This window comes from Prosopis cineraria, unplaced genomic scaffold (assembly GCF_029017545.1).
Source record: "Prosopis cineraria cultivar Desert tree isolate PC_DT_omini unplaced genomic scaffold, ASM2901754v1 PC11, whole genome shotgun sequence".
Taxonomy (NCBI): Eukaryota; Viridiplantae; Streptophyta; class Magnoliopsida; order Fabales; family Fabaceae; genus Prosopis; species Prosopis cineraria.
Window position 1 is genome coordinate 25,299,226 of NW_026555342.1, and position 144,179 is coordinate 25,443,404.

Below are 144,179 nucleotides of genomic sequence, written 5' to 3' on the forward strand. Positions count from 1 at the left end.
ATCCAATAATTTTCAGAATGAAATTTCACAACTAAAGTCCAATCTTGCATTTATTGATTAACTCAAATTATCAAATCTGGTACAGTGAGTTTCACAAAATAAAGTAATTTTAAAAATCAAAATAACCAATAATTTCATTATTACTAGTAAAATGGTTTCATAAAAATGTAATATTTTAATAAAGATAAATTTGTTTGGAACATCAGTTGGGACGCTATCCATTTACTTAAAATTCAAATTTCTCCTCTCAAGTTTAATTAAATTTCTCCTTTTCAAAAACCTATAAATCATATTAAAATTTTATTCAACTCCCAACCATTATAATAATTCCTTTTCAAGATTCCCACCATAATCAACTATAATAAATTTTAAACTTTAAAACCAAATCTTTACACTTAATATATATATATATATATATTCCTTATTAGCATTTTGTCAAGCATCAAATATATATCCTTTTCAATCCTCTCATAAAAACTCTAACATTATTTAAATATTTCATTAACAAGCTATTCATCTCTAAAAATTTAAATAATCACGTATTAATAATTCCTGAGTCAAATCTCCTTTACAACATTCTCTGACAAACATTTCAACAAACATTTTATAAGTATTAATTTTTAAGTTTTATATCTAAACTATTCTCTTCCAGCTTCACTCCAACATTTCTTCAGCATCAACCAATCCAAATAAAATTAATTTAACAGAAAAATTATAATCCATATTTGTCATCATCCTGCTTCAATAAAAAAAATTAATATATATATATATATATATATATATGCGCACACACACACATGTATACAGCCACGGACAGCAGCAGAAAAATCAAGAGAGAAATCGCAACTTCCATATTGTTTCATCACACACACACAAGCATTGAGTTATCAAGGAGAAAGAAAGCAGAGATCAACGCTTTTCACCTCAGAATCACTGACGACAGAAATGAAAAAAATTAACGGGAGTTGGGGAAAAAAAATCAAGGAACCATGGAAGCACACACGCAGCAACACAAAAACAGGGGGATTAAGGAGAAAGTTTACTGCCACTAACGGTTCTGATGGCAACAAGCAAAATGGAAGAAGCTATGAGTTTAACAAAACCCCCGCCACGGCAGCGATCGGCAGCGACAATTTGCAGGGGAGGAAGAAGATGGAATTGAATTTGAAGAGGGGAGAAGAAAACAGTAACTGACCAGCCTCCAACTCACGAACTAGACCCCCCATAAATCCTAAACCAACTACTCGCGTGCTCACAACTCTCGAATGGAAGAAATGAAGAAAAAGAAAGAGGGTCAGATCATACCAACGACAGAGAAGGACGCGGAGGCTAACGGAGTAAGCGACCAAGGATCAGCTACCTGAACCACTGCACTCGGTCGCATGACCAGCGATCTGAACGGCAGTGAAGGGATGATGGAAGAAGCAAGTGGAGGACGATCTCTTTCTCACCCTCACTTGGTCTAGAGTTTTCCAAAATGAGGAAGAGGAGGATGGAAGAAGCAAAACACGTTTTTTTTTTTTTTTTTTGGTCTGATTCTCTCTGGGCAAAATGGTAATTTAAAGAGATTGAAGAAAATAAAAATTTCACTCTTAACATAAGAGGATTCAAACCCAGATGTTAAAGTTAAAACCAATGACAATTACCATTGATCTATTAATTACCTCGATGAGTTAACTCTAAAAGTATATAAAAATATAATCAAATGATGTTATGATTAACATTTAAATTTTTTAATTGTTTTTTTAATCAAGCTTTTGGATTAATTCAATTATTAATTTTAATTTTATAATTTTTATTTTGGGTCATTACAACATGTAATTGACCTTACATAGTGAAATAACATTTGTTGTTGTTATATATATTAATTGCCTCTAGACATTTGAAAAAAGTCAAAATGACGTCATTATTGATATTCTTGAGTCGTAAGCATTAGATAGGCAACTTTATCTTAAAATATATACATAGCCTTTACATGATATTATGTTTTGGATAGCTACTTTCCTCCTGTTCTTAACAAAAAAATGTCTTTTAATTTGTCGTAAAATAATGGGAATAGAGAAATTAAGGTGAGAGAGTAATAGAAATAATTTATCATCTTATAAAATATCTCATTACAAATGGTATGCCCAATTTATAGGTATATATGAGTCTCATCATGTTAAATAACAAATAGTGGATAATAAAGGCCATAAACATGAGTGGAAAATAAATGTCATGAACAGTATAATGAGAGTTATTTGAGAAAAGATGAAGGGCTTCCGGGGCGATTGATTATCACAAACATTTATATTCATAACACTCCTTTTCAGATACCTGTTATTTACAAAAGTGCCTCCTTAAAAAATTTTAACTATAAAAAACAATAAGATAAAAACTTAACAGAGAAAAAAAATTATTCTTTAATACACTATTCAGTGTTGCGTCATTAAAACTTTAACAAGAAAATCCAACAGGGACAAGACTATTAGTTAAGGAAAAGAATACGTTGCCTTTTTTTCATTAATTTGATGACCACATCATTCTTTATTTTGTTATATTTCTAGATAGTATATTAATTTCTCAAATGTAATCGTTGTAATGACTTTTCAAGCAGTTCTTGCTTCTACCTAACCGATATGCATGATTCATCTTCACATCTTTATCATTTCAATATCTATTCCTTCTAGGAACTTATCTTGCTAACAAAATTATATCATATATAATTATTTTTTATATAAGAAAGTCTATGTGAGTTGGGTCCTGAAAACTTACCAAGATCAAGACATATTTCAGACTCAAATAGCATCTATAGAGATACTTACATACTGTTCACTAACAATATCCTTATATTATATATAAATCTTATCTACAATGGTAATAGGAACATATGAGCCCTCATCCAAATTAACAACCATCTTATATAGACCCCATCAGTTCCTAACGGGCCTTGCTCTTTGAATCACATTCCTGAGCTCTCCTATCAGTGAAAGGTTTACTAAGCCCATCTTCATTAATCTTCAAGATTGCATTAAATGGGTTTTTCACTTTTGCTCTTTACTAGATTCAGTTGAACACTTCATCTCAACCTTCTTGTAATTCACACCAAGAGCATTTGATATACCTTAATTCTGATGAATAATTTGGATATTGAAATTAATTTTTTTATATCTTTTTGAATTAAGATGTAATTTTCCCTTTAACTATTATCGAAAGAGTAATGTTACCCCTAAACTATTTATCGTAGCAATGTTATCCCTAACTTAATTAAATCAAAGTAATGTTGCCATTGCCGTTAAAACGTCCATCACTGTAGTTAGTAGGACCCACTTTTATGAGTTAAGGTGTAATTTTGCCTTTAAACTATTCTCAAAGGAGTAATGTTGCCCTCACCTTTTAAAAATCATAGAATTAAATAAAAAATTATAATATTAAATCTATATATAAAATAAATATAAGAAAAAATTTTATCGTATATTAATAAAATATTATAAATTATAATTTTATAACTTGTTAAATATAAATAGATTCTGGTTAAATTAAATATGAGTAAACTCAAAAGTGTCTTCATTTGTATCTATAACTATCGACTAAAGCCATCATTACCTACTTGATTTGGACTAAAAAAATATGTTCATGATTGAGCTGGATTGGACAAGAGTTAAGCAGCTATTAAGTCAGAAACCGAAGTTGAGTTGGAAATCGGAGTGATTTTCAGAAAATTGGATCATTTTAAATATAATATTTCAAAAAAACTTGAAAAATTTTTAAAATAGAAAAATTCAAAAATTAGAAGCTACTAAAAGCCAACTTTATTTTTGAACAATTAACATGTATAAAATATAATTTGAGACCCTTTTTTTTATAAATATGTTAATAATTATAAGTGTAAATGCAAATACTTTTGAGTCTACTCATATCTAACTTAATTAAGATTCTATTATATTTGATAAGTTATAAAATTACAATTTATATTTTTCCTTATATTTATTTTACACATACATTTAATATTATTATAAGTTTATTTTTATATTCACATTTAATATTATTTTATTTAATATTATTATAATTTTATTTTTATTTAATTTTAATATTTTTAAATGGTGATGGCAACATTGCTCCTTTGAGAATATTTTAGGGGCAAAATTACACCTTGACTCATAAAAAATGAGTCCTACAAATTATAGTAACGGACGTTTTAATGATAGCGGCAACATTATTTCGATTTGATTAGTTTAAGGGCAACATTGCTACGACTAATAGTTTAGAGGCAACATTGCTACGACTAATAGTTTAAAGGTAATATTGCTCTTTTGAAAATAGTTTAGGGATAAAAGTGTACCTTAGCCTTATCTTTTTTTCAGTATTTTATCTTTCTTATTTGGAATTTTTAGTATATAATTAATAATAAATTAATTTGACCATAACTGAATGGATCACAAATGAATCATTGAGCTTGAATTAGTGCCTTCACCTAATGATTGTTCTAGTTTTTAATATCTTGCTTTGACTCCAAATGAGCATAAAGAATCTCAAAAATAAAAAAAACAAAAGAAAAATAAATGTGCCTTACCTAAATATATACTGATGATCCATAATTTTTTTTTTGTTCCTGAAGTTATTGCTTTCACATATGTACACATGATCCTAACTATAGGAGATAATTAATTAATTTTCATAGATTAAAAAATTAGATAAGTTAATAATTTGTTAAAAAAAATGTTGATGATTTTCCTAAAATACCGCTCTAGGGATATGTAGTTTGAAAGAAAAATAATAAATGAGGGGGTTGAAGGAGAATGAGGTTTTTATTTAGGACCAAAACCAACCGTTCAACTTGCTCCTTCATTTAGAATCAGAGGGAGTATCAAAGTCAGATTAATTTCACATTTTCTTACAATAAATATCAAATATTTAATTATTTTAGCATCTTTAATCTGCAATTTTATAATTTCTAAAATAAAATTCACTAGGGATAATCTCATAAATTCAAATGTGGTTTTGAAACTACTCATTAACGAGTCCAAAATAGGTTCATTGCAATTTCAGCTTCATAACATGAAATTTTTCCATTCAAAGGATCCATTTTAAGGAGTATGTGCTCAACAAAAGTGACCTATATGGATATGTTATTGATGCCTTGAAAAGAAAAATATCATTCAAGGAAAAGAAAGCAATAAATATCATGAAAAAAGTACATAAACTTGGCATCTTTTGTGGTGAGGTAATTAGAAGATAAAAGAAAGTCGTACATCTAAATATTAAAAAATAAATCATAAATACATAAATTTAGAAAGTATCTAATTAAATTACTTAAACTATTTTGATGAGCGAATAATCATTCCCTCTCTATAAGTATATAATTAAAAGTTACTATAAAATTAAAAATTAAAAATGCATTAATTTGACCACAACTGAATGGATCATGGATGAATTATTGAGCTTTGAATTAGTACCTCAACCTAATGATTGTTCAAGTTTTTAATATCTTGCTTTGACCCCAAAAAAGCATTATACATCTCACAAAAACAAGTGTGCCTCATCATCACGTCCTTAAGTCCTCAATTTTTTTTCTCAAATTATTGCTTTCACATATATACTCCTAATCCTCAATATAGGAGTTAATTAACTAATTTACTAATTTACATATATTAAGAAAGTAAGATATGGTAATTATTTGTAAAAAGTGTAGATGATTTTCTTAAAATATCCTTGTAGTGATATGATTATCATTCAATTTTTAGAGAACAATGATCTAATTATAAGGATGGTTTGGGAGAAAAAAATAAAAAATGAGGACGACAAAGGATATTGAAGTTTTAATTTGAGACTAAAACAAATCACTCAATTTCCTTGTACATTTAGAACTAGAGGGAGTATCAACGTCAGATTTCACGTTCACTTACAATAAATGTCAAACATTTAATTATTGGGTCAAAATGCATTTTTTTTCCCTCATACATTCCTTTGAAAAACAATGGACATTATGAGACATTTTCCTCCTAAATCATTTTTTAGAGGAGCAAAAATACCCCTTCATTAACACATCACTAATGGAGGGGTATTTTCGTTACTCTAGAAAATGTTTTAAAGGAAAAATATCTCATTTATTAATACAGGATGTCTAGCACTTTTCAAAGAAAAGTACTAGGGCAAAAATATACTTTAAGCTAAAAGAAAATATGAGTGGCCTTTTAAATTTAAGTAATAACTACTTTTCTTCTAATAATGACTAAAATGGAAAAACAATTATAATTTTTCCTATGCAAATTACATATCTATGATTTTTCGTATTTGTGTGGTACTATGTATAAAGTGATTATTTCAAAAGACAACTCTACATATTTGGCAACCACTCACTAGCCCACATATTTGTTCACCAAGTACTTTCATTAAAGTCCTTTCCAATTTCTTGTCGACAAAAGCAAGATGTTTTATGTTGAGTCATTTTGTATTTGAAAGGAATATAATGTTATTATCTATCCTTAATTATTTTTTATTATGTATTGATTTGGATATATTAGTGTTTTCATTAGGGAATATTTTGTATTAATTACACATTATGAGGTTTGCCTATTCCTTGTGTGCATATATTGTAAGTTTCTTGGATTAATTAACACAATATTTTCACCCAATTTTCTCTTAAGGCTTTTAAATTGAACAGATTAAATTACAAAGATTCAGTTAAAACAAAATAAAATATTGAGGCTTACTCCCCCATTAAAAAATATAAAGTATTTTCAAGTAAATTTTATCCCAACAAAGTAGTTACTTGTTTTCAAACTAATTCTGTCTTTTCATATTTACTCCTATTTAATACGGTGTTCCATTTTAAAATAAATATAAAGTAATTTATTTAATAGGGAAACTTAAAAAAAATAATGATTATATTTTAAAAAACTAAAAATGCCTTATACTTTTAAACATCCAACCCCTTAAAAAATATTTTATATTTTTAAATGGAGAGAGTAATCCAAAATTGAAAAACTGCAATAACTTGCATATTAATCTGTTTTAATTGACATCTATATATATATATATATATATAAAACAATGGTCAAATGTGATATTTTTAACAATTAGAATAAATTTGGAAAACTAGCAGATTATTTATAAAAAAATTTCACAAAAAAGTGAAATACGAATACCTTAAAAAAGGACATAAGAAAATAATAACCTTTGATCTGCTATAAGTCATTGAATGTGGAGGCATGAAGTGGCTATTAAGCTTTGTTTCCTCTCTTATGTTGTTGTGGTAGTGCCACTTGAGAGTTTCTCTTTTTCCTCTGGTTTGAGAAGCTACATTAATTTTCCAAATTTTGTAAGCATAATCAGTTTGTTGAATCATTTCTTTCATCATTACTGCTCATGAATGCTGTCAAGGGGAGCTAGAGACACCCAAATCAATCTTCATATACTTTCCTTCCTTCATTTTGCTACGTACTTCAGGTCAGTAACTTTCTTTGGCTAAGCTTAATGTTATTTCTTCTCTTTTGTTACATTTGGATTGTTGAGTTGTATAAAGGTAAGAGATCTTGAATTCGACCATCCAATTTCTCTCTCCCCCTCTTCTTTCTTTTTCAATCCTCTGCCTCATTGACATAATCGAATAGCTTCCCTTACAAAATCTCTTTCCCAAACTTGTTGATTGAAACTAGGGAGAAGTTTGAAGTGGGTTTCAGGCAATTAGGATTCAAATTCAAAAATAAATTCGTCGCTAGTTCTTGCATAACCGAAGCCAATGTTCTATTTTTCTTCTTTCCTCTAGCAATAATGCATTAAAAAAAACTCTTAACTTGATTGATGAAATCGATGCTTTGAAAGTCTTGTAGAACTCAATTGATGTAATGGGTTGTTTGGGGAAAAGATCTATATGCTATGGAGCATGTTTTAAGAGTATAATTATTGATGCATACCAAGTGTTTCTTATAATTCTTCAAGCAAAGATAGTTTTAAATTAAGTCAATAGATTGTGGTGATAATTGTTCTTTTAAATTAGATCTTAATTCATAAGGCCTTCAAATGTCACCTTAAAGTGCAAGAGTTATATAAACTAGCTTCCAAGCATTGTTGTGATTATTAGCTGAGTCAAGTTAATTGAAATTATGCTGAGTGTGCTAAAGAATGGTTAAGGGTATTAATTAAGGATAATTTGGGTGTAAGATCAAGCTTAGGTTGAATGATTTGCATTCTTAAGGTGTGCCTTGGTTCCTTGTAAAAGTGTAATTTATTTTCCCCCCTATTTGAAGATATCATTGAAATGAGTGGTTTTAAGGGAAACATTTTTGTAATATAATAGAAGAATGGAAAATTGAAGTGAAAGTTGAGATATGGTTGAACAAGTTCTAAGAAAGGATTGACCTACTAGTCATAGTACTTTTAGGATAGTTTCCCTTGAAGGAGAATTAATGCTAGATTGCACAAATGCTTGTAAATGATTTTAAAATGGGATACGGTGATTCTCGAGTCTTGAATAGTGACACTATCTTGGAACAGCCCTCCTAGCATAGACTCAAAATAACAATCTTATGCTTCATAAAAGTTAACCTAATGATACAGAACAAGGATATTAAATAAAATAAATTGAAGTAGGTGTTATTTGTATCACAAGCCTCATTCTCCATACAGCTTGTTCTACTGCTTCAACTCACACATTATCAATCTATGAGCATCAAAACTTACAGGAACCTATAGTAAAATACAAGATTTAGATTCCTCTACATATGTCCCATTGATAGATGATAAAGCTTTCTCAAGGGCAATGAAAGAAAAGCCGTTCAAAAAAATTCATGATCTCTTGCAGCAATCTCATATTCACCTAACAATTTAGGGAGATTAGGTTATGTGTTGAAATCTTAATTAATCTTCTTGTAAGTATTTTCCCAGAATGGTGCATGACAAAAACAAAAACAAAAAAGTTCCAAAATCAATTGGCTAACGACATGTTTTAGTTGAATCTTCAATTGCTAAGATCAAATGGAATCATTAATGAACACTAAAAGCATAACTAGCCCCCATATCATTTACACAAATATCCATTTATAGTAAGTATTTTCCAATAATGGTAGAAGAGCTAGAAAGAAAATATTATAGGCCTAAACCAAGCAAAAACCATAGCCATTTATGTAATATTTTGAAGATACCTGATTCTTGGCCTGAATCATGTCTTCCATGTTTATAGGCCTCAAGGTAATTACTGGATGTTCTTTGTCCTCTTTAGCTCTTGAAGTAGCTTTTGAGCTTTTGTCTTCAGCCTCTTTCTTATTCTTGTCCTAAGTTGATTTAAAATTTATTCTAGTTAGCTAAAAGATAATGATTAAGTTGAGAAAGCACATTGAGATTATGTTATAGGTCAAGGAAATTAATTGCTCTTGTGCATCATCTTTAGGACATAAAGCAGCTTCTGAACTTTGTCCTTGAGTCTCTTTGTTATTCTTTTCCTTAAATGAGAAAAATGTTTATGCTAGTCAGCTAAAAGACTTAATAAATTGAAAAGCAATACTGACATGTTGTAACTAGCTAACATTGTCAAGTTTGGTTAGTAACATTACCTTATCCTTCAATCTCTCCTGCTTTATTAGCTCCCTAATAGGCTGATAAGCAGCAGCAGTGCACAAATTCTATTTATAAGAAATCTAGTGTCAAAGATGGTCACTATAGGTTATAAGTTTGAAAATAGAATCACAATATGAAAGAAAGAACAGGGAAAAAACTTGATATCACTTCTAGTATATCCCTCTATCATAAGTGCAAGCTCTGTAAAGTCTGAATTTTTAGTATTTTCCTTAGCTAGTAGAGTTTTCAAGATAATCTCCCATGCCTCAACTAACAGAAGACCAACCATGATTTTGCTCAACATTGAAAGTTACAAAAGTATCAAGGAAAAAATCATCACAATGTATTTTTCAAAAATTGAATTATTTAACAATATTATTAAGAGAGAAAAAAACAAAATAAATTTGCAAGAGATTCTTTAATTTAGAGAGCTTTTGAATAGTTCCTACTCACTAATGCAAAATTGAAGCCAAGACTCACTAGTACAAAAATGACTTTTTACAATGGTTAAAAATGACTTTTTACAATGGTTAAAAATGACTTTTTACAGCAGTTAAACAGGCGATGTTGTTTCAGGGGGTGTAGAAAGTTCCTCTTTTTACATCGGTTATGAACCCGATGTAAAAAATAATATTTTTACATCGGTTATAAAGCCAATGTTAAAAATTATATAAAAGAAAATAAAAAAATTACTTTAACTTTTAATATCATTTAGGATGTCAATCGGTGTTAAAAATAGACTTTTAACACCATTTATTACTATAACCGATGTAAAAAATATTATATTCTATAGCGGTTACGGTAATAACCGGTGTAAAAAGTATTTAATTTTTTTATATTATATTTATTTTATCAATTTTACCCATTCCTGTGCATAAAAATTATCAAATCAGACAGCTCAATTCATTTATAATTGTTTGTCAAGTATTTATTAACTATACAAAGCTATTTAACTATTAAAAATAACAATTGTCAAAATTGTCAAAATTGCCATTCCTGTGCATAAAAATTGCCAAATTACACAGCTCATTTCATTTATAATTGTTTATCAAGTATTTATCAACTATACAAAACTTTTTAACTATTAAAAAACTAATAATTGTGTAAATTGTATCAACTATCAAAATTAAAACATGTCTAAAAGTAACAAAAAACCTCACAAGTTCTCCACAAAATAAGTTGCCCAATATATATGGATGTCTTCAATTTCAGCTTCAGGAAATGCATCCAAATTGTCGAACATCTAAAATTTGATTCATAAAATAGGCATATTAATCAATCTCAAATAACATAATAACATAAAACTTTTAAAAATATATTTACCTCTTTTGTAAATTCAGTCATACCTAATATGATAATATTGAGCATGTGTCTCATGACATATAGATCGCACAAGTTCGTCCTCACTGGTTGTCTATGACTCTATATAAAAACAAATCATAAAAAATTAGTAAGAAATCTTAATAATTGAACATATTAATAAAGTATAGCATCACCTTTAGCTCAACCCATGTGGGATCCTTGAGCTCATGTCCATGCTTTTGTAAGACTACATTTTAATATGTTCTCATTACCCTATGATTAAGATCACCAAGTTAGTAAAAATATTTAAAAAATTAAATTAAATAGTTTAGTAAAAGTATTCTTATAAGTCTATCATCTTCTTCATTTCTTTCCCAAGTTTGTAATGGAGGGAGCATAAAAAGATGATAGTGTTGCTTTTCATTGAAAGAACAAATAACTGCCAATGGTCCCTGCTAAATATGATACAAGTTAAAGTAAAACCATATTGAAAAAAACTATTAATTATAAATTGATCCTTACAAGTGCACATATGGAGCCATAAAAACGTCCTTTTTGACTTCACATATTTTCTATTGGAGGTATGTGGCCCTTAACTCTGAAGTATTACCTTTTTCTGTCATGTGATGAGGGCAAAGGAATCTAAACTTATCACCTTTGCCTGATGTAATGCACAAATGATGAAGGTACCTACAACAATGCAATTATATTAGTTTACTAAACTTGATGATTAAGTTTACTTACAACAATGCAATTATATTAAAGAAAAACATACTTACATCATAAATAATTCAATGTATGGTGTGGTAAGCTGATTATTTGACAGAAGTCGAACCAAATCTTCCTGTTTAATTGTCACTATCATGTCTTTCTTAACCACAATCTCCAGATCCATTTCTAAACTCTTGAATTCAAATGATAAATTATACGCCATTAAGATTATTCACTGATGCGGAGTCAACAAGGGTTGTGGAAGTTTCGGGAGATTCGGTGAGGAATGCTTCTACATAATAAAAAGGCAAGAAATAGTTAATAAAAAACATATATTAGGAAGTTGCTACATAATAAAAATTCATGAAATTTCATACCATAGCTTGAACCAGATTCACAAGTCTCCTGGGCCATGGGATAAAATTGCCAACAGCTTCAACCATAGTCTTCACCTCATCAGCAGGGAATGGAACCAAAGCATCTGACACTTTTAGATCTGCAACCACCACTCTTATTTGATCATCTTGAATTTGCTTGTAGTGGATGGTTGACCCCAAGCTGTAGATGCTACCAAGAGCAACCAAGCGTTTATCAGGATGTTCTAAAAATATCTCACACGGTTCACTAATGTTGTCACTAGAAGGACCCTTTGACACATGCTCAAGAAAATTACTCCCTTTTATACTATGAAATGTAAGAGACGTATGAATTAGTTCAGCAGTTGTCTCCTGTCGTGAGCTCATCATACTGATCATCTCCTCCTTCATTTGCTCTTTCATTTGTAGAAGCCGAGCTACAATGAAGCTTCAAACTCATCCTTAGTCTACTGTCTCATAGTGGATATCAATGTATCAAGCTCTTCTCTAGTCACTACACCTCCTAAATTGGGATGTGCAAGTGCTCCAAAGTAATCTTTAAAGCCCACACCATATTCAATGCCCCTCACACAACCCAAATGCTTTGGCTTGCCTATAGCAACTGTTAAGATATCATTTCTGCCCTCTAGAATGAAGCTTCCTTGGACTTGTTGCTCCTTAAGAGCATCCTATAATATAAAAATAACAATATTAATTAATAATATATAAAATTGTATAGAAATTTAAAGGGACAAGGAATAATAATTTTACTTACAATCCTCTCGGCAATCTCCAGTGCTGTTTCACTTGTATAGCCCTCTTTCTTGTACTGATGTCAATATCTCCATTTCTCCTCTCGAGAGACAGGTGATGGTGGAGAAAGGAGTATGGAAGGATCAAACTTAGCTTCTTCTTCTCTCTTTTTCTATTTCTCTGCCATCAATATATCATTAGTTCTAGCATAACCTCCACGAGACAAGGTATGAGGGCATTGATTCTACCAAGCAATTTCTCGCCCTTTAGCTTGTTTTTCCTGTTAATAAATTAAATTTTAGATTTTATAATTGAAGTAAATCTAAAAAAACTTAAATCAATTAAAAATCAACAAACCAAAGCCTTTTTAGAAGTCCGAATCCTGACAAATTCTTCCCAAGTATCTTCATCAAGGAACTGGTATGTATCAAGAGGATTAGGACGAGCCTGACCCTCTGGCACCTCGATAAAGATATATCTTCTAGCAAGATCAGTTTTAAAATTTCTCCAATGTGTTCCACAATAAGAAATCAACTTGTGTCGACAATCTTGATTAGATGGAACATCATATGTGGGCTACAATAAAGACATAAGATAATAATCAGTAATTGCCCAATAATATATAACTATAAAAAATTTTAATTTTTAATTATTTACCTGAATACTTTCCCAAATTTGTTCCTTCACACGTTCTGGCACATCAGGCCAGTCTTCAAATACAATAGGAGGCTTGGTACGCGATAGGAGGCCAAGAAAACTAATAAACTTGGCTTTATGTGGCCCTATCGGATTCCATCTCTAGTCAAATTGAATGTGGCCCAGCACTCCTACTTAAAGTCAAATCTCTCAATCGTGTGCCACGTCTCCCCCTCCTCACACACTAGCTCTGACTCGGCTCCTCACTAGGGGTTCCCTGACTCGGCTCCTCACTAAGAGCAACATCACCAATTGTTTGGCTTGTAGTGGGCTGGCTCTAAGTGTTATCACCTTGATTTTCCATATTCCTATAAATTCAAATAAATGAAATTAATTAAAAAATAATTAAAGATAAGATAATTAAGAAAAACAATCCCAACATAAATTTAATTGAACTAAATTAACATACTTTAATTTCAAAAACTAAACTCATAGAGGGATATTCTCCCATATCCCTTCATGATGATCAATTCTTAAAGTATGTTCATCATCTACTTCATCTACCACATCCGAAATTGGTTGCCCACTTGAGAAGTTAGGAGTTTTAGAAATATCAAAATTTGATTCATGATCATCATCACTATCAATCATCCCTTTTCCTTTAAGTGTTATTGACAAATTTTTATTTGCTGGATCCGTGACATAGAAAACTTATTTAGCATGGTCTACCAGAATAAATAGCTCATCTCCAAAAGCTAGTTTTTTAAAATCAACCATTGTAAATCCAAACTTATTATCATGAATACTATTGACGTCAACCCACTTGCATTTGAAAACAAGAACTCTAAATTTTGTATAATCAACCTCCCAAATCTCTTCAATAACCCCAAAGTAAGTCCTGGATGCTAGTTTAGGTTTCTTATCTTTTGAACTAGAAAAGTGTAAGGCTTCAGCCATTATCATAAATCCACTATTTTACACCGTACTCTTCTCATCCAAGGACTTTGTATAAAAGGAATACCCACTAATATCATAGGCATTCCAACATATAATATCAAAGTTAGAACCTCCAGCCAACCATTTAACTGTTTTAGAAACACAACTTTCATTCAAAATTTTTTGCTTGAACCAATCCACAAAAGTCCTATTGTGCTCTTTCAACAACTTTTGTTCTGTCGTTTTCATTCGATAATTTTTTGCCTTTAGAAGTTCTTTATGAGAAGATATGTAATCTTTAACTTCATCAATATTATTCAAGATATATAAATATACTTCTTGTAATTCATCATGATTTATGCTCTTCACTGATACTCCACGTGTAGGGGTGAGCAAAACCGAACCGAAATCAAAAACTGAACTGAACCGAACAAAGTTTGGTCTATTTAGTTCAGTTTATTCAGTTTAAAGGTTCGATTCAGTTTTTCTTAAAAGAAATTTTGATTTAAATGGTTTAGTTCGGTTTGAAAATGAAAAACTGAATAGACCAAATAAATCGAAATAAATAATATTTTTTAAAAAAATAGATATGTAGTTTTTGTATTTTATAAAGATTATTTTTATTTTTTTAATATTAAAAAGGGATTAGAATATTACATCTTGATCCTAGGCCCACAACCTCTATCTTTAAAGATTACTTTCAGTTTGAGTTTGATAAGAATATAACATCAGATAAAAAAAGATGAGAAAATAACACATTTTAACCCAACCCATTTGGTGGCCCATATAATATTCTCTTCATCTCACATTAACCCTAATCATTTCTTATCTTCCTATCGGCGCACACTCTACCTTAGGCACTCCAAAGTCCAAGCCCTTGCCTCACCTCCGTTCGTCTCATCTCAATTCACCTCTCCTTCTCTGTCACAATTTCTTCCTTACTCTCATCTCAATACTCGGTTTGCCTCTTCTTCTCCATTGTGATTTCTATTGTCTCATCTCAGTTCTTCATCTCAATAAAGGAATACTTTGAAATGGTAACAAAATATTAGACTTCTCTATGCTTCATCTCTGTTCACATTGTTCTCATTAGGTTGTTTCCATGCTTCATCTTGGTTGGTTGTTTCCTTCTTTGTTAGTTCATATTCTTCTCAGTTCTTCATCTCAGTCAATTTCAGTCTTTATTGTTCTCAGATGGTAGGTGTTCAATAACTGAAGCATCTAACTAAACCGAACCATTAAAATTCGGTTCGGCTTTCATTCGGTTACTTCCAGTATTTCGGTTCGATTCGGTCAAAAATGTTGGTGAAGTTTGGTCTCTCGGTTTTCTCAAATTAAAATTGAATCGAACCATAAAAATCGATGCTCACTCCTATCCACGTGTGCCTTGACCATATTGCCTTTTCTCATGACGAGATTTAGGAAGTCCAATTAATTCTGTACTTGACAAGTAATCAGAACAAAACTCCATAGCTTCTTCACCAACATATTTCTCAACTATTGATGCTTCAGGTCGATATGGATTTCTGGCATACTCTTTTAGTATTTTCATGTATCTCTTAATTGGGTACATCCATCACAAATAAACAAGACCATATAATTTTACCTCCCTTACTAGAAGCACTATTAAGTAAACCATAATGTCAAAAAATGTAAGAAGAAAGTGCATCTCAAGTTGGCACAAGATAGTACAAGCTTCTTATTCTAACTCTTCTAGTTTATGGGGATCAATAACTTTACTGCATATAGCATTGAAAAAGAAACAAAGTCTAGTTATTATAAGTCTTAAATCTTCTTTTAATATGCCTCGAATAGTCAAAGGTAATAGTTGTTGCATCAAGACATGGCAATTATGAGATTTTAAGCCTACCAATTTCAACTCTTTCACAGATACAAGCTTCATAATATTTGAAGAATACCCTAAAGGAACTTTGATTCTATGTAAACACTCACAAAAACTTATTTTCTCATATTTGCATAATGTATGAAAGGCTAGGGGACAATAAGTTCGTTTACCTTCTGGTCTTGGGTGTAAGTCTTCCCGTATTCTTATTTCTTTCAAATCTAATTTTACATTCACACCATCCTTAGTCTTACCTGATATGTTCAAAAGCATTCTAATAATACTATTACACACGTTTTTCTCCACATGTATAACATCAATACAATGCCTTACTTCAAGATTGCGCCAATATGGGAGATCAAAAAAGATAGACCTTTTTTTTCATATGCTTTTTGCACCAATATTCTTTTTAGTCTTACTGAAGACTATTAATATTTTTCACACATTCATACACTTGATCCCTAATCAAAACATCCAGAGCATCATTGTGTTCTTGGTGACCATGAAAAGCTTTCTTCAATCTACGATATGGGTGATCCCGTCTAAGAAACCTCCGATGGCCAAGGTAGACTATCCTCCTTCCATGTTGAAGTTGATGGTAGTTTGTGCTTTCTTCATAAATTAGACAAGCTTTATGACCTTTCACATTATAACTAGATAAATTTTCATATACAAGAAAATCATTTATAATACAAAAGATTATAGCATGCAACTTAAAATTTTCCTTCTGATTTACATCAAACACTTCCACACCTACCTCCTATAATACTTTCAAATTTTCAATCAGAGGTCTTAGGTAAATATCAATATCATTTTTAGGTTGTTTTGATCCTGAAATCAACTTGGATAGCATAATGTACTTCCGTTTCATGCACAACCTAGGTGATAGATTATGAATCACTAAAAGAACAGGCCATAAATTGTGTATACTACTAAGACTACTATAAGGATTCATTCCATTGGTAGAAATCAAGTTCCTTGGCTCATTGCCAAATTCGGGAAACAAGTGATCAATTTTCTTCTATTGAGGAGAATCAACTAGATGTCAAAGTTTTCCATCGGATATCCTCTCATTTGCATGCCACATCAAGTTCTATGCATCATTAGTATTTGCAAACAAATGCTTAAACCTTGGTATAATTGCAAGATACCATAAGACCTTTGTAGGAGCCCCCTTCTCTTTGTACCATGGTGCCTCACATTTCGGACACTTCTCCTCCTCTTCAAGCTCTTTTCTGTACAACACACAATCATTAGGACATGTGTGTATTTTTTTATACTTCATACCCATTGGACACAAGATCTTCTTGGCATCATAATAATGATTTGGTAGTGTATTTCCTTTCGGAAACATTATTTGAAGTAACTCTAGCAACCATGTGAAACTTTGGTCACTCCACCCAGCTCTTGCCTTTAAAGTAACTAGTTTTAACACCCCAGATAACAAACTAAAACCAGTGTACCCTAGGTATAGAGGCTTCTCTACGTTAGTGCACAAGTTATCATACACATGTGCTCGTTCAAAAGCCTCTTCCCCAACATCACAAATTATGTCCTCTAATCGATCTTCATTCATTTCTACTTCATCATCAAGATTATCAACTTCCACACATTGAGATATGTTACTATAATTTTTCAATCGTTCACCATGCCAAATCCATATTGTATAATTTTTGCAAATCCCATCACAAAGTAAGTGCTCTCTTATTTCGGTAACACCTAGTCTCCTCTCATTCAAACAATTAACACAAGGATAATAGAACCTTTCACTACTGTCAACAGTATTTTTCTTAGCAAATTCCAAAAATTCTTTCACCCTATTATTATACTCGTCACTTGTTCGTCTAGCATTCATTCAACTACGATCCATATGTCATCTCCTAAAGAATATAACTAATGTTATTACCTTCAAACTATTTCAAGAAACTAAATTCCTAATTAATTTAAGATTTGAACAAATTTTAGTAGAGTCTCCCCTAAAAATTGGATCTCTCAAGACTTTTAAAAAAAATTTACAAGAGAAAATTGACAAATTTAAATTAAATAAATGATCACATGCAACAACCTGAGGCCTTATGAAGCTACTAACAGTACTCCCAGCAACAATCAATATCATTAAAAACTAAATTTAAGCAATTTAGATGAAAGAATGAATTCAAAAAAATTTCGACAAAGTCTCCCCTAAAAATTGAACTTCCCAACAATTTTAGAAAACTTTACACAAAAAAATTAACAATTTTAAACTAAATAAATGATCAACAATCTGAGGCCTTATAAAGCCACTAATAGCACTCCCAACAACAATCAATATCATTAAAAACTAAATTTAAGCATTATAAAATTTAAAAATTTATATTTAACACATACCTGAGTAGTAGCAGCAATGGCTCAGCACTAAGAGAGTGAAGAAGGGAGAAGGAGTGGTGGCAAGGCAGAGGCACTGAAGAGGAAGGGTAGGGGGAGGGGGAAAGGGCGACCAAGGGAGGGGGCAGTGAGGGAGGGGGAGACGAGAGGGAGGGGGCGGCCGAGGGAAAGTGTGGGGGAGGGGGCAGTGAGGGAGGGGGTAGCCAACAGGGAGAGGGAGACGAGGAGGAGGGGATGGGCGACAGGGAGGGGGAGACGATGGGGAAGGGGTGACGATTGGGCTAGAAAGGGAGGGGGAGTAGGCGGTAATAAGGAGAGGGAAGAGGGGGAGGGCAGCAGAGGGAAGAAGCAACTAAAGAAGGAGCAAATGAATGGAGGAAGAAGAAGGAGGGGAATTTTAAAATATTTCATGCACCTGGTGTAAAAAGAGAACTTTTTATACCAGGTGCATGGCCACCCGGTGTAGAAACCATACTTTTTACACCCGATGGACTGACCTGATGTAAAAAGTCCTCTTTTTACACCAGGTTCATGCCACCCGATATAAAAATAAGTCTTTTTACACCGGGTTGACTCACCTGGTGTAAAACGAGGACTTTTACACCAGGTTAGTCCACCCGGTGTAAAAAGTGTCTAAAACGTTAACATAATTATAAAAATGCCACCGCCTATATTTTTTACACCGTTTAGCTTCCAACCGATGTAAAAAGTACCTCGTAAATTTCATATTTTGTACTAGTGACTTAATTATGTATCCAAGAAACAAATGGGATAAACACAAATAAAAATTCATAGAAGTTTTACTTGAAGGGTGGGAAAACTATAGAAAGTAACAAAAGTAATATATGTCCATTAAGGGAGCCACTAGTATGCTATGTCTAAAAAATACAAAAACTTCAACATGTCAGACTTCAAGATTTTAAAATGTGTCTTATTTTATATTGAACCCAATGATCCAAAAGAAACAACAAAGAAAGAAAGAAAGATGAAATTAAAAAGTTGGGACATTACAAATGGCATTAGAGAAAATCACATTAAGGACCTTGGCCATAAAAATTTAACTCCAAGAAAGCTCATCATTTTGTTTTCTTGTGACCACCAAGCAACTAATAAAGGTCATGTATGAATTTTGGATTTGATCTTAGGATAAAGAAAAAAGAATCAGATTTAGAAGATGAAGACAACATGAAGAGATATATACCTTCATTGAAACCGTCTTATGATTGCATCATTGAAGTCAAATGGCCTGTTAGTTGTAGCAAGAACTAGAATTCGCTCATCTTGTTTTATCAATAAACCATCCTAATGTCATGAATTCATTCTTTATCCTCCTTGTAGCCTCATGTTCTCCACATCTTGATTGCTTCCCAAGCAAGCTATCAACCTCATCAATAAAAATAATGGTTAGAGAAACCTTTAAAGCTAGTAAGAACAGAGCTCGGACATGCTTCTCAGCTTTTCCATACCACATTAATGTGATGGTAGACATTGATACATTGATGAAACTTGCTCCTGCTTCATTTGCAATTGCCTTTGCAAGAATTGTTTTTCTAGTACCTAGTGGTCCAAATAGTAATATACCTCGGCATGGCTTAAGAAGTCCGCCTTTAAAGAGGTCTGGTCTTCTAAAGGGAAGTATGATAAGCTTTTGGAGTAATTCCTTGATTTCATCTAATGCACCAATATCTGAGAATGTAACTCCTATCTCTTTTGCAAGTATAAGCTCTAATCTTATGTTCTTTCATACTTATTATCTAGAAAAACATCCTGCCAACACAAAATTGAAGTTGAGATAATACTCCCTCCAATTTAAAATATAAACATTTTCTCTCAATTAATCTTGATCTAAAATATATTTTTTATTTCTATTTTATCCCTTGTATTAATTAACCTGTATTTTCATGCTTATAAATTCATGATCTTCTTCTTACTTATCATAGATTGAAACTAAAGATAAAAATAGAAAACAATACATATTTAATATTTTCATGGGACTAATGATTTTTTTTTGGTATGTGGATTATTGACAATGGACGCTTATGTTTTGGGTTGGAGGGATTATAAGATAATGAAATAACATGAGGAAGTCAATGTATAAACTTCAATTAAACACTTCTTTTTTGGCTTGTTGCATTTTGAACAAGCCAAGTCCTATTTTATTATCAATCTACAATCAATCTTCAAGAATCATTGATGCACTTTCTTGAAGATCGCTTGAAGTTTGATCGCAAATTTTTAATTCTAAAAGAACCTTTGAAACTTAACTTTTACTCATTTGATCATTATCCACAATTTTCCCTCGTGTTGATTGATAATGAGAGTGAATGTAAACATACTTCCTTTCCATCAGCCTCTTGCTTTTCAGTATCCTTGACACTATCACTTTTAGGGAATAGATTCAAATCGTGGCACAAACTGTAAATTCTAAAGATTATCAATTACTAAAGTATTTTTTCAGCAAACAAATACTTGAAAATAATTGGACCAAATTCTTACCTTTTATAAGATATTACAAGCCTTACATTCACATATTCTGGATCCTTGATATTCATCAAATAGTGAGATATTGCAGATATAATGATCTCTACAATATGTCTGCTTAGTATCTCAGTTTCCTCGTGGCTGATTGAATTTAAGTCTTTACATTCAGCATCAATTTTTGCTAGTACTTCAGCATCGTGATTTTGATTATCTTGAGATTGAATTGCTTTCTTGTTCTCTACTAGTTAGGTTAATCCATAATTGAAAAACTATAATAACCTACATATTAATTTTTTTAATTGACATCTATATATATAAAGGTTAATATGCAATTTAAATACTGAACTATAGGCTCAGGAGTGATTTAAACCCTAAACTTTAAAAAGATGCATTATGAACCCTAAACAATTAAAGTTAGGATAATTTTGCCCCTACTGTTAACTTTTAACAAACGCTTGTTAAATTCATTTGGGAAAAATTGCATTTAGATCCCAATTTGACAACGTTCGTTAAAAGTTAATGGTAGGAGCGAAATTGCCCCAACTTTAATTATTTAAGATTCAAAATGTACTTTTTAAAAGTTTAGAATTTAAATCACCCCTGAACCTATAGTTTCATAATAATATCGGTGAAAAAAACATTATCATTCTTTGTTAGGAAAAAATCTAAAATAGATTCTCTTCAAACACTTTTTCTCTATCTCTTTATTTATCATAAAAGCATTTGGTTTTATTTTATAAATTTTCACCTTCATCAATCAAAATCTTTTTAAAATTTGATATAATATGCAAAAATTACTTTTTTTTATTACCATTGAATTATTATTGATTAGAGTGCATTTCTTAAAATATAAAAAAGGTTAATATGTAATTTGAATGCTGAACTATAGGTCCAGTAGTGATTTGAACTATAAACTTTTAAAAATGTGCATTACAAACCCTAAACAATTAAAATTGAGACAATTTTGCCCTACCATAAACTTTCAACAAACGTTCTTCAAATTGGAGCTAAAAGTGAAATTTTTTCTAAATAAATTTGATGGATATTTGTTAAAAGTTTAACTTTATTGTTTAAGGTTTAGAATGCACTTTTTTAAAGTTTAGAATTCAATACCCTTATATTTATAGTTCAAGATTCAAATTGCATATTAACCCTATATATAACAATGGTCAAATGTGATTTTTTTAATAATTAGAAAAAATTTGGAAAACTAGCACATTATTTATAATAATTTCATAACAAATAAAAAGTGAAATACAAATACCTCAAAAAAAGACATAAGAAAATAATAACCTTTGATCTGCTATGCGTTATGGAATGTGGAGGCATGAAGTGGTTATTAAGCTTTCTTTCCTCTCTTCTGTTGTTGTGGTAGTGCTACTCAAGAGAGTTTCTCCTCTTATTTCAGAAGCTGCATTAATTTTTTTGATTTTGTAAGCTTAATCAATTTTTGAATCATTTCTTTCTTCATTGCTACACACAAATGCAGTCAAGGGGAGCCAGAGACACCCGAATCAATCTTCATATACTTTCCTTCCTTCCTTTTGTTACGTATTTCAAGTCAGTGACTTTATTTGGCAAAGCATAATCATATTTCTTCTCTATTGTTACATTAGGATTGTTTTTATTTGTATAAAGGTAAGAGATCTTGAGTTCGACCATCCAACTTCTTTTTGCGCTTCTTTCTTTTTCAATCTTCCATCTCATTAATATAACCGAATAGCTTCCCTTACAGAATCTTTTTTCCAAATTCATTAATTGAAACTAGGGAGAAGTTTGAAGTAGGTGCTGGGCAATTAGGATTCAAATTAAACATAAATTCACCATTAAGTTTCTTGCTAGTTCTTGCATAACCAAAGCCAATGTTCTATTTTCCATCATTTCTCTGGCGATAATGCATTAAAAAAACTTGGTTGATGAAATTGATGCCTTGAAAGTCTTGTAGAACACAATTAATGCAATGAGTTGTTTAGGAAAAGATCTATATGCTATGGAGCATGTTATAAGAGTATAATTATTGATGCATACCAAGTATTTGTTATAATTCTTCGAAGAAAGATAGTTTTAAATGAAGTGGTTAGATAGTAATGATAATTGTCATTTTTAATTAGATTTTAGTTCATGAGGCCTTCAAATGTCACCTTAAAGTGCAAGAGTTATAAACTAGCTTTCAAGCATTGTTGTGATTATTGGCTAAGTTAATGGAAATTATGCTGAGCATGCTAAAGAATGGTTAAGGGTATTGATTAAGGATAATTTGGATGTAAGGTCAAGCTTACACTAAATGATTTGCATTCTTAAGGTGTTCTATGGTTTCTTGTAGAAAAGTTAAGTGTAATTTGTTTTTCCCCTATTAAAAGATCATTGAAATAAGTGGTTTTGAGGTTAACATTTTATAATATAATGGATGAATGGAAAATTGAATTGAAAGTTGAGATATGGTTGAATAAGTTCTAAGAAAATATTGACCTTACTAGCCATAGTATTTTTAGGATATTTTCCTTTGAAGGAGAATCAGCGCTAGATTGCACATATACCTGTAAACGATGTCAAAATGGGACATGGTGATTCTTGAGTCTTAAACAGTGACAGTATCTTAGAACAGCCCTCTGAGCAGAGGCCAAAATAACAATGTTATGCTTGATAAAAGTTAATTTGATGATACGAAACGAGGATATATTAACTAAAATATACTTAAGTAGATGTTATTTATTTTCTATCACAAACCTTGTTCTCCATATAGCTTGTTCCACTACTTCAACCATGCATTATTAATCTATGAGCATTAAAACTTGTAGGAACCTGTGGTAAAATACAAGATTTAGATTGTTCTACATGTGTCCCATTGATAAATGATTAAGCTTTCTCAAGGACAATGAAGAAAAGCCATTCAACAAATTCATGGTCTCTTGCAGCAATCTTAAATTTGCCTATAAATATCGGTAGATTAAGTTATGTGCTGAAATCTTAATCTATTTGCAAGTATTTTCCCACAGCGATGCAAGAGAAAACAAACAAAAAAGATTCCAAAATCAATGGACTAACGACATGTGTTCGTTGAATCTTCAAATGCTATGATCAAATGGAATTAATAATGAACATTAAAAAGCACACCATCCCTATATTATTTACAAAAATATCCACTAATAGTAAGCATTTTCCCATAGTGGCAGAAGAGAGAAAAATAAATATAGGCCTAAATCAAGTAAAACCATAGTCATTTTTGTAATTTGTGAGGGGTTTTAAGTTAAACCTACTTGATTCTTAGCCTGATTCATGTCTTCCATGTTTATGGGCCCCAAGGTAATTATTAGATGTTCTTTGTCCTCTTTAGAACTTGAAGCAACTTCTGAGCTTTGGTTTTTAACCTCTTTCTCATTCATTTTCTAAATTAATACAAAATTTATTCTAGTCATCAAGTAAAAGATAATGATTAAGTTGAGAAAGAACATTGAGATTATGTTACAAGTCAAGGAAATTACTTGCTCCTCTACATCATCTTTAGGACATAAAGCAGCTTCTGAGCTTTGGTCTCAAGTCTCTTTCTTATTCTTTTTCTTAAATAAGAAAAATGTTTATGCTACTCAGCTAAAAGACAATGATTAGATTGGGAGGCAACCTTGACATGTTGTAACAAGTCAACATTTTAAAGTTTGGTTAGTGATATTACCTTATCCTTCAATCTCTCTTGTTTTATTAGCTCCCTAATAGGTCGATAAGCAACGGCAGTGCACAAATTCTATTTAAAAGAAATATATTGTCAAGAGATGGTGACCACAAGTTATAAGTCAAAAAATAAAATCACAATATAAAAAGGAAAACAATTGAAAAAAACCTTGATTTCACCTCCAGTATATCCCCTTGTCATGAGTACAAGCTCTGTAAAGTCTAAATTTTCAATATTTTCCTTGGCTAGAAGAGTTTTAAAGATAATCTCCCTTGCCTCAACTGATGGAAGATCGACATGATTCTGCTCAACATTGAAAGTTTCAAATGCATCAATCAAAAAATCATAACCATGTGCATTGAAAAATTAAATTATTTAAAAACCAAATGTAGGCACATTTTTTCAATGGGGTTTTGAACTTTGGTTTATCATGTTATGAGTGACTAGTTCTTTTTGCTAGAATCAACCTTAATTGGTTAAAAATTAAATTATTATTCAATAATATTAATTACTAAGAGATCAAGCCAAAATAAATTTGCCAAGAGATGCTTTCGAGAGGTTTTGAATAGTTCGTACTCATTAATGCAAAATTGAAACCAAGACTTAGAAACAAATAAACACAGATAAAAAAATTCATAGAAGTTCTTCTTGGAGGGTGGGAAAACTATAGAAAAGAACAAAAGTCTATGTCCACCAAGGGAGCCACTAGTATGCTATATATGTGTAATGTTTTAATTATTTGAAGACAAAAGTCTATGCATGCATTTGTTCTTAAGGAAAAAATAATAATAAAATGAATCAAATTTCGATGATGAAGACAACCATGAAGATATATAAATACCTTCTCTGAAACTATCTTATGATTGCATCATCGAGGTCAAATGTCTGTTAGTTATAGCAAGAACTAAAATTCGCTCATCTTATTTTGTCAATAAACCATCCCAATGTGTCATGAATTCATTTTAATCCTCCTTGTAGCCTCATGTTCTCCATATCTTGATCGTTGCCCAAGCAAGCTATAAACCTCATCAATAAATATAATAGTTGGAGAATCATTTAAAGCTAGTGAGAACAGAGCTTGGACATTCTCCTCATCTTCTCCATACCACATTGATGTGATGGTAGACATTAAGACATTAGTGAAACTTGATCTTGCTTCATTTGCAATTGCCTTTGCAAGCATTGTTTTTCCTATACCTGGTGATCTAAACGGCAATATACCTTAGCATGCCTTAAGAAGTCCACTTTTGAAGAGGTCTGTTCTTCTAAGGGGAAGCATGATAAGCTCTTGGAGTGATTCCTTAATTTCCTCTAATGCACCAACATCTAAGATTGTAACACCTATCTCTTTTGCAGGTACAAGCTCTAATCTTATGTTCTCTTCATGCTCATTGTCTTGACAAACATCCTGCTAGCATAAAATGAAGTTGAGTAATAGTCTTTCAAGTCCAAAATATTTACATTTTCTCCTAGCTAATCTTGGTCCAAATATAAGCAACTTAGTATTTATAATTTTTTTTCTATTTTAACCCTTATATTTATTAACCAAGATTCTTGTGTTTATGAATTTATAATTTTCTTCTCACTCATCATAAATTGGAACTAAGGGTTAAAAAAAAGAAAACAATATATACTTTAATTTAATAAGAATATGGATTTTATTAGTATGAGGGTTATTGTTAAAAGATGTTTATATTTTGAACCGAAGAGAGTCTAAGATAATGAAATAACATGAAGTCAAAGTATAAACATTAATTAAACGCCATTTTTTGGCTTATTGAACTTTGAACAAACTAAATCCCATTGTATTTTGGGAAAATTGTGCATAAGGACAAAACAGAGTGAAATATTTGGGAGGAAAGACCAAGCACTAAAGGTTGTTGAAGGTGCATTCCCGATCTACAGTCGATATTCAAGAATAATCATTGCACATTCTTGAAGACTCTTGAAGTTTGATTCCAGATTTTTTAATCTTAAAGAACGTTCAAAACATAACTTTTACTTATTTGATCATTGCCCACAATTTTTCCTTTAGTTGATTGATAATGAGAGTGTATGTAAACATACTTCCTTTCCATTAGCCTCTTGCTTTTTAGTATTGCTATCTCTTTTGCAGAATAGGTCCAAGTTATGGCAGAAATTGTGAATTCCAAAGATTATCAATCATTAAAAATGTTTTCTGCAAACAAATACTTGAAAATAATCGGACCAAATTCGTACCTTTCATAGGATATTACAAGCCTTCCATTCACATATTTTGGATCCTTGGTATTCATCAAGTAGTGAGATATTGCAGATACAACGATCTTTTCAATATGTCTACTTAGTATCTCAATTTCCTCATGGCTGATTGAATTCAAGTCTTTATAGTCAACATCAATTTTTGCCAATACTTCAACAATGTGATTTTGACTATCTTGAGACTAAATTATTTTCTCGTTCTCCTCTAGTTGGGTTTTCCAGTTTTGAAGATTATTCTCATCTTCAAGATGTTTGATCTTAATCTTATAAAGGGAATAATGTAGTGAGCCTTTCATCATCTTTTGAGATGTAATCTTATGACAACTCATTTTCTAACCATATTTCATCGTCAACATCAATTACTTTGGGACCAAGTATTAAAATTGGCCCCTGAAAGTTTCTTTAGAATTTTATGAAACAAGTTACATAATTGTTCTAATTGCAACAACATCTCAATGCCCCTGATGTATAATATGATGAACTTTGTTCTGAGATAGAAACAAAGACCTACATGAATTAATAATATTAATCTTTCTTGTTATATATGATTTATGGAGAGCCTTGGCAATTATTGTAATTCCCAAATAAAGAACAAATTAAAGTTGGAGAAATAAGCCATTATGACATCACCTTATAAAGCAACTTCTTGAAGAGTTTTTCATCAATGCAGATGTTACTTTTGTTCTTCAAGGGAGCTGAAAATGGAGATTCAAAGCAATGAGTATATCACAAGTTTAGATTTTATGTATATTCAAATTCAAATACTACATGATTACTAAATGCTCTATCAATCATATGTAGGTAAGGAAAATTAATCTCCAAATATCTTTCTCAATTTTAAATTATATCTTTGTAATTTATTTTTTTTAATTGAGTTCTTATAGTTTAATTTGTTAGATTTCTTAATCCTGACAACTCAAAATCTTTGAATTTTTCCTTTTAAAAAATAGAATTAAAAACTTATCTTTTTATTGAAAGATTATGTAGCTTCAGAACTAATCAAATAATTTTTATGTCTCAAAATTTATAAATTGTAATTTGGTTACATTTTCTAAAATATTTTTTACACATAAAATTTAAAAAAAATTTATTAAAAATTTAATCATTATATTAAATCAATTTTTGTCTTTTTTGGCCAAGTATTCAATCAAAATTTCTATAAACTTTAAAAGTATTTTTTATTTTGGAAAATTTAATAATTTGTTCATAATTTTAACATTTATGACTAACATATATAATGATTCAAATTATAAGAGTTTTATTAAACCAAAATAAAATGCATGAACTCCCTGTAAAATGTTTTATAGTTAAATAAGACTTATTAAAAATGTTCAATTTACATTCAAAAAATTAAACTCCCTGTAAAATGGAATTCAATTACCTTCTGTTTCGCTAGTTGAAAAGCAACCAAACAAACTGTGCAATCTCTTGGAAGCCACCTCAGATAAAAACCTTTTATAATACTACTAATAAAGCAAACGAGTAAGGAAAATCACGGGAGAAACAAACTTAAATGGTTGAGATTTTGTTGATCCATATTTAAAAGATTATAGTGGACTTAAATTCTGATCATATATATAGAAGTGGCAAGAAATGACAAACACATACATAGCACATGCGGGCAGAAAAACTTACTGATTCTTTTCTTGCACATCCGTATTTTCTCTTTATCTATAAAATATAGTGAAATATAGTCAGGTACAAATATGTGCTTATTCAGCTTAAACAAATGAAATCAAAATGTGAAAGTAATTAATCACCTTGGAGGTGTAGTCAACAATATCTAACCACAGCAACTTTGATTGCAAGTGATGGGCTAAAGCCTTGGCAACTGTTTGCAGGTAAAGTTCTTCAAAATTTATTAAGAAAGCTAATATGAGTCTAACATACATGAAAGCCCAAACAATCTAGTCCTTATTGCAACACACCTATACTCTAATCATGTCATCAAAACAAAGGAGACATAGTTAAATCATGAGTTAAGGTGCAAAAGTATCCAAGAATTTTTTTTCAAGAACTTCGAGTATCCTTAAGTTTACAATGGTGTGTGAGCGCCCATTAGCTTTATAAAAAGAGCCAACCTTCTCCAATCTATTAAAATAATGATAGAACTTAACAAATTGGGGAAGATTGGCTCCTTTGATAAAGTTAATGTGTATTGATCCATCATTGTTGATTTAGGGATACCATAACTTTCTGGAGAAAATGTTTTTAGGTATTTTTACATCTTAGCCTTTATATCATTAACTTTGTTGGAAAAATGAAGATATTTCCCACGTTGTCCAAGTTTAAAACCATGCATTGTTATCATAAATCAGTGGGGTAGAGGAATAATTGCATGGGAAACTGAGTATGAAGGAAAAGCAATAGAGGAACACTTCATTGTAGGAGCCAAAGACAAATTAAATTAGACTTATAATAAGGACTATATGTGTGTGTTTTCTTTCTCTAGAGGCTAAGGTGCCTTATGATAAGAACCAGATAAAATACCTGCAGGTCCAGAAAGTATAATTGCCCAGCTCGCTAGTGGAAGGTTCCGGATGTGTCTAGAGAAGTAAGTTGTTTTAGATGAAAAAATGCGGCACTTACCAATAACTCCCGAGTCCTTTCACTGTCAATGTAGTGGAATAAGAATTATGTTATCAAGTTGCTCTTTTATTTTTGGCTCATGTTATAAGTTTGATAATGTATAATAACTCTTATTTCCGTTAGATTTGAAAGCAGAACAAGAATCGGGTGTTTAAAAAAGTCATTAATCTAGTCAACTATATCAAATTCCTCCAAAGGAGAAAACAACACCATCTCCATTAGTGTTAGTATAAATAGTATTAACAACTACAATATGTGTAAGTGAATACAATAATTCTAGATATAAGGAGAATTAGAGGGTTAAAATGTAAATATATCCAGAAAGATTTTGTTTTTTAAGAGTTTCTGATATCCTTAAATAAACAACTATGCATAAGTTCTTATTAATTTTATAAAAGATGCCAAGATTTCCCAATTCATTAAAGTAACCTGACATCGACCATTAAATTTTAAGGATAGAACTTAATGAATTGAGAAATGTTAGTTTCTTTTATAAAGTTAATAGATATCCATAAACAATTGTTGACTTCAGGATACCAAAAGCTTATAAAAAAAGTTTTTGAATAGTTTTGTACATTACCCAATATCATATTATATATTTGAAAAATGTAAATACCATTGCTTTCAAGAAATTTCCATGGTGCGTGAATTCCTGGAGTCTTGGTTTCATTGTGACTTTTTGATCATGACGTTATCTCATCATGAATTGAAAAGTGACAAATTAATAAAGTTAATATCACCTTAAGTAATAAGGAAAGTCTTGAAAAGTTTCCTTGCACTCCTTGCCATCAATCACATTTCTGAGAAGCTCTTGTTCAACCTGTTCATTCCAAAGCTCTTCACTCGAGTTAAGATTCCAGCCAAGCCTTGAACTTAATCTAAGCCCTGCTCCTACCCTACACCAAGCCCTACGATCAATGCTGACAGCAAAACTGGTTTTGGAGAAGAAAAACAAACTTGGAAAGAAATTGTGATTGAAGAAGACAGTCTAAACGCTTTTGACAATAATTCACGGACTGATGGGCTGCTGCTATACATGACTTTTCACTTCTCGACTCCATATATATACATACAAGACAGATACACGCCTTTGTGTTGGTCGTGTGAAATGAATTTCAAAAAGGAAGAAGCTTTCTCACTTTGTTTTCTTCTTGTGCAAGTTTCAATAGATAAATTAATGGAAAATCGCTGGCAAGTGAGAGAGAGAGAGAGAGAGAGAGAGAGAGACGGAGAATCATTCCATCTTCACCATCACACTCAAATACTCATTATCTATCGTTGATTTATTTATTTATTACTTCCATCCCTCGATCCAAAAAATTTGAGTGCTACCACATTCTGCCTAGATTAATATGAATCCTGGTTATGTAAGACTGTTATTACCACTGTGAACTCGGGGGTGCCTCAAGTTTTGACATATTTATTTAAACTCAACTATAATTTCAGGACTTAAACTCAAAACTATTAATAAACTGAACATCCTCAACCAATTGAACCAAACATCACTCAATTTATTTATTTATTTATTACTAAACGTCAAAGGAATCAAAGCTTGTGTTTGTGGAAGTTAGAAATAACGTTATTATTACCTTTATATTTGAATCTGAAAACGCAAATTTATAGGAAGTGACAAACAAAACTCTGTTTTTAGTCAAGAACGTCCATTGTTTATTCTTTGCCAGTTGCAATGATAGCGACCAGACTTTCTCTTAATCTCCAGAGATAGATTATTCATTTTTTCGTGCATAGAAAATTAAACATCTTTTTTGGGTGGGGCCATAGCCCAAAAGAAGAAGAATGCAAAAGGCAAAGAAACAGACTTAGAACAGCAGCATCAACCATAACATCTTGACATTGCCCACAATCTCAGATATGCAGACCCTCAGATAACATAGAAAAGTAAACATTTAGTGACTTGGTCCTAAAATAGTTTCTTAATATATCAAATTATCAATTTTGCTAAGAATGTTTATTTAATTATTTGACTTTGTATATTTATATTGAAATTGTGATATCCTCTATTTTTGTTCGTAAATAAATACTCATGTATTTTCAAATCAAAATAATATTTTTTATTTGGATTTTAATATTGAAGGAATCACTTTACAAAAATATTACAACATTTATTTTTAACCTCTGAAGCTTAATTACTTCGTCTCATTTTTGTTAAGATTTTAAATGTTTAATAAGAATAAGGATCAAGACTCACAAAAATACAATATTTTTAAGGAACATAAAAACAAGATATTAGTATTTTTGTATTTTGACATCACCACTCATATTTTGGAGAATAATGGTTGGATGTCTTCAATGTTAAATAAAAACATAAAATTTGATAATCATAAAAATAAGTTAATTCCTATATATTTATAAAAGTTTTAACTTGATTTTGAATATTATAAAGATATTTCTTACAAAGTTCTACCAAAACTTAATTTGGAAGCGGGGCAGATCGGTTACAACACAAAAAGGATACAAGAACAAATAAACCACTTGTAATTGTTCTCAGGAGGCAAAAAGGAATATGTACGTACGTATGTATTTTAACAAGAAGAATATATCATTTGAGGAACCAAAACAAGTTTACGCAGGAAGCCAGCCAGGCGCACTATGATGAAAGCTAGGAGACGAGGTGCTTAGGGATATTGATCCTTCTTTTCTAAATATTCACCATTGATTTTTTTTTTAATTTCTTTATTTTCCCCCTCCTTTTTTTTTCAAACAAATTCCTACTTTATCATAGCATTTAGTGGACAATATATAACACGTGCATACATAAATTGTCTCTAAATAAAAAAAAAAGGTCAAGAATGACATCATCATCAATATTCTTGAGTCGTAAGCATGCATTACAAGTGCAGCTTGTCCATAATATTATGTTTTAATTTGTAGAACTACTTTCCCCCTACTCTTAACAAAAGATGTCTTTAATTTTGTTGTAAAATAATGCGAATAGAGAGTAATAGAACAATAGAAATAATTTCTTATCCTATATAATATCTCATTAAAAATAGTACGCCCGCCATAGCCTGACATGATCAAAGGCCTTGTCATGTTAAATACTCCTATTGTCCTACTTAAAAAGTGGATATTTATAAAGTACATCAATAATTATTATATTTATTTTTATCTTTGTTTCTATTAAATGTTGAGAAAATTACATGTTAAATTATTTTATTTTCTGTGTGTGTTAAATTATTTTATTTTCTGTCTGTGTGTGTGTCTTTAATCGAGGTAAAGTTTTCTGTGTTTGTGTTAAATTATTTTATTCTCTCTCTCTCTCTCTCTCTTGTGTGTGTATTTAATCAAGATAAAGTTAAAAACTTATTAAATTTTTAGATAGAGTCAATAAGATTTAAAATTTTTCTTCGTTTCGATAAAAATAATGAAAGTGATTTATTTAATAAAAATAATTTATAAATAAGATCAAATAGAACAATAAACAGTGGATAATAAATGCCATCGTTGGGAGTGAAAATAAATCTCATGAATAGTAGGAGTTATTTGAGAAAACATGAACGGCTTAAGTGGAGATGGACATCCACAAACTCTTGATATTCATAACAATCTCTTAAATATCCATTATTTATAGTGCCTCATTAAAAAATTTCGACTAGAAAAAACTTTGTGAGATAAAAACCTAACAGAAGAAAACGAAAACACCATTCTTTAATACACTATTTAAAAAAACTTTGTGAGATAAAAACCTAACAGAAGAAAACGAAAACACCATTCTTTAATACACTATTTAATGTTGCCTTATATTAGAAACCTTAACAAAAAAATTCAATAATACAAAGATGAGAATGAGACCAACTGGAGTGACAGCATTAGAGTCTCAGTATTTGGAGTGACATGATAGTTTGCTCCACTATTAAAATACCAAGCAGGGTCAGCCACAATGCTCGACATTGCATAATGAGCTAAGAGGATAGGAGTCATAAGGTGGCCGGAAGTTATGATCAAAATGATGGAAGCAGTTGGCGACTATGTGACCAGGACGTTTGCACAAAACGCCAGTATAGACGATTTCCATTCCATGACCCATGACTACATGGTCAACCATGACCACAATAATCCCTGCTAGCAAAATGACTATCACGATCTTCATTTCTATTAGCAACATTCATTGTGGACTGAATAAAGGGATTAGCAAACTGGTTCAGTTGGTCCAGACGCGTTTCCAAAGCTAGGAAAGTAGCTTGAGCATCAACCCAAGTTAGATTAGGTTGGTCAATCAGCTTAATAACAATGGTATTATACTTATGATCTAAACTATTTGGAGTATGAGTCATGAGATTATCATAATCAACGGGTGAACCTACAAAAGCCAATTGGTCAGCTATGTGTTTCATTTTAGATAAATATTCCTCCATTTTCATGCCATTTTTCTGTGTATGATGAAGTTTTGTCTTGAAAACCATGACATGGGCCCTGGTTGAAGCACCAGAAAGAGACCGAGCAACTTCCCAGAGAACTTGAGCAAAGTGACAATGGAGAAGTTGAGACCTAACATCAACCATCATCGTGTTGCAAAGCCATCCAATAAGAAGGCGATCAACAGCATGCCATTCTTCAAACTTTAGATTTGGCTTCATCCCTACACCATCAGGAATGAGACACAGTTGAATCTCATTTCGACTATTGATATGACCCTCGAGTTTATTGCCTTCTATCAAAGGAAGAACAACAAATTCCCAAATGAGATAATTTCCTCAATCCAACTTGACCAAGGTAATTGCCCGATTGAAGGATCTAAAGAGTGGATTAATTTTCAAACCAGTGTGAACAGTGATATAGGTCAGTGAGTCAATAGTAGCAGAGGAAGAGGAGGAATGTGAAGTAGCCATAGAAGCAATATAAATGACAAAGACCAGATTGCTCTAAATATTAAGACAAAAAGAAAAAGGGGATTCGGATGATTATGCTAGACCTCAATAGTAAGGCTAGATGTAGTACTATTCCATAAATAATATAGACAGTTGTGCAAAGATACAATCAAGAGAGTACACATGGCAAAGATAAAAAATCTCTCATGCACACATTACAGACCACGTGACCTCATTAGAAGATTCTACACACATACATATAATTACACTAAAACACATTAATTAGATGCTCTAATATTTCCATTTGGTAAACAAGAAAGAAGAAATAATTATACTTGACACTATTTTTGGTAGCCAATATATTATCTCATTGAAAGGACATGATATAAACAAAACTTAATATGAAAATTTATTCCTTAAAACACTACTACAAAAAAGGCTCTTCAAGTGATTATTATTATTGTGTTTCTTAAACACCACTAGATCCAGTACTCTCTAATACTAGATGTAGTGTTTTTGGTATTATAGAAATGCTACAAGAGAGAGCATTGGCCTGTAGCACCTCTAATTGAGAAGTGCTACCTATTGTGATACATTAGGCACCACATTAGTTACTTAATGTGTTAATTTTTTTAAAAAAATCATATTACAAGAGGTAGTGCTTTCTCCAAGAAGCACTACATTTTGTTTATTTTTTTCCTTGAATTCTTAACCCTTTATTTTTCCCTCCTCACCAGCAACTCCAACCTAATTAATATTTATATAACATACAATTAATTATAAAAAATAATTAAAATAATGATACGAGCAACTAAATCATTCATGGAATTCAAAACATAAAACTTACAAATTAAGCAGAAAAGAAAATTGGTAATATCATTACCACATAATTTTTTTTATTTATTCTCTAAGTATGATTAAATTTTTTATATAATCATAAGGAAGATAATCTACCAAATAAAAATTACAATGCATTTATCCATATATATATATAAAACCATATATTTCCTAATTAAAATTTTAATTTAACTACATATATTAGAATTATTTAAAAAAAGAGTGACAAAGAGGGATATATGTATCTTATGGAGATAGTGGATGAGTCTAATACATAGGGAACAATTGTATTTCATTTGAAAAATATTGAATGAAGAACAAATTAATTATTTATTTACTTTTAAAAATAGTGTATATCTTATGTCACTATTTTGAACTTTGTAAAAAGTAACAATGTGAGTGGATAAGGACAAGGTAAGATGAAACAAAATAAAGGATAAAGAAGGAAAGAGTAGGAGAAGGAAGAAGGGAGTGGCGTGACATGTACAAGAAGTTAATGTAGGTGGGTGAAAACGTACATGTTGCAGCTAAGGAGAGGAAAAAGAGGAAGAAGATGGGTGCATGTATATATGTACCTTAAAACTGCCTAACACTCTGGAAAAGATTGAGGAAGAAAGAAATGGGTCATATGTTATAGAGAGGGAAGATTGGAAGGTGAATGTGAAGGAGTTGGAGAGAATGAAGAACAAGATGTGATGCAAAGGGGAGCGTATGACAGATGGGGTAAGGGAGGGGTGGAAAGGAATTTTAAATATTAGTTGTGGCCTTTTTGTCTAGAAATGCTCCTCTTATAGGTAGTAGCAGCACTTATGTCAAGAAGCGCTACTACAAGGTTGTGGTAGGTTTTTAATAAGAAGCTACTATATGTAAAACTTTTCAAAAAAAATTAAAAAAAAAACTTAGGTAGATTCATAACACCAAATGCCAGGGTGAGCTCTTTCCTCTCCGTACGGGGGAGACTTTCCCCACCGACTTGGGTGGCTTCTTTCTCTGAGCACTTTTGACAAAGTGTGCGACCGCTATCCACCCACTGTGGAAGCTTCCTATCTTCATGAGGGTGTGTCTAAATTGGTTACAGTGAGTGTCATCTTCCACCCACTGGTTGATTTCATAGTGTGTGTGTGTGTTTTTTTTTGTCTAGTATGCTTTGTACTATACAAAAGGGTTATGCGTGTGTGTCTGTGTTGTTTTGGCAGTAGGAAATCCAGTGAGTATGCTTTTTTTATCTAGTATGCTTTTTTTGTCTAGTAATCATAAGGCTTCAGGCTTTCAGCAAAAGATTGAGCTCCAACATAATGAAGAAAGTTAGCTAGGAAGCTCTTTGATTGGGCATTTAGAGGTTGTGAAGGAGCTTAATAAAGCAACCACACATTCGATGGTCTAGAAAGGATGGAATATAGGTCGGGATGTGAATATTTTGGATGTTGATAAGAATGCTTTTGTTTTTAAATTTGATCATCTTGGTGACTATCTCTAGGTATTATGAGGTTGACCCTAGTTTATACAAGGACATCTTTTGACTATTCAACTCTAAGATGACTATATGATGCATGGAGAGGTAAACACTAATTATGTTCCTTTTTGGGTGCAATTCCATGGTCTTCCTTTTGCTTTCATGAGTAAGAAAAATGCTTTGCATCTGGTTTCTTCTGTTGGAAATGTTGTTATGTATGAGAACTCGATAGTTGATAGAAAGTTGATTTGTAATTGACTGCAGGCTAGAGTTCTTTTCAACATTACCTCTCCTCTTGTTACAGGGTTCTAGGTGCCAAGGCCAGGCAAGGATGGTATTTGGGTTGAGGTTAAATATGAGCAATTGCCTAGATTTTTATAAATGTGGCATCATAGGGCATAAACAGAGGGCTTGTAAGAAGATGAATGATATGGTCAAAGAGAATTCTAATTTTAGAAGTTGGTTGAGAGCTACCCAAGTGAAGCCTGTGGAGGACTTGTTGGTGGTGAATGAAGCAGGATTATGTGAAGTTGAAAAGTCTAGCAAGAAGGTGACACATGACAAACAACAACCCAAGTCGCCTGATGAGAGGGCAAAGACTTTGTGTAACGATTTAGATAATTAGATACATGGTAGTAATGCAAGTCAAAGGAAGTTTATGGTACCACAGCATAAAGTTGATCCACGTGACAAGGTGAGTGGTGTTAAAAGGCAAAAATTTTCTTCTAACTGTTGAGGTGAGACTAAAGAGGACATAAAGATTGAGTATTGTTATTATATCACCTATGAGACACTTTTATAAGGTTAGCCCTAAAAATAAAAATAAGGCCCATGGCAAGGCTAGCTCACATAAAGATTAGTCCACATAAGGTATTGTTGAGAGGTAGGTCAAGTAAGGTGGTTGAGCTACAAGTCAATGAAGTAGATTATTCAAAATCTATTATCCCTTTTATGCCTGATTCTCCTATATCTGAAATGGCAAATAAATAGGGTGGTGTGAAGATTAAGAAGAGCCTGCTTATGATAGATTCTCCTTGCTACTTGAAACACTACAAGAAGGAAGATTTGGCTAAGTCCTATATTGAAACAAGTTGACCAGTGAAAGGAACAGTACTAAGAAGCATAATGTGTGCGAAACTAAGCAGCATATTAGACGTAAGTTGGCTTACTCTGTGAACCTATTTCTTCTATTTTTACTGATAGGATGGGTAATCAAAATTGGGAGGATGATTTACCATACATGCACAAAGAATTATTAAAAATGTTGCTTTTTCTGAAGGCTTGGGTGGCTAGCCTCAAATAGCCCCCAAGTCCCATGAAGCTCATCTCTTAGAATTGTTGAGGTCTTGGGGTTGCCTTACAGCTAAAAATGTTAAGGAGGTTAATAAGCAAAATAAACCCCCCTTGGTTTTCCTTATGGAAACTATGTAGAAAGAAAGTGTTGTTAAAAGATTTAAGTGAAGGTATGGATTTGATGAAGAGTAGATAGTTGACCCTATTGGTTTGAGTGGGGGTCTTGCTTTATGGTGGGACAAGTCAATAATTATTAATATCCTCTTCTCTTTGAGTAATATTATTCATACTCCTATACATTCTAGTACGGTACCTGTTCCTAAATATATCACTTTTGTGTATGGACCCTCAAAGGAAGGTGATAGAAGAGAAGTATGGCATAAAATTGCTGACTTTGCTAAAGGAGTTAATGGTGAATGGCTGCATATTGGCGATTTTAATGACTTCATTAGCCAAACAGAAAAGTAAGGAGGTAAGCCGAGGGCTATGAGGAAAATTTTAAATTTTCAGAAGTTTATTGCAAATTGTGGTTTTATGGATTTGGGCTTTCAAGGATCATTTTATACATGGTGAAACAATCATATTAGCAATGCTCATATTAAAGAAAGAATTGACAAGGCATCAGGAAACGTTGATCTTAAAGAGGCACTTCCTAAAGCTTAGGTTTTTCATTTAGAACTTTAGTTCTAACCACTTTATATTGCTCGTGGACTTATGCTATAGCAGTATCAAAACTCCATATGGCTTCAAGTTTGAAATCATGTAAATGGACCATCTAGATTACTCTCAAATTGCGAAAGATAGTTAAAGATCTTCATATGAATTATCTGCAAGTAAAATCAAGGATTTCATTTTAAGACTTAAACATTATGAGAAGGCCTTGCATGCTAGGGCAAAAATCTTTCCTTAATAGTAAAAATTTAATTGATCATTTATGTAGAAGTATATGTATATCTCTTGTAGGTGAGTTTACTAAAGAAGAAATGCTTGAATTTGAAAAAGTTACTACAGAACTTGAACGAACCAGGGATAAGGAAGAGGCTTATTGGTGGCAATGATGTTGTATCTCTTGGCTTAATTTTGGTGATCAAAATCTCATTTCTTTCATATGGCTTCTCTTCAAAGAAGGAGGAGAAACTTAATTCTACGCCTTAAAAATAATAGTAGAGCTTGGTAGAAGACGAAGGTGATATTGTTAACCATGTCTCCCAGTATTTGGTTGATTTGTTTACTACTTCTATGCCTTGCAATTTTGAGGAAGTGTTAGGTTATATTGATGGTTGTATTGATGATGATCTAAATAACCTTCTACTTGTTCCCGTTAAGGATTTAAAAATTAAAGAGGCTGCTCTTCAACTTGGGGGTGCTAAAGCCCCTAGACCTAATGGTTTCTGTGGAAAGTTCTATCATCATTCTTGGGTTGATATTAGGGGTAGTGTCATAGCTACGGTGAAGGAGTTTTTTAGTGGTAATGGTGATATTAGCATGATTAATGACACAAATCTTGCTTTGATCCCAAAGCTTGAGAAAGAAAAAATGGTATACCAATTTCTTTCTATTGGTTTGTGTAATTTCTCTTATAAGGTTATTTCAAAGCTTTTGGCTAACCAATTGAAGCTGGTGCTAGATAAGTGTATTTCTAAAAATCAAGGAGCCTTTGTTCCTGAAAGATGTATCCAAGACAATATTAGCATTGCTTATGAAGTCTTCTATTATCTTAGGTGCAAGAAAACTAATGCAAAATTTGAGTTTGCTCTGATGGATATGAGCAAGGCATATGATAGAACTGAGTGGGACTTCTTATAAGCAGTTTTGTTTAATTTGGTTTTTCTACTTGGTGGGTGAATCTTATTATGTCTTGTGTCACCTCGGTTTATTTGAATTTATGTTTGTCTGGTAGGAAAGTGGCATCAACCACTACAAGTAGAGGATTGAGGCAAGGAGACCCCCTTTTGCCTTGCGTGTTTATTTTGATAACTGAGGTTTTCTATAGCATGCTTAACAAGAACATTGACTCTAGAGTTCTTAAGGGCATGAAACTCGCCAAGGATTACCTTATTTTATCTCATACTTTTTTTTGTTGATGATGCTTTATTGTTTATGAATGCAGATTCTGAGAACTGTAGGAAAGTGGCTCATTGATGAATCTCTACTGTGAGGCTTTTGGTCAACAAAAAAATCTTAACAAGTCTAGTCTGATTTTTTCTGCTAATACTCCAGTTGATGTTAAGGAGGAAGTGAGTAGGCTATTGGGCATCCCTCCTTTAGAGGACCCTAGAAAATACATAGGTATTCCTAATGTCTCGGGTAAAATGAAATGTCAAGCTCTAGTATATGTAATAGAATGGGTTGATAAAAAAGTGCAAGGTTAGCAGAAGAATTTATTATCCTTTGCGAGTAAAGAGGTGATGATCAAGGCTATAGTTAATGCAATCCTTATATATCCTATGTCTTGTTTCAAATTTTCTCTTAAGACTTATAAGAATCTTGATAGAGTTGTTACTGATTTCTGGTGGGATGGGAGTGGAAACAGTGATAAATTTCATTGGAAGGCTTAGAATCATATGATGACTCCTAAATGTGAAGATGGTATGGGCTTTCGAGATTTTAAAGTCTTCAATGACTCTCTTTTAGCCAAAATGGCATGGAGTCACTAGTGCAAAAGGCACTTTTTGCCACAATTAAAAAGCATTGTTTGTGACAGAAGATGGTGTGTAGTAGAAGCAAATGTGGTAGTAAATAACAGTTTTTGCGAACTGTGGTGAAAAATTGCAGTTATGACCACAGGTCCAAGCTAGACCTATGGCCGTAAATGGTTAAAAGAAGCATTTAGGGCCACAGGTCTAGCTTAGACCTATGGTTGTAAATGGTTGGCATAACCATTTATGGCTACAATTATTAACCATAACTATGCCGTAAAGGGCATTTTTTGCCACAGTTATATAACTATACACATCATTTACATATAAAACCTACATAAATACATAAAAACAACTTTAGAGACCAGTACAAACATATCAACTAAATATATGCATTTTTGATATAAATATCTGTAAAATATCTACTCTAATCTTGTTAATTCCAGGAAGAAACTAGATCAAATATTTTGTACATGTCTCAACTACTCTTGCTTAAAATATGGCTCTAAATTTTTGAAATGCTACAAATTCAATAACATTATTACGTATGAGTAATATTTTAAGTATGGGCGAGCTTCAAAATATAAATAATTATTAACAAATTATTCACTCCTGAATATATATTTGCTGATAAGAGAATTCAGTTTGCTGCGATGATGATTCAAAACTTGCTTTACTTGTACTGCCAAATCAATTTGAACTTGTTCTAAGCAATACGCTATTCATCAACAAGAAACTAAGTTCAAGAATAATGTAATTTTTTTCAAGGTAAAAAAAGGAAATTGTAATTTGTTCCAAGGGGGAAACTACTATTTCCCTTGCTCATAATGGCTATAAGTCCCCAAGAATGGTTCTTAATTATGTTTTCTTTAACTATTTGTAATACTTGATCATTGCTTCCTCCGTTTCTATTTAAGGTTTGTACACATATTTAATCTATTCACACACGCACATACACAATAATTCATATTCATGATACTATTTAGTTTAACTCACCGCATGATCATCACCTTTCTTCTTTTCTAGCATATATATGCACATCCCCATTAAAAAAATAGAAACTTCCCCTGCACTTTACAATTAGCTTACCATAAAGTTCAATAGGATTGTGAACAACTAATGTGTCAAAGAACAATGAACTCCACCAATAACTAATTAAATCATACTTGTTAGTCCTTTGGGAAGAAGGAATGGTGGTTTGTGCAGATAAAGATAATGGTTATTGCATTGAATTTGAGGCTTTAGGGGAGAAGTAAATAATTTAGCAGCATATGATACTACAATCATTAGCCAAATCTAACAGTCCTTTCCCAAAAGAGTTTTGCTAAATCACTTTTAAAGCTGGAATTATAGGAGTGACATTAGTCCCAGGTGATAGGAAGTCATAACTAAACATAATTAATTAGGGAAAAACTGATAAACATAATTAAATATGTTTTTGAATTATTATATATAAAACAAAAACCATTGAAGTCACTTTTCTTTTACTCTCCTATGAAACTGATGAGGATATGGTTCTAGTTCTTGTAACTAATCCATTCAAACACACTTTGCCATTATAAAACAAAAAGCTTGAAGACCAGGCTTTGAAAATTTTAAAGACTTGGGAAAGGGATAAAGTGCCAAAACTAAAAACCATTCTATATAATATTATCACAACAAAAGCAAAGATAAAGAGAAAAGGAAGGTAGAGGATAACAGTGGATCAAAGCAACCTAAATACAACTTGTATTAAGCCAATAAAGCTACTGATTCTTTTCTATACAACTTGTATTTGGTGGTTTTTCAAGCTTAGACTTTTTATTAGTATATTGTGGTTCACTCTAGCAGTCCAATCATACAAGTTAATGAAAAACATAGGAGTTTAAAAATGCAATGCTCACCGACACTTTTCTCCTACTGGCCCCTTTTATCTTTCGTTGCTCATATCTATACTTATTGTAAAAGAAGAAAGATTAAGTTTTACGAAATTTTAGGTAAGTTGAAAGTTCATAGTAACTCTCAAAATATACAAAGAGCATACTTCAAATCTATTATTCTAACAACTGGGGAATTTGCAGCTGGGGATACTCTTACCTATAAAGAAGAGCATTTATTTCAATGATAAGGCAGCATTTATTTCAAGGATATATTTCAATGATAAGAATTAAAAACTTCATCATAGAAAATCTTCACAGAATCCATTACAAGGTGCACACTAGTGGAACTGACTAGAAATAGTTAAACTAAATTTGATATCTAAGACTTATATTATCTTTTTGTAATATTTATATGATTTAACAGAACATTCAAGCGATAGTAGCCATAAGACATGGATAGATAGCTATAGTGTAAAGATAATACAAACAACAACAACAACAACAAGCCTTTATCCCACTAGGTAGGGTCGGTTATATGGATTGCAAGACGCCATTATGCTCTATCATTTATCAAGCTTTTAGTAATATTATTAATTAACAGATCGCGTTCAATAACTTCCAAAAGTGTTCTCTTAGGCCTTCCTCTACCTCTCTTAATCGGACTCAAAGTTATATGTTCCACTCTTTCACTGGTGCCTCCCTTGGTCTTCTTTGTACATGCCCAAACCATCTCAACCGATTTTCTACCATTTTTCCTCAATAGGTGCCACCCTCACTTTTTTGCGTACGTGCTCATTTCGAATTTTATCTTTACGTGTATGTCTGTACATCCATCGTAACATTCTCATCTCTGCTACTCCAACTTTATGCTCTTGCTGTCCCGTTAAAGCCCAGCATTCACTACTATATAACATTGCCGGTCTGATAGCAGTGCGATAAGACTTTCCTTTAAGTTTATTAGGCACCTTACAATCACAAATAACTCCTTTAGCTTTTCTCCAATTAAACCACGCAGCTTGAATTCTATATAAAATATCTCCACTGATTTCGCCATCATTTTGAATAATGGCTCCTAGATATCTAAACTTTTCCACTTGAGGTATAATTTGATCTCCCAATTTCACTTCCAAATTATTTTTGAATAGTCCTTTACCAAATTTACAATATAAATATTCTGTCTTACTTCTACTCAGACGAAAACTTTTCGACTCCAATGTCCTCCTCCATAACTCAAGTTTGCAATTAACCTCTTCTCTTGTATCTGCTATAAGAACTATATCATCCGCGAAGAGCATACATTTCAAAATTTCCCCTTGAATATGTTCCGTCAAAACATTTAAGATCAAGTTAAACAAATAAGGACTCAGAGATGATCCCTGATGTAGTCCAATCTTTATAGGAAAATCCTTTGTTTGACCACTAGGCGTTCTTATACTAGTTTTTACCCCCTCATACATATCTTGTATGGCTTTAATATAAGCAATCCGTACTCCCTTTTTTTCTAACGCTTTCCAAAGCACTTCTCTTAGTATACGGTCATAAGCTTTTTCCAAATCAATAAAAACCATGTGTAGATCTTTATCTTCACAACGATACTTTTCCATTAATCCCCTTAGTAGATAAATCGCCTTGTAGTTGATCTACCTGGCATAAAACCAAACTGATTCTTAGAACTACTTGTCTGCAATCTCAACCTGTGCTCAATTACTTTCTCCCACAATTTCATTGTGTGGCTCATGAGCTTAATCCCTCTATAGTTAGTATAATTTTGAATATCTCCTTTATTTTTATAAATAGGAATTAATGTACTTCTCCTCCACTCATCAGGCATTTTCTTGGACCGTAAAATCACATTAAATAACTTAGTTAACCATCTCACCCCTTCTTCACCTAAACATTTTACTCTTCGATAGATATACAATCAGGTCCGTTGGCTCTACCATTTGCCATTTTCTTAAGAGCTTCCTTTACCTCCTTATCACGTATTATTTGATAGAATGACAAATTTTGTTCTCCTTCACCAGTTACTAAATCCTCCAAGTTACTAGATGAACCCTCTCCATCATTGAAAAGTTTGGAAAAGTAAGTCTCCCATCTATTTTTAATTTCATCATCTGTAACTAAAGTTCTTCCCTCTTCATCGTTAATACACCTTACCTGTTCTAGATCTCTTGATTTTCTTTCCCTACTCTTGGCAATCTTATAAATATTTCGCTCTCCTTCCTTCATCTCAAGGCTCTTATAAAATTCTTCAAAAGCTTTAGAACGAGCTTCACCCACAGCTCTCTTAGTTTCCTTCTTAGCCATACGGTACCTCTCTCAATTTTCCTCATTGTTACACAAATGTATGGCTTTAAAACAATTCTTTTTATACTTGATTTTGTCCTGTACACTATTATTCCACCACCAAGACTCCTTATCTCTCGGACCAAAACCTTTTGATTCTCCCAAAACTACTTTTGCAACCTCCTGTATCTTTTTAACCATATCCTCCCACATGATGCTAGCACTTCCCTGAGATTCCCAAATTCTTTTATCCAAAAGATTTCGCTTGAAAATATCTTGCTTCTCACCTTTTAATTGCCACCACCTAATCGTTGGTGCTACTACTTGTCGACGTTTTTGGATTTTACTCATAATACACACATCAAGGACTAGGACCCTATGTTGTGTCGTTACAGCATCTCCGGGGATCACCTTGTAATTTTTACAAAGTCTTCTATCTGTGTTCCTAACCAAAAGAAAATCAATCTGTGACCTTGAGGCTCTACTTTTATAAGTGATGAGATGCTCATCTCTCTTCTTGAAACAAGTGTTGGCAATCTTAAAATCATACGCCAATGAGAAATCAAAAAGAATTTGTCCTTCATTGTTTAGCTCTCCAAAACCAAAACCACCATGCACCCTCGCATACTGACTAGCTTCCCTCCCGACATGCCCATTAAAGTCTCCTCCAATAAAAATCTTTTTACTCTGTGATATGTGTCAAATCAACCCCTCCAGATCCTCCCAAAATAATTCCTTAAGACTGGCTTCTATCCCGACTTGCGGCGCATAAGCGCTAACAATATTAACAGTCTCACGTCTAATTATCATTTTTAAGGAAATAATTCTATCTCCAATTCTGCTAACTTCTACAACGTTCTTCTTCCACTCTTATCTATAATGATGCCTACTCCATTGCGTGTACTTACTTTTCCTGTATACCAAAGTTTGAAACCTTGAATATCTTAGCTTCTTCTCCACGCCATTTTATTTCTTGCAGGTAAAAGATATTGATTTTCCTTTAAATCATAACCCCAACAACCTCTACAGATTTACAATTCAATGTCCCAATATTCCAAGTACCAAATCTAATTTTGCTCTCATGGACTAACTTCTTTAGCCGCGTGCGTCTAGAATGACGTAGTAGCCCTTGCTCATTTAACACTACATCCGGGCGTCGATATAGCAGCTCTAACTCACTTATCACTGTACTCGAGCCATGCAGCGCGTTACTTATGGGCAACGACCTAGCATTAACATTATAACGTCTATTGTCCATGTTCATGATAGATTTAACAAAGTTTTACATTAGCTGTTGATAGCCTAACACAACCCTCCTCCTTTACCCGGGCTTGGGACCGGCTATAAACATAGGCGGAGTTAGTGTAAAGATAATACATTACAACTTAATCCTATAAACGTTGAACAAATGCTATCATACTCTTCCTCAGCCTCTTAAACAATCTTAAAATCATATTTGTGGTTCAATGTACTTAGATAAGTATGTGGTATCCTTCATGAATAGAGAAACACAGACCCCAACCAACCCTTTAAGATACAATTATAACTAACTTAAAGACAAGGAAAAAGCAACATACCAAGTCAAGTTCGGAATCTTCAGCCATTTGAATGGCCTGACTTATGGACACTATACCAATCTGCGAAAACCAAAGACAACACATTTTCAAAGTAGAGAATGATCCAAAACCAAGAAGATGAGCCCACGCTCTAGCAAGTAGCTAACCCCATTGTGGAAATTTCAAATAGTATAACTAGGCATAAAAAATAACTAAATAAATAAATATCATCTTTCAGTTCAATAAAATTTCTAGCATGCATTGTCTTTCTTTCCATTTGCTTCTCCAGCGATCAAACAAATGAATGCCATTTAAAGTATATATAAAGAAGGAAATATCACTGACCATATTTTGATTCTCATCAATAAGCCTCATAGTGTTTGACCTGTTACAAGCCATCAAATACAAAGACAGAGTAATGGAGGTGCAAAGAAGGAGAGGAAAGATTTGGAGAATCACCCGATTTTGTGATCTTTCCAGTTAATTCCATCGTTGGAGAATTATTGGATTAGTCATATATGTTCCTAACAAACCATCCGGTTAATCTCTCATTTCTTATACCTAGGTCATATATTTATATATAATTTTTTTAAAAAAAATAAACTTAATTACTTGAAAGTGACGTGAATGGAGATAAACAACCCAGAACCAATAGTGAAAGAACACACTCGTGCTTAAATTCGGTGATAAAGAGCCCACTCGTACTGGGCGAAGAGTTAAACTTTGTTCAATGGCCATGCAAAATCAAATAGGGAGAGAGAGATGAGGTTGGGCGGAGGCGGCGATCGGGGTGCGGTGGGACGGGGGAGTTGAGGGGAGAGATGGGGAGAGGGAGTGTGGGAAGAGGAGCTAGGGGTGCGGCAGAGAGGGAAAATAATTTTAGAGGTGAGGGAGGCAGCAGCAAAAGGCAGGGAAGGTAAGGAAGCTGAACGTTGGTGTTGATTATTTATGGCGACATGTTATCATCAAGCTGTTGCTATAAATAAAGCAAATGTCTATAGCGACAGGTTCTCATTAAACCTGTCGCTGTGTAAACCTGTCGCTGTAGATGCTGAGAATACATTTATGGCAACAGACTTGGGAGGCGCCTGTCGCCATAAATATGTATGAATGAATTATAATTTTTTAAAATTTATTTTGTTAATTAACTTTTTTAATTTGTCATTTTATTTTAATTAATAATTTTTTAAAAATTTGTCATCTAAATTTAAATATATTTACTATTTAAATCGAGACACATTTATGGCGAAAGGTGAGAGGGGCACCTGTCACCATAAATGTCTGATTTCATATTTATGGCCACAGGCTCAAGGGGTGTTTGTCGTCATAAATGTCTAATTTCATATTTATGGCCACAGGCTCGAGGGGTGTCTGTCGTCATAAATATGTTTAAATATGCAATTAATAGTTAATTGATTAAAATTTATTTTATTAATTAATATTTTAATCTGTCAATTAACTTTTAATTTTGATTGAATTTAGACACAATTAAAATTTAATTTATTGGACATAATTAATTTATATTTACTTATTAATTAAATTTTGATAATTTAGGTTAGTTATTTTTTATCAATCACGGCGGCAGTTGGTCTTTATATCTATTGCCATATATTCTACATTTTTTACTTATTTACACATTTGCCATTGAATATATTATTATCACAATTATATTGAAAACTATGGTGAAAAGTATGTCGTTAAAATTATAACTTGTACTAGTGAGTCTGTCCCAATCCCCTGACTCTCTTTGTTTTGTTGTGCTTAAGACTATATATTTTTCTAAAGGTACTTTCATGTCAGCCAAAAAAGGCATAAGGCTTCATGGATCTGGTCAAGTGTCTTGACTAGTTGTGATTTCCTTAGTAAGGATATTGTGTGGGTGATTGGAATGGAGACTCTATTGGCTTGTGGAATGATTTCTAAATTCCTTTGCTGAACAGAAAGAGTTTAAATCAATTTCTTAATGTAGAGGTTAAAGATTTTAGCAAAGTTAGTTCTAGTATCTATAATGGTAGTTGGCATTTGTCAAGTTTACATGATAAAATTCCTAGTTATATCCTGGATGCTATTAGAAATATCAAGTTAGACCATGTCATGTCCAAGGATAAATTGTTTTGGTTTGAAACTCGTAGTGGCCATTATACTATCAATATAGGTTATAAGAAGGCTATTCGATGCACTATAGTGGTTCAACAATGGCCAAGTGCCTTCCTAGTCTTGTCTAAGGAAGTTTGGAACAAAATATGAAAAATCAAGACTCTTCTAAGAATCTCTCATTTCCTTTGGAGGTGCTTCTCACATGCTGTATCTACAAGGGAGATGCTATTTAAAAGGAAATGCTCAAGTTGTCTTTTGTGTGCTATATGCCAAGAGGCCCCTAAAACTCTTAAACATCTTTCCTTCTTTTACCCTTGGGTAAGATGCATTTGGTTTAGTCTTTATTTCTCTTTGAAACTTGATAACTTGCACATCACATCTTTTGCTTCTTGGTTTTTGGATTGTGTGGTGCATTGTTCAAATTTGAATGATAAAGATCTTTCTGTTTTGGTTTGGGTGTTATAGCTAATTTGGAAGGGGAGAAATGACGTTGTCTTTAATAATAAAACCCTTAATCTTGCATCAATCTTAGTTTTAGCTCGTACATGTGTTTTTTAATTTTGATCTGCTACCCCTAACGTTGCTACTAGTTTTATTAATGCTAATAACATGAAGAGAATCAAGTGGCAGGCCCCTAGTGAAAATTACGTGAAGATTAATTATGATGGTTTGTTTGCTGCAAGCTAGAACATGGACAAGCACATTAATTTTGCCGCTATTGGGATTTTATGTCAACATTCTTCAGGGTCATTTTTATAGGATTTTTGGGAAAATATTCATGCTAATTCAGTATTTATGGTGGAGCTTCTTGCCGTTAAGAAAGCCATGTTACTCATCTTATGAGTTGAACATTGAACATGTGATAGTAGAAGTTGATAATGTTGATGTGTTTTTTTTATGCAATCTACTAGTTTCTTGAAATGTGAGTGGTCATGTTGCTTTATTCTCTAAGACATTTTGGATCTTGTTGCGTCTCGAGTTGATGTCTCCTTTTCTTTCTCCCTTGAGGAGGGGAATTGTGCTGCTGATTTTCAAGCAATTTCTTCTTGCAAGGGGGTGTGCCCCTCTGGGTGGGTATCTCAACTAACACCTTCTTTGGATCTTATTCTCACCCGTGATGTTGTTGATTCCAATGCTTCTCATGTTGTTTCTATGACTACTCCATTTGAGAGGGAAGGGGTTGGCTGATTGTCCTTAGTTTCCTCTTTCATCTTTTTTGTTGCTTTGGCTATCTTTTTTAGCTTTCTTCCTTTGTTTCCTTTGTCTTCTTATCTTTTTGGTTTGTAAACACTCTGCTTCTATTTGTATATTGGAATTATTCAAGTAAAAAAAAAAACTTACATAGCATGTTATCTCAATTCAATATAAAAAATTAAAAAGAAGATTGAGAGATACTCTTTTTGTTCAAAAATATAAAGCATTTTTTAATTAAATCTTACCTTCCAATAAAGTAGTTATTTCTTTTTAAACTAACTCTATCTTTTCATATTTACCCTATTTATAGGGTGTTTCACCCTAAATAAATATAATGTGATTTATTCAATAGAGGCACTTTTTTAAAAAAAAAAGCAATAATTACACCTTGAAATATTACAAATGTCTTATAATTTTAACACCCCACCTCTTAAAAAATGCTTTATATTTTTGGATAAAGGGAATAGTCTTTTTGCCCCCATAAAGAGGCTAGCTACTACTTATTCTACATCTTGTAGCATCTAAAGTTTTAAACACTTACTTGAAAAAAATGCTATTACTTATGCTACCAAAGGTCAATTATGTAGAATTAAAACTTGCATGTGTTGGAAACAATCTTCATTGTTGATCCAAGCTACATTTGCCATTAGGCTCAATTAATGAGACATTGGGTAGTTTCTTCACGTTATTTTCAAGTCTATGTGTTAGCCAAAGGGAACCCCATTATCATTGTATGGTTATATCATGAAAAGAGCCAAGAACATGGGTAAGATCCTGTTGGCTAGACCATTTAGATTGCCACCAAAAAATTTAAGTTGGATTTGCAATACTCTAACCCATTTAAAAATGAGATACAACTAACTTGCACCACTCAACCCACAACCCATATGGGTTGACCCACATAACTCAAATGTTGATCCATTGTTTTAGATAATGAATATTGACTAAATTGTTTTCAAATTTCTTTCAATTTATCAAAAAATATGGTTATATGGGTTGGCTAATATAGCTCACACAGGATTGAGAAATTCCTTGACATCGAAACTTCAACGACAAGTTGTAGTTTGAACCTTGACAAGTATATTCAGTCTTTAAATATTGATTGCTTGTTCCAAGAATATTAATATAATAATGAAGAGATGACAACGTTAAATATAATACTAGATTAGATTATTAATAACATTCAGTTATTCCAATTATCGATAATCTTGTTACATTATATTCTAAAATAATTTTAGATACATGTCCCTGTATTTTGAAGAAATTAAAGGACCATATGATGTAAGGTACATGCATTGGTAGTCTCAGAAAGGCCAATCCATATAACTACTTCTTAATAAATTGAAATAAATTTGAAAAATTTAAGTCCATATCCATTATCTGAAACAATGGGTTAACATGTGAGTTATGTGGGTTGGCCAATATGCTTTGTAGTTTGAGTGGTGAAATTAGTTCTATCTCATTTTTTAAATGGGTTAAAGATTATAACCATGCAATGATTATGTGGGTTCCCTTCGGCTAACACAAACACATGAACAACGGAGATGGTTTCCAACGCATGGCAAGTTTTTGTGCTACAAGATTGGTCTTTGGTATCACAAATTTAGTAGCATTTTTTCAAGTAAAAACTACAGATAAATTTAGGTAGCACTTAAAACTTCAAATGCTAATACAAGAAATAGAAAAAGAGGTAGCTTTTTTTTTTAGGTGGGTGGACTAACTTTTTAAATAAAATTAAAAAATTGAATTTTAGATAACATGCTAGTAAGTTTAGAGGTAGTACTTGCCTAACCAAGTGCTACCTCCATTTAAGTTTTTTATTTTCTAAAAATGTCATTGATGTGGTGTGCTTCTTGCTAAAAGAGCTACCGCTACATGGTAGTAGTGCTCCTTAAAAAAAAAAGTTTATTAGAAAAAAAAATCTTTAATCATTTTTAAATGTATAGGTAGCATTTTTTATTTGAAGAAAGAAGTAAGTTGTGTGCTAGAGAGAAGGAAGAAGAAAGATGTGAAGTTAGCAAGAGATAATGTGAAGTTCATGGGTGGGGCGGGAATTTTAAATACTACTGATAGTTAGTATCAAAATTGTCTTTCCATCAAAAACTCATCATCTTTCCCATTATCTATTGAAGTAGAATAGTTGTGAATCCCATGTATAATAATAGTAAGTCATTCTAACCCCCTTTGACCATTAGATGTAGGTCAAAAGGGCTAGAGTGGTGTAGGTGGTGTCAAGAACTAGGCCTAATTTTATTATCTAAACAATGACAAAATGAGTTAGAATGCCTTATTATTATTGTTTGTAGAACCTATAATTATTCTACATTAGCGAAGATGACAAGTCCTTGATGGAAGATTGATTTTACTCTTGAAAAAATTACTTAAAAGGATATTACCACACTCTTCTAAAAAAGAATTAGAAAAAAAATGATCTTTAACTCTATTTAAAAATAAAGGAAATTAAACAAGAGGTAGCACTTCTTGGAGAAAGCACTAAATTCTTGTAATATATTTTTAAAAAAAATAGAGAAAGAGATTAACACATGAGCAGTAGTGTTTTTTTTTTTTTTGAAGTGCTCCCTCTTATAGCATTTTTATAATATTGGAAACAATGAATCTAGCATTAGATAGCACTGGATCTTGTAGCATTTAAAAAATACAATGAGCATAAAAAATAAGTTCTACAAAATTTTTGTTGTTGTAGTATTTTCAGGAATAAATCTACATAATGAATTTACATTTATATCATGTCCTTTCACTGAAATAGTATATTGGCTAAAAATAAAATGTTATGTATAATCATTTTTTCTTTCTTGCTTACAAATGCATAATCGTAATTGTATTTTTATGGATTTCAAGGAGTGGAAGGAGAATAAAGTTCCTTCTATCTTTTGTTAGATTGGAATGTTGATTTTAATATAAAGTATCTCAATAAAATATTTGTTAGAAAATACTATCTCTATCTTAAATTATAAGACACTTTTAAAAGAGTTTCTCTATCCTAAAATATAAGACACTTTGAGTATATTAAGAATTTATTAAATACACCAATTCCAATGTTATCATTCCTCTCTCTATAATTAATTTTGTCTCTTCTTTTTTCAATATATTAAATAATGGGTATTTTTGAATGTTTATATTTTTAGTTTAAAAAGATAAGATTGTTAAGTGTATTTAATAAAGTTTATTGGTATGTGAGATTTTATCTAAAAGTATCTTATAATTTAAAATAGAAGGAACAGTCACTTTGAGGTTTTCCTTTCAATTATGATTTTGGGAAAATTGAGAAGAATGACCATGACTCCCAAACAACTAAGAAAGCATGTCTCCAAGTCCCATTAAAATATTTCATTTGTAATTGTACCTGTTCCTTTGGTGTTAATATCTTCATAAATGAAAAGAGAAAATGCGCTTTCAGTATATTGAGAAAAAAATAGAACAAAAAAAAAAACCTGAGAATCTAGTGTTGTAGATTTTGATTTTTTACAAAAATTGTGTCATTTTATTCTAAAAAGTATCCTTAATTAATTTTCAAAATATACAGAATGAAAAATTTCAAGAAAAAACACAAAAATTGAGAGCCTGATATTGCGTAGTTTGGTTTTTCATGCAAATTGTTCTATTTTATTATGAAAAATATGTGGATCTAAGCAATTTATTAGAATAGGTTGAAATCATCATTTCAAGAAAATATCAACATATATAACTCAAATGTATCTCATATAGGTAACTCCATATTCAAATAATCTAATTGCCTACTCAAAAAATAAGGGGGCAATATTTCTTAGGAGTGACATTATACTATACAAATAGTTTGAGATACTAGATGCTCATTGGAGAATAGTTCAAGAACAAAAGTTCACCTTAATCCAAAGAAATTTGAAGACCATAGAAGAATGTTAAAGTGCCTTAAGGACTCTTGAAAATTAGGTCTTCAAGTTACAATCGAAGATTGTTGAATATAAGTGCAGAGTATGGAAGAGGAGAAATATGCACCTTGCAACAATGGCAAACCAAGCTAACCAACTTACATAAAAACATTATATATGACATGAGTAGAACTCAAACAACTATAGAAGGAAAAAGATCTCAATTCATAGAGAAAATGAGTTGTAAAATAATAGAACGTATAGGTAATTGGCATTGTTTAATATTCTTCAAACTGTTCTCAACTACCATCTTCATATCAAAGCCATCAACAAACAAGGGCATTGTTTTCCCTATCATACAAAGGATCATATATGGAGAAATATCTTCTCCATTTATTTCTTTTCATCATTGAATCTTCAATAGGTTCATTACAATTTCAGCTTCAAAATAAGAAATAGTTATATATATATATATAGGATATATAATAAGGGATAAGTATTCAGCAAAAATTGGTCTCCTTTAGCATAACCATGTCAAGGGAAGTGGGGAAACAAAAGAACATCAATGATGACTCCAAAAGAAAAGTATCATTCAAGAAAAGAAAAGGAAGTATAATAATAAAAAAAGTATATAGGATTAGCATCCTTTATGATACACAGTCCACGAGGATAAGTTACAAATGCAGCTGAAGCTACGAAAACAAACATAGACATACAGTCCACAAGGGTAATACTAACCAAACGCGGCTCAGGCCACGAAACCAAATGCGGGTACAAAGCTCACGAAACAAACGTGAGTACAATGCTCACGAATAACAATCCCTCCGTTCCACGTGCGTTAGCCATCACACTAGGCTAGCACCTCCTATGAACACCCTGCTAGTTAGGTGTACCTTGGCGCGTCAAGGGTTAACAGAACTGCCATTAGTAACCAATGTTTTGTATAAAGTCCCTTTTTAAAACCATTTTCAAACATGCGAGAAAATCATCACTTTTAAGATACAATTCTCATTCTCAAAATTAAACTTGCATGAATACTTTTAAGCATTAAAACTTGCCAGAACTAAATTTCATATCCAATGCTCATGCTTGCATTTATTGAATAATCAAAAATTGCCAATGCTAATGAAAAGGACATTTATTAATCTTGAAAGGATATCTCATAAGGAGTAAAACATTCATATGCTATGACGAATCATTTTTCACCACCATCTTGAAACTTAAAAATGAAGAAATTTAATTGACAAAGTATCCACCAATCAATATAATTATTATTAAAATAATCAATGTAACAAAATAAATTTCGGTAAGAAAATTAATTGATAAATTAGTTGGGACGCTATCCACTTACCTGTCATATTCTCAAACATAAAATTTACTCCTAATTGGCACTCTTGTGTGAATGCTTGATCTCTGAGTTCCTACTATCCAATTAATATCATTGTCATTTTCTCTCATATGCTTTATCATTCAAAATCTCTACTAAAAAAAATTTAAATAAAAGATAAAAATCTTAACTTCAAACCTTCTCAAACATCGCCTTAAACACTTCACAAATATTCCAAAGATGAATACATACATATATACATATATATATATATATATATAAACAACAATTTGACTTTTGATTCACCAACCAATTACCTTTCTAAAAAAAATCTCAAATCCCAACTCTTTTATTGTAGAAAATAAGTGTCTTCCATGTCTATAAATTACGTAACACAAACTTTTTATTGAAACACCAAATGTACATTAATTTCAAATCCCTTCATAAAGTTTTTTTTTTTTTAACATTCAAATGTCTTGTCTAACAATTTCTTAACAGTAGCATAACTTCAAAGAATTTAACTAACTACATTATATTTATATTTAAATTTCTATTCAATACCAAACTCAATTCAATAAAATAATAACATCCAACCCATTTATGTCTTACAAGAAATTTAATGAATTTTTTTTTCTTCTAGGAGATTCACAATCAAGTAACTCCCCCTAATAAGCATTTTATCAAACATTTTATAGGCACCAATTTACAAATTTCATCTCCAAGTTCTTTTATCCAAATCTCATCCTAACCAATTCTTCAATATTAACCAATCTAAACAAAACTAATTTCACTCAAAAATTCTAATCCATACATATCATAGTTATGCTTTCAGCATATAAAATTTCAGCTTAAATTCTCTTTTTTTTCCTCCCTCAAAAGTCACGAACAGCAGCAGAAGTTCAAGAGAAGAATTGCAACTTCAACCCCATCACATCTTATACTCACACACACAGATTTTTCAAGGAAAGGAAGAAATCATGGTTCCTCATCTCAGCAAAAACAACATGATAGAGAAGTAAAAGGAGAGGAATGTCAGAATTCCATGCTAGAATGCAAAAAAAAAAAAAAACAGAGATATGATGCATCAAAACTAAAAGGAGAAGAGGAAAAACTTGATACTCTAAGCCACAGCAGCTCGAACAGAGGAGGAGAGAAGAGGTTCATGGTGAAAAATAAGGGAAGAGGAGAAATCTCGATGCACGTATAGCTACATGAATGGATAAGGAAGAATAAACTTCAGCAATGTAGAGTAAAGGATGATGAAGAAGAGAACCCCCAGCAACGCTGAACAAAGGAGGAAAGTGATGGATGATTTGATGATTTAGAATAGCAAACACTTGAAGATGAGCCAAGGCAAACCGGCAAGCACCCAAAACCGATAATGAGAACAAAATCCCAATGCTTGCACCCTTTCTGGCGCAAAGAATTCCAGAATATTACAGAGCATTTCCTCCCTTTCCTTCCTCGATCATGATGAAAATATCCAATGGGAATTTAAATGACCAAAAAACCCATGCTCAAAGATATGGAAGAGTGGTGTTTTGGTAAAGTAATAATTATTACAGAATATTAGAACTTTCCTTTTTGCTTTATCTTGATTAAAACATCAATCATTAAAATAATAGTCTAAATACATTCCACTTGCTATCAAATGCTCTTCGTTGCACCATTAGTATAAAAATTTATATTTTATATTTAATATAATAAAAGATCCAATTACCTTGCTTTTATGTTATATATATATATATTATAATAATTATATAATTTAATTTTTTAAGTCATTACAATGTATCTTTGAATTTCTTCAATGCCTAAACTTCAAGAGTCTTTAGAAGACCCTTTAAAGACTCTTGAATATTAGGTGTTAAATAAATTTGAAGATTCATGAAGAATGGTGGAGGAACATTATAGCCAAGTGTAGATGCTTTTTCTCATCCTCCATTCTTTAATATTTTGAAGATGAAAAGGAAGATTGTTGAAGATAGCTATAGAATATAGAAGAGGAAAATATGCACCATGCAACAATGGCAAAACAATACAACCATCATACACAAATAGATCATATATGATAGAAATAGACCTCAAACAACTACCCAAGGACAAAAGTTTCAATTTATGGAGAAAATGGGTTGTAAAATGATAGAAAATATGGGTAATTGGCATTGTTATATGCACTAATTCTCATTATTTAATGTTCTCCAAACTCCTCCCAACTACCATCTTCATATCAATCTAATCTACATGGCAGAGTATTATTTTTCATATCATGCAGAGGATCATAAATTGGGAAATCTCTTGTTTATGGTTTTCTAGTTCTTGTTCAACCTAAAATAGGTTCATTCAAATTCCCAACCCGCTAGTAATTTCGATGGACCAAAAATCTATATTTAGCTAGTGAAAAATCCTTCTCTAAACACATAGAGATAAATTTATAGACAAATGTCATGATATCTCAAAAAGGAGTGTTACTAAATAATTAGAGACAAGTTTTTCAATCTATCTTTGAGTAGAGATAGATTTATTCTATCATTAAAAAAATTGTTGTATCTAATCTTAATGAAAAATCTATTGCAATAAAAATTAAATAAAATGATAGAGATGAAATATTGTAATCTTTAAATCCATCTCTACCAAATAATGCAAATTAAATTGTTGGACCCTACCACCACATCATCACTTTATAGGCATCTATTATCACATTACTGCCAACTCACACTTGCCAAATCACCTCGAGGCTCCATTGCTATTCAGTGCCATGTCACCAACTATTGGGCACTCATGTCATGTTATCGCCATGTCATAGTTTATTTTTACATGTGACATCTCCAAGCTCGAACCTATAACCTCATGCTCCTTGATGTTTTAGTATTTACATTTTTGTTAGTTGGACACAAATTGTTTAGTAGTATATAATAAATCACACACACACACACATACAAAATTTAACCCTATGCACACATGTAAATCAATATATTACTAAAAACACATATTATATGTTATTTTCAATTATTAATATGATAAATATTTAATTTAATACAACTTTTTGTATTTAAAAATATTTTATTATAAAATTATTTTTTATCAAATTTAATTTAATATGGAACAAATTTAAAATTTTAAATCTTATAAATATTTGATATATATTATATTAATAATTTATTCTATTTATAATGCATGAACTATTATTTGATATATATATATATATATGCTATGTTATGTTATATTATGTTATGTTATATACTAATAAAAAAATTATTATTTATATACTCCCAAAGTTATTTTTCTTTTCTCTCCTTCCCATGCTAAAACTAAACATTATTCACACATATATGCATATTATAGTTATGACAAAAAATAGTATCTATTCTAGCTGGAAGAGATGATAGTCTCCGATCTACCAAGACAGTTCGCATTTGGGATAGGATTCCCGATCATTTAGATTATGAACATGCTATTATGAATGCTGCAATGCCTTTGAGGGAAGGTTATTGCTAGTGTCTCTTATAAAAATAAGCTGCTTAACAGTTGAAACCAAGGACTATAAGGGAGAGATTAAGATATTTAATAAGGATTATACTGTTGGTAAGGATGAGATTATACCTATGATTGATTTTTCTGAACGCATTTGTGCACTCTTTATCTAGGCTATGGAAAAAAAAGCCGATAGTGATCAAAGCCACTAGGTAAATTCATCATATATGGTGATTTACTCTCAAAGCTTCATTGAGTATGGATGGTATAGCTATATGGGTCCTTTGAATTGGTAAATAGAAGAGGGTTATTTCCTGGCCACGTTTACAGCTCAGGAGGATTATATGAAAGTTCAAATGAAGGGGCCGTGGATGATCTTTGGCATCTATTTAACAATACAACTATGGTCTATCTCCTTTGATTCGGCAACAACAACTGTGTCCAACATGAGAGTCATTAGAAAATTGTTAGATTAGATTATTAATATGATGCTAAGGCTAGAGAAAGAGGAAGAATGATAGTTCTTATTGATTTAGGGCAACCTCTTATCCCTCAAATTAAAGTAGTGGATGGGAAGTTCTATAGGGTTGTTTTTTAGGGTCTTATGATTTGTTTTGGGTGTGAGAGATAGAGGCATACAAAGCACCAATGCAAAGAACTCGATGACAGATAAGTTGTGCATTGAGATATAAAGATGTAACAGAGCAGGGACAAATCTAGAATTCATCACATGGGGGGCATAATTGAAATTTTGTCTGAATAAGAGGGGTTATAACTGAAGTTTTATCTAAATGTGAGGAACTAACAATGATTTTTACATTAAAAAAAGTTAGAGTATAGGGGTCCACCCTTACTGGCCCCCTAAATTTGTAATTGCAATAGAGGCTCCTAAGGCAATGAAGGTTGAAAAAAAAACAGAACAATCAACCAATGCGAACCAACTAAAAACTATATAATCAAGCTCGACCTTAACTTTTTTTAGGCGAGTTTAAGGCTAGCTTGTCAAGCTTAGCCCAAATTACTAAATCTAAACTACTCCACATGCATCCAATAATCTGAGAAAGAAGAGGACAAATTCTAGTAAGAGCACTATGAATGAATTGAGTAAGCATGTGCAGCCGAATGATAAAGGTAAAGTCATAAAGAGGAGGCTAGTGGGCTAACTAGTAATGAGGTACCCCTCTAATTCTTTTTTTGATAAAAGGTACTCCTCTAATTCTATTAATAAGCAACTTTCATTATTTTCATCAAAACCAAAAACAAATCTCATATTTTATTAACTCTATCTAAAAATTTAATGAGTTTTTAATTTTATTCTTATTAAATATGCATGTTTTAAAAACAAAACACTCTTAACATATAAAAATCTTTCTAACATTTAATAGGAACAAAATGATAAAGATAAACATAGTAATTATTAATATGCATATAAATAGAACTAAAATAAATATTCTCTATATCCTTTAAATAAGACTAGAGAATATTAAACTTAAAAGCCTAAGGTGAAACGTGAAAAATAGGGAACTTGTTGTCTAAGAAAAAGAAGTTGGGCCTTAACAATGAAGTTGGCAGTTCGTATAGCCCAATTACAATCACCCCTAGCGGAATAGAAGAGGACATGACCCAAAAATGTGACGAAGCCATAGTAGCTCAGACCCTTAACAATGATTTAGACATCAAAATGAGACGATTTTTAACTCAGTGGCCTATAAAATTCATGAAGCATGAATTTCTTTAGATAATAACAAGCATACTATGGTGGAAATGTGCACTGAAAGACCTGTGCTTTTAGAAGCCAATAATCTGATCAGAAGCAAACTAATGAAGTATGAAGGGTATTCTTATGCTCTTAGACCTTTAAAGGAGAGTCTATTTAGCGAGCTGTCAAGTTTTCTTCTAGTGTATGAGGTTGAGAACAATCAAACTGTTTGTGGGGATATATACTATTAAAGGTGAAGATATTATTTTCATAGGTGACAATCAATGATGTCTCCATTCAATAGAAGTATAATTTATATGTCGTTATTTAGAAATTTCCCACAAGAATATCAGATCAAAGTATTGAGGATTGAGTGTCTCTAATGCTCAATTGTACTCATAACTGCATCCATTTCCAATATTAACAGCCTTTAGTAATTTAAAATGGACCTATAACATTAGGAAAATGATTGGCTCTAAGGTCTGGACACAGGGGATCCCAACCCCAAACAGCAGACTATCAATAGATTGCTCAATGATGAGAGTAGGATAACACATGCTAGCCAATTGACAATTAAGAACAAGTTCTTTATTATCTCTTCCCCAAGCTTTGAATAGTCGACTTTGAACTAACACAGACAAGGAAAATATAATTGTTTAATTAAAATAAAACACTGTAATAGATATTGACACAACGTGATTTTTAGTAGGTACTTTAAATGTTAAAGTGAAGAAATTTAACCAAGCCCAATGGCCTCATCCATTTTTTTTTTTGTTTTGCTATGTTTTCTACTCTAAAATCTAAATTCCAACAAGACCAAGCTAAATAATAAATGTCCAAACAATCATATGAAGTAACCTAATACCTTTCATTATTGAGTCTCAAATAGTGAGTGTCTTATAATAGCCCTCCAAGCATAGGCTCGAAATCACAATGTTCTGCTTAATAAAAAATTTGATGATATTAAACAAGGAAATTAACTAAAATACATTTACATAGTATCATTACAACTGTAAACCTCGTTCTCCATATAGCTTATTCCAATGCTTCAGCTCACGCAATATTTCTCCATCAGCATCAAAACTTGCAGGAACCTGAATCAAAATAGGTTATTAGGCTTTCATGTAGATGCTAAAGTAAAATAATCAATCCCCATATCATCCATGTAAATATCCATTTATAATAAATATTTTCCATAATGGTACAAGAGAAAGAACAAAAATTATAGGCTAAATCAAGAAAAACAAGTCATTTATGTAAATTGTAAAGTGTTTTAAGTTAACCCTACCTGGTTCTTAGCCAAAATCATGTCTTCCATGTTTATAGGCCTCAAGGTAATTTTTGGCTCCACTTTATCCTCGTTAGCAATTGAAGCAGCTTCTGAGCGTTGTTCTTCAATCTCTTTCTTATTCTTTCCCTAAATTAAATAAAATTTATGCTAGTCAACTAAAAGACAATGGTTATTAAGTCGAGAAGGCACATTGAGATGATGTCACAAGTCAAGGAAATTACATGATCTTCTTGATCCGTTTTGGTACTTGAAGTAGCTTTTGAGCTTTGTTCTCCAGCCTCTTTCTTATTCTTTTCCTAAATTAAGATAAAATTTATGCTAGTCAGCTAAAATATAATGGTTCTTAAATCGAGAAGGCACAGTGAGATGATGTCACAAGTCAAAGAAATTACAGGCTCTTCTTTATCCTCTTTGGTACTTGAAGCAGATTTTGAGCCTTGGCCTTCAGCCTCTTTTTTATTTTTTTCCTTAAATAAGTAAAAAGTTTATGCCAGTCAGCTAAAAGACAGTGATTAAATTGATAAGGAACATTCTAGCCAAAAAAAAAAAATTGAGAGGGAACATTAACATGATGGAACAAGTCAACTTTGTCACGTTTGATTAGTAACATTACCATATTCTTCAATCTCTCCTGCTTTATTAGCTCCCTAACAGGCCGATAAGCAGCAGTAGTGCACAAATTCTATTTTTAAAGAAATTTAGTGTCAAGAGATGGTGACCATAGGTTATAAGTCAAAAAATAGAATCACAATCTTTTACCCAAAAAAAAAAAGAATCACAATTTAAAAAGAAAGGGGGGAAAAACCTTGATATCACTTCCAGTATATCCCTCTGTCATGAGTGCGAGCTTTGTAAAGTCTAAATTTTCAATATTTTCCTTAGCTAGCAGAGTCTTCAAGATAATCTCCCTTGCCCCAACTGATGGAAGACCAACCATGATTCTGCTCAACATTGAAAGTTACAAAAGTATCAAGAAAAAAGTCATCACAATGTGTATTTAAAAATTAAATTATTTGACAATGTTAAGAGAAAAAAAAAATTTCCTAGAGATGCTTTAATTTAGAGAGGTTTGAATAGTTCCTACTCACTAATGCAGAATTGAAACCAAGACTTAATTATCTATGCAAGAAACAAATTGGATATACATAGATAAAAAAATTCATAGAAGTTTTACTTGAAGGGTGGGAAAACTATAGAAAGTAACTAAAGTAATATATGTCCACAAAGGGAGCCACTAGCATGCTGTGTGTAAAAAATACAAAAACTTCACCATTTTGAGACTTTAAGATTTTAAAATGTCTCTTATTTTATGAAGAAAAGCCAATGATCTTAAGGAAAAAAAAACTTGGAAAGTTGGGGTGTTACTAAGAGTATTGGAAAAAGGCACATTAGAGACCTTAGCCCTAAAAATTTAGCTTCAAGAAAACTCATCGTTTTGTTTTCTTAGAGTACTTAACTCCTAATAAAAGTCATGCATGAGTTTTGGACTTGATCTTAGGAACAAAAAATTAAAAAGAATCCAATTTGGATGATAACAACAACTATGAAGAGATTCATACCTTCTCTGAAACCGTCTTATAATTGCATCATCAAGGTCAAATGGCCTGTTAGTTGCAGCAAGAACTAGAATTCGCTCATCTTGTTTTGTTAATAAACCATCCCAATGTGTCATGAATTCATTCTTAATCCTCCTTGTAACCTCATGTTCTAGACATCTTGATCGTTGCCCAAGCAAGCTATCAACCTCATCAATGAAAATAATAGTTGGAGAAACCTTTAAAGCTAGTGAAAATAAAGCTCGGACATTCTTCTCAGCTTCTCCAAACCACATTGATGTTATTGTAGACATTGATACATTGATGAAACTTGCTCCTGCTTCATTTGCAATTGCCTTTGCAAGCATTGTTTTTCCAGTACCTGGAGGTCCAAACAACAATATACCTTGGCATGGCTTAAGAAGTCCACCTTTGAAGAGGTCTGGTCTTCTAAGGGGAAGCATGATAAGCTCTTGGAGTGATTCCTTAATTTCATCTAATGCACCAATATCTGAGAATGTAACTCCTATCTCTTTTGCAGGTATAAGCTCTGATCTTATGTTCTCTTCATACTCATTATCCGAACAAACATCCTGGCCAACACAAAATGAAGTTGAGGTAATACTCTCTTTCTAGTAAAAAATATATGCATTTTCTCCTAACCAATCTTGGCTCAAAATATATGAAATTTAGTATTTGTAAATTTTTCCCCTATTTCAACCCTTGTATTTATTAACCTAGACTCTCGTATTTGTAAATTTATGACTTCTCACTCATCATAAATTGAAACAAAGGGTATAAAAGAAAAAGAAGGTAATATATACTTTAATTTCATGAGAATAAGGATTTTATTGGTATGAGAATTATTATACAAGATGTTCATATTTTGGACCAGAAGGAATATAAGACAATGAAATAGCATGAGGAAGTCAAAGTATAAACATTAGTTAAACACTTTTTCTTGGCTTGTTGCATTCTGAACAAACAAAGCCCCATTGTATTTAGGGAAAATTTGGGAGGAAAGACCAAGCATTGAAGGTTGTTGAAGGTGCATTGCTGATCTACAGCCAATCTTCAAGAGTCATCAAATGCACATCCTTGAACATCTCTTGAAATTTGATTACAGATTTTAGAATCTTAAAAGAACCTTCAAAACTACTTTTACTCATTTGATCATTATCCACAATTTTTCCTTGTGTTGATTGATAATGAAAGTGAATGTAAACATACTTCCTTTCTATCAGCCTCTTGCTTTTTAGTACCCTTGACACTTCCACTTTTGCAGAATACATCCAAACCGTGGCATAAACTGTGAATTCCAAAGATCATCAGTGATAGAAAAATTTTCTGTAAACAAATATTGAAAACAATTGGACCAAATTCTTACCTTTCATAGGATATTACAAGCTTTCCGTTCACATATTCTGGATCCTTGGTATTCATCAAGTAGTGAGATATTGCAGATACAACGATCTCTTCAATATGTTTGCTTAGTATCTCAGTTTCCTTATAGCTGATTAAATTCAAGTCTTTACATTCAACATCATTTTTTGCCAATACTTTAGCAATGTGATTTTGGTTATCTTGAGACTGAATTGTTTTCTTGTTTTCCACTAGTTGAGTTTTCAAATTTTGAAGGTTATTCTTATCTTTTGGATATTTGATCCTAATCTTGTAAGGGAATAATGCAGCGAGCCTTTTATCATCTTCAGAAATGTAATGTTGTAAACACTCATATTGTATTCCATTGCCAACATCAATGACTTGGGAACCAAGTATCAAAATTGGCCCTGAAAGTTTCTTTATAGTTTCACGAAACAAATTATATAATTGTTCTGATTGGAGGAACATATGAACATTCTTGATGTACAATATGATGGAACTTTTTTCTGAGACAGAAACCAGGACCTACAAGAATTAATGATGTTAATCTTTCTTGTCATATACGGTTTACGGAAAGCCTTGCCAATTATTGTAATTCCCAAATAAAGAACAAATTAGAGTTGGATAAAGAAGCCAAGATGACATCACCTTATAAAGCAACTTGATGAAGAGATTTTCATCAATGCACATGTTGCTTTTGTTCTCAAAGGGAGCTGACAATGGAAATTCAAGGCAATGAGCAAATCACAAATTTGAATTTTATGCATATTCAAATTCAAATACTACATGACTACTAAATGCTCTATCAATCATACATAGTTCAGGAAAAATTAATTTTCAGATGTTTTTCTCAATTTTGAGTTAGGTCTTTATAATTCATTTTGTTTTAATTCAATTCTTATAGTTTAATTTGTTAGATTTGTTAATCCCTACAAGTTAAAATCTTTGAATTTTTCCTTTTAAAAAATGGAATTAAAAGCTTATATTTTTATTGAAAAATTATATAACTTTAGAACTAATTAAGTAATTTTTTTTGTCTCAAAATTTATAAAATATAATTATGTTAAATTTTCTAAATAATTTTTGACATATAAAATTTTCATAAAAAATTTAATAAAAATGTTAACGTTATATTAAATCATTTTTTTGGCCAAATGTATTAAATCAAAATTTCTATAAAATTTAAAAGTATTTCTATTTTGAATAATTCACTCGTAATTTTAACATTCAGGACTAACATATCTAATAATTCAAATTATAAAGATTTGACTAAAACAAAATAGAATACACGAAATAAATTTAAAATTGAGAAAAATCATAAAGACCTGAATTAATTATAGTTAAATAAGTCTTATTAAAAATGTTGAAATTGCATTCATTCAATATATGTAAAATGGAATTCAATTACCTTCTGTTTTGCTAGTTAAAAAGAAACCAAACAAACTGTGCAATCTCTGGAAGCCACATCAGACAAGGACCTTTTAAAAGACTGTAAATAAAGCAAACCAGTTAAGGAAAATCACCAAAGAAACAAACAAATACATGGGAAATGCGAGCAGAAAACTTACTGGTTCTTTTCTTTTTCTTGCACATCCATATTTTCTCTTTATCTATAAATATAATGAAATATAGGTCAGGCACAAATATTTGCTTATTTAGCTTTAAACAAATGAAATTGAAATGTGAAAGTAATTTATCACCTTCAAGGTGAAGTCAAAAATATCTAGCAGCAGCAACTTTGATTGGAAGTGATGGGCTAAAGCCTTGGCAATTGTTTGCATGTAAAGTTCTTCAACATTTGTGAAGAAAGTTAATTTGAGTCTAACATGCATGAAAACCCCAAACAACCTAGTCCTTATTAATTACAAGACATCTATACGCTATAAACATCTCATCAAAACAAGGAAAGATGGTTAAATAATGAGTTAAGGTGAAAAAGTACCTTGTAATTTTTTTTTCTCCATAAACTTCAGGTATCCTTAAATAAAAAATAATATGTGGGTGCCATTGACTTTATAAAAGGGGCCAACCTTCTTCAATCCATTAAAATAATGATAGAACTTACCGGATTGGCGAAGGATAGCTCCCTTTATAAATTTAATATGTACTCATCCATCATTGTTAATTTAAGGATGTCATAAGTTCTTGGAGGAAATATTTTTGAGTATTTTTACATCTTAACCCTTATATCATTAACTTTGTTTGAAAATGAAAATATTTGCCACTTTGCCCATTTTTGAAACCATGCATTGTTATCATAAATTAGTAAGGTAGAGGAATGGGAAACTGAGTATGAAGGAAAAACAATAGAGGAACACTTCATTGTGGGAGCCAAAGACAAATTAAATTAGACATTAAATAACAAACATATTGACTTATAATAAGGACTATATATATATATATTTTTTTTTCTTTTTAGAAGGTACCTTATGATAAGAACCAAATAAAATACCTTCAGGTCCAGAAAGTATAATTTCCCTACTTGCTGGTGGAAGGTTTTGGATGTGTCTAGAGAAATGAAGTTGTTTTAGATGAACAAATGCAGCATTCATCAATAACTCCCGCGTTGTTTTACTGTCAAAATAGTGGAATAAGAATTATGTTATCAAGTTGCTCTTTTTGGCTCATGTTATAAGTGTGATGATATATAATAACTCCTATTTACATATGATTTGAAAGCAGATCAAGAATCTAGCCATTAATCTAGTCAACTGTATCAAATTCCTCTAGAGGAGAAAACAACACCATATCCATGTTAGTATTAGTATAAATAGAATTAACAACTACAATATCTGTGATAAAACAATGAGGTTAAAGTACAAAAATATCCATAATTTTTTTTAATGAGCTTTTGGTATCTTTAAATAAACAACTATGTATGGGTATCAATTAATTTTATAAAAGAGATTGACATTTTTCAATTTGTTAAAATAGCTTAACATTGACTGTTTAGTGATAATAAGGATCAAACTTAACAAATTGAAGAAGGTTAGTCTCTTTTATAAAGTTAACAAGTTCTCATATATCATTGTTGATTTAAGAATACTAGAAAGTTTTAAAGAAATTTTTTTGACAGTTCTGTACATTACCCAAAGCCATATTATATATTTGAAAATAATAAATACCATTGCTTTCAAAAAAATCTCCATGGGGCATGTACTTTTATCATAACATTATTTCACATATATCATGAATTGAAAAGTGACAAATTAATAAAATTAATATCACCTTAAGTAATAAGGAAAGTCTTGAAAAGTTTCCTTGCATTCCTGGCCGTCAATCACATTTCTGAGAAGCTCTTGCTCAACCTGCTCGTTCCAAAGCTCTTCACTTGAGCTAACATTCCATTCAAGCCTTGAACTTAATCCAAGCCCTGCTCCTACACCAAGCCCTATGCTCAATGCTGACAGCAAAACTTGGCTGTGCTCCATATTTTCCCTGCTCCTCTTAAAACTGTTTTTGGAGAAGAAAAACAAACTTGGCTAGAAATGAATTTGGGTTCCCATATATATAAAGACAGACACGCGCCTTTATGTTAGTTGTCTGAAATGAATTTGAAAATAGAAGCATCTTTTCTTTTGTTTTCTTCTTGTGCAAGTTTCATTATAATTCCTACATGTGTTGGAAAAATTAATGGAGAATTGCTGTTTTCCCCGGGGTGGGGGGATCATTCCATATTCAACGGCTCACTCAAATATTCGTGATTGTTGATTTATTTATTTATTTATTCCATTGCTCGGTATCCTAAAATTGAGTAATACCACATCTCGCCTAGACTAATATGAACTTCGGCTGTATGCAATGGCAGAGCTAGAATCCAGAGTCAAGGAGTTGTGTGACAAGTCAATTTAAAAATTAAAAATTAAAAAATATTATAATATTTTAAAAAATAATTACATTAGACAAAAAAATATAATAACATAAATAAAATTATGCATATTTTATTTGGAAAAAAAATATACTAAGAATTTATTTGGGCAAAAAGATGTGTTCAAAAAGTTGATATAGAGTTTAATTGAATAAAAAGGAAAAAGGAAAGAAAACTATTGCCTAAGAGGATGACTTTAATTTGTTGTACTTAAATTTTATTACAAAACAAACAGCTCTTGATCCATTTTTTTAATAATATATCTAATAGGTATAATTTTTTTATTTAAATTCATGGAATATAAGTTAAAATATCATTTATTTAAAAAAATTTTGAATCCGAATATTTTTTATTAAGCCTAAAAGGTTCAAAATTTTAAAACCAAGAGTGTAAGATTGTAATTTTATATGCTATTTATGTAATTTTCTCCATGTGAGGGGTGTATTTGCCTCCCATCACATGTATGTAGCTCCGCCATTAGCTGTGTGAGACTGTTATTACCAACTATTAGTTCAAGGGTATCTTGAGAAGGCTTTTGACATATTTGTTTAACTTAATTATAAATTTTGAAATTTGAACTCAAAACTATAAGATCAACCGAACTTCTTCAGCCTGTTTGAATAAAACACCACTGAAGTTTATCTATTTATTTATTTTTTTAACACGACTTGAAAGGGAAAAAAAAAATACATCGCGTACAGCTATAATGGAATTAAAGCTGGTGCTTGTGGAACTTAAAACAACAAATTTACAGAAGGTGACAAACAATACGCTATTTTAATCAAGAACGTCCATTCTCCGCCAATTGCAATGATAGTGACCGGACTATTTATTAACCTCCTGAGATAGATTATTCTTTTTCTTTTTCGTTTTTTAGTTTATAGAAAATTAAACTTTTTTTGGGTGGGGCCTTAGCCGAAAAGAAGAAGATAAAAATTAAACGGACTTGGAAAATTAAACATTTAGTGATTTAGTCCTAATATAGTTTCGCAACACATTGAATTATCGATTTTGCTAAGGGTTTATTTAATTATTTAACTTTGTATATTTATATTGAAATTGTGATGTCCTCTATTTTTTTCGTAAATATTCATGTAATTCAATTGAAAATAATATTTTTTATTTAAATTTTCATACTAAAGAATCAAAGTTTTAAAAACTATTACAATATTTTTTTAACCTCTGAATTTTAACTACTTCGTCTCATTTTTTTAAGATTTTATATTTTTAAATAATAATAAGAATCAAGAATTGAAAAAATAAAATTTTTTTAAGGAACATAAAAATAAGATACTAGTTTTTATGTCTTTTGATATCACCACTCATACTTTGGAGAATTATGGTTTGATGCCTTCAATTAAAAAAAAACTTTGAGAATCATAAAAATAAGTTAATTTCTATATATTTATAAAAAAATTTAACTTAATTTTGAATATAATAAAGATATTTCTTAAAAAGTTTTACCAAAACTTAATTGGAATCGAGGCATGTCACTCACAACATAAAAGGGATAACAGAATGAATAAACCACTTGTAATTGTTTTCAAAGTTGAGGCATAAAAGAAAAAGAAGAATATATCATTTAAACAAAGATAAGTTTGGCACTATATATGGTGAAAGCTAGAAGATGGAGCTGAGAGATCAATTCCTTCTTTTCCTATTCACCATTCCTTTAATTTCTTAATTCCTTTCTTTGCTCCCTACTTTAAAAAAAGAAAAAAATGTTCCTACTTATTATCATAGCATTGAGTGGAGAATAACTACGTGGATACATTAACTGCCTCTAAATACGTTTTTTTTCATAAAAAAAAAAGTCAAGAATGACGTCATCATCTATATTCTTGAGTCGTAAGCATTAGATAGGAAAATTTGTCTTAAAACACATGCATAGCCTTTACATAATATTCTATTTTGTATAACTACTTTCCACCTATCCTTAACAAAAGATGTCTTTTAATTTCTTGTAAAATAATGGGAATAGAGAAATTGAGGTGATAGAGTAATAGAAACAATATAATAGAAACAATTTCTTATCTTATAGAATATCTAATTACAAATGGTATGCCTTATAGGCATATATAGCCTTACATATCAATAACAAATGGTGGATAATAAGGACCGTGAACGTGAGTGGAAAATAAATGTCATGAATCGTATAATAGTGAGATTTATTTGAAAAAAGATGAAGGGCTTGAGGGTAGATAATGGCCAACTATAAACTTTTAATATTCAAAACACTCTTTCTTAGATATCTATTATTTACATGCCTCGTTAAAAAATTTCAACTAGCAAAGTATAGGTTCTGAACTGTTCCTGCAAATTATTCAGGATTTTAAAAAAGCTTTTATGCTGGCTCGTAGTAGTGGTATTAATGATCAAAGGACTGCACGTAAGTTGGGCTTTGACAGTAGGGAGATTGTGGACGCTGCTGGCTTTGGAGGTGAAATTTGGTGCCTTTGGAATGCTAGTAATTTAAAAGTCCGCGTCAACGAATGCCACTTTCAATTCATTCATCTAAGAGTTGAAAATCTTCAACATGAAGTTTGGTGGATGACGTTGGTCTATGCAAGCCCTAATGCCAATAATCGATGGGTTCTATGGAGAGATTTAAGTGGCTTAAAGAATGAGATTGATGGGAATTGGGGTGTTGCAGGTGATTTTAATGCAAACACTTTTGTTAAATGAAAGAAATACGGTAGCTCTTAAAGGTACAGGGATAGATAAGGTCTTTGAATGAAGAGTGGGTTTGTGACAATCAAATGAATGACGTTGGTTTTGTGGGTCCCAAATTCACGTGGCATAGAGGAGAGACTGAAAGCATAATCGACAGGGTATTGGCAAATATAGAGTGGATTGAGAATTTTTCATTCAGCTTAATAGACCGTTTAGATTTGTCGCTGCACGGGTTTTGCATGAGAAATTTGAGATATTGGTGAGAGAGAATTGGAAGACGTCGATCTCATGGACAGAACAAACTGAACAATTTTGCAGTATCCTATTCAAGATGGAACAAGGAGGTCTTTGGGCACAATAGTACTCGCAAAAAGAAAATTCTTAAACGTCTTGAAGGAATCTCGAGGGTCTATCCATCAAAGGGGAAATAACCATATTTCAAAAGCTCCAAGCCGATCTGTGGACTGAAGTAGAGGAAATTATGTTGCAAGAGAATCTTATCTGTGCACAAAAAGCTAAGGGTAATTGGGCCCTTTTTGGAGATAAAAACACTCGTTATTTTCATAATGTGGCGAGTGGAAGAAGAAAGTTTAATAGAATTGGGGCCATTCGCAAGGAGGATAGTGATGCAGATTGGGTTTAATTTTTTGATAGAGATGAAATTAAAGCTTTAGCCACGGGGTATTTCTCTAATATGTTTTCTAAAGAGATTGCCTCTAGAGCCAAGCTTAATTCTCGAATCAATTTTCCTTTGGTTGACAAGGTCACTCTTACTCATTTTAGCCGAGACGTGGATGATGATGAACTCGGATGCAGTCAAGAGTATGGGTGCATTGAAATCTCCAGGACCAGATGGGTTTGGTACTCTCTTTTATCAAAGTCAACGGGAGCATGCAGAAGGTATTGTGATCTCTTATGTGAAACGTCTGTTCCAGAATCCACAGGATATACATACGATAAATAATGCTTTCATCCTACTTATTCCTAAAAAGAATAAAGCAAAGACCCTTTGTGACTTATGTCCTATTAGTTTGTATAATGTCATCTATAAAACTATCATAAAGATGTGTTTGGTTCAAGGGGAGGTGAGGAGAGGGTTTTCAGTTACTTTGTTTAGTTTTGTTAGAGGGGAAGGGAGGGGAGGGGATAATTAAGTTACCATTATACCCTTATGCAAAAGATTTTAATTTTTTTTAGCTTTTTATCATACAAATTGATTTTACATCTAAACTCAAATTGTATAATTTTTTTAAAAGCACCCTAATCTTATAATTTTTTTAACTTATTTTTACTTCTTTTCCCCAAATAATTGACACTTTCATTGATAATTATGTAAAAAAATTAACATCTTGGGTAAAAAAATTTATAAAAAAGAATTATATGTGTTGGCCATTAATAATAAATTCCTTCTCCTCTATCAAAGAATCACACATTAAAAATTTAATTCTTTGATAAAAAAAATCATCCTAATATCCATTAAAATACCGGAAGGACACAAATAAGCACCTCTCCTTAGGACCGTGTCCCAGATATAGGGTATCCTATAAGCCATTCCCCACTTTGAACATCTACTTGAAAACCTGGAAAACTAGGATGCACAATTTGTTAGCATTATTATGCGAGACTGGAAAAAGAAGTTGTCTCCATTTTCAATCAGCAAAATAATTTTCAGAAAAAGAGGCTGCCTACTAAGGAAATTGAAATACCAATATTAATATTAGTTTTGTTACATGAATACTAAGATCAATAGTTGTCATCATTCTTGGCTCAAGAGCTACATGTTGAGTATCTAACAAAATATTCAAAAGTCATTAATAATGCTCAAGAATCATATTTTGAGCATCTAGCTAACAAAATATACAAAAATTATCAATAAAAATCATCATTTAATTAGAACTGTAGAACATCCTCGTTATCACTTCCTTCCGTATTGAAGCTGGACATTGAATTGCTGCCCTAAGCCTATCATTTTCAGTCATAAGAAACCAATATATGTCGAGTAATTTTGCAACATCACACTCACATTCTTCAAGCATTTTCCAAAGTTCTTCACTTGACAATTGTGGCACCTTCTTGAAACTTTGTCCTATGACCACATTTCCTTGTTGAATTGGCTCAGCCACAACTAACACTACTCCTGTTAACTCATTCACATTAGTATCCTTCTCCTTAATCACCCTCTTTGTCCTCTTGCTACAAGCACTGTTAATAGTGGGTGAGCTCTCATGGTCAAGTGAATTTTCTTATCCTGGTTAGTTATTTTGTCCATCAAGCTCAACAAAAGTACCAACAATATTAATTGTAGCTCTGTTTTGTAAGACAAGGCTGTTAATATCATTAACAGTTTCAATGACTTCTTGAGAATGACATCTCTTTCTCTACTCAAATGCTATCTTCCCCTTTATCTCTACTAGCTCTGTCCATATAATATCATCATTTTTTCATGGTTTGAAAAAGTAGTTCTCCACAGTGTTGCTTTAGGTTTAGCTTGGAAAACAAGTGAAATAGTATATTTACAACAACAAAAACAACAACATATTTAAAGTAACAACATATTTATAACCAATGTCAGCCTACTGACATTGTGCAACTTTTGCCACAAAGTAATTGGAATATATAGAGAATCGAGCAATTTAATCACTTTAAAACACTAACAAGCCTAAAATACTATCAAGAAATAAAATCCTTCATACTCTTAATTTAAGAATTTAACTGCCTAATACCAACCCTTAAGAGATTTTTCTCTAGCAACACACCCATTTTCTCATCTACCAGCTACTCTACCCTCTGTAAATCAAATAAAAAGCAGTTCACAATTGCAAATGCACACTCTACCATTAAACAAGTATAGTCATGAATTGACCAGTTTTAAATTATAAAAGAAGAAAGAGATATGTGTGTTAGTTATCTCCAGAATCATATTATAACTTCTTTAAAAATTAGCCCACAAAGCATGGCTTGAATGGCCTACAATTCAGGCCATCATCATTCTTCTAAAATAATTAATTGAATATTCAACAAGCATCCAAATGCTTAAACAAAAATTTAAAAATTTCTTGAGTTCGATTTTTTTAAGAAGCTAAGCTTTAGGAAAATGTAGGAATAACATACTCAACATCATAGATTTAAATAATAATATAATCAATGCATATGTAGGAAATTAACATCAACTCATGCCTCCCAAACTTTAGGTTCAACATCCCATACTTAAGTTGTTAGGTTCTTAAAAAAACCCACTCAAACTTTTGAAAATGTCATTTACATCTGAAAAGTTTTTCTTTAAAATCTTCTATCGAATCTTCACCTTTTCCTTGTCAATTTATTTACCGAATAAAACACTCAAATATTTACATATGTTATCATAAGCTGTATTTGTAAAAGTGCTATTAACTTTACGACCCTCATTATATTAAGTCATGAAAGCATCAACGAGGGCATCATCCATTACTCTTATCTAGTTCAATGTCTCTGTAATGTCTGCTTTAACATTACCAGGACAATACTCATACACGCCATTGTGATAACTAGGATTAGATAAAACCCCAAGCAAAGGTTATTACAACCTAAAGGTTTAAAAGATAATTAGTTTAAAATAATGGGATCCCAAGAAAACCCTTTTAAATTATTATTGTTTGAGCTTAAACCATTGTTCAAAATTAATTAAGAACAAATATGGAAGCGTGAAAATCAAATCACTTCAAAATAGGAGGAAATAAGCCATTTTTCCAAAATATCTGGCTTGTCCACCACGGCACAAGCCACACCTACCACGGCAGATGGCATAGAGGAATAAGTCCCTTGAAGGCCACTTGTGTCGTGGCACATGGTAGTTACGCCGCGATGCTCACCTACTGTCATGACAGTAGATTGCTATCATGACAGCTCTTTGAACTTCTAAAGCGCATCGTTTTGCCATTCGACGTTCGATTTAAGCGGTTCAAGCATCCATACGAAGCTCTTCAAGCTCTCTAGCTAATGGCACTAGTCTCACACTCAAATGATCATCCATTAAAAAGATGGATACCAAAACTCAAAATGGTTCGTTTTCATCTCCAAACACATACAAAGGTGTCCAACTCACAATGCTAAATGTCATTAGCCCTAGAGACACTTTGACCACCTTAAATGGATCACACACAATATGCCAATTCATCCATATTATACAAATAATCAATCACATTCCAAATGACCACCAAATCTTCATTTGTCAATAGCATAAAGGGTTGGATTCAATTTAACACACATCTCAATTTGGTCATTTTGGCACATTAATCACTTCAATCTTATCACTTGTAATTGTAACTTGGCTAAGCACACACAACATCAACCTTGGACTATGATATGCACACTTATTGCAAATACATACAAGTGATATCCTAAAATAATGTCATGTTCCTAAGTTGACATTATATATTGACAATATTTATTATAATACTCAAAAAGTAGAAAGGGAAGAGCTATACAAATACTTCACTATTCAGACGCCCTTTCCTTCCCCTTGGTCCTACTAGAGCCTTTACTTGTAAAATATAACCACAGGGCGAGATAAACATCTCAGTAATCAATATAGTTCATCAAATGCTTATTACCACAAATAACTATGTTAAAGTATTAAAACTAAAGTAATATCATGTATATCAAATTATGAGATAAATTCATCTTTTCACAATAACTCCACACAATTACACACTAGCATGATCATCTAACCATCGAACCTCTAATGCTCTCTGATATGAAACCATAGGCTCTCATAGATCAACTACTTGTTAGCTCGAGCACACTTTTGATAATAAAAATACTCAACTAAAGGGTAATCTAACCCACTTATGGACTATAGTTTTTTCCTCTTCACACACTTGTGATAAAGGCGTCGTTGACTCCTAACCACACCCAACGGGTACTAGGGAGTTGCCAAACTTTTTGACTGTCCCATGGTGCCAACCCGACCATATAAATTTTTCACTCACATATCTCCACACACACACATCGCCACATATTTCAAGTAAACTCTCACCCTCTATGATTATGTTTTTTCACACTTATCACTACTTATTCATACTTTCACAATATTTATTTTCATATCATATATATTATATATATGTACATATCCAATGAAATTAATGACTTTTTGAGTTTTATTTTACAAACCAATGTTCATGCTAAAATTATTTTTTTATATCAAATCATGCACAAAATTTTTAAACAACAAATTCATCACTTTGTACTTATTTCTACACAGTTGTAATAATTACTAAACACAATAAATTATATGGTTACCCCAACCCTTTGTCACACAAAATGTTTACCATGGCTTAATGTTAGTTCCGCACATTCTATACTCACAAGGTAGCTTAGGCAACACTCAATCTCCATAATCAAGTGATAATTGTCAATTATCACTCCAGATAACTCTAAATTCACTAGGTTCTAAGTTTTTAAAATACCCAAATTTCTTTTCTAACAACATCAATTATTTCTAAACACTCTAACCATCCTATTAAACATTCTAACATACCAAAATAACTAGCTAATTCCCTACATTGTCTCAAAACCCTTAGAAACACTGATAATTCCTAGATTGAAAACTTAGGATGTCATGCCCAAAAATTTAAGCGTGATTGGCTTGGGATATGCACTGTAACAAACATCCTTTAGCCTTAATACTGTCTACAATATTTTAATTATAACACATTTATGGTATTGAGTAGGGCTGTTCATTTTATTTCATTTTATTTATAACAAAAGTCATAAATTATCCTTAGGAAATTAATATAAAGTTTTCAAAAAATTCTACAAAAACAATATCAGCACAAACAACAATTATGAGTTTTGCTCCTATCAATAGACAAACAAATAACTATTCAATACAAGGTTCCTAAGTATAGACTATGTGGAGTGTATAAAACAGCATTTACAGATCACATAGTATAATATATAAATTTAAGTTTTACAACAACTAGAAATTTAATCAAATTAATGCTTTAACCTCAATTTGAAAATATACTCTTCATTGATCCTTTGGAGGTCAATAGCTGTCTACAGCATCTGAAGCCAAAAACTTTTTCAGTGAATAACATCTCAATAATAAAATAAAAAAATCAAGATAATTAAATGTATAGAGTAAATTGGAGCACAATTAAAAGAGAACATCAATATAATATCATAACTAAATTTAAATATTAAGAGATTCTACATAGCTTTAAAAATACCAAACCAACAAATTTACAATGACAAAACCTTAGCTCTTGATCTTATAAAATAAAATAAATTTAGTAAATGAAAATAATAACAATCACTGTTTAAAATCAGTATAAGTGTATATAAAAATATATTCATAAAATCAATTAAATCCGAGGACTTTGCAGAACAGGTAACAAACATGGATACACAGTCCACGAGGATAAATAATCAAATACAACTTACGCCACAAAAACAAATGTGAACACACAATCCATAAGAGTAAATAACCAAACGTGACTGAAGCCATGAAATAAACGTAGACACACAGTCCACGAGGATAAATAATCAAATGTAGCTGAAGCCACGAAATCAAATACGGGTACAAAGCCCATGAATAACAAACGTGAGAACAAAGCTTATGAAAATCAAACTAGCTAGTCATTTACCAAGGCATGCTAAGGGCTAACGGAATTGCTATTAGCAATCAGTGCTCTACGTACAATCTTCTAAAAATTACTTTTTTCAAACACGTGAGAAATTAATTATTTTCAAAATAAAATGTTGTATTCTTAATATCAAACTCGTATGAACCTTTCAAAACCTCAATTCTTCTCAATATAAGATTCTTCACTTATTCCACATTTGCTTTTATCAAATATACATAAAAAATTACTATTTGAGCTGGTAAAATTTTTCATCAGCCTTCAGAGTATATTTTACCATGAACATATAGACATATTATAATTCCATTACTTTTCACCAAACAAATTACAACTACAAGAGTTTAAAGAAATATAATTAACAAAATGTTAAACACTTGAAATAATACATGGAATATATTTAAGAAAAATATATCTCAATAAAAAGAAATTTGTTACTAAATTTATTGGGATGTTATTCATTTACCTAATGTACTTCCAAAATTTACTTTATACAATTTCTATCAAGTTCTCCTCCAAACGCCCTATAAATATAATAGTATTTTAATAGATTATCTACAAGTTAAATAAACTCACCCCAAAATTAACACAAACACCATCTCTACAATAATTCTAAAGTTCTAAGAGGCCAAAATTTACATCTCAAAGTTTCTCCAATTCCATCTTTATTTTACACAAATATTTTCTTAACTCACATAATAATTGTACATAAGCATATGCTTTCCAACTCTTCTCTAACATATACAATTAAATCTTCTTCTCCTTCTTCTTTCTTCTTTGTTTTTTTTTAACTCTTAACCATAGTTCCTTGGAGTTATAAAGAAACAATTTTCCTTCCCAGTTAAATGATGCAAATCCAATAATTTTACACTAGAATTTTTTTCTAACAAAACTTTTATCAAACATCTCATGCACATTTAAAGAGTAAACCATGAAACATCATAGCTTATAAATTCTTATCTCCCAAGCCAAGCATGAGTTTGTAAGAGTTAATGAAATTAATTTTAGAAAATTTATAACCAACAAAACTACATTTTATCAAACACTACACAAACATCAAACCTTAAACTAATATTCTAAGTTTTTTTCCCTCTTCAATTCTCATTTCTAATACCAATTTGAGTTCAACAACTCCCCGATTAAGCTCAAACGTAGTTAAATCAGTTTATGCTCCTTACAGAATCAACATAAATAAGAGAAATTAGCTACCAAAAATCATAACCTTTCAACTTAAGTCTTTAATGTGATCAACCTCCATTCTACTGCCCTAATCACACGCAGCTACAACAAGAGAGAAATCAAAGTCTCCAACCACCTCAGAACATCAACAACGTAGAGAGAAAGGAGAAGAAACTCACGAGCTATATAGGGGAGGAGAAGCCCCATGCAGACAAGCAAAAACATAGTCAGAGGAGGGAGATTTTTTTTTTTTTGGCAAGTTCACAGTCACAACCACCAGACGAACAAGGACGAAGGGAAAGGGAGAAGAAGATCAGAGCACTCACATTACCACAAATGGCAAAAGCCCCAGTCGACGCTGACATTCACAGTCGAAAAAGGAACAAAAAAAAAACTTGAATGGCGATGCTTGTAGAAGCTTCACGGCAATAATCAAAGCACCAGTGACGGCAGCAAGAATGAAAGAATTTGTGAGCTCCGCAGAACCCCTTTGGCAGGCAAGCGACAGCAGTAAAAAGCAAGAGGAAGCTGTTGCACGGACAGATAGAAGCAGGGGAGGAAGACTGAAAGGATGCTAATGCACCCACGGCGGCCAACGAAGATGCAACGGTGGAGGGAGGAGGAGGGAAGACAGAGATCAAAAGACAGGAAAGGAAGAGGAGGTAGAGACGCAGTGTCCTGAAGCTTCTGCCAAACGAAAATAAAAGGGAGCAAAATGAAGAGAGAGAAAAAATCTAATCTGGATGTCGTTTTCTTCAAGGGCATTCCAGTAATTTTGTAACATTAAAAGAAAAATAAAATATCTACATTGGCCTCAAACCGAACTCAGAATCTAGAAGCAAGCACCAACAGAAATTGCCACTCAACTGCTAGAATAATTTGATAAATCTATCCCAAAACGAATTAGAGGTACACTTAAATTATTTGATCATAAATTTTAATTTACCTTGATTTGCTGAGTCATTACATAGGATGTTACACATCACAATTATGATCTTCTCACAAGAATTCACAAACTGGTGCAGAGAGAATGGGAAGTTGTTCTTTGTCATGTGAATCGAATAGGAAATGCTGTAGCGGATCATCTTGTTAAACAAGCACTTAGTAGTTGGCCTGGCTTCTTTAGTTTTTTTAGTCCCTTGGACTCTATTATGACATTTTTGTCTACTGATTGTATAAATGTGAACCAAACTTAAAGTGGCTCCTCCTTGCTTATAAAAAAAAAAGTACATAAGTCACAATATTTATCCTCTCTCTCCACGTGTATTCATCAAATTTAATATTATTATATTACATTAAAGAAAGGGAGCACACATGGTAGGCAGTAAGTGATTCAAAATGAAAGGGAGATGAAAATAATTATTTATTTCTTTCAGATTTTCTCAATGAAATATAAATAAAAGATTGTAAGGATGAATAATTTAGAGCATTGTATTTTTTATTATTAGAATTTTTGTTGTATTTTTATTAAAAAATCATTATTGTATTTGTACTTTGTATGAGACATTAATCTTGGATGTAGATGAAATTTTTTCATAATTAGTGTCTTTTTTTATTTACATTGTATCGTTTTAACCATGACTAGTTTACTTCTTGTTTGATTCTTGTTGAACTATTGACTTTTGACCTAGTGTCTTGACCAGTTTAGAGACGGTTTGATTTTTAGTACCTTGTTTCTAACCATATTTCAATTGCATTAAGATATTAAATTAGAGTTTTTCCTTTATTAAAGGCTTAACGATTGTATATTTGTGAATGTAGTATGTGCCAATCACGTCTCATTTTTGGGGTTAGACAGAATCGTTATATAATTTTCTAAATCCAAAAGCTTTTAAGACACATGCATTTTTTATAACACACGAATTGCTAATGCCATTATATTTAAACCATTAATGTTTTCATCCAGTGGCATATATATTCTTTCTCTCTTTCATTGTTATTTCCCACATTCACCCTCACACTTTACTTTTATGACACTCAATCTACTCTCTCTCTCTCTCTCTCTCTCTCTCACAACCTGACTCCTCCACTTTACACTTAACCCTCTCTCTTACTCAAACATCTCTCTTACTTCAAACTTTGATTTTTAATCTTCATCTTCAACACTCACATGATCAATTCTGGCTATGGTCTCTGACACAACGTACATCCCTTCTCCTATGTTTTATGTGTGCACACGGCATCATGTGCCATCATCTAATTAGTATGGTACTCAATCTCACTGGCATCACTCTCCCTCAACACTACCTCATTGTCATCCCTAGTATATTGTTAAGTGGAAGGATAATGTTCCATATTTGCGACCATTCTTTGTAGTTTTTGGTTTCAAATCTATGGTTTTTCATTTCTATGTGGTACTATGTAGCAGTTATTTCAAAAAATCACTATATAGTTGGCAACTACTCATTAGCTTACTAGTTTGTTCACCAAGCCTTTTCATGAGAGTCATTTCCAATTTCTTGTTAACAAACTCAAGATGTTTTCTATTAAGTCATCTTGTATTTGAAAGGAGCGTTATAATCTAGGGTTAAGGGGCAAAAATGCCTAAATTTTTCTTGAAATGATCATGAGGTACCCTTACCTTTTAGTTGGAGAAATTTTTCCCTAGAACTTTTAAAAAGGGAGCTATTTTGCCCCACCATTAAATTTGGAGAATGTTGACCATTAAAATCAAAGTTTGACTAAATAAAAGACATATGGTGCTAGCTAATTTGTCTTGAGTTCTCTCCTCCTTTATCTCTTTGAACCATTCCTCTTCCCCATCTTCTTCTTTCTCTTTTTGCATTTACCAAGAGCCTATAAGTGAAAATCTCCCTTCAAATCTCACTTCTTATGTCCTGGATTTGGATTAGATTGATAGGCTGCTTCCCCTTTTAAATCATGCAATACTTAATTTGCTACCTAATCTATATTCACTTGCTAACCCACATACCCTCATTATAGAAGAACACCATGTGGACATATAATAACCATAGCCAAAATCATTAAATTTGATACCTTGTAACTTATAGTTTGTCAAATAATAAATGAGATCAATTTGAGGAGCAAGTGTAGAACTAAAGGAGCTTGTCCATAGAGTGAAGGAAGGTCCCAGTGTTGATCTAAAGCATCCATAGCAAGTGCTTTAACAAGCCCACAATGCAAGCCACCATAAGGCCATTTCAAGCAGAAGTAGACTGGGCAACTAGCTTCTAAAATAATAGTGGTCGACCATGTTGAAGGAGCCAAGGTAACGGCAATGGGAGCGGCTGATGTAGAGAGGGTGGAGGATGTCATCCTTATTATAGTGAGGAATAGCAACAATGTAGTGTCCTTGTGAGAAGCAGTGAAAACGCACGAGTTAGAGCGACTAAGCTTAGAGAGAGAGAGGGCCATCTCTTGGTGGTAGACTTAAGCTTGGTCAACTTCCTAACTATGGCCATTGAGGCTTGAGAGGGAAAGAGATGGTAAAGTAGAGAGAGGAAGAAGAGAGAGAAGAAGAGGTTAAGAATTGAGGAAGAAGATTAGCTTAGTAGAGACACGTGAAAATTTTTTAGGCAACACAAATGTTTAACAATCAATGTAATTGTAAGGTAATGGGAGGGAAAAATTTCTCCCTTTTTAAAAGTTTTGGGGTAAAATTACTCCAACTAAAAGATAAGTGCACCTCATGCTCTTTTTGAAAAACTTTCACGGCATTTATGCCCCTTAACATTATAATCTATCATTATTTTTTTTATTATATATGGATTTGGATATATTCATGTATTCATTTGGGAATATTTTGTATTAATTAGACAATGTGAGGTTTGCTTATTCCTTGTGTACATATATTGTAAGTTTCTTAGATTAATAAACACAATATTTTCCCCCAATTTTTTCAAGCTACTTATAAATTTAAAAGATCAAATTGTAAAGATTCAATTAAAATAAAATCAATTATTGAGACTATGTTTGGTTGGAGGGAAGGAAAGGTGAAGAATTTTAATGAAAGGGATATAGAGGGATCCCCCTAATTTGGTAAGGGGGTTTGGCAAGGGGGAGGGGAGGGAAAATTTTAAGGGGTGGGTTTCTCTCTTTTGCTTTTTTTTTTCCCACTATCTCTCCACTATAAATCTAAACCATTCAAATTAAATATATATTTTTAAAAACTATCAAATTTAAATTTTCAAATCCCATATAATGGTTTAGATCTTTATTGATTTCTCCTTTTCTTTCCTTTGTAGAGGAGAAAATTTAACTCCAAATTTTAACCCCTCCCTTATTGTCCAACTAAACTGAAAGTTAATTTAAACTTGAAAAGAATTGAAATAATCTGTATATTGATTTTTTTAATTGGCATCATGAATATATATATATATATATATAAATGGTCAAATATAATCCTTTTTAATAATTAGAATAAATTTTAAAAACTAGCACCTTATTTTTAAAAATTTCATAAAAAAAGTGAAATGGGAATGCCTAAAAAAAAGGACATTGGAAAATAATAACCTTTTGTTGTAACAGCGCCACTCGAGAGTTTCTCCTCTTGTTCGAGAAGCTATATTAATTTTCTAGATTTTGTAAGGCTGGTCAATTTGTTGAATCATTTCTTTCTTCATTAATACTTATAAATGCTATCATGGGAAGCCAGAGACACCTAAATCAATCTTCATATACTTTCCTTCCTTCCATTTGCTACGTACTTCAGGTCAATGACTTTCTTTGACTAAGCTTAATCTTATTTTTTCTCTATTGTTACATTAAGATTGTTGAGTTCTGTAAAGGTAAGGGATCTTGAATTTGACCATCCAACTTCTCTCTCCCCCTCTTCTTTCTTTTTCAATCCTCCACCTCACTGACATAACCGAGTAGCTTCCCTTGCAAAATCTCTTTTCCAAACTTGTTGATTGAAACTGGGGAGATGTTTGGAGAAGATATCAGGAAAATAGGATTCAAATTCAAAGATAAATTCATCATTAAGTTTCTTGCTAGTTATTACATAACCAAAGCCAATATTATATTTTTCTTCTTTCCTCTGGCGATAATGCATTAAAAAAACTATTAACTTGATCGATGAAATCAATGCTTTGAAAGTCTCATAGAACTCAATTGATGTAATGGGTTGCTTGGGGGAAAAGATCTATATGTTGTGGAGCATGTTTTAAGAGTATAATTATTGATGCATACTAAGTGTTTGGTATAATTCTTCAAAGAAGGATATTTTTAAATGAAGTCAGTAGATTGTGGTGATAATTGTCCTTTTATATTAGATCTTAATTCATGAGGCCTTCAAATGTCACCTTAGAGCGCAAGGGTTTTATAAACTGGCTTTGAAGCATTGTTGTGATTATTAGCTGAGTTAAGTTAATTGAAATTATGATGAGTATGCTAAAGAATGGTTAAAGGTATTGATTAAGGATAATTTGGATGTAAAGTCAAGCTTAGGTTGAATGATTTGTATTCTTAAGGTGTGCCTTGGTTCCTTGTAGAAGTGTATTTTATTTTCCCCCCTATTTGAAGATATCATTAAAATGAGTGGTTATGAGGGAAACATTTTGTAATATAACAGAAGAATGGAAAATTAAAGTGAAAGTTGAGATATGATTGAACAAGTTCTAAAAAATGATTGACCTACTAGTCATAGTATTTTTAGGATAGTTTCCTTTAAAGGAGAATTAGTGCTAGATTGCATAAATACCTGTAAATGATTTTAAAATGGGATATGGTGATTCTTGAGTCTTAAATAGTGACAATATCTTGGAACAGCCCTCCCAGCATAAGCTCAAAATGACAATGTTATGCTTCATAAAAGTTAATCTAATGATACGGGACAAGGATATTAACTAAAATAAATTTGGGTAGGTGTTATTTGTATTACATGCCTCATTCTCCATGCAACTTGTTCCACCGCTTCAACTTACACATTATCAATCCGTGAGCATTAAAACTTATAGGAACCTGTGGTAAAATACAAGATTTATATTCTTCTACATGTGTCCCATTGATAGATGATAAAGCTTTCTTAAGGGCAATGAAGAAAAGCAATTCAAAAAAATTCATGATCTCTTGTAGCAATCTCAGATTCACCTAACAATTTAGGGAGATTAGGTTATGTGCTGAAATCTTAATTAATCTTCTTGTAAGTATTTTCCCAGAATAGTGCATGAGAAAAACAAAAACAAAAAAGTTTCAACATCAATTGGCTAACGACATGTTTTGGTTGAATCTTCAATCGCTAAGATCAAATGGAGTCATTAATAAACTCTGAAAGCATAACCAGCCTCCATATTGTTTACACAAATATCCATTTATAGTAAATATTTTCCCATAATGGTAGAAGAGCTAGAAAGAAAAAATTATAGGCCTAAACCAAGCAAAATTATAGGCCTAAATATTGTGAGGGTACCTGATTCTTAGCCTAAATCATGTCTTCCATGTTTATAGGCCTCAAGGTAATTACTGGATGTTCTTTGTCCTCTTTAGCTCTTGAAGTAGCTTTTAAGCTTGGATCTTTAACCTCTTTCTTTTTCTTTTCCTAAGTTGATTTAAAACTTATTCTAGTCAGCTAAAAGATACTGATTAAGTTGAGAAAGCACATTAAGATTATGTTATAGGTCAAGGAAATTACTTGCTCCCCTGTATCATCTTTGGGATATAAAGCAGCTTCCGAGCTTTGGCCTTGAGTCTCTTTCTTATTCTTTTCCTTAAGAAAAATGTTTATGCCAGTCAGCTAAAAGAATTATTAAATTGAGAGGCAACACTGACATGTTGTAACAGGCCAACATTATCAAGTTTAGTTAGTAACGTTACCATATCCTTCATCTCTCCTGCTTTATTAGCTCCCTAACAAGCCGATAAGCAGCAGTAGTGCACAAATTCTATTTATAAGAAATTTAGTGTCAAGGGACGGTGACCCTAGGTTATAAGTCCAAAAATAGAATCACAATATAAAAGAAAGAACAGGAAAAAAAAAAAAAAAAAACTTGATATCACTTCCAAAATATCCCTTTGTCATGAGTGCAAGCTCTGTAAAGTCTAAATTTTTAGTATTTTCCTTAGCTAACACAATTTTCAAGATAATCTCCCTTGCCTCAACTAATAGAAGATCAACCATGATTTTGCTCAACATTGAAAGTTACAAAAGTATCAAGAAAAGAATCATCACAATGTGTTTTTTAAAATTGAATTATTTAACAATATTACTAAGAGAGGAAAAAAATAAAATAAATTTGCCAAGAGATTCATTAATTTAGAGAGTTTTTCTTACTAATGCAAAATTGAGACTAAGACTTAATTATGTATCTAAGAAACAAATGAGATAAACATAGATAAAAAATTCGTAGAAGTTTTACTTGAAGGGTGGGAAAACTATAGAAAAGTAACAAAAGTAATATACGGCCACTAAGGGAGCCACTAGTATGCTGTATGTTAAAAATACAAAAACTTCAACATATCGGACTTCAAGATTTTAAAATATCTCTTATTTTATATTGAAGTCAATGATCCAAAAAAAATAAGAAAGAAAGAAAGATGAAATTAAAAAGTTAGGGTATTACAAATGGCATTAGAGAAAAGCACATTAGGGACCCTAGCCATCAAAATTTAGCTCCAACAAAACTCATTGTTTTGTTTTCTTATGACCACCAAACTACTAATAGAGGTCATGTATGAATTTTGGATTTGATCTTAGGACAAAAAAAAATTAGATTTGGTTGATGAAGACAACCATGAAGAGATATATACCTTTGTTGAAACCGTCTTATGATCGCATCATCAAGGTTAAATGGCCTGTTAGTTGCAGCAAGAAGTAGAATTCCCTCATCCTGTTTTGTCAATAAACCATCCTAATGTGTCATGAATTCATTCTTAATCCTCCTTATAACCTCATGTTCTAGACATCTTGATCGTTGCCCAAGCAAGCTATCAACCTCATCAATGAAAATAATAGTTGGAGAAACCTTTGAAGCTAGTGAGAACAAGGCTCGGACATACTTCTCAGCTTCTCCAACCACATTGATGTGATGGTAGACATTGATAAATTGATGAAACTTGCTCCTCCTTCATTTGCAATTGCCTTTGCAAGCATTGTTTTTCCTGTACTTGGTAGTCCAAACAGTAATATACCTTGGCATGGCTTAAGAAGTCCACCGTTAAAGGGGTCTAGTCTTCTCAGGGGAAGCATGATAACCTCTTAGAGTGATTCCTTGATTTCGTCTAATGCACCAATATTTGAGAATGTAACTCCTATCTCTTTTACAGGTATTAGCTCTAATCTTATGTTCTTTTCATACTTATTATCTGGAGAAACATCCTGCTAGCACAAAATTGAAGTTGAGATAATACTCCCTCTGGTCTAAAATATAAGCATTTTCTCTCAATTAATCTTGATCCAAAATATATTTTTTATTTCTATTTTATCCCTTGTATTTATTAACCTGGATTTTCATGTTTGTAAATTTATGATCATCTTCTCACTTATCATAGATTGAAACTAAAGATAAAAATAGAAAAAAATACATATTTAATATTTTTATGGGACTAATGATTTTTTTGGTATGTGGATTATTGATAAAGGATGCTTATATTTTAGATCAGAGGGAGTGTAAGATAATGAAATAACATGAGGAAGTCAATGTATAAACTTTCATTAAACACTTTTTTTTGCCTTGTTGCATTCTGAACAAGCCATGTTCTATTGTATTGCCAATCTACAGTCAACCTTCAAGAATCATGGATGCACATTCTTGGAGATCGCTTGAAGTTTGATTGCAGATTTTGTATTCTAAAAGAACCTTCGAAACTTAACTTTTATTTATTTGATCATTATCCATAATTTTCCCTCATGTTGATTGATAATGAGAGTGAATGTAAACATACTTCCTTTCCATCAGCCTCTTGCTTTTCAGTATCCTTAACACCATCACTTTTGCAGAATAGATCCAAACCGTGGCACAAACTGTGAATTCTCAAGATCATCAGTTACTAAAATATTTTTTCTACAGACAAATGCTTGAAAATAAATGGACCAAATTCTTACCTTTCATAAGATATTACAAGCCTTTCATTCACATATTCTAGATCCTTGGTATTCATCAAATACTGAGATATTGTAGATAAAATGATCTCTTCAATATGTCTGCTTAGTATCTCAGTTTCCTCGTGGCTGATTGAATTCAAGTCTTTACATTCAACATCAATTTGATTTTGATTATCCTAAGACTGAATTGTTTTCTTGTCCTCCTCTAGTTGGGTTATCCAGTTTTGAAGATTATTCTCATCTTTAGGATGTTTGATCTTAATCTTGTAAGAGAATAATGCAGCAAGCCATCTATCATGTTCAAAAATGTAATCTTCTAATCGCTCATTTTCTAGCCATATTTCATTGTCGACATCTGTTACTCGGGAACCAAGTACCAAAATTGACCCTAAAAGTTTCTTTAGAATTTCATGAAATAAATTATATAATTGTTCTGATTGGAGGAACATCTCAACATCCTTGATGTATAATATGATGGAACTTTTCTCCAAGACGGAAACCAAGACCTGCGAGAATTAATGATATTAATCTTTCTTGTTATATACAGTTTACAGAAAGCCTTGCCAATTATTGTTAGTCCCAAATAAAGAACAAATTAGAGTTGGAGAAAGAAGCCATGATGACATCACCTTATAAAGCAACTTCATGAAGAGTTTTTCATCAATCACATGTTGCTTTTGTTCTCCAAGGGAGCTGAGAATGGAGATTCAAAGCAGTGAGAAAATCACAAATTTAAATTTTATGCATATTCATATTCAAATACTACATGGTTACTAAATGCTCTATCAATCTTAGGTAAGGAAAAATTAGTCTTCAGATGTTGTCTCAATTTTAAATAAGGTCTTTATAACTTATTTTGTTTTCATTGAATTCTTATAGTTTAAATTGTTAGATTTGTTAATCCCCTACAAGTTAAAATCTTTGAACTTTCCTTTTAAAAAATAAAATTAAAAACTTATTATTTTTTATGAAAGATTATATAAATTTAGAACTAACTAAATAATTTTTATATCTCAAAATTTATAAAATATAATGAGGTTTCATTTTCTAAAAATTTTTTACATATAGAGTTTTCGAAAAAAAATTAATAAATTTGTAAGCATTATATTAAATCATTTTTTTCTTTTTTGGCCAACAGAATTAAATAAAAATTTCTACAACATTTAAAGTATTTTTTATTTTGGGAAATTTAATAATTTATTCATAAGTTTACCATTGACTGACATATCTAATGAATCAAATTGTAAAGATTTGAATAAAACAAAATAAAATACATGAACTAAATTTAAAATTGAGAAAAATTATAAAAACCTGAAAATTAATTATAATTAAATAATTCTTATCAAAAATGTTGAATTTACATTCCCTATAATTAAACTCTCTGTAAAAAGGAATTCAATTACCTTCAGTTTCGCTACTTGAAAAGGAACCAAACAAACTGTGCAATCTCTTGAAAGCCACTTGAGATGAGGACCTTTTAAAAGACTATAAATAAAGCAAACAAGTTAAGGAAAATCATTAGACAAACAGAGTTAAATGTTTGTGATTTTGTTGATCCATATTTAAAAGAATATAGTGGACTTAAATTCTGATCATATATAAAAGTGGCAAGAAATAGCAAACAGACACGTAGAAAATGCGAGCAGAAAAACTTACTGGTTCTTTTGTTTTTCTTGCACATCCATATTTTCTCTTTTTCTATAAATATAGTGAAATATAGGTCAGGCACAAATATTTGCTTATTCAGCTTAAACAAATGAAATTAAAATGTGAAAGTAATTAATCACCTTCAAGGTGAAGTCAACAATATCTAGCAGCAGCAACTTTGATTGGAAGTGATGAGCTAAAGCCTTGGCAATTGTTTGCATGTATAGTTCTTCAAAATTTGTGAAGAAGTTAATTTGGGTCTAACATACATGAAAACCCAAACAGTCATATATTTATGAGTTAATGTATAAAAGTACTCACTAAATTTTTCTCCACAAACTTTGAGTATCATTAAATCAACAATAGTACATTGGTATCCATTAACTTTATAAAAATGGCCTTCCTTCTCTAATTTGTTGATTTAAGGATAGAACAGGTTCTTGGAGAAAATGTTTTTAGATATTTTTACATCTTAACCCTTATATCATTAACTTTGTTTGAAAATGAAAATATTTCCCATTTTCCCCATGTTTAAAACCATGCATTGTTATCATAAATCAGTGAGGTAGAGAAATAATTGCATGGGAAACTGAGTATGAAGAAAAGACAATTGAGGAACACTTCATTGTAGGAGCCAAAGAAAAATTAAATTAGACATCAAATAGCATACCTATTGACTTATAATAAGGACTATATATATATATATGTTCTTTCTAGAAGCTGCCTTATGATAAGAATTAGATAATTAAAATACCTTCAGGTCCAGAAATTATAATTGCCCTGCTTGCTGGTGGAAGGTTCCGAATGTGTCTGGAGAAGTGAACTTGTTTTAGATGAACAAATGCAGCATTCATCAATAACTCTCGAGTTGTTTCACTGTCAATGTAGTGGAATTAGAATTATGTTATCAAGTTGCTCTTTTTGGCTCATGTTATCAATGTGATGATATATAATAACTCCTATTTCCATATGATTTGAAAGCAAAGCAAGAATATAGTCCTTAATATAGTCAATTGTATCAAACTCCTCCAAAGGAGAAAACAACACCATATCCAAGTTAGTATTAGTATAAATAGAATTAACAACTACAATATGTTTAACTAAACATAATAATTCTAGATATGAAGAGAATTATAGGGTTAAAATGTAAAAATACCAAAAACTTTTTTTCTGAAGAGCTTCTAGTATCCTTAAATAAACAACTAGGCATGGTTATTACTTATTAATTTTACAAAAAAGGCTAACATTCCCCAATTCATTAAAATAGCCTGACATTGATGTTAAATTTTAAGGGTAGAACTTAATAAATTGAGAAAAGTTAGTTTCTTTTATAAACTTAACGGGTACTTATGTACCATTATTGACTTAATAATATCAAAAGCTTCTCGAGGAAAAGTTTCTAGGCAATTTTGTACATTGCCAAAAACCATATTATATATTTGAAAACAATAAATACCATTGCTTTCAAAAAATTTCCATGGCACATGAATTTTTTATCATAACATTATTTCATATGTCATCAATTGAAAAGTGACAAATTAAAGTTAATATCACCTTAAGTAATAAGAAAAGTCTTGAAAAGTTTCCTTGCACTCCTTGCCATCAATCACGTTTCTGAGAAGCTCTTGCTCGACCTGCTCATTCCAAAGCTCTTCACTTGAGTTAATATTCCATCCAAGCCTTGAACTTAATCCAAGCCCTACACTTAATGCTGATAGCAAAACTTGATTGTACTCCATATTTTCCCAGCTGCTTCTTTTAAAAATGATTTTGGAGAAGAAAAAGAAACTTGCCTAGAAATGAATTTGTGTTTCCATATATATATATAAATAGACAGACCCATGCCTTTATATTGGTGGTGTGAAATGAATTTTGCAAAAAAGAAGCTTTTCTTTTGTTTTGTTCTTGTGCATGTTTCACTATAATTCCTACATGTGTTGGAAAATTTAATGGAGAATCTCTGGAAAGTGAAAGAGAAAGATGGAGAATCCTACCATCTTCACCATTACACTAAAATACTCATGATCGTTAATTTATTTATTTATTGATTGATTTTATCACTTGATATCTTAAAATTTTGGATTACCACCTGTCGCCTAGACTAATATGAATTCTAATTGTGTAAGGCTGTTATTACTATCCGTGAACTCATGAATATCTTAGGAATATTTTTAGCATATTTATTAAATTTGACTGTAAATCTCAAGACTTGAATACAAGACTACAGAATAAGCTGAACTCCCTCAATCAGTTGAACAAAATACCACTTAATTTTATTTATTTATTTATTTATCACTTAACACGACTTAACAAGAAAAAAATCATGTACACTACAATGGAATTAAAGGTGATGTTTCTGGAACTTAGAAATAACCTTATTTATATTTAACAAGAAATCCTATAAAATACGTTAATACCTCTATTTGAATCTGAAAACGCAACTTTATAGAAAAGTGGCAAACAATTCACTGTTTTTAGTCAAGAAAGTCCATTGTCTTTTCTATGCCACTTGCATTGATAGCGATCAAACTTCTCCTTAATCTCCTGAGATAGATTATTCTGTTTTTTTTTTAATTATAGAAAATTAAACATTTTTTTGTGAGGCACCCAAAAGAAGAAGAAATAAAAATCAAAGAAACAGACTTAGAGCAGTAGTGTCAACTAGAGCCAGTAATTTGGGCAAGCCTAACGGGGCCAACTCAAACCCGCCCGAAAAATTTACGCCCGAGCCCAAATAAAATAATATTTTTTATTATTCAGGCCTATTCGAGTCGCCTGAATAGGCCTGAGAAAATTTGGCCAAGCCAAATAGAGTTCGGGCTTAACTCGAATACCCGAATAGAAAAAATACATTTTTAAAACTATATATAATATAATAAATATTAATTATTTTTTAAGTTTTATATAATTTTCTTTTAAAATATCATATATTTGAGTGTATTACTATAGTTATTTTTAAAAAAATAAAAATATTATATTTTCCTATTTTTATAATTTTTATTCGAATAAAATATCTCAAAATAATAATTAAAATATATTTTAATATTAATTTTTATACTTTAAGACTCAATTTTTTTAGAATAATTGAGTCATATACACCATTTTCTTATCCAAAAAATTATATTTTATATTTTTTATAAAATAAGATAATTAATTTTAAATTAAAAATAATTTTAAAAATAAAATTTGGGCATGTACAAATTTTGGCTCTACTACTAAACAAACATAATAAATAAACTAATATTTTTAGATAATTATTTAATTATCATTCACGTCATACTTAGTTAAAAATTAAGAATGAACTAAAGTAAATACTCTTTATATATAGGATTTAAAAAATATAAAAGGTTAAAGAAAAAATTCAAAAAAATAGTATTTTACCCATAATTAAATGATTTTATTTTATATAATATAATGATAACTAATTAGGACAATAATTTTAAATTAATGAGCTAACTGTAGTTGAATTGAGATTAACTTGATCATAATTAAAATAATATGATTCAATTAAAATATATAAATATTTTTATATAACCATGATAAGTGAAATATTTAAATAAATAAGACATCAATTTACAAGTAAAGAAAACATTCATGAATAAATTGTACATAATACAATAAAATAGTAACAACGCTACTTAAGTACTTAACTACAAAATTAATGAGTTATTATTTTTTTATTCCTTTTAAGTTAGAAAAATATTTTATGCTTAATAAAATTATTTAAAAATTAAATTTGATTAAAAAATAAAAAATATTTTTAAAAAAGTTTCAGGTATTCGGGCCGGCCTGAATAAGCCCAGAGCCCCAAAGTGTTAGGGTCGGGCTTGACTATATGGGCATTTTAGAAAGAGTAGGATTTTTTAAGCCCGATCCAAATAAGCCTGGCCTGAATTGAGCCCAACCTGAATAAACCCAACCCGCCTGAATTACCAGCTCTAGCGTCAACCATACCATCTTCATATTCCCCACGATCTCACGCCAGATATATTGACCTTTAGTGATTTAGTCCTAATATAGTTTTGTAATACATTAAACAATCAATTTTGCTAAGAACGTTTATTTAATTATTTGACTTTGTATATTTATATTGAAAGTGTAATGTCCTCTATTTTTTTCCCATAAATATCCATGTATCTCAAGTGAAAATATATTTTTTTATTTGGATTTTAATATTAAAAAAATCAAAGTTTAAAAACTTATTATAATATTTATCTTTTAATCTCTGAAGTTTAATACGTCTCATTTTTTGTTAAGATTTTATATTTTTAAATGACAATAATAATAAGAATCCAGAATTCCAAAAATAAAATGTTTTTAAGGAACACAAAAATAAGATACTAGTATTTACGTTATTTGATATCACCACTCGTATTTTGGAGAATTATGGTTTGACGTCTTCAATTAAATAAAATAATAAACTTTGAGAATCTGTAATTGTTTTCAAGAGGCATAAAAGAATATGTGTATGTATGTGTGTGTGTGTAGAGAGAGAGAGCAAGAAGAGTATATCATTCAAAACAAAAAGTTCGGCACTACATATGGTGAAATCCTTCTTCCCTTATTCACCACTCCTTTAATTTCTTAATTTCTTTCTTTACTCCCACCTTTAAAATAAGAAAAAAGTTCCTACTTATTATCATAGCATTGAGTGGAGAATAACTGTGTATACATTAATTGCCTCTCAATAAAGTTTTTTTAAAAAAAAAAATAAACAAGAGTCAAGAATGACGTCAACATCGATATTCTGAGTCCTAAGCATTAGATGCGCAACTTCGTCTTAAAACATACACATAGCCTTTACATAATATTGGCCTGTTAAAAAATATATAAGATATTTTTAATTAAATTTTATTTTAATAAAATAATTATTTATTTTTAAATTAATTTTATTTTTTTAAATTTACTCTTATTAAACACTCTAAAATAAATAAAGTAATTCAATTAATAGGGGTATTTAAAAAAGGTAATAATTATACCTTAAAAAAATTAAAAATATCTTACATTTTTAAATGAGAGAAGTATTATGTTTTATGTAACTACTTAACAAAAGATGTCTTTTCATTTCTCGTAAAATATTGGAAATAGAGAAATTATGGTGATAGAGTAATAGAAACATTTTCTTATCTTATAGAATATCTCATTATAAATGGTATGCTCATAGATGACAAATAGTGAAGAAAAAAGAATACATTGTGTATTTTCACATTGATGACAACATCATTCTTTATATTATTATATTTATAGATAGTGTATTATAATTTCTCAAATTTAATTTGTTATCAATGACTTGTCAAGCAAATCTTACTTCTATCAAACCCACATGCATGATGCATTCTCACATCTTTATTATTTCAATATCTATTCGTTTCATAGAAATTTATATTGCTAAAAAAAATTACGTCATATATAATATTTTTTATATAAGAAAATTTACGTGAGTTGAATATTAAGGGCTCACCAAGATCTCTCAAAGAGCGCTTATAGGAATACTTATAAATCACTTACTAATAAGGTTCTCATATATAATATTAGCAAGATATATAAATTTTAGAAAAAAATAATCATTTGGCCACTGTAGTTCTAAACCAATCGTAACTTTAATTCATAAATTTTGACTCGTTGTAATTCAATATTCATAGTTTTAACTCAATTGTAACTTAATTCTTAAACTTTATTTTTTATAATTTAGTCTCTATAATTTCAATTACTTAAATATTGATCCCTATATTTTTAAAAAATAAAATTATAAATATTAAAACTATTTTAATATTTTAATATTTATAATATTAATAAAGATTGAAAGGGTTTAATAATTTAAAATATTAGTAATAAATTTTAATATAATTTTTATCTTTATAATTTTATTACTAATATTGTAAATATTAAAATTTTAAAATATTTTTAATTTTTATAATTTTATTTTTTAAATATAAGAATCAGTATTTAAGTTGTTGAAATTATATGGACTAAACTGCAAGAGATAAAATTTAAAAATTAAATTATAATTGAGTTAAAACTATAAAAATGAATTTATAATGAGTTAAAGTTTATAAACTTAGTTATAATTAAATTAAAACTATAAAAATTAAATGATTAATCTTTTTAAAATTTTATCCACATTCATAATAGAAACAAATGGGCCCTTATCCAAATCAACAATCATCTCAGACCCCATCACCTCTTAATGGGCCTTGCTCTTTGAATCACATTCCTGAGCCTTCCTGTCACTCAAAGGTTCACTAAGCCCATCTTCATTAACCTCAAAGATCACATTAAATGGGTTTTTCACTTTTTCTGTTTACTAGATTCAGTGGAACACTTCTCACCATGTCATTTTCTTCCCAAATGGAAGCAATAACCTCCATCTCAACCTTCTTATAATTCATACCAAGAATATTTGATGTAACTTCATTCTAATGAACAATTTGGATATTGAAATTGATTTTTTTTAATTTATATCTTTTTTCCTCTCACTATTTTATCTTTCTTATTCGGAATTTTTATTATATAATTATATAATTTTTATTTGACCATAACTGAACGGATCACAAATGAATCATTGAGCTTTGAATCAGTGTCCCTACCTAATGATTTCTAAAACCACTCATTAATGAGTTTAAAATAGGTTCATTGCAATTTCAGTTTTATAATATGAAATTGTTCTATACAAGAGGTCAATTTTAAGGAGTATGTGCTTAACAAAATTAATCTCCTTAAACATAACCATGTCAAGGGAAGTGAGAAACATGGGTATGTTTATTGATGACTTGAAAAGAAAAATGTCATTCAAGAAAAAGAAAGGAATAAATATCATGAAAAAAGAACATAAACTTTGCATCCTTTGTGGTGAGTAGAGTCGATAATTTGGCCAGGCCGGGCTCATTTCAAGTCAGGCTTGTTTGAATCAAACTTAAAGTATCTTATCCCTTCTAAAAAGCACATATAACCAAGCCTGGCCCTAACACTTTCGGGCTTTGAGCTTATTCGGGTCGACTTCAATACCCGAAACCTTTTAAAAATATTTTTTATTTATTTTTTAAATCAATTTTAATTTTTAAATAATTTTGTAAGCATAAAATATTATTTTAATTTTAAAAGATTAAAATAAAAAATTAATAACTTATCAATTTTATTCTTAAGTAGCTATCTTACTGTTTTGTTGTACTGTATGTAATTTATTCATGAATATTTTTATTATTTATAAATTAATATCTTAGTTGTTTAAATATTACTCTTAGCATGGTCATATATAAATATTTTATATATTTTAATTAAATTATATTTTTTAATTATGATTAAATTAATCTCAGTTCAATCACGATTAGATTACTAACTTCAAATCATTATTTCAATTAATTCAAATTTTTAATAACTTTTGGATAAACTATACTTTTCATTTTTAAAAATATAAAAAAATGATCATCATTATATTATATAAAACAAAATCATTTAGTTATGAGTAAAATACTATTTTTTTTAGAATTATTTTTTCTTTAAATTTTTATATTATTTAATCCTTATATACAAAGGATTTTTATTTTTTTATTCTAATTTATTCTTAATTTTTAATCAAATCTGGCATAAATGATAGCCAAATAATCATCTAAGAATATTCTATTTATTATGTTTATTTAGTAGTAGAACTGGGAATTCATACATGCTCAAATTTTATTTTTAAAATTATTTTTAATTTTATATTTACTTAAAATTAATTATCTTCTTTTATAAAAAATATATAATATATTTTTTGGATACGTAAATGATGTGTAAAACTCAAAATATTTTTAAAAAATTAGGTCTTAAAATATAAAAATTAATCTTTGAGATATTTTTATTAATTAAAAATGATAAAAATAAGAAAATATAAATATTTTTAATTTTTTTAAAAAAACTATAGTAATGCACTAAAATATATAATATTCTAATATAAAATGATATAAAACTTAAAGAATTAATTAATATTTATTATATTTTATATATTTTAAAAAAAATTAATTTGTTATTTGAGTATTCGAGCCAAGCCCAAACCCGATTGGGCTTATTCAGGCTACTAAAATAGGCCCGAATATTAAAAGAATAATATTTATTTTAGTTTGATCCTAAATTTTTCGGGCTGGTCCAGACTGGCTTGTCGAACTTGGCCCAGATTACTAACTCTAGTGGTGAGACTAAAATAATATGATATTTCCCTCTCTATTAGTATATAATTAAAAGTTAGTATAAAATTAAAAATATATTAATTTGACCACATATGAATGAATCATTGATGAATCATTGAATTTTAAATTAATGCCTCAAACTAATGATTGTTCAATTTTTTAATATCTTGCTTTGACCCCAAATAAGCATTATGCATCTTACAAAAACAATTGTGCCTTATCATGATGTCCTTAAGTCCTTACTCCCCCCCCCCCCCCCACCTCCAAATTATTTCTTTCACATATATTCTCCTAATCCTCAATATAAGAGCTAATTAACTAATTTACATATATTAAGAAAATAAGATATGGTAATTATTTGTAAAAAGTGTAGATGATTTTCCTAACATATACCATTAACAGAGGGGGATTTTCCCTCCTCTACAAAATTGTTTAAGGAAAAAATATCCTATTTATTAATAGAGGATGCTTAGAGCTCCTTAAAAAATAAATACAAGGACAAAAATACACTTTAATCTAAAAGAAAATATTAGTGACTATTTTAATTTAATCAATGACTACTTTTTTTTAATAATGATTAAAATGAAATAAACAATTACAACTTTTCCTATACAAATTATATATATGTGATTTTTCATATTTGTGTGGCACTATATATAAAGTGATTATTTCAAAAGACAGCTAGCTATATTAATTGGCAACTACTCCCTAGCCCACAGATTTTTTCACCAAGTCTTTTCATCAAAGTCCTTTCCAATTTCTTGCTGACAAACACAAGATGTTTTATGTTGAGTCACCTTGTATTTGAAAGGAATATAATGTAATTATGTATCATTGATTATTTTTTTATGTATTGATTTGGATATATTCATGTTTTCATTAGAGAATATTTTGTATTATTACACATTATGAGATTTGCCTATTCCTTGTGTGCATATATCGTAAGTATCTTAGATTAATTAACATGATATTTTCACCCAACTTTCTCTGAATGCTTTTAAATTGAACAAATTAAATTACAAAGACTTGATTAAAATAAAATAAATTACTGAGGCTTGCTCCTTTCATTAAAAAATATAATATATTTTTAACTGAATCTTATCTTAATAAAATAATTATTTATTTTCAAACTAACCATATCTTTTTATATTTACTCATATTTAATAGAGTGTTTCATCTTAAAATAATATAAAGTGATTTATTCACTAGGAAAACTTTTGAAAAAAAAAGGCAATAATTACATTTTAAAAAACTAAAAATACCTTATATATTTAAACATTTAAATCCTCAAAAAATACTTTAAATTTTTAAATGGAAGAATAATCCACAATTGAAAAACTGTAATAACCTACATATTAATTTTTTTAATTAACATCTCTCTCTCTCTCTCTATATATATATATATATAAGGTTTCATATGCAATTCAAATATTGAACTATAAGCTCAGGGGTGATTTGAATCCTAAACATTAAAAAGGTGCATTATGAACCCTAAACAATTAAAGTTGGGATAATTTTGCCCCTACCATTAACTTTTAACAAATGTCCATCAAATTTATTTGAGAAAAACTGCATTTAGGTCCCAATTTGACAACGTTCATTAAAAGTTAAAGGTATGAGCGAAATTGCCCCAATTTTAATTATTTAGAGTTCAAAATGCATCTTTTTAAAAGTTTAAAATTCAAATCACCCTTGAGCCTATAGTTTAGGGTTCAAATTGTATATTAACCCCATGGTAATATTATAAATTTCCCACAATATGAGAAGAAGAGATAAAAAAAGGTAAATAATGATGATAAAACTATATAAAAGAAGGCTGAAAATTATAATAATGAGTAAAGTAATTTTTTGTATAGATTATAGTGGGTATGAATGAGTGTCGAGTTAACTATTTTTATTCTTAATAGGTAGCATTTTGATAAGCTATTAGTGACAGCAATAGGAACGTAATATATCTTTTGCTATAAGTGCACTTTCATTTTTTTTTATTTATTCCTTGGTATAATGAAATCTCATAATAATATCAGTGAAAAATAAAACATTATCATTCTTTGTTAGGGATAAATATAAAATAGATTTCTCTTGAAACACTTTTTTTATAAATTTTCACCTTCATCGATCAATTCAAACCAAGAAACTTACTCACTCCTTTAAAATCTTTTTAAAAATTGATATAATATTGAAAAATTACTTTTTTTGTTACTATTGAATTATTATTGATTAGAGTACATTTTTAAAATACAAAAGGGTTAATATGTAATTTGAATCCTGAACTATAGATCTAGCAGTGATTTAAACTATAAACTTTTAAAAATATGCATTATGAATCCTAAACAATTAAAATTGGGACAATTTTGCCCCTACCGTCAACTTTCAATAAATGTCTTTCAAATTGTGGCTTAAAATGAAATTTTTTCTAAATAAATTTGACGATATTTGTTAAAAGTTCAACTTTAATTGTTTAAGGTTCAAAATGAACTTTTTTAAAGTTTAGAATTCAAATCACCCCTATACTTATATTTCATGATCCAAATTGCATATTAGCCCTATATATAAGAATGGTCAAATGTGATTTTTTTAATAATTACAAAAAATTTGGAAAACTAGCACATTATTTATAATAATTTCATAACAAATAAAAAGTGAAATACGAATACCTCAAAAAAAGACATAAGAAAATAATAACCTTTGATCTGCTGTGCGTTATGGAACGTGGAGGCATGAAGTGGGTATTAAGCTTTCTTTCCTCTCTTTCGTTGTTGTTGTGGTAGTGCTACTTAAGAGAGTTTCTCCTCTTATTTTTTGAATTGTTTCTTTCTTCATTGCTGCTCATAAATGCAGTCAAGGGGAGCCAAAGACACCCAAATCAATCTTCATATACTTTCCTTCCTTCCTTTTGCTACGTACTTTAGGTCAGTGACTTTATTTGGCTAAGCATAATCTTATTTCTTCTTTTTTGTTACATTGGGATTGTTTTGATTTGTATAATGGTAAGAGATCTTGAGTTCGACCATCCAACTTCTTTCTGCACTTCTTTCTTTTTCAATCTTCCACCTCATTGACATAACTGAATAGCTTCCCTTACAGAATCTTTTTTCCAAATTCGTTAATTGAAATTGGGGAGAAGCTTAAAATGGCTGTTGGGCAATTAGGATTCAAATTTAGACATAATTTCACCATTAAGTTTCTTGCTAGTTCTTGCATAACCGAAGCCAATGTTCTATTTTCCTTCATTTCTCTAGCAGTAATGCATTAAAAAAAACTTGGTTGATGAAATTGATACTTTGAAAGTCTTGTAGAATTCAATTGGTGTAACCTCACCACTTCTCAACATAAATCTCTGCCAACTTTTCTACAGAATCACTAATTCGAATTGCTAAGAAATGAGCCAATTTAGTAAGTCTATCAACTATGACCCAAATGGCATCATGTCCAGATTGAATTCTTGGTAACCCAGTTATATAATCCATAGAAATGCTCTCTCATTTCCACATAGGAATATCCAACAATTGTAACATTCCTGCTAGTCTTTGGTTCTCTATCTTAACCTTTTGACAAGTCAAATATCAAGTCACAAACTCTGTTATATCTTTCTTCATACCAAGCCACCACCAATACCACTTCACATCCTAGTACATCTTTGTAGCTCGCAGATGAATTGTGTACTTGCTATAATAAGCCTAATTCAAGATAACTCTTCTTAGATCTACATCGTCAAGCACACAAATCCTATCCCAATAAACCACAAAACCATCATCACTGAATCCAAAATCAACAGCTTGATCTACTTTAATCTCTTCTCTAACCTCAAGAAACTCTTATCTTCTAATTATGCCATTCTTAATTTCTTTCAAAATCATTGCTAATTACAGTAAAATAGGCACCAATTAATGCCTTCAATGGTGCATCCTACTGTGACTCAACAAACAACTCCATCAATTTATATTCCTTAACCATAAGATTTGTCATATGTAAAGTCTTCCAGCTCAAAGCATCAGCAACTACATTAGCTTTACCCAATGATGTTTCAATTCATAGTTATAATCCTTAAGAAGCTCCATCCATCTCCTCTGCCTCATATTTAGCTCCTTTTGATCTATCAAGTATTTCAAACTCATATAGTGGCTAAACACAGTGAACACTGCACTATACAGGTAATAGTGTCAAATCTTTAGAGCAAACACCACTACTGCAAGCTCTAAATCATGCACAAGATAGTCTTTTTCATTTAGTCTCAATTTTCATAAAGCATAGGCTATAACTCGGCTATCTTGCATCAAGACTGAACCAAGACCTCTCAAAGATGCATCTGTGTATATCTCGTAAGGTAATCTTAGATTAGGGATAATCAACACTAGTACTATGTTAATTTCTCTTTCAGCTTCTGAAATGCTATTTTGCACCAGTCGTCCCATATATAAGGCTGACCTTTTCAAGTTAGCTTAGTCAAAGAAGAAGCTATCTAGAAAAATCCTTGGATAAATTGTCAATAATACCCAACTAATCCTAAAAACTACGTATTTCTATGATTGAACTAGGGCGTTCCCATTTCAACACTGCATCAACCTTGTGCAGATCCATTGAGATTCTACCTATAAACACTACGTGTCCCAAAAATCTCACTTCTCTCAACCAAAAATTACACTTACAAAGCTTGGCATACAACTTTCTGTCTTTCAAAATCTGCAGTACCATTCTCAAATGCCTTACATGTTGCTCCTCATTCTCAAAATAGATTAGGATGTCATCTATAAAGACCACTACAAACTAATCCAAGTACGGTCTAAAGATTCAATTCACATAATTCATGAACACTGTTAGTGTATTGGTCAAACCAAATGGCATAACCAAGAATTCATAATGGCCATACCTAGTTCTGAAAGCTATCTTGGGTACATCTACTACATTAACTCTCAACTGATGATACCCCGACCTCAAGTCAATCTTAAAAAAGACCGAGGCTAATTGATCAAAAAGATCATCTATCCTTGGTAGAGGATACTTTTTCTTTACAGTTACCTTGTTCAATTACCGGTAATTGATACATAGTTACAAACTGCCATCCTTCTTTCTCACAAATAATACTAGTGATCCCCAGGATGATATACTTAGTCTGATGAATCTCTTCTCTAGCAATCTTCAATCTACTTCTTTAACTTAGCTAATTCTGATGGTAACGTTCTATAAGGGGCCTTTGATATTAGTTCAGTTTTAGGAACTAAATTAATTGAAAAATCAACTTCCCTTTCAGGAGATAGTCCAGTCATCTCTTCTAAAAATATCTCAAGGAACTATACCAATCTTCTTGATCCCACTATCATATACTATGCTAGTTGCAAAGAATACTATATAAGCATCACAACCTTGCCAGATCAACTTCTCAGCACTTACTATCGATAGGAATTTAGGTTGCTTCGAGAATCTATAGTTGCACACAACCCTGGTAAGGAAACCACCCTTCTGGCAAAATCAAGCATAGCATTATTCGCTACTAGCTAATCCATGCCAATTATCACATCTATTCCTCTCATAAGAATACAAATCAGATCGACCTTGAAAACTCTGTCCTCAAATCAAATTTCCACATTCTGACAAGCTTGACTTATAATACTAGACTATCTAAAAGGTGTCATCACTTTAGTAAGCACAGACAATTCTTGTAAAGACAATTTCAATCTATCCATACATTCCTTAGACATAAAAGAATGGATAGCACCCGAATCAAATAATGCTCTACTTTGTGACCATTAACATAAATCATACCTCTAATCAGGTTCGAAGATGCTCTGGCTTCTTCCTATGTAATCACAAATACTCAACCAAGAACCATCAACCTCTGCTCGGTCCCCTCAACTTTGCCTTTTAGGTATTGCCTCACTATATAATCCGACTCACCATACTTATAGCAAGCCCAACATCTTTCCGGATAAGATCTGCCACATATGTTGTACTGGGACATCCTTCCAGTACTCAAAGTCGGAGTTGGAACATTCACCCTTGCCTCGAAGACTGTGAAGGCTCAATTCTCACACCTTTACTTCTCTATATTGACCCTCTATGCACAAGTCGAGACTGCGATCCTCGACTGAAACCTCTTCTTCATGAAGAACTAGAACTGCCTGTACTGAACCCAGGCTTCTTTAAGATTCCACCAATCAGACCCAAATGAGATAAAAACCTCCCCATTTGTCTAGCCTCCTTCAAGCATCTGCCTCTCTATCATGCCTAACTGCTACCCTCAGCTTATCGCACATGTCCTCATACGTCCTCACATCAAGCAGTACTATTTGCTGTCGATACTCGAGTCTAAGGTTTTAAGTAATCTCTTAGCTTTCCACTTAAGTCATTACTATGTTAGAGATATATGGAGTAAGCTGATAAGTCATTAAATCTTCTTATGAACTCTTCCTCATCCAGTCTCCTTGCCTGAAAGCATGAAATTCCTTTTCCTTCTTGGTTCTAAATGAGACTGGAAAGTGTTGATCAAAGAATATTCTCTTGAACTCATCCCAGCTCAACCGAATACCACTAGTTGGTCTCATAGAGTCCTACCATCTCTTAGCAGCACTAACCAGCTACACCGTGGCCAAGATAACTTTCTACTCCAAAGTACAGATTACCACCTTAAAGATGGTTTCCATTCGTTCTATCACAATTTTATTTCACCTTCCCTCATACTTTCGTCAAAAATCGACGGGTTAAACTGAACAAACATCTTCAAAGCACGATCAATAGACAGATCAGTGCCAGGAATCTTTAGTCTACTACCCAAATTCCAAGACAGTCCAAGTCTACTATATGCTTCCTACACTAGGATATTCTGAGCTTCAACTCTTTCTGCTTGCTCTCTACCCTTTAGGATCGTGTCATGATCCTAACAATTTTTCTTATGTCAACCACTATATCCCTGTGCTCTTCTAGTAGCTCATCACATCTATCCCTTTGTGATCGAACTGATTGGATTTTGGCTCTCACTCCTCCTCTACAATCCATCTAGACATTGCGATTCTCGCACAAGTGCCTTTCATATTATACTATTTTCTCCCCTTTTAAGAACGAAAATAAGAAACATATAGGAAATCAAGGAAAGAGTTGTGTAATGAACAAGATAAGTTGCCATAGTGCTAAATGAATGCATAAATAGCAATAAGATCTCAAAACTCGAGAAACTAATACCAAAATGTAACCTTCCTTATATTCACTTAATATAGGAAAAAATTACAGTGTTACCACTGCTTCACATTAATTATAATAATCAAATTTTATTTTAAAAGCTTCGGCTAAAGACTTATTTTGTAAAATCATTCAATTCAAAATATAATCAAAGAAATATACAATGGAAGCAAATCATACACTCCTCTAATACATAGTGGACATAACCCACTAGCATTTCTATCCCATTGGTATACATTTCATCACAAACTAAAGTTAAGGAATGGTCCGTGCACTGCAGTATGTGGCACAAAGCCACACGCTCACCCTTTCTGTGATGTGTGCCGCGGCATGCCTGTTCAGATTTCTGCTATCATATTGATAACAAAAATGATAAACTTTCGACGTACGCTGTTTCCACATATGATATCTGATTGGAGTGATTCAAGCGCCTTCACAAAGCTTAGCTCGTATATTAACTAATGAGATAGGTTTGGACACGATCTAACGGTCCGATCAAAATTTAAACACCTGGGTGTAAAAAGTCACTTTTTTAGAAAATTTTTGCACATCTAAGCGCTCAAATCGATCCCTTGCTCTCATTACACCTTACTAAACCTTAAACCAAATCTAAAAAGATCTAATACACCTGATCAACTATAATCAATCACTACTATACTCATATATCAAAATTTGACCCTTTTACGGTCAATTTTCACAATTTCACTAACTTCACACACTTTGCCATTTCTTGACATAACTTAGCCCACTTGGCTATTTCTCAACCCATACATATACAATCATATTCACAATATAATATTAGCCTTCAAATTGCTCATTTCATCATAATTTATCCCTTGACTTAAGATTCACCAACACAAAATCATTTTAACACAATATACTCAAATTATAGCCCCTTTGTTTCAAACAACACATATACATATAATCGGGCTTGATTTCATAAAATCTCAATTCAATATATGCCTGCAACCCTATGGAAACTCATTTATACATATATATACAGTCTCAGTTCAATTCATTACACAAATTTAGAGTGCACAGCTTCACAATTCAAGCCGGACCAAACTCTCTTCCCTTGCCCTGATCACTTCCCAATTCTATAAACATGTAACCACGGGGTGAGATAAAAATCTCAGTAACAGAATAACTCATTCCTATTGACTATCACATGCAACAATATGGAAGTAAACATAGTATATCATTAAAACCTCATAAAATAGCATTTATATCACATATCTCATTTCATTCTCAATTTTTCATCAATCACATAGGATTTCATGTTTTCTCAAACAATATCTCATCATATCACATAACATACTAGCATGATATCTACCAACCTAACTTTGAAATCACCCTGACATGAAATCATAGGCTCACCTTAAACTAATGTACACTCTCATTAGTATTGAGCTCACCTGTAATGGTAGAATTACCTAGTCAAAGATGTTCTAAAACACAATACAGACTATGGTTTCCCCCAATACACACAATAGGGCATCGTTAACTCCAATACCGCATCACAAAGATGCTAAGGAGTCTCTCATCTCCAACACCATCTCTCAATAGGCACTAAGGCGATCTTTTCCAATACCGCACCTTTCAAGGTACTAAGGAAAATTATTTCCAACATCGCATGCTAACGGGTACTAAAGAAACCTTACCATATGGTCTTTATCATCTTCTACACTCGGGTGAATTCTCACCCCTATGGTCATGCTTTTCCAAACCATTTAAAGTTCTTATTTACTATTTTATACTTTCTTACACATAACATATACATATAATACTTTACATTTGAAATCACACATTTCAATGCTTTATTTCAACCAAAAGCCATTTTCACACAACAATTACTCAATGCTATAAAATATGTTCAGTTTAAAATTGTTTCATGCACTACAAAACATACTAACATATAGTTATAATAAACAGTCAAATAAAAAAAGTTATTCGGTTACCTTAACCCTTCTACCACTAGAAAAGTTACCATAAATTTTAACTATCACACAAGCTTATTTCAAGCTTCCTTCCTCTACTCACGCATTCAATATGCCAATCTAAACACAATTTAGTCATTTAGTTCATTTTGCCCAAAACCTCATTTTTTACTACTTAGGGCTATATTCATCCATAAACTCTTTTTCATTTATCCATTCTAAGTCCATGACTACCCAATTACTACTTCACAATACCTCAATCTGTCTCATTTTATTAAAATTAAATTTTTGCCTTAACTTTCTCTCTCTAAAGGCTAAAATTGAGCCTATGAGTTCAAAGCTTTACGATTCAGCTTTAAACCAGTCACAAGGCTCTAATTTAACTCCCGAGAACCTTTTTATTACTATTGGGCAAAAATTAAACCCTTTAAATTCCCTCAACTCAATTTTTCCTATAACTCATTTTCAAAGAAATTTGTGCAGAATGGAAGGTAAGAGTTATACATAGCTTACCTGATAAGTTATCGATCAAAATCACCTTCCACCTCCAAAATGACTTGACTTAGCTTCTTAGCCCTTCACCTCTCCTCTCTCGTGTGTTTCTTAAATTTTACTCCTTTGAAATTTCTAAAATTTCACGACTTATGAAGGTAATTTTTGGTCCATGCACCGTGATGCATATAGCAAAAGCCACGGCGCATGGCACAGTGAGATTTATTCTCACCACATGCACTTACTTTGACCTGAAGTGTACTCCTCTCGCCCGTATCTGATCACACAACATATAAACAAGTCAAAATACCAATTAATCATCCAAATCTCTAATCCTACACTAACTTTCACTTCACCATCGATTAGCCTCTAAACTTAGGATTAAGAAATTCAGGATGTTACAGTGACAGCATTAAAGTCTTAGTATTTAGAGTGACATGATAGTTTACTCTACTATCAAAATACCAAGTAGAGTCCACCACAATGCTCGACATTGTGTAATAAGCCAAAGGAGGATATAAGTTATAGGAAAGTGGCTGGAAGTTATGATCAGAATGTTGGAAGTAGTTGGCAACCATATGACTATGATGTTTGCACAAATGGCAGTATGGACGATTGCCATTCCATGACCCATGACTATGTGGTCAACTAGGACCATAATAATCCCTGCTAGCAAAGTAACTATCACGATCTTCATGTCTATTAGCAACATTCACTGTGGACTAAATAGAGTGATTAGCGAATTGGTTCAATTGGTCCAAACATGTCTCAAAAGCTAGGAAAGTAGCCTAAGCATCCATCCAAGTCAAATTAGGTTGGTCAATTGACTTAACAATAATGGCATTATACTTACCATATAAACCATTTAGAGTGTGAGTCATAAGATCATCATAATCAATAGGTGAACCTATAAAAGCCAATTGGTTAGCTATCTGTTTCATTTTAGACAAATATTCCTCTATTTTCATGCCATTTTTCAGTGTATGATGAAGTTTTGCCTTGAAAACTGTGACATGGGCCCTGGTTGAAGTACCAAAAAGAGACCAAGCAACTTCCCAGAGAGCTTGAGCTAAGTGATAATGGAGAAGTTAAGACTTGACATCAATCGTCATTGTGTTGTGAAACCATCCAATAAGAAGGCATCAATAGCATGCCATTCTTCAAACTTTAGATTTAGCTTTATCCCTACACCATCAGGAATAAGATGCTGTGGAATCTCATTTTGACCATTAAGATGACCCTCAAGTTTGTTGCCTTCTATCAAAGGAAGAACAATAGATTCTCAAATGAGATAATTTCCTCAATCCAACTTAACCAAGGTAGCTGCCCAATTGAAGGAGCTAAGAGTGGATTAATTTTTAAACCAGTATGAACAATGATAGAGGTTAGTGAGTCAATAGTAGCAAAGGAAGGGAGTGTGAAGAAGCAGCCATAGAACCAATATAAATTACAAGGACCAAGATTGCTCTGATATCAAGATAGAAAGAAAAAGGGGATTCAAATGATTATGCTAGACCTCAATAGTAATGCTAGATGTAGTGCTATTCCATAAACAGTATACAGTTGTGCAAAAATACAATCAAGAGAAGACACGTAGCAAAGATAAAAAATTCTCTCATGCACACATTACAAACCATGTGACCTCATTAGAAGATTCTACACACATACATATAATTACACTAATACACAAATTAATTAGATGCTCTAACATTTCCATTTGGTAAACAAGAAAGAAGAAATAGTTATATATACTTGACACTATTTTTGGTACCCAATATATTATCTCATTGAAAGGACATGATATAAACAAAACTTAATATGAAAATTTATTCCTTAAAATACTACTACAAAAAAAAGGCTCTTCTAGTGATTACTTTTGTTGTGTTTCTTAAATACTACTAGATCTAGTGCTCTCTAATAATAGATGTAGTGTTTCTAGTATTATAGAAATGCTACAAGAGAGAGCATTGGGCAGCAGCACCTCTAATTGAGAAGTGCTACCTATTGTGATACATTAGGTACACATTAGCTACTTTATGTGTTAATTTTTTTAAAATCATATTACAAGAGGTAGTGCTTTCTCCAAGAAGCACTACATTTTGTTTATTTTTTCCTTGAATTCTTAACCCTTTATTTTTCCCTCCTCACTGGCAAGTCCAACCTAATTAATATTTATACTAACGTACAATTAATTATAAAAAATGATTAAAATAATGATACAAGCAGCTAAATCATTTGTGGAATTCAACAGATAAAACTTATAAATTAAGCAGAAAAGAAACTTGGTAATATCATTACCACATAATTATTTTATTTATTCCCTAAGCATGATTAAATTTTTTATATAATCATAAGGAAGATAATCTACCAAATAAAATTACAATATATTTATCCATCTATATATATACACCATATATTTCCTAATTAAAATTTTAATTTAACTATATATATTAGAATTATCAAAAAATATAAAAAATAAAAAAGAGAGTGAAAAAGAGGGATATATGTACCTTAAGGAGATGGTGAGTGTGTCTAATATATAGGGAACAAATGTAGTTGGTCTGAAAAATATTGAGTGAAGAGCAAATCAATTATTTATTTATTTTTAAAAATAGGGTGTATCTCATGCCATTATTTTGAAATTTGTAAAAAGTAACAATGTGAGTAGGTGAGGACAATGTCAGATGAAACAACATAAAGGATGAAGAAGGAAAGAGTAGGAGAAGGAAGAAGGGAGTGGTGTGACATGTGTAAGAAGTTAATGTGGGTGGGTGAAAACGTGCATGATGCAGCTAAGGGGGGAAAAAAGAGGAAGAAGATGAGTGCATGTATATATATACCTTAATACTGCCTAACATTCTAATAAAGATCGAGGAGGAAAGAAGTGGGTCACGTGCTGGGGAGAGGGAAGATTGGAAGAAGAATGTGAAGGAGTTGGAGAGAATGAAGAACAAGACGCACGTGTAGGGGGGAGCATGTCACAGATGGGGTGAGGAAGGGGTGGAAAGGAATTTAAAATGCTAGTGGTGGCCCTTCTGACTAGAATGCTCCTCTTATAGGTAGTAGTAGCACTTAAGTGCTACCACAAGGTTATGGTAGGTCTTTTAACAAAAAGCTACTGTACGTAGAACTTTTCAAAAACAAAAATATAAAAAACTAAAATAGCACGTTATCTCAATTCAATATGAAAAATTAAAAAGAAGATTAAGAGATATTTTTTTATTCAAAAATATAAAATATTTTTAATCAAATCTTATCTTTCAATAAAGTAATTACTTGTCTTCAAATTAACCATATCTTTCTATATTTACTCCTACTCAATAGGGTGTTTTACCTTAAAATAAATATAAAGTAATTTACTCAATAGGGGCACTTTTGAAAAAAAACAATAATTATACCTTAAAATATTAAAAATATCTTATATTTTTTAACATTCAATCTCTCAAAAAATGCCATATATTTTTGGACGGAGGGAGTAGTCTTCCCCCCACCCCAAAAAAAGACTAGCTACTACTTATTCTACATCTTATAGCATCTAAAGTTTTAAACACTTACTTGAAAAAATGCTCTATTACTTTTATGCTACCAAAGGTTAATTATGTAGAATTAAAACTTGCATGTGTTGGAAACAATCTTCATTGTTGATCCAAGCTACATTTGCCATTAGGCTCAATTAATGAGACCTTAGGTAGTTTCTTCATGTTATTTTCAAGTCTATGTGTTAGCCAGAGGGAACCCCATAATCATTGTATGGTTATATTATGAAAAGAGCCAAGAACATGGGTAAGATCCTGTTGGCTAGACCATTTAGACCGCCACCAAAATATTTGGGTTGGATTTTAAATACTCTAACCCATTTAAAAATGAGATACAATTATCTTGCACTACTCAACCCATAACCCATATGGGTTGACCCACATAACTCAAATGCTAACCCATTGTTCTAGATAATAAATATTGACTAAATTGTTTTCAAATTTCTTTCAATTTATCAAAAAATATGGTTATATGGGTTGGCTAATATAGCTCACACAGGATTGAGAAATTCCTTGACATCAAAACTTCAACGATAAGTTTTAGTTTGAACCTTGACAAGTATATACAGTCTTTAAATATTGATTGCTTGTTCCAAGAATATTAATATAATAATGAAGAGATGACAACATTAAATATAATACTAGATTAGATTATTAATAACATTAAGTCATTCCAATTATCGATAATGTTGTTACATTATATTCTAAAATGATTTTAGATACATGTCCCTATATTTTGAAGAAATTAAAGGATCATATGATGTAAGGTACATGCATTGGTAGTCTCAGAAAGGCCAATCCATATAACCATTCTTCATAAATTGAAATAAATTTGAAAAATTTTAGTCAATATCCATTATCTAAAACAATGGGTTAACATGTGAGTTATATGGGTTGGTCAATATGGTTTGTAGTTTGAGTGGCAAAGTTAGTTCTGTCTCATTTTTTAAATGGGTTAAAGATTTTTAAATCCAATCTTTTTTTTTTTTTGTGGTCTACAGGGCTAGCCAACAGGATCTTATTCACAGTATAGGCTCTTTTCATTATATAACCATACAATGATTATGTGGGTTTAGGCTAACACAAACACGTGAACAACAGAGATGGTTTCCAACACACGGCAAGTTTTTGTGCTACAAAATTGGTCTTTGGTATCACAAATTTAGTAGCATTTCTTCAAGTAAAAACTACAGATAAATTTGGTTAGCTCTTAAAACTTCAAATGCTAATACAAGTAGAAAAAGAGGTAGCATTTTAAGGGGAGGGGGGAGACTGACTTAAAAAAATTGAAAAATTGAATTTTAGATGATGTTTAGATGTAGTACTTGCCTAACCAAGCGCTAACTCCATTTAAGTTCTTTATTTTCTAAAAATGTCATTGATGTAGTGTGCTTCTTGCTAAAAGAGCTATCACTGCCTAGTAGTAGTGCTCCTTAAAAAAAAAGTTTATGAAAAAAAAATGATCTTTAATCATTTTTAAATATATAGGTAGCATTTTTTATTTGAAGAAAGAAGGCTGTGTGCTAGAGAGAAGGAAGGAGAAAGATGTGAAGTTAGCTAGAGATAATGTGAAGTTCATGGGTGGGGTAAGGCTAGGGTCAGTGGGAATTTTAAATGCTAGTGATAGCTAGTATCAAAATTATCTTTTCATCAAAGACTCATCATATTTACCATTATCTATTGAAGTGAAATAGTTGTGAATCCCATGTATAGTAATAATAAGTCATTCTAACCCACTTTGACCATCAGATGTAGGTCAAAAAGACTAGAGTGGTGGAGGTGGTGTCAAGAATTAGGCCTAATTTTATAAGCTAAACAATGACAAAATGAGTTAGAATGCCTTGCTATTGCTGTTTGTAGGTCCTATAATTATTCTACATTAGCATAAAATACAGAAGATGACAAGTCTTTGATGGAAGAATGATTTTGCTCTTGAAAAGATTGCTTAAAGGGATACTACCACACTCTTCTCAAAAAAAATCAGACAAAAATAGTCTTTAACTCTATTTAAAAATAAAGGAAATTAAGCAAGATGTAGCACTTCTTGGAGAAAGCACTAAATTCTTGTAATATATTTAAAAAAAACAGAGAAAGAGAGAGATTAACACATTGAGCGGTAGTGTTTTTTTTTTTTTTTTGAAGTGCTCCCTCTGATAGCATTTTTATAATATTGGAAACAATGTATCTAGCATTAGATAACACTGGATCTTGTAACATTTAAAAAATACAATGAGCATAAAAAATAAGTCCTACAAAAAAAAATTTATAGTAGTGTTTTCAGGAATAAATCTATGCATTGACTTTACATTTATGTCATGTCCTTTCACTGAAATAGTATATTTGCTAAAAAAAAATGTTACGTATAATTATTTCTTCTTTCTTGCTTACAAATGCAAAATCGTAATTGTATTTTTATGGATTTCAAGGAGTGGAAGGAGCATAAAGTTCCTTCCATCTTTCGTTAGATTGGAATGTTGATTTTAATATAAAGTATCTCAATAAAATCTTTGTTAAAAAATATTACCAATTCTAATGTTATCCTTTCTCTCTCTTTAATTAATTTCTGTCTCTTCATTTTTTAATATATTAAATGATGGATATTTTTAAAAGTTTATATTTTTATTTTGGAGAGATAAAGTTATTAAGTGTATTTAATGAAATTTATTGATATGTGAGATTTTGTCTAAAAGTGTCTTATAATTTAAAATAGAAGGAGTAGTTACTTTGAGGTTTTCCTTTCAGTTATGATTTTGGAAAAATTGAGAAGAATGACCATGACTCCCGAACAACTAGCAAAGCGTGTCTCCAAGTCCCATTAAAATATTTAATTTGTAATTGTACCTGTTCATTTAGTGTTAATATCTTCATAAATGAAAAGATAAAAATGCCCTTTAAGTATGTTGAGAAAAAATAGAACTAAAAAAAACCCCCCAAGAGCTTGGTGTTGTTGATTTTGATTTTTTTGGGAAAATTGTGTCATTTTATTCTAAAAAGTATCCTTAATTAATTTTCAAAATATATAGAATGAAAAGTTTTCGAGAAAAAACATGAAACCTGAGAGCCTGATATTGCATAGTTTGGTTTTTCATGAAAATTGTTCTATTTTATTATGAAAAATATGTGGATCTAAGCAATTTATTAGAATAGGTTGAAATCATCATTTCAAGAAAATATCAGCATATATAACTTAAATTTATCTTATATAGGCAACTCCATATTCGAATAATCTAATCGCTTACTCAGAAAATCAGTGGCCAATATTTCTTAGGAGCAAAATTATACTATGACAAATAGTTTGGGACACTGGATGCTCTTCAGAGAATAGTTCAGGAACAAAAGTTCACCTTAATCCAAAGAAATTTGAAGACCATGGAAGAATGTTAAAGAACCCTAAAGACTCTTCAAAATTAGATCTTCAAGATACAATGGAAGATTGTTGAAGATAAGTGCAGAGTATGGAAGAAGGGAAATATGCACCTTGCAACAATGGCAAAACAAGCTAACAAACTTACATGAAAACATTATATATGACATAAGTAGAACTCAAACAACTATAGAAGGACAAAGATCTCAATGCATAGAGAAAATGAGTTGTAAAATGACAAAACGTATGGGTAATTGGCATTGTTTAATGTTCTTCAAACTGTTCTTAACTACCATCTTCATATCAAACCCATCAACAAACAAGGGCATTGTTTTCCCTATCATATGATGGTTTGAGCATGTACAAAGAAGACCACGAGAGGCACCAGTAAGAAAAGTGAAACATATAACTTTGAGCCCGATTAAGGGAGTAAAGGAAGGCCTAAGAGAACACTTTTAGAAGTTGTTGAACACGATCTCTTAATTAATAATATTCCTAAAGGTTTGATAATGATAGAGTACAATGGCGTCTTGCAATCCATGTAGCTGACCCCACCTAGTGGGATAAAGGCTTCTTGTTATTGTTGTTGTTGTTGTTGTTGTTGAATCTTCAATAGGTTCATTACAATTTCAGCTTTAGAATAACAAATAGTTATATATAAAGGATAGATGATAAGGGATAAATATGCAGCAAAAGCTGGTCTCCTTCAACATAACCATGTCAAGGGAAGTGGGGAAACAAGAGAACATCAATGATGACTCCAAAAGAAAAGTATCATTCAAGAAAAGAAAAGGAAGTATAATAAAAAAAAGTACATAAGATTAGCATCCTTTATGATGTTCAGGCTGGGGTAATCATTTTTAGTGGTCCCTCTCTGATTCTTAACACAAGGTTTTTGTTAAACCAAAAATGATTGCTCCAGCCTTAACACCATAAAAGATGCTAAGCTTATGTACTTTTTTCATGATACTCCCTTTCCTTTTCTCAAATGATACTTTTCTTTTCAAGTCATCAGTGACGTACTCCAGTTTCTCACTTCCCTTGACATGGTTATGTTTAAGGAAATCAGTTTTGTTGAGCCTGTACTTATTCTCCTTAACCTCTATCCTTTATATAGAACTATTTCATATTCTGATTCTAAAATTGCAATGAACCTATTTAGACTCATTAATGAGTAGTGTCAGAAACCATATTAGAATTTATGAGGGTATCCCTAATCAACTTTATTCTAGAAACTTGAAAATTGTAGTCAATATTAGGGAATATGAAATATATGGGCTGGATTAAAGGTTCTAAAATAATTAAATGTTTAGAATTTATTGTTAGTAAATGTGAAATTTGACTTTGATACTCCTCTAGTTTTAAATGTTTGAGCAAGTTGAGTGGGTCTGTGGATACGTTGAACTTGAGAGTGAGTCAAAGTGATCCTTAACCTAATATTTATTATAAAAATATATGAAAATGGTGAGACCCACTCCACTAGAAACGGACGTTATGATGCCTAATAGTGGGTTGATAAGACAAAGCATTTTGAATGTTTAGGGACATAAATGACCCAATGTCAAGTTCAGGGTACTCATAAACTCTAAAGAAAACATTCAGGGGCAAAAGTGACCTTAAACCTACTTATCTAATTTTCTTAATCTATGTAAGTTAATCAATTAGCTCCTATATTTAGGATCATGAGTGTGTGTGTGTGTGTGTGTGTGTGTGTGTGTGTGTGTGTGTGTGTGTGTGTAAAAGCAACAATATAAAAAAATAAAGAATTGAGGGATTAGATGGTAAGGCAGTTTTTTTTTTTTAGTGGAATGCTTTATGCTCATTAATTTAGGGTCAAAGCAAGATATTAAAACTATAAAAATCATTATGTTGATGCACTAATTTAGGGCCCAATGATTCGTCTATGACCCATTCAATTACAGTCAAATTAATATATTTTTAATTATATAGTAACAATTTCTTATTATATACTAATAGAGAGGGAAAGATTGCTCCAGCTTCAACACATACTCATAAAGGATGATATGTCCATGTACTCTTTTCATGATACTTCCTTTCCTTTTCTTGTATGATACTTTTCTTTTGAATCATCAAACACATACTCATGTCTGCCACTACCCTTTACATGGTTATGCTTAAGGAGATGAATTTTGTTAAGCACTTATTCCTTAAGATCTATCCTTGCTCTAGAACTATTTCATATTCTGAATTTGAAATTGCAATGAACCTATTTCAAACTCATTAATGAGTGGTGTTAAAAACCATATTAGAATTTATGAGGGTATCACTAGTCAACCTTATTTTAGAAATTTGAAAACTGTAGTCAATATTACGGAATATGAAATATGTGGGCTGGATTAAAGGTGCTAAAATAATTAAATGTTTGGTATTTGTTATAAGTAAATGTGAAATTTAACTTTGATAAGCCTCTAGTTCTAAACATTGGAGCATGTTGAGCGGTTTATTTAGGTTCTAAATTAAAACCTTAATCTCTTTTGTCATCCTCATTTATTATTTTTCTCTCAAACTACATATCCCAATAGTTAGATTATTGTTCTCTAAAATTGAATTACCATCAAATGATTAAAATTTGGTATTTTAGGAAAAGGGTAAATGAGCAAATTACCCCTTGAACTTTAAGTCCAATAGCACCAAAAACCCTAAACTCATTTATTGTGCAATTCGTTCCCTTAACTTTTGAAAATGGTGCAACCGCCCCTATCATTAACAAAAGTTAACTTTAGCCGTTAGTTGATCATAAAATTAAACTCCTAGTTACCTCCACCCTTAGGTTACCACTCCCTAGAGTATAATTCAGATTTTTAAAGGAGCTTGTCATAGCTCCAAGAACAGTCAATCTACAATTAATGATTGATAAACAAAACTAATGACTAATCATCATTTCTTAATCTTAATCATAGTTAAGGTCCTAATCCTTCATTAAGCATTAGTAACCAAAGTCAACCTTATTTCTCACTCCTATTAACTGCTTTAACCTCTATTTAGCTTAATAAATGTTGTTAACTAACTTCATTAGCTTAATCCAACTCAAAAGCATTAGGGTTTAGCTTAAACCCATTATTAATGACACTAACCACTATCATTAGTAACAACTAAAGATTAGAAACTTAAAACAACATCCTTAAACTCCATTAGGGTTTAGCTTACCTAAGAGTTTAGCAAATCCAAATAGCCTCTAAATGCCCTCAAAAATGAACCCTTGTTAACAAAGCCCTCTCTGTTCTCTAATGACCACTCTTCAAATTTTCTTTCATTTTTTTGTCCAAAACACCTCTTTATGAATTTAAGATCTGTCAAATCCACTACGATGCATAGTGCCTTCCCATCGTGGTAAATGGCACGTCAAGAAACTCTAATTAAGCCCATTATTTAGGCTCAAAATGGCCTAATAGCTTTTTAGGCTTGTATTAAATCCCCAAATAGTCATCTAATTACTCTAATTAATTTAATTATGACCAAAATCAACTAATTTATCCCTTTAATTAATTTAATTAATTCTATTTTAAATTTTGAGATGTTATATTGCCCACTCTAAGTCTCAGCAGCAAGCTCACTCTAAGTCCTACTGGCTGACCCAACTTGAGGAGCACCATCAGGATCACTTTGATTAACACTTCGATCCTTCATTAACATCATATAAGCTATAAAAAGAAACAACTATGAAAAGAAATAACAATAAAACTAATTTACTAACTTATAGAATGGTTTAATATTGGAATAGTTTAATAATTAATTAAGTAACTCTGCTTCCTTAGAGGAAGTGTAGCCTAGTTTTTGTTAAAACCAATGATCCAATTACCTTCAAAGTTTCTAAGTATCCCCCACAAGCATTGGTGTTAGATTGTAATAGATGCATCTTTGTCAAAGCAAACAAAACCTAGAGGAGGAGGATTCCATGTAAGATTTTCATTGTTGTTGATCCAAAGTATTAAGGATTTAAAAATTTTTGCATTTTACATCTTCAATGAGCTTGTGGATGCCAAGTTTGATTATGGATTGAGACTGGTTATCCTCATCTTCAAATGCTTTCTTACACCTTGATGTCTAAAGAACCAATATATAGTGCTGAAGACACAAAACAAAGGCCATGATTGAAATTTAGGTGTCCCCATCTTATGTTGTTCATGGAATTCCATTTAAGCTAGACCTCTAAATTACTGTGAACAATAAAATTTATGAAGTTAGGATTAATAATATATCTCCATACATCCCTCGCTATAGTATAATCTCTCAAAATATGTAAAGTGTTTTTCTCTCTATCACACAAATAATGACATCAACTGTTTATAGTAAGGCCTCTTTGAGGTCTCAGGTATTTCATTAGGAGTCTATCATGAGCAACTTGCTAAAAACAATGTCTTGATCTTTTCAAGAACATGGCTTTTGTTGAACTATGTATTTTGATTATAACAAAACCAAGATAAAGGTGTTTGTTACTTGTGCAGACCATATACATTAATAAAGTGATAAAAACCTTCAAGAGTAGGAAAATCAAAAGAAGACTTAGTATTATATAAGTTTATTTATTTTGTTCTTCTCTTAGATTCAAGAGGAAATTAGCTCAATGGCCTCCAAAACACAACTCCCATAAATTATGGATGAGATTTTTGAATATTTTGAAATATAACCCATTTATAAAATCAATTAGATGTATTTTACTTTTTTAATCCACAGATTAAATTTATTATTAAAACATAATATATTCATTATAACTAATTCTTAACTAACTGAATCTTTCCTTTTATTCCTTGAATATAAAATTTTTAGTGCCTTTCTTCATCGTAAAGCTTTTTTTCTCTTTCCCTCTCTATTTTTTTCAGGAACACTATAAAGAGGACATTAGACATTAAAAAGAAATCTTCATTTTTAAATCAGAAGGCTAGGCTAAAATCTATTATCTATCATTAAATTTTCACCATCTTCACATCTCTCGATAACATCGAATTTTTTACGAGGTGTTTGATTCATTTTGGGCAAATGATTATGTATTTTTTGTGTTACTGATCTATAATACTACATCATTGATATGTGTTTGTATATCAATGATAAACAAGTTTATGTTTGATTGTTTAGTTATGTTGATCTACGATAGTATATTAGTGATATACAACAATATATCAACAATGTAGTATCATGAATCAGTAACACAAAAAAATATAATCATTTACCTAAAATGGATCAAACACAGTCCACAAAAAATTTTAAACTCTTAGTTTATCACAGAGAGTCAAATATCTAAACTAATAAAATAAAAAATTATGAATCTGTAGCTCCATTACCCACCAATATGCTCCATTCTATCGAGTACTATTGATGTATTTGACCTCACGTTTGTCTCTCACGATCGTGACTATAGCTCGTTCATACTACTCTGGTGTTTTGCATTCGTCTCTCTTGCGTCCAGTTCCATCTTCTCTCTTGCATTCATCTCTAAAAAAGGCCATTTTAGACTATATATCTCGCATTCATTGCATTCAGTTTCAGAGATTTCTTACGTTTTAAATCTTCTAGTATTTGCAAAAAAAATAGATATTAAAAAGGTAGTTTTGTAAATTAATTATAAACTAAATATTAAAAAGGCCATTTTTAAAATTTAAGAAAGGATAGATTATTTCTTTTACTCGATCTTATGATATAGGTTATATATGTAAAAGCCTCTAGATTCAATTGTGAAAACTAATAAGAGATATCACATGTTTTGAAAATGGCAAGAATGCATCATATTTTACCCTACCTTAGTGTTAAATCCCACATTGGAAGGAGAGAGTAATATAACCTACCTTAATGTTTTGAAAACAAAAAGAATGCATCCTGGCTATATAAACGAGTGTACTGCACATCCTACTAGGTTAACCTTTTAGGGAGAGAGTAATGGCTCCATGACAAAGTGGTATTAGAGCTAAACTCGAGTTTGCCTAATCAGTGAGCCCTTCTAATGGGTCACCCATAACGAGGCCATCACAGATTGGCCTAAAAAGCTGTTATGTCTCACATTGAAGGGACTTAGAGAAGATCCTGACTATATAAGTGGGTGCACTACACTACTCACTAGGTGTAACTTTTGGGGAGAGAGTTATGGTCCCATGACATTAGGCTCATAAGTCCTTTAAACCTAAGTATCAAACTCTTAAAATACACCTTTGTTCATTTATCCAATCCATGCTTGATCTAACATAAGTCCACATTTATTTTAGTTACCCTTTGTGCATGATAGGACTTAATAGATCCAATTCAAGCTTGAGTGAGATTGGAAACTCGCTTGAATTAGACTCTAGAAGTAAGGCACTATAGTACTATGTGATAATTCACGCTTGATCTAGAATAGACTCACACTTGTATTAAACGTCAGTGTAGGCAAATGTCTTGGACATGCTTATGTGTTTTAATTCTATCATGTTTGATCTTTTCGTGTATGGTAGCTGTATTATTTTGCCATTGTCGCAAGGTGTATATTTTCCCTATTCCATACTATGCCCCTATCTTTAACAACCTTCCATTGCATCTTTATTATCTTCAAAAATGGATAAGGGAAAACATTTACACCTAGCTACAATGTTTTTCTACCATTCATCATGTATCTTTGAATTTCTTCAATGCCTAAACTTCAAGAGTCTTTAAGGACCCTTTAAAGACTCTTGAAGATTAGGTGTTGAAGAAATTCGAAGATTCATGAAGAATGGTGAAAGAACATTGTAGCCAAGTGTAGATGCTTTTCCTCGTCCTCCATTCTTTAATATTTTGAAGATGAAAAGGAAGATTGTTGAAGATAGGTATAGAATATAGAAGAGGGAAAATATGCACCATGCGACAATGGCAAAACAATACAACTATCATACACAAAAAGATCGTATATGATAGAAATAGACCTCAAACAACTACCTAAGGACAAAGGTTTCAATTTATGGAGGAAATGGGTTGTAAAATGATAGAAAATATGGGTAATTGGCATTGTTATATGCACCGATTCTCATTATTTAATGTTCTTCAAACTCCTCCCAATTATCATCTTCATATCAATCCAATCTACAAGGCAGAGTATTATTTTTCGTATCATGCAGAGGATCATAAGTTGGGAAATCCCTTGTTTATGATTTTCTATTTGTTGTTTAGCCTAAAATAGGTTCATTTAAATTCCCAACCCGCTAGTAATTTAGATGGACCAAAAATCTATCTCTAGCTAGTAAAAAATCCTTCTCTAAACACATAGAGATAAATTTATAGACGAATGTCATGATATCTTAAAAAGGGGTGTTGCTAAATAATTAGAGACAAGTTTTTCAATCTATCTTTGAGTAGAGATAGATTTATTCTATCATTAAAAAAAATTATTGTATCTAATCTTAATGAAAAATCTATTGCAATAAAAATTAAATAAAATGATAGAGATGAAATATTATAGTCTCTAAATCCATCTCTAATAAATAATGCAAACTAAATTGTTGGACCCCACCACAACATCATCACTTTATAGGCACTATTATCACATTACTGCCAACTCATACTTGCCAAATCACCTCTAGGCTCCACTATATTCAGTGCCATGTCACCAACTATTAGGTACTCGTGTCATGTTATCGCCATGTCATAGTTTGTTTTTATGTGTGACATCTCCAAACTCGAACCTGTAACCTCATGCTCCTTAATGTTTTAGTATTTACCTTTTTGTTAGTTGGACAAAAATTGTTTAGTATTATATAATAAATCATACATATACATACATACATACATACATATATATATATATATATATATTTAACCCTATGCACGCATGTAAATCAATATATTACTAAAAAAAATACATGTTATATGTTATTTTCAATTATTAATATGATAAATATTTAATTTAAATATATTTATATAAATTTTTGTATTTAAAAATTATTTTATTATAAAATTATTTTTTATCAAATTTAATTTAATATGGAACAAATTTAAAATTTTAAATATTATAAATATTTGATATATATTGTATTAATAATTTATTTTATTTATAATGCATGAACTGTTATTCGATATATATATATATATATACGTATGCGCTATGTTAAGTTATGTTATATATTAATAAAAGAATAATTATTTTTTATATACTACCTAAATTATTTTTCTTTTCTCTCCTTCCTATGCTAAAACTGAACATTATTCACACACATATGCATATTATAGTCATGACTAAAAATAGTATTTATACTAGCTGGAAGAGATGATAGTCTACGATCTACCAAGACAGTTCGCATTCGAGATGGGATTCCTGATCATTTAGATTAGGAATAGGCTATTCTAAATGCTGTAGTGCCTTCGAGGGAAGGTTATCGCTAGCGTCTCTTATAAACATAAGCTGACTGATAGTTGAAACAAAGACTACCAGGGAGAGATTAAGATATATAATGAGGATTATGTTGTTGGTAAGAACAGGATTATACCTATGATTGATTTTTCTGAACGCATTCATGCACTCTTTATCTAGGCTATGGAAAAAAATGTTGGTAGTGGTCAAAGGTAAATTCATCAGATATGGTGATTTACTCACAAAGTTTCGCTAAATATGGCAGTTATAGGGGTCCTTGGAATTGGCAAATAGAAGAGGGTTGATTTCCTGGCTACGTTCATAGCTCAAGCAGATTATATGAAAGTTCTAACGAAGGGCCCATGGATGATCTTTGGCGTCTATCTAACGGCACAACTATGGTCTATCTTCTTTGATCCGGCAACAACAATTGTGTCATGTCCCAAAATATAAGGTGTGACCGGCATGGAATATGTATGCAAAACTCATATCCCATAAGCCTTAACTAAAGAAATTTCAAATTTGTAAACCATAAACACATATAATATATAAATATAATTTTCAGATATTTTATTTTTATTATTATTAATTAATTAATTGTTTTATATTTTTCATGCAACCAAAATTCAAAATTTCCTATAAAAAGAATTTTAGCGGAATGTATCCTAAAATTGAGACTTCCCAAAATTTGTCACCAACAAAAAACAACAATAATACAAACAAAGAAATTGCACTCCTTTCCAACAATTATTCAATCTTATAATAAAAATGAGGATCTTGCCTATAATCAACATAGAGCATCTAGAGCCAGACTATTGATTTAATATAAGGCTTAAATTACATCAAATGGGTCTTGCCAAAGTAATTCTTTCACTCCATTGAATGATAGTCACAATGAACACGTTGAAATACAAGTTGAACCTTTCCATCTGAGACCAAAAATATTTTTTCAGTGAATAACGTATAAATAATTGAACATAAATAAAAAAAAAGTTTGAACCAATTATGTAAGTTAAAGATAACAATTTTCATAAAAATTTAATAAACTTCAAAATAAAATGGCTCTATATAACTTTAAATAGAATTTTGAACCATTAAAGTATCATATCAAATATTGTTGTCACGTGACTTCAAGAAAACAAATAAAGAAAATAAATAATTATACATAAATTACTAAATAAAAAAACCAATAAGATGTAAAATCACCAAATAATCTAATTTATGATTATAGGGACTTATCAGAACCATTAACAAATGTGGACACACAATCCATAAGGTTAAATAATCAAACATGGCTCTTGCCATGAAGACAAACGTGGACACACAGTCACGAGAGTAAATAACCAAATGCAATTGAAGCCACGAAACAAACGTGAGTACGATGCTCACGAATAACCATCCCTCGTTCCACGTGCGTTGTCCATCACACGGGGCTAGCACCTCCTATAAGCACGCTGATAGCTAGGTGTACCATGCTGTGTCAAGGGCCAACGGAACTGCCATTAGCAACTAATATTCTGTATAAAGTCCCTTTCAAATCCATTTTCAAACATGCCAGAAAATCATCACTTGCGAAATATAATTTCTCTTCTCAGTATCAAACTTGCATGAACCATGTAAAACATCAATCTTTCTAAATATAAAAATTCATAATTAATATTTCATAAATTGTTCACTAATTTTCATAGTTGGCTGTATTAAATAACAGACTACTAAAATTTGTAAAAGTATTTCCGTCAATCCAAAAAGTATAAGTCATGACTCTAAGAAGTAAAGTAATTTAATTAACAAAAGGAGCTAATGCAAGAGAAATATATAATATTTATAAATTGTTAAAACAATATTTTGATAAAGAAAATTTTTTAATATATTAATTGATTGGGACGTTATCCACTTACCTGACATGCTCCCAAATAGATATAACTTACTCCTAATTGACTCTCGCAACCATATTAGGTCCTTAAATCCTTTAGATGGAGCAATAGCGCACAAGCAGGGGAAAGTAAATGAAACTACAGCTGAACAGGGGAGAAAGAAACTCCAGTATGGCTGCGAAAGGGAAGAAAAGAAGAAGAAGAAGAAGGCGCCGGCAGCAACCTCCAATAGCAGCACCACGATTTCCTCCAGTGACCTACCTCCTCACCCAGCCAATGGCATCACCACAAAATAAGAAAACAAAATAGAGACTGAGAAGATAGCAATAGGTCTGAGCGTTTTCTATCAACACGAATGAAAGTGGGAGAATTTAGGGCCCCTAGAAAAGCCAGTTAGGCGGAACATGGAGAAGGAAGAAGATGAGAATGGCAGAGGATTTTTGATTGAAGCTTCTGGCTAGTTCGATGAAAAGATAAGTGGAATGAAAAAAAAATCTGATGCTAATATAATTTTAAAATAGAGGGCAGTTTTGTAATTTTATAAAGATTGAAATAAAACAAAATTCTCCCCCTTGTGTCAGTAAGGTTCGAATTAAAGACTTAGTTGATAAATAGTTAGCTCAATTTTCACGAGACTAATATTCTTTTTTATTAAATCTAATCATAAAAATAATAAAAATACACTTAAATGATATCATTACAAAATTTAAATTTAACGTGAATTTTTTTAGGTTATTACAAACTGTCCAACGTGAGAGTCATTGAAAAATTGTTGGGTCAAATCATTAATATGATACTAAGGCTAGAGAAAGAGGAAAGTTTGCTAGAATGGTAGTTCTTATTGATTTAGCACAACCTCTCATCCCTGAGATTAAAGTGGGAAGTTCTACAGGGTTGTTTATGAGGGTCTTCCAATGATTTATTTTGGGAGTGAGATACGAGCATACGAAGGACGAATGTAAAGAACTTAACGACAGAAAAGCTGTGCATTCAGATATAAAGATGCAATAGATGCTCCTAAGGCAATGAAGGTTGAAAAAAAGCAATCGGCCAGTGTGAACCAACCATGGAACTACTTTTTTCAAGTGGATTCAAAACTGGCTTGTCGGGCTTAGCTTGAATTAATGACTCTAAACTACTCCATGTCCATCTAATAATCTAGAAAAGAAGGGGACAAATAGTAAGGGCACGTGCAGCCCATTGATAAGGATAAAGTCATAAATAGGAGGTTAGTAGGCCAACTACTAGTAAGGTACTTCTCTAATTATATTTATATCGTTAGTTTTACCAAAACTAAAAACAAATCTTATATTTCATTAACTCTATCTAAAAATTTAATAAGTTTTCAATTTATTATCCCTCTTAAATATGTATATTTTAAAAACAAAACACCCTAACATATAAACCTTTGCAACATTTAATAGGAACAAAATGGTAGAGATGAACGCAATCATTATTAATGTGCAAATAAATAAAACTAAAATAAATATTCTCTATATCATATAAATAAAACCAGAGAATATTAAACTTAGAAGGCCAAGGTGAAAGGTGAAAAATAGGGAACTTGTTGTCCAAGAAAAAGAAGTTGGGCCATAGCAATGAAGTTGGCAATTCGTGTAGCCTAACTACAGTCACCCCTAGTAGAATAGAAGAGGACACGACCCAGAAATGTGATGAAGCCACAGTAGCTCAGACCCTTAACAATGACTTGGACATCAAAATGAGACCCAGAAATGTGATGAGCCACAGTAGCTCAGACCCTTAACAATGACTTGGACGTCAAAATGAGACAGTTTTTAACTTAATGGCCTAAGAAATGCGACGAAGCCATAGTAGCTCAGAACCTTAACGATGACTTGGACATCAAAATAAGACGATTTTTAACTCAGTGGCCTATAAAATTCGTGAGGCATGGATTGCTTTAGATAATAACAAGCATACTCTAGTGGAAATATGCATTGAAAGCCCTGTGCTTTTGGAAGCAAATAATCTGATTAGAAGCAAACTAATGAAGGATGAGGGGTCTCTTTTGCTCTTAGACCTTTAAAGGAGAGTTTGTTGACAGGCCGTTAAATTTTCTTCTGGTGTATGAAGTTGAAAACAATCTAACTCTTTATAGGGATATACAATATTAAAGGTGATGATATTATTTTCATAAGTGACAATAAAGGATGTCTCCATTCAATAGAAGTATAATCTATACGTCATTATTCAAAAATTTCCCACAAGAATATCGAATCAAAGCGTTAAGGACTAAGTGCCTCTAATGCTTGATTGTTCTCATAACTGCATCCCATTTCAAATATCAATAGCCTCTAGTAACTTGAATAATGTAAGTAGGGAAGTCTAGAAAATAGACCTATAACATTAGGAAAATTATTGACTCTAAGGTCTAGACATAGGGGGTCCCAACCCCCAACAGTAGGCTATCAATAGATTACTCAATGACAAGAGCAGGTTGCCATATGCTAGCTAGTAGACAGATTAAGAACAAGATCTTCAATATCTCTTCCCCGAGCTTCAAATAGTCAACTTTGAACTAACACAGACAAGGAAAATCTGACTGTTTAATTAAAACAAAACATTGTAATAGCCCCTATAGATATTGACATAATGTGATATCTGGTAGGTACTTTGAATGTCAAAATAAAGAAATTTAACCAAGCCCAATGGCTTCGTCCTTTTTTTTTCCTATGCTTTCTACTCTGAAATATGAATCCCAATAAGACCTAGCTAATAAATGTCCAAACAATCACATGAGCTAACAACCAAATACCTTTCGGCTATATTTGGTACAAGGCATTAAGAGGTTGGGACTGGGACTGATATTGAAGAAATCCATAGATACAATGTTTGATATGATGGATTCTTTAATCCTTGAGTCTGATGAAACCCATGTAACTAAGATTAACGAAACCCATGGGGGGAAGTGGTATTGAAAATTTAAGCTTAAGATTAAATTTTCTTAAACCAAAATACCCTCCATTTTTGGTACATGTCTAGCCTTTCACCTTCATCTTCTCCGATCTCGCAGCCACCGGCCAACGCGAACACCTTCTCCTTTTTCAATCTCACAACCACAACCTCTGGATTTTGTAACCATTGCTACCTTCTCCTTCTTTGATCTCGCAACCGCTGACCTCTAGATCTTGCAACCACAACCTTTAGATCTTGTAACCTTCGCTACCTTCTCCTTCTCCAATCTAACAACCACCTAGATCTTGCAAACACTGCCAAATGGATCTCGCAACCACATTCATCTCCTTCTCTCACAGGTCCAAACTCGATCTCCCTCTCTTAAAAGATGCACAGTCACAAAGGTATAGAAAAGATGAACCCTGTGCTGCTATGGTTTTCGAGAGGAGGTGTTCCAATTTTTTTTTAGTTTTAAGAGTAGTATAATCTTTTCATACTTTATATTTAATTGTAAAATAAAATAAAAATAATTATTTTCTATAAGTATTACCTCATACCAAACATAATTTTAAAATCTTATTTCCAATGCCAATCCCTTGAAATTGAGGCTTGCGTCCCAAGCAGGCCTTCATTTCTTGTTGAGTCTCAAATACCGTGTCTTGGAACAACCCTCCAAGCATAGGCTCAAAATGACAATGTTCTGCTTAATAAAAACTTCAATGATATTAAAGGAGGAAATTAACTGAAATACATTTAGGTAGTGTCATTACAACCGCAAACCTCGTTCTCCATACAGCTCGTTCCACTGCTTCAGCTCATGCATTATTGCTCCGTCAGCATCAAAACTTGCAGGAACCTACATCAAAATAGGTTATTAGGCTTTTATGAAGATGCTATAGTAAAATAATCAGCCCCCCTATCGTCCGTAAATATCCATTCATAGTAAATGTTTTCCATAATGGTACAAGAGAAAGAATAGAAATTATAGGTCTAAATCAAGAAAAACAAGTCATTTATGTAAATTGTAAAGTGTTTTAAGTTAACCCTACCTGGTTCTTAGCCTGAATCATGTCTTCCATGTTTATAGGCCTTAAGGTAATTTTTGGATCCACTTTATCCTCGTTAGCACTTGAAGCAGCTTCTAAGCTTTGTTCTTCAGCCTCTTTCTTATTCTTTTCCTAAATTAAGATAAAATTTATGCTAGTCAGCTAAAAGACAATGGTTATTAAGTCGAGAAGGCACATTGAGATGATGTCACAAGTCAAGGAAATTACATGCTCTTCCTTATCCTTTTTGGTACTTGAAGTAGCTTCTGAACTTTGTTCTCCAGCCTCTTTCTTATTCTTTTCCTAAATTAAGATAAAATTTATGCTAGTCAGCTAAAAGACAATGGTTCTTAAATCAAGAAGGCACATTGAGATGATGTCATAAGTCAAGGAAATTACATGCTCTTCTTTATCCTCTTTGGTACTTGAAGCAGCTTCTGAGCTTTGGCCTTCAACTTCTTTTTCATTCTTTTCCTTAAATAAGTAAAAAGTTTATGCTAATCAGTTAAAAGATAGTAATTAAATTGAGAGGGAACATTGACATGATGAAACAAGTCAACTTTGTCAAGTTTGGTTAGTAAATTACCATATCCTTCAATCTCTCCTGTTTAATAAGCTCCCTCACAGGTCGATAAGCAGCAGCAATGCACACATTCTATTTATAAGAAATTTTGCGTTGAGTGATGGTGAATGCAAGTTATAAGCAGAGAAAAACAATCATAACATAAAAAAGGAGGGGGAAAAAACCTTGAGATCACTTCCAGTATATCCCTCTGTCAGGAGTGCAAGCTGTTTGAAGTCTAAATTTTCAGTATTTTCCTTAGCTAGGAGAGTTTTCAAGATAATTTCCCTAGCCTCAACTGATGGAAGACCAACCATGATTCTGGTCAACATTGAAAGTTACAAAGGTATCAACAAGAAAAATCATAACTTGTATTTAAACATTGAATTACGCAACAATGTTACTAAGAGAAAAAATTAAAATGAATTTGCCAAGAGATGCTTTAGAAAAGTTTTGAATAGTTACCACTTCCTATGGAAACCGAAACTTAATTATTCACACAAGAAACAATGGATAAAATCGAAGATTCATACAAATAAGGATTGTTACAGATTAAAAGTTTTACTTTTAAGGGTAGGAAAACTATAGAAAATAACAAAAGTATATGTCCTCGATGGAAGCCACTAGCATGCTATGTGCAATATTTTGATTATTTTAAGGCTAAAATGTTAGCTTCATTAAAAATCTTTTTGTTTTTTTATGAGCACCTAACTGCTAATAAAGCTCATGCATGCATTGTTCTTAAGACAAAAATAATAAAATGAATCAGACATGAAAGATGAAGCCATCCATGAAGACAAATACACCTTCGCTCAAACCGTCTTATGATTGCATCATCAAGGTCAAATGGCCTGTTGGTTGCAGCAAGAACTAGAATTCGCTCCCCTTGTTTTGTCAATAGACCATCCCAATGGGTCATGAATTCATTCTTAACCCTCCTTGTAGCCTCATGCTCTCCACATCTTGACCGTCGCCCAAGCAGGCTATCAACCTCATCAATAAAAATAATAGTTGGAGAAACCTTTGCAGCTAGTGAGAACAGAGCTCGGATATTCTTTTCAGCTTCTCCATACCACATTGACATGATGGTAGACATTGAGACATTTATGAAACTTGCTCCCGCTTCCTTTGCAATTGCCTTTGCAAGCATTGTTTTTCCAGTACCTGGTGGCCCAAACAACAATATACCTCGGCAAGGCTTAAGAAGTCCACTTTTGAAGAGGTCTGGTCTTCGAAGAGGAAGCATGACTAGCTCTTGGAGTGATTCCTTAACCTCCTCTAATGCACCAATATCCGAGAATGTAACTCCTATCTCATTTGCGGGGACTAGTTCTGATCTTATGTTCCTCTCATTTTCATTGTCTGGACGAACGTCCTGCCAGCAGAAAATTAAACCAAAAAAAAATGAAATAATAGAAGGAAGTAACCATGTAAAACATTAGTTAAACACTCCTCTTTTGCATCATTACACTCTCCACTGGCTGAGTCCAATTGTGTAAATTTGGAATATAACCAGTCTTCCATCATCCGTGTAGAGAAGCGAAAGAATTAATTTAGGAAGAGTGTTTCAAAATTTCTAATTTTGGACCTAAAAGTTCAATTGAAAGTTAGCAAGAGTTTTAAGAAAGCTTAAATGGTCTAATGACATAGATAATGAGATTATGTCATTATTTATATAAGACCATTGAAAGAGGAAGAGACTTGGCAAAGATTGCTCAAGCAATTCCAAGAGGCCAACAGAAAGCTAACATTCAAGTAAAGAAAGCTAAACTACAGAGGTAGCATTTACTAATTCTTGCATTTTAGTTATGTTGATTTCTTTCAAACATGCAAATTGCCATGACAATTGTATTGACATGATCATATATTCATGAGATGTTTTTCTTGGACTTATGCCACGGCCATTTGCTATGGCCTTGCTTGTTCATGTATGTTTCAACTTGACTATTTGATTTGCAATGTTTAATGAATTAAGTTGATTAGACAAGCCTAAATGTTTGGAATAGATAAATGCTACTGAGACTCCCCCAAATCTCACTCCCCGATTACTAACGATGTTAGGTTTAAAACAAACAAGAATAATCATGAGCAAGAGTAAGAGGAGAATGCAAAGAGTAAATAGCAAGTTGAGTCACAACAAATGAAATTGTCAAATTAATGGCATTGATTCAAAATCGTGTATAAATTCATCTGTTTGATTTAAATTAGTTCAGAAGTTATATCGTGCATCCTTGATGTACCTAGATTGATAATGCATGAAATGGAGCCCTGGAATTGTCATGGAGCTACATTTAAAGCATGAAAATGTAAAACTGCCCTGATGCAGGATTTTCTGGAGGTCTGTTATTGTTTCATCAAACAGTTTATAGCAAAGGAATTCCTTTGCCTCTGACGATTTTTACTCTTAAACTGGACATCCTAAGCTCTCCAGAAAGTCCAAAATCAAATCATTTGAAGCTCGGCAGCTCAAGTTATGAGTTTTCAAAGTTAAGGATCAGAATGAGACTAAAAACCAGAGCACTTTTAGAAGACAAATAAACTGTACTGACTGGCCCAACCAAAGTCCTATTTCTTATTTTTCATATGTAGACCATTCTTCAAACTTTAAAAGGACACAAGAACCAATTCATGAGGATTTTTCTAGAATTTGTTGTAATTTTTCGAAATTCAGTGACAAATCCTGGAATTACCAAATGAATGTTAACCTGAGAAGAGTGTTGTTAGAGGCTGAGCTTTGAATCTTTACGGGCTTTAATTAACACTCACCTGAACTGTATTACTTCCAATTCCATAATAACGGTTCAGGAGATTTGTCAATTAAAGCCCAAAAAGGTTCAAAGCTCATTTTCTAACTACACGCTTCTTGGGTTACTACTCATTTGGCAATTCAATCCATCCAATCATTTTTTCTTCTTGGAAGTATTCGTGCTGATCCATGTTGCTCCCATTCATGAGAGTGAATGTTAAAAATACCTTCTTTCCACCAGTCTCTTCCTTCTTTCCACTGGCACTACTTTTCTGTTTGCGAAATAGATCCAAACCATGGCACAAACTGTGAATTCCCAAGATTAGTTAGTCACTAGAACATGTTTTCCTTAAACAAATAAGTAACTGGTCCAAATTCTTACCTCTCAGATGATATTACAAGCCTCCCATTCCGATATTCTGGATCCTTCGTATTCATCAAGTAGTAAGATATTGCAGATATCACAATTTCATCAATATATCTGCTTAATGTCTTTGTGTCCTCATGGCTGATTGAATTCAAGTCTTTACATTCAACATCATTTGCTGCCAGTACTTCAGCAATGTGGTTTCTGTTATCTTGAGACTTAATTATTTTCTTGTTCTCTTCCAGTTGGGTTTTCCAATCTTCAAGATCACTCTCATCTTCTGGTGGTTTGATCGGAATGATGTATGGAAATAACGCTGCAAGCCTTTCATCAACTTTTGAACATTTATCCACTTTGCGAGGCGGAGCTAGCCATGGTGGGAGATCTGCTACAATTACACACAACACAACCATTATATTTGTAAATAATTTTATCAATTTAAGAGAGAACAAAGCTTCCCCATTCATTACAAAAACGAAGCTTTCACAATGAAATAGAATACACACACACACATATCACCTTTTGAGCAAATAATTTATTTTTTTAATCGTTCCATTTTCCTTATGTATCTAATCTAAAATAATATTCAGATACAAATTTTGCCTCTCTCACCAGGTTTTTTGGTTTTCTCTGCAATCTTGGAACCAAGTATCAGGACTGGCCCTGAAAGTTCCTCTAGCATTTCTTTAAATAAATTATACAATTGCTCTGATTGAAGGAAAATTTTGTCAGCATCCCTGATGTACAAAATGATGGAACTCTTTTCTGACACAGAAGCCAAGACCTGGAAGAATTTTATTCATCCTGCTAGTTAGCTAGAACTAATTATTGAGAAATTCTCTTTTTTCTTGATGTATGTCAATGCCAAGATTCTATTTAAATGAATAGCAAATGTGAGATAGAAAGAGAAGCCATGATGATGACATTATGACAATACCTTAAAAAGCAGCTGCATAAAGAGTTTTTCATCGACACACAAGCTGCTTTTGTTCTTCAAGGAAGCTGAGAATGAAGATTCAAAGCAATAAGCAAAGAAAACATTTAATTTTATACATAATCAATCATAAAACAGGGCAAAAAATATATTTTCGGTGTAACAAGAATGGAAGGATGGGATAGTTAAATACGCCATTAATTCTTATTACTATAACTAAAGAAGCATAAACAACAGATGGATGGGTTAATTATAGAAATTTGCAGAAGAGGTGAACATTGCATGCATCAGCATTGAAAATGCAGGGTTATTAAAATTAAATTGGACAAGGATAAGTAAGCCCAAAACTTGCAGACCTCAGCAACCTATAGTTCCGGAGATTAGAGTAATGTTAATACGAATCTTACAATGAAAAGAAATATATCAAGAATATATATAACAAGCATATGAACTAAAACAGGAGAACAGAGAAAAATAAAAATGTGTTCAAGTATAACCTGAATTTGCAGGGGATGATTTGGAAGCAGTATTCCCCTGAAGCTTTGAAGTAACCTTGGGACTTCCAGTAGTATTACTGCCTTTGTGAAAAGTGCCTGCATAAAAGTAGTCAATCAAGTCCACTGAAGTTAAGTAAAATTTAGTAAAGTTTAGGAAAAAGTCAAGAACTGAAGGGTATTCACTGACACAAGATCTGCAAATTGAGATCATGAGTCCATGACTATGATTACTGTAATAGCTATGAACATTGAACAAGAATACAACACAACAAACTGCTGAATCAATCATGTTTAAAACAGTCTTGTAAATAAATTTGAAATTACATTCAATTAAGCTTCCTATGAAATGTAATCTAATACCCCGGGGGGGGGGGGAGCCTTTTTCTCACTTCCCTACCTTTAGTTTTGCCATTTGAAGGGAGAACTGTTAAGGAACCAAGCAAACCAGACAATCTCTCTGAAGCCACCTCAGATAAGGACCTTTTAGGAGACTACAAACAAAGCAAACGAGTGAGAGAAATCACCAGGCAAAGCAACTCACATGTTTGTGATTTTGTGATCTATTTTTGCAATTAAATTTTCTTTACATCCAAACATACAAACAGAGAATCTACAGCTTCATCCCCATGGACCACACAAGAATAACAAAACAGTTTGACAAAGGATCCAATTTTAAAATATGACTTCAAGAAAGGGCTTTTGGAGAAAATTCATAATTTCTGTAAAAAGCTAAGTATCTTCAGTCTTGGTGCAGAGCATGGCAAGAAGAACAAACAAATTTCGAGAAGAAAGATTTACCGATTCTTTTCTTGAACATCCATATTTGCTCTGTATCTGTAAAAAGAGAAATAGGTCAGATATGAATTTTAGCTTATTTAATGTGAACAAAAGAAATCGCAATATAAAAATAATGACCTTGAGAGAGAAGTCAGCAACATCTAGTAGCAGCAACTTTGATTCAAAGCGATGTGCTAAAGCCTTGGCAAGAGTTTGCAGGTAAAGTTCTGCCAGAAAAATTGAAAAAAAAAAATGAAGCTAGTATGAGTCAAAATAACATGAAAAGTAAAAACATCTTGTGCAGGAACATAAGACATCTGCATAGCAAACCTGCAGGTCCAGAAAGCAGAATTGCCCTGCTTGCCGGGGAAAGGTTCCGGGTGTGTTTGGAAAAATAAAGTTGTCTTAAATGAACAGATGCAGCACTAATCAATAACTCTCGAGTTCTTTCACTGTCAATAAAATGGAACAAGACTTGTGTTATAAGGGCGATAAAGACTCATATTTATATATCATTTAAAATCTGAACCAGAAAGAATCTGGTGTTTACAAAGTCATTCTACTGAAGAATAAAGGTCTCAAGTCAAGCACATCAAATTCATCAAAAGAAGAAGATAACACGAATTTTAAAAGTATTTTAGAACATAACACCAAATTCACCAGTATATTACATCAGGAATCATCTGAACAGTAAAAGTAAAATAAACAACCAAACAAAAAATATGTGCAGCAAAACAGATTATTCCTATATATGAAGAAAAGCTACATATTAAAATAAAGTAAATGTTCTTGATTGCAAGAAATGCTCAAAACGTTAAATCACCTCAAGTAATAAGGAAACTGTTGAAATGTTTCCTCACATTCCTTGCCATCAATCACCTGCCTCATAAGCTCCTGCTCAATCTGCTCACCATAAAGCTCATCACCAGACTCGTGATCCCCTCCAAGCCCTGAACTCAACCTAAGGCCAGCTCCAAGACCAACCCCAACACTCAGTGCTGACAGCAAAACATGCTTGTGCTCCATCTCTTTGAAACGATTCGATCAAACCCCTTTTGAGCAAACAAATTAACTCCGCTCCTTTCAGCTCTGATTTTGGAAAAACCGGCCAAAGGCTTCTGATAGTTAAGGTACTCACATATGTGTGACCCTCTTCACCCCAGTCTCGCCTATAAATAAGCACATGCCACGGCTTGGGTGTGTGAATTTCTAAAGGGGAGAAACTTAACTCACAAGTTGTTAATACGTCAGACGTGCCCGTTAAGTTGAGAAAATTAATCCATCGGCCCCCCGTATTTTTCATTCATTTTCAAGTATATCTTTATTCTTTTAAGATCAGTCCCTACTGTTACTACACTTTAAAAGTCAGTCCTTATGATTCATCCTATCTACAGAACCATTCAACCAATGCAAACCTGGCATTAACACTGTTAAGTAACTGCTGAGGTGGCGAGAAACTAATACTTGAATAATGATGTGGCATATATGTTGCATTAAAAATGTAATGACAATTGTGATAATTAAAATGCACACGTAACCTCTGTTTTAAATCAGAATAATTTTTTTGTTAAATGAAGGAGAATTCCATCTCCAGGGCAAGTAGGATAAGGCTATGTAAATGTGGGAAGTACAATTCTATGCATATTAACTTTATGTAAAAGCAACAAGTTCTCTTATCCCAATCATCACTGGTAGAGGGAAGCGAACAACTTTCTCTGTGGAAATAGGAAGACTGAATTCCTCTTTTTCTATTTGTGTATTTGATTTGACTGATTTTAGAGATGCAGCAACTTAAAGAGAGATCACAAAACTTCACAGAATGTTCAGTACTTTTTCTTACTTAGGGATTTGTCATCGCCAATGGCGCAATCTCTCTCCAAGAACCGTGGATCTTTCCATCTTATATCTTTCATTTGCTCTTTCCATAGCCTCCGTCCGAACTCCCCCATCCCTTCCCCTCTCTCTGTCACTGACTTCGCATTTGCATTCTCTCTCCTTTCGGCCACTGCTTCAACCACCACCGCGCTTCTCATCGATCCGGCCACTGATCACCACTTGTCCTGGTACTCAACCTCTTGAGTCTGTGAATTGGATTTTGTGTTGAAGTAGCCCTTGGTTTAGAACTTTGGATTGGGCCATGGGGAGATAAAAAAAACAAGGATAAAAATAGTAAAAATATTTAAGCATGTTTATTCTCTTTTCTATTTCCTGTCTACATTTTCCTCCACCGAACTACAAACTAAAGTCTCTTCATCATCTCTTTTTGAGTTTTTGGTTACATGGGGGTAGAGTGAAAATAAGAGTGGGGTTTGAGGGATCAAGCTTAGAGACTTTATTTAAATAAAAATTTATATTTAAAAAATTAATTTTTATTTAATAAAACTACTAGACTTTTAAACTGAGTTCTAATAAGTTTTGAAAAAAACTTAAATTTGAGTTGCCCTTTAAGCTTTATTTTTTTTTTCAAAAGATTAATAATTTCCTAATGTCAACATCTATGCCAACTCTTTAAAAATCCCCATACTCATTCACTGTAATTTCAACAGTAATCACCATTTTTTTAAAAGCACTACAAAAATCAAAGGCCTTATTATAAGAAACTAAATAATTACATTTAAATAAATTTTTAAAGAAGCTAATCTTTATGCAAATTGACTTATATGCCAAGCTCTTAGCAATAGCAAAGATATCAAAATTTAAGATCATTCACACGATCTTCCGTGGCCTTTCTTATTCCAAGAAAAAATTCAGGCTTGGCTTTAAATCCCTTATTTTTTATTTTTAGAAAATCTCACTTAATTATTAAATATTCAGCAAAATTCAAACTCAGATTTGAAATTTCACCTCTAAAGTAAAATAAATATCATACAAATATTCTAACATATGTTTTAAAAGTTCACTAAATGGTTAGTTATCATCATATATAAACAAAATGTTTAACTGCTTGATTAGTCTTCCAAGGATTCAATATTTTAGCGGTGTTGGTTTGACTATTTAGGACTACGACCAAGTAGAACATCTTGTAGATAGCCAAAAAAAAAAATAGCAGAAATAATTTAAAAAATTAAAAAACAAAAAAAACAAACAGTTTTTTGGACTAGTTCAAGCCCGATCCTTTTTTACATCTTAAAAAAATTTTATAAAAAAAAGTTAAAAATATCTATTTACAAATTTAAATTTAAATTTATAAATAAATTACTTAAATTTCAAGTGTATGTCGTAAGTAAAATTTTTATATATAACTATTAGAATAATATGTATATAATTTTTTGGACTCCATTTCTCCGTTGAGCTAAATCCTCTACTCAATGGATCAGATTTGAACTGTTCATATTGTATCTGAACGATTCATATTTAAAGCTTTTAATTTTTAATTTATATTTGTCAAAATAAAAATTTTAATAAATTTGTTTGATAATAATCTGATAATTTAAATTTAATATCATAATTTTTATAATTTTTATAAATCAAGGACAGCCTGTGACTCATAGGAGTTCGGTCTAAATTTGAAGGGACGCAGCAGCTGCACGTGACATTTCGGCGTTTCATTCACGTGCTGACATATCATTAAATTTATGTTTTTTTCGCCACATCATCATCCTTAAGCGTTGACGCCACTGATGCAAACTGAGCTCAAGGGATTAACCTCAGAAGCGATGATTCTCATAAGAGTTGCTGTATAAATTTTAAAAGTATGGGGGCCTACTTAAAAATACAATAAAATATTGAGATTGAGCATTAAATTTTTTTTCAAGTTAAAATTGATGTGGGGGCCTTTTTGGAATGAAGTTTTCAGCATTTATTCTATTAAAATAAAAAAATAAAGTGCTAAAAGCAGAAGTCCACTTGCATGCTCAAGATCGCATAATCTTAATCCCCCGTCTTTTTTCCTCTTTTATATCTAAGTTTATTTAAACTAGCTTAAATAAATATGAACGTATAGGGAAAAAAAATCATATAGCCACATCTAATCCCAATAATTTAGATTTTCAAGCTTATTTAAATCCGTTTGAATACTTGAATTATTTAAAAATTCTTTTTTTATTTTTAAACTAATTTCAATTTCAATGTTTCTCTTGAAACTAATCACTGTTGTTATGTAAAAAAAATGTACTTTTTGGAACATTGAATCAAATATAGAAGACTCAAAAAAATTTAAAGAAAATTGTGAATCTTAAAATATAAAAAATCAAGATTATAATATATTTTTAAGATTATTTTTGGATGTTAAAATGATGATATAACAGTGTGCATCATTATAGTATTTTTACAAAAGGAGACAACTTATATGCTTAACATTATCTATTTAAGGTATTTATTTTTAATTAAATCAAGACATATATATATCATTTATAGATTATTTATTCTATAATAAATTCTTATTATTAATATCAAAATTCACTTATTTTGAGTTAACTAAATAAAAGTATATTAAATATGTAAGACTAAGTATATAAGTCTTATTCTTTTACAAAATATCTAAAATAATATACTTGAGTGAGAGAGAGAGAGAGAGAGAGATTTTTTTGAGTTTATTTAAGATTCACCTAAATTATCGACCCTAACTAAGTATCTAATAATATAAAATCACAATTTGAGTATTGCTAGGAATCATAATATAAACTCAAATTTAAGTATTATTTTTTTTTATTTTATCACTCGATAGCTCAAAAAACTTAGATATTATCACCTCTTGCCCAAATTAACTTGAAATTTTGTTGTGTGAGATTGTTGTTGATTGTTGTTACCAACAATGACAGCCTCACTAATACCTCAGTGATGCTTTTGGCACATTTACATAACCTCAATGATTCAAACTTGAGATCACAAATAAGTTAATTTAACTCATTCAACAAGTTGAACCAAGCACTCTCAATCAAATTTAAGTATTACTAAAAATATAAATTTTCATATATTCAATAAAATTTTAATTATCACATACTTATACATAATTTGTCATGCGTGGATCTGTTTAATAGTTATACAATTTTTTTTTAAAGAAACTAGTTATGATAAATAATAAAAATCAACTTACAGAAAGCCCATGAATATAAAGCCTCAATTCTTTCTATTCATAGATATCTTCCAATTTGAGATAATTATATTTAAAGTATAATCAAATATTAAATATAAATATATTTTTAAATAAGAATTCAAATTTGAGGCGACCTAATTCCATTGATTCTTCACTCAGAATTTTTTTTTTTTTTTTTGGGTAGAATCTTCGTTCACATCAGACACAATTGAGATTCCCCACTTTCATCGAACCTAACTATTACTGTTATTATATTATATTTTTTATTATTTTAAGCTTTGAGCGTGAAGTTTCACTCCAATTTCATGTGGGGATGGAGAATCTTTTTATCCTTCCACGTTAGCTGCTGCTTGCTTTTACTTGTTGACTTAAGTTGACGCCAATTTTTCCTAGAAAATATGCCTATCAGATAGCCAACTTCTATTCTTTCACACAAAAGCATAGCCTGCCACTTACTTGCATTCCAAAAAAAACACATAGCCACACCACATGTTTATGTGTTCACTTTAATGGATGTTACTTTCTAGTCTAAACTATAAATATTTTATAATTAATTTTAATTCAAAATATAAATAATTTAGTAAATATAATTTTTTTATTTTACCCATTGTATTTATTAACCTAAATCTTTATATAAATATGTCTTTTACTTATCATAAAGTACATTATTAATTGGGATTAGGGGTAAAAGGGGAAACAAAATAGATTTTTATGAGAATGAAGACTTTATTAGTATGATAATTTTTTTAAAAAAATACTTATATTTTGGACTAAAGAGAATATATTTGTAATTATAATTTGTTTGTATTACTCCCCTGGTTCAAAAATGTAAATCATTTTTAATTGAATCTCACCCTCCAATAAAATAATTATTTACTTTTAAACTAATTCTATATTTTTATATTTATCTCTGTTAAACACTGTATAATAAATATAAAGTTATTATCAATAAAAGTACTTTTAAAGAAAAAAACAACGATTACACATCGAAAGATTAAAAATCTCTCACATTTTTGAACATCCAACCTGTTAAAAAATATTTTATGTTTTTAAACTGAGGGAGTATAAGGTAACGGTGGTGTTCACTTTTTTTTTCTTTTTTGGTACAAGGATAAAACCTGCGGAAAGTAGAGATAATCTTCTTGGACATTGAGAGCGAATAAAACTTCATCAATGTTATATTATATACTAATCCGTTTTTGAATGTATGATAAATTAATATACATCTCTTTGTTTTCATTTATAAACAAAACTACACATTTCAAAAAACATTCATCACATTTTCTATATACTATCATTAATATTAAAATTAATTTATAATTAATATAATTTAAATGTGATGTTTTTATTAGATACACTATATATGCATGATGCAGTACACCAAGTTTATGTGAGAATTTTTCTTGTAACAAATCATTTACTAGACTTTACATCTTACACATATATTTTCTGATCCTCCAAGAATCCTGCATTGTATATAATTCATTATTCTCAAGTACTTACGTCATTTAAAAAATAGGATAAAGGATCTCAAATTCAAGATACTTACAATAATAATCTTTTGATAAAGTCAAAGTTTTTACAAGAAAGTGAGGTTTTATGTTTTTGGCAAGTCCAGTGACAATAAAAAAAGGACCGACACAAAGTTTTTCAAAAATGTTTTTCCCCTTTTAAAAGGATTTTTTACCTTTCTTTACCTCTTATATTTGGCCACTATTACAACCATTTGGCAGGCAAGTAATTAGAGCCGCTAATTTAACCCTTCCCCTTAAATAAATGAATTACTTAAATTTAAGCAAGTTCGCCGAAAGTATGAACCCTGAGAAATATGTCGGATTCGATCTTAGTCAGGCCACACTACCTCAGACAAAGACAAAGACATCGACTTGACTTTTCTTTTGTCCGCATGTTAGGTTACTCATTTTTGTTATTTTTTATATTTCTTTGGCCCTTTATGAGTATTGAGTCATGCTTGCATACAATTTAATCAGATTTGATCATGGTTGAATTCGGTTGAGAGCATAGTATTGAAAACCGGACCGGACCGGCCGGGTCAACCCGAAAACCGGTGAACCGGTCCCCTGTCCGGTCTGGGTTTGCACTTAACCCGGTGAAGGAGTGAACCGGTGTAACCCGGTCAACCCGGGTTCAACCCGGTATAACCCGGATAACCCGGTGGGTTGACTGGGTTAACCGGGTTAATATTTTTTCAGACTTTTACCCCAAAACGACGTCGTTTTTGATTTTTTTTTTTCATTTTTAATTTTCACAGCTCTGAGTTCGGAAAAAAATAACAAAAAAAAGTAAAATTAAAGTCAAAAAATAAAAAATTAGAGATAGAGTATGCTAAGTCCAAAAATATAGTATTTTATTATTGTTAGACTTTTGAGTGGTTGGATTTGGTTGAATGTTTTTATAATTAATGTCTTTTTATTTAAATTGTATTATTTTAATCATGACCGGTTTGCCACCGGTTCAACCCCCGGTTCAACCCTGATTGAACCACTAACCCGTGACCCAGTGCCATGACCGGTTTAATGACCGGTCCGGTTTTACGTGAGAGTAAGTTTATCCCAAACATATTTTCTGTACTCACATATACTCAAACCCAAATATTTATACTTGTTTAAGAAGCTATATAACTCCTTTTATTAGGACTAACTTATGTTAATATCTTCGGCTTGTCTCTTAAGACTTAAATATTTATGTTTTATATTGTTTTACTAATTTTTTTTTACCAAATTGTTTTAAAGATGATATTGCTTTTTAAGCTATATTTAGCATTTTAAAAGTGAAAAATTAAAGAACGTGAAAAGGGTCATGAGAAGTCTAAGAAGAAATAAATAGAAGTGGTTTGAGTGTGCCATTATACAATCCAAAGAGGGAAAAAGAAACTAAGAAGGAAAGATTTAAAGAGAGATCTAACGCAAAGATATTTACTTTTGATTTGTCCACATTCTCTAAAGATGCCTTTTTTTTGCTTCTTCTTTTTTGTGTGTATCTCTCGGTGCCTTTTTCTAAAGGTGAATTTAGATCACCATAAGCATTTGAAGTTCAAAAATGCAAAGTATCAAAAACAAAAATGCATAGCTCATCACTGACCAAAATAGAGATCCTTAATTTGGAGATAAAAGAGGACATTTTGTTTGTGTTTTAACGGAAATAATTAGGGAGAATTTAAAAAAAAAAAACCTTGACCAAAGATATTAAAAAAGAGAACTCCAAGATTTCTAAAATTTCACTACAGTTATTAGATAATGAATTAAAATTAAATTTTTGACAAAAATAATAAAATTATCTCTCATTTAAATAAACAATATACAGTAGATAAGACAACTCGTTCGTTTTCATACTACATGTTATTCATTTACTTATAAAATATTATTTATTTTCCCACTTCACTTGTTTATATATAACCCTTGGAATGACATTAAGTAATATGGCTATAAACAAATGAAGTAAGGCAATTAATAATATTGTATGAATAAATAAATAACATACAGTATGAGAATGAATAAGTTGTCTTACTTATTGTATGTCATTCATTTAAATGAGGGGTAATTTTATCATTTTTATTAGAAATTTAATTTTAATTCAGTACCCAATAATTATAGTGAAATTTCAAAAATTATAAGGTTCTTTTTTTAATATCTTTGGTCAAGGGATCTTTTTTGAAATTATCTCAAATAATTAATTAATTAATATTATATATATATATATATATATAATTATACGTGGCTCACTATGTCTTGTTTGATTAAAAAATAAACAAATATATAATTTTCTATTACAAAAACACTGTATGACTTAAGATTTCAAATTCAGTATTACATAATCAAATTATATATATTATACGCACTCGCGAATTTTTCTTTTTTTAAATAAATGTTGTGACTAAATCTGATCCTTAGTGCTCTATCTTTTCAACGATGGATAAGGAATTAAAATCTCGATGACTGATAAGGAATTATGAGGAAAGGGAAGGAATCTGAAATGACAGCATTTAAAATAGTGAACATGCTTGTTGGCCCATGTTATAAAAGAGACCCCCAAAAGTTCCAAAGGAAGTACTCCTCAGTTTTAAATTATAAAATAATTTTAAAAATATTTTATTATTTTAAAATATAAAGTAAATTGAGAAAATTAAAATTTTATTGATGATGATTTTTCATTATTATCCTTTAAATAGAGAGAGAATTAAAATAATATTTAGTATAATAATTAAGTGTATAGAAATTTTTTTTGAAAGTTTATAATTTTATTTTAAAAAAATAATTGAATCATAAAATATATTTTATCAAGATACTTTAGATATTAAGATTTTAAATATGCCATCTTTAGGATGCAAAAACTTTTAAAATTATGACTTGACTTAATTGTTATCATTCTTATCAAGGTCGTGTGAAGTAGTTTTAGAGTCTAAGACAAAAAATTTTTAGAGGCTTGATGTATTATCATTGATTTGTTTTCATATATTTTTTAAGTTATTAAAACCATACTCAAATTCTTTATTTAACATTTTTGACACTTTAAATTCTATAAAAAATTAAAACAATCACAATTTCAAATAAAAAGTAAAAGAAGAACAAACACACATGATATACCCGATATATGATATCATAACTAGTGTTTTTTTTTATAACAAAACTCTCATTTTCAAATAAAAATATAATTAATATTAATACTTAACGAGAAAAATAATAACCAATCATATCCAATATAGATAAATATTTTTGGAGACTTAATGCGATCGCCTCATTAGCCTCACAATTCACACGGCTTTGATTCGCAAGATCTTTTGTAGCCATCTTCATTCTAAAAAAAGATTCTGGCTTGGCTTTAAAGTCCTTCTTTTTTTATTTTTTATAAAACCCCACTTAATTATTAAATATTCAAAAAAATTTAAAATACAGATTTGAAATTTCACCTCTAAATTAAAATAAATATCATGCAAATATTCTAAAATGTGTTCTAAAAAAAAGCACTAAATGGCTAGTTATCATCATCATATATAAACAAAGTGTTTAACTGCTTGATTAGTCTCCCAAGAATTCAATGTTTTAATGGTATTGGTTTAACTATTTTGGACTATGACTAAGTAGGAAATCTTTTAAATGGCAAAAAATAGCATAAAAATTCTAAAAAATTGTGAAAAAAAAAAACAAAACAATAAACAGGTTTTCGGACTAGTTCAAGTCTGACCCTTTCTCAAAAGCTTGTTATGCATTTTTCTAGCAATTTTTCAAGTCCAATTTTAAATTTAAATTAATTTAAATCCTAACAAAATTCTATAAAAATAAGTTGAAAATATCTATTTACAAATATAAATTTAAATTTATAAATAAAAATTTAAATTTTAAAGATATATTGTAAGTAAACTTCTTATATGTAACTACTAGAATAATATATACTTCCTCTGTTAAAAAATATACGA

The 144,179-nt window shown here is 31.3% G+C and overlaps 3 protein-coding genes, 1 long non-coding RNA gene and 1 pseudogene across 6 annotated transcripts; all 5 read right to left on the reverse strand.

The window, feature by feature from the left end:
• Nucleotides 1-8,900: 8,900 nt before the first annotated feature.
• LOC129286382 (peroxisomal ATPase PEX6-like) lies at nt 8,901-33,325 on the reverse strand (annotated as a pseudogene).
• A 47-nt stretch (nt 33,326-33,372) lies between these two features.
• On the reverse strand, nt 33,373-42,408 carry LOC129286996 (uncharacterized). 2 transcript variants are annotated; one of them, XM_054923115.1, is made up of 3 exons: nt 42,348-42,408; nt 41,461-41,805; nt 33,373-34,013 (listed from the first exon to the last, which is right to left on the reverse strand). In XM_054923115.1, the coding sequence occupies exon 3, from the start codon at nt 34,009-34,011 to the stop codon at nt 33,472-33,474; it is 540 nt and encodes a 179-aa protein (XP_054779090.1). In that variant the 5' UTR covers nt 34,012-34,013; nt 41,461-41,805; nt 42,348-42,408; the 3' UTR covers nt 33,373-33,471. The 2 variants fall into 2 exon arrangements, with proteins under 2 accessions (XP_054779090.1, XP_054779089.1); XM_054923114.1 differs by having other exon boundaries at nt 33,373-34,085.
• Nucleotides 42,409-42,487: 79 nt separating this feature from the next.
• LOC129286997 (uncharacterized) lies at nt 42,488-46,771 on the reverse strand. The gene is made up of 3 exons (XR_008587569.1): nt 46,511-46,771; nt 46,187-46,246; nt 42,488-42,540 (listed from the first exon to the last, which is right to left on the reverse strand). It is a non-coding gene; the product is annotated as an uncharacterized LOC129286997 (long non-coding RNA).
• Nucleotides 46,772-60,687: 13,916 nt separating this feature from the next.
• Nucleotides 60,688-67,479, reverse strand: LOC129286651 (uncharacterized). Its single transcript, XM_054922627.1, is given in 17 exon segments — nt 60,688-60,760; nt 60,841-60,916; nt 61,111-61,239; nt 61,335-61,409; nt 61,506-61,580; nt 61,727-61,795; nt 61,919-62,054; nt 62,673-63,241; nt 63,879-63,957; nt 64,036-64,556; nt 64,680-64,744; nt 65,440-65,494; nt 65,497-65,520; nt 65,600-65,641; nt 65,732-65,820; nt 66,484-66,605; nt 67,260-67,479. Coding segments are annotated over 17 exon segments (2,370 nt in total). The 5' UTR covers nt 67,463-67,479; the 3' UTR covers nt 60,688-60,719.
• A 59,853-nt stretch (nt 67,480-127,332) lies between these two features.
• On the reverse strand, nt 127,333-134,877 carry LOC129285842 (ATP-dependent zinc metalloprotease FTSH, chloroplastic-like). Of its 2 annotated transcripts, none has more exons than XM_054921777.1 (17): nt 134,534-134,877; nt 134,041-134,162; nt 133,849-133,937; nt 133,732-133,767; nt 133,331-133,424; nt 132,934-133,029; nt 132,440-132,504; nt 132,115-132,286; nt 131,518-131,887; nt 131,363-131,441; nt 129,196-129,764; nt 128,575-128,710; nt 128,414-128,482; nt 128,227-128,301; nt 128,056-128,130; nt 127,831-127,959; nt 127,333-127,637 (listed from the first exon to the last, which is right to left on the reverse strand). In XM_054921777.1, exons 1-17 carry the CDS (start codon nt 134,734-134,736, stop codon nt 127,548-127,550), a joined length of 2,469 nt encoding a protein of 822 aa, XP_054777752.1. In that variant the 5' UTR covers nt 134,737-134,877; the 3' UTR covers nt 127,333-127,547. The 2 variants fall into 2 exon arrangements, with proteins under 2 accessions (XP_054777752.1, XP_054777751.1); XM_054921776.1 differs by having other exon boundaries at nt 131,518-131,890.
• Nucleotides 134,878-144,179: the final 9,302 nt, after the last annotated feature.

Coding starts and splice junctions, on each gene's coding strand:
- LOC129286996 (XM_054923115.1), bottom strand. CDS start 34,011: ATGAAGCCAAATCTAAAGTTTGAAGAATGGCATGCTGTTGATCGCCTT.
- LOC129285842 (XM_054921776.1), bottom strand. CDS start 134,736: ATGGAGCACAAGCATGTTTTGCTGTCAGCACTGAGTGTTGGGGTTGGT. Junction 133,938..134,040: donor TCTGCTTTCTGGACCTGCAG/GTTTGCTATGCA, acceptor TTTTTCTGGCAG/AACTTTACCTGCAAACTCTT. Junction 132,505..132,933: donor ATCATCCCCTGCAAATTCAG/GTTATACTTGAA, acceptor CTTCATTCTCAG/CTTCCTTGAAGAACAAAAGC.